At 56.0% G+C, this 141,104-nt stretch overlaps 2 protein-coding genes across 2 annotated transcripts; both read right to left on the reverse strand.

Annotated features, from left to right (window-relative positions):
• Positions 1–43,238: 43,238 nt before the first annotated feature.
• On the reverse strand, positions 43,239–44,610 carry FOXL3 (forkhead box L3). Its single transcript, XM_028091888.1, has 3 exons — positions 44,493–44,610; positions 43,932–44,100; positions 43,239–43,631 (listed from the first exon to the last, which is right to left on the reverse strand). Exons 1-3 carry the CDS (start codon positions 44,597–44,599, stop codon positions 43,239–43,241), a joined length of 669 nt encoding a protein of 222 aa, XP_027947689.1. The 5' UTR covers positions 44,600–44,610.
• Positions 44,611–53,902: 9,292 nt separating this feature from the next.
• FAM20C (FAM20C golgi associated secretory pathway kinase) lies at positions 53,903–98,957 on the reverse strand. The gene is made up of 10 exons (XM_028091868.2): positions 97,657–98,957; positions 95,619–95,797; positions 86,688–86,766; positions 64,397–64,489; positions 63,545–63,660; positions 57,402–57,582; positions 56,678–56,787; positions 56,423–56,504; positions 55,514–55,573; positions 53,903–54,907 (listed from the first exon to the last, which is right to left on the reverse strand). Exons 1-10 carry the CDS (start codon positions 98,262–98,264, stop codon positions 54,658–54,660), a joined length of 1,758 nt encoding a protein of 585 aa, XP_027947669.1. The 5' UTR covers positions 98,265–98,957; the 3' UTR covers positions 53,903–54,657.
• Positions 98,958–141,104: the final 42,147 nt, after the last annotated feature.

Genomic DNA, 141,104 nt, shown 5'->3' on the forward strand with positions numbered 1-141,104 from the left:
CCAGCGGCGGACCGGACGAAGGTCCAGTAGGCCCACGGAGAAACGGGACCGCTGCGGACACGTTCTCAAACTCGGTGCCCACGGAATGCCCTGCAGGACCCTAGGGGCAATTCCTAGCTGCCAGGGGTTCCAATTCAGCTTGCCCAGGGGTCCAGGGGTCCCCACTCTCATGCTGGCTTGGTGGGCTTTGAGCCAAGCCGGAGAGATCCCACTCTGAGCCCTGGGGCCACGGGACAGGTGGCCTCTCCCCATGGCATCAGCACTCACCTGTGACCTTCCCTCCATAGCAAACAGGGACTGGTGGCCCCTACTCCATGCCACAGGTGGGCCCTTTCCCCACTGGGCCTCAGTTTCCCTGCCTGGTCAATGAGATGATCTGCAAAGCATCTTTTCCCCCCGAGGCCCACCAAGTGCCTAATAACCATCCCGCTAGGTTGCCCGAACTATAAAACGGGTATATGGCTCCTGGAACGGTGATGGAGGAGGTGGGGTGAAGTCTTCCACATCGGGTTTTGGGGTGCAGGGCCGACACGTCATCAAAAAGCCCCTGAATGACTCGTACGTGTCAGCTGATGTTGTTGAATCAGAAGTTGTGCCCATGATCTCTCAGCTGAGAGACAGCTGTGGGTGATGGACTCACGTTCCGCACGCCAACACCCGAAGGACGAGAATCTCGACAGAGCAGCTTTGTGTCGACTGTGCTCAATGAGCGATTTTTCTTCTCTGTTGCTCACATTGAACAATATAATTGTATCATGTTTATTTGTGTCCTTTTTACTGGCATATGACACACACAATGAACATTGTAAAGCACACTAATTTTAGTGTACAGATTGTCCAATTGCACAGGGCACAGCAAGGTTCCGGATCCCCATCTCCCCGGCCAACACCTGTTTCTGAGTGACCAGGACTCTGGCTTCCAGGCTGGCCCTAGGGTGTGGAAAATGGACAAAGCAGCGCCTCCTGGCTGCACGATGGGCCTGGCCCCATGGCCTCCATCTCTCTCAGTGGGTTTTGCTTGTTCTGAAGCTGCACGTAAGTGAAATCACATGGCGTGTGCTCCTCAGGGCCTGGCTTCCTTCACTCAACACGATGCCTGTGACACTCATGTGTGAATTTGTACTTCGGTCTTCTTTACTGGTATGTACTAGTCCACCGAACGGATAAATCACAGCCCGGCGGCCTGCTCCCCTGCGCGTGGACATTTGGGTGGTGTCCAGCTCGGCTATTACAGATTACACAGATGCAAGAGTCACACACACGTCTCAGTAGATGCAGGTGCCCAGTTCCTGGGGCGCACAGCTGCGGGGCACCTGCCGGGCCTTTAGGAATGTGGGTGTTCAGCTTTAGTAGAAATTGTTGAATTGTTGTCCAAAGTGATTACATCAAGTTGCACTCTTACCAGCAATGTATTAGAGTCTTCATATATTACTTTTATACATTTGAAATTAAAAATATTCTTATTAAGAAAATTCCAGGTTCAAATGCCTTCAAGGGTGATTTTTACCCAATATGTTCAAGAAACAATGAGTCCACTCTTAATTCTTCCAGGGCACGGCAGAGAAAGAGTCCTCTCCGACTCACTCGAGGAAGCACATAGACCCTTGAGAACACAACTGTAGAACAAGAAGGGAAGTGACCCCTGAAACGTATGCCCGAAGCCCTCATTGCAGAAAAGGGAGAGCACGAGATGACCACACTGTGTTTATCCCAGAAATAAAATAGTGGCTCCGTATTTAAAAAGCAACCAATATACTCCTCCATCTCAACAAATTTGAGGGGAATATCTTAGGTCCTGTCAGTAGACGAGGAGAGATTTTTGATAAAATTTAATCTCCATTCTTGAAAAAGATGCCTCGCCTGGGAATAGAGGCCAGTCCTGAACCCGATCAGTGGTGTCCTAACCCTCGCGAGGACAAGGAGGGCCTTCACTCAGCATCGCTCTGGGGGTCCCAGCCAAAGCCAGGAGGTGCGAAAAATCAATAAAAGGTATAAGGATCTAAAGGAAGGAGTGAAGTTTTCAGTATCTTCAGAGGGTGTGTGTGTGGGAGGAGCTGAAGAGCGTTCAGAAAAGTCATCAAAATCAGCAAGAGGCCTGGGGAGTTTGCTGGACACAAAATTAATACATAAACCCAGCTGCCTCTCTGTGTGCCAGCAACAAAGTGAATTCAGAAATACATCATTTATAAGGGCATGGAAAGAAAGAAAAAGCAAAAGATGTGTAAGATTTTTGTCGAGGCGATTGACTAAACATTGTTGAGATGCTCGAGAAGTCTCAGCAGCTAGAGCAGTGAGAACCCAAGCACTATGTTAGAAACACTCGCCTTTTCATTATATTTATGAAAATACAGAGAAAAATAAATACAGGTGACGACTGAGTATTTGAATTAATGACAAAAGGGAGGAGATTTGGTAGAGAAAAATCAGACTGGCAAAGTAATTCACTTGTGTGATTTCTAATAAAACTTCTTTTTTCTTATTCTTAATTGACCTAGCCTGTTATCAGTTTGTTCAATTATGAAATTGGACAAATGTCTGTGTTCCCATGGAAGTGGGGTGAATGACAGGAACAAAGGAAGGAATCAGGGTTGTGTTGCTAGGAGGCCCACACACGGACCCATGGGGCGGAGCAGTGCTCTTTGACGGTTCACTTGGATTCGCTGTGAATGCATACTGCAAACCCTAGGGTAACAAAAAAGTAAAAAAAAGAAGTATAAGCAATATGCTAAGAGAAGATATAAAATGAAACCATGTAAAATGCCCAATTAAAACCACAAAGCTCAGAAAAGGAGGGGAAGACCATAACAGGAACACAGAACAAGGGTGACAAATAGAATTGATATGAACCCAACTGCAGGAGTCTCCACTTGGAACATCGGTGGTCCGCACGCTCCCGTGGAAGACAGATGGTCGGAGGGGATCAAAAACCTAGACCACCTGTCTACACGGAACCCACTTTAAACCTAGAGACACATATAGATGAAAAGTAAAGGAATGGACGAAAGCACACCATGCTAACACCAATCAGAAGAAAGCGGGAGTAGCTACGGGGTCAGCCAGGTCTCCGAGCAGACAGATTTCTTAACATGAAGGAGGAAGCCCAGTGGAGAAGGTGGGTTTTTCAGTAAATGGTTCTGGGACTCCTGGGTTCCCACACACAAGAAGTGGAGAGTGTGCTTCTGGTTCATGCGTCTGTGACACACACACACGCACACGCACACACACACACACACCCGGGTAGATTAAATGGTAAATGGAAAACAAAACTATAGTGGTTTTACAATAGAACATGGGGGCCTTCTTCTTAACTTTGGGTGGTGTATGGACTTCTTAAACAATTTACAAAGTAATGGTCATACGGGCAGAGATCGATACAGTCTAATTAAGATTAAGAAATTCCATTTCATAAAAAGGCACCATAAAAGGAGAGAAGAGACAAACCACAACGTAGGAGATCTGCCATACGTACAACCAAAAAAGGAAGGTCTAGAATATAAAAAACAAACTTTAAAAGGCATCAATGGGACAAAGCACCTAAGCGTAAAAATGGGCCAGTGACTTCACCAAAGAGGAAGCCCAGATAGGATCAAACCTCATTAGTAATCAGGAAAAGCAAGTTCGAGTCACAATGAGAGACTATTACTCACCCAGCAGGATGGCAAAAGTTTGAAAAGTCTGACCATACCAAGGGCTGGCGAGGCCATGGGACCCCTCCGCCACCTGGTTGGGACACTTGGCGGCAGCATTTGGGGAGGCTGAGCCTGCACCCCACTCAGCTGTCTGTCTTGGGGAAAGTCTTGTGCTGTGGACTCGGGGGCTTTGTGGGAACGTTCAAGGCAGTGTTATTTACAGAGCAAAAAAACCTGGACACAGCCCAGAGGTGCACTCCCAGCGGCGGGAAGGACGTGTGTGAATTTAGCCAGCACGGCCACCAACACCAGCAGGAAGGCTTCTCTCAGCGGAGGGAGGGGCTGGCCCCACGCTGCGGAAAGCGTGACCTCGTTTGTTAGGCTGATACCTGATAGAAGTACGGAGGAGAGCGAGGCAGTGACCCTCACGCGATCCAGGGCAGGAAGCGAGAGGAGAGGGAATTAAACCTCAAGAGAGAACAGAATGGCTTCTCCTGGGGGCTGGGATCAGGCTGCCACCTCCTCGTCCCCCACCGGGGCCCGCCTAGGCGGGCGCACCTGCTTCCTCCACCAGCGCTTGGCTCAGAGCGTGCAGCCCGCGGCCCTCTCTCTGCAGGTCGAACGCCCCGCACCCCTCCCTTCCTCCCTTGAGAGGGTTTTCCATTGACTTTGGCTGTGCGTACACAGGCCAGCCGTCCTCCGATCCCGTTTGCGAGGGGTCAGGGTCTGAGTAAATAGTAGCCAGAGGAGCTGGGGGTGCCCAGCGGGGCCCTGTGGAGTAAGCAAACCCTCCAGGGAGTGGCCTGGCCACCCCGCCGTGCCCACACCTTCCCGGAGCCTCCAAGGAGGGGGAGCACCCCCACTGGCCCCAAATGTGCCAGAGAAAACACCTGGGCTTTGGGCTGAGCCCCAGAGCCGACTGGCTGCTCCAGGGCCTGGGGTTCCACTGGCCACTCTGTGCCTGCTGGGCGCTCTCTGGTCAGGGACCCAGGCTAGGGACCCCATTCGTGGCTGGCTGGCGGGGACAACGGGGGCGGGGGCAGCCTGCGCCATGCTTTTTTGACGTTTCATCCATGAAGGCAAAGTCTTTAGCTTTAGGAGAAAAAATAGCTTCCAGGTGTCTTTGAGCCAACAGCCTTTTGGAGGCGCGCTGGTCTGGGGCAGGGCCACTGGGCAACTTCGGGCAGATCCCACAGTACTGTCCTCCAGGCCTCAGTTTCCCCATCTGTATACGGAGAAGGCCAGACTCTGTCCCTGAGCCCCTTGCAGGGCTGAGCCCCTCTGACAAGAGCGTCTGCTATTCACCCTGTCCCTCCCCACAGGACAAATGGCCTACGATGGAAGACGGGCAACTTGGGGCCCCATGGGTTCCTTGGGATGCGGTTGGAGTTCAGTGCCCGAGGTCCCCCTTCAGAAGGCTTTTCCAAACACAGGTTTACCATGAGAGGTGGCTCAGGAAGGCCCCTTGGGAACAGAAACCTTGAAGAACACAGGGCCCAGCGCTGGGCTGGACCTGACCTGCCTCTGGAGGGTAGAGGGCTCCCAAAGGGCAGGGTTCAGAAGGAAGGGGCCCCATCTCCTCTCAGGGCCTGCTGTGGACAGAATTATGTGCCCCCAGTTCATAGACTGCAGCACTATGGAGATGGGGCTTTTAGGAGGTAATTACAGTTAAATGGGGTCATATGGGTGAGTCCCTGATGCGATAGGACTGTGTCCTCATAAGAAGACGGGGAGAGCTCTCTCTCCACTCACACGCCCCTGGCAAGGGCCGTGTAGCCCACAGCGGGGAGGGGGCGGTCTTCGAGCCGGGAAGAGAGGCCTCACCAGAAACAGCCCATAGGACCTTATTTTGGGAGTTCTGGCTGCCAGCGACTTGAGGGTCTCTGGTGTTGGTTACACAGCCTGAGAGACAGGAAGGGCCTCTCGGGCCGGGGGTCCTGCTTGGTCCTTGAGGCCCCCCCGACTCCCCCTGCACCCGCCCCCGACAAGGGTCCACAATACAAGCTCCAGAAATGTTGGAAAGCATATCGATCATGTGTTGCCATGTAACAAGTCGTCCCAAAACTTGGTGGCTTATAAGGACGGTGACCACATCCCTGTCTTGTGGCCTCTGTGGATGAGGAATTTGAGAGCTGGGCCGTCTGGCTCCAGGGGGCTCTCGAGGCTTGGCCAGGGCTGGAGGGCCCACTTGCCACGTGGCTCCGTCATGCGGCTGGGATGTCGGTTCCTCTCAGAGGGGCTGCTTCCACAGACACCAACAGATCCGCCGTGGGTGTCACATGCTCTCACCTCCCCACGTTCACTGCGGGAGCGGCCTCATGCAGGGCTGAGTGCCAGGTGGCTGGGATCACTGGAGCCCCCCGGGGTCTGGCTATCATAAAAATTGGCAAAAATTTTTGCAGAAGGTTTTTATGAAGAGGGAGAAAGGGAGTTACCAGTGCATCATGCCAAAACCATCTTCGCGAAGTTTTCTTTTGTTCACTGCTCCAGACCCACAGGAAGGCCTTTGTTCATAAGGCATTTTCATTCCCAGAAGCAGGTAAACTGGCCTGGAGGGGAATCGAGCGACGTCCCCTCCTTGGAAAGCGCAGGAGGGGCTGTGTCTAGAGAACAGCTCTGGCTGGAGCAGGGCTGGGTTGTGGGCACTTTCTGAGGAGGGACATCCCGGGGGCGGGGTGGGTGGGCCGGAGATTGTGGGCATGAGATGGGCTGGCGGAGACCACCAGCGTCCAGCGCAGGGGCAGGGAGTGATGGTGGGGTCCAGGCAGGGGTGTCAATAGCATCTGACTTGAACTCACAGCCAAGCCAGGGGCATCAGGAGTTGGAAAGGGATGGAACCGGATTTGGGAGAATGTCCTCCACCTGCCAGTTAGACAGTTTGGTTTCCCCCAAATTTGCAGGTCCTTGCCAGGCCCACAGGGCTCTTCCCTCTCCCTCAGGAGGTGCAACAGAACAAAGGGGACCCCTGCCAGCCTCTTTAGGCACCTGTGCACCTGTCTTCCCTCAGCCCTCTGGGGTTGAAGACAAACACCGACCGCCTATCTGGAAGGGGCTCGGTGCTCCCAGCTGCTGGCCCACGCCAGCCACCGTCCCTGTGGGCAAGCCTCCAGGCCTTACCGAAGGCTACACCTGGCTGCCTAAGCCATCTGGCCAAGGTTCAGGACAGGCCAGAAGTGCCGGGGAGCTGGGGCTCTGGGAGCAGGCTGCATCAGTGACCCCCATCACGCCCAGCTTGCTTGCTCGCCTCGTGGCTGGTGACCAAGCATCTGCTGTCCGGAGTCCTCAGCCACAGAGCGGCAGCTGCCTGCCCCAGAACACACCCTCCCTAGTCACACGTCCCCCCTCCCCCCTCCCCCCTCCCCAGCAGAGCTGCCTGGGTCAGGCCTGGCTCAGGACCCCAAGAGGAAGGCCTCCCTAGAGGAGAGAGAAAGAAGCCATCACTGCCCCTCAGCTCCCTGAACCACGCGGAGCTCACACTGGTCTGCCACGTCTCCAGAGTGGTTGGTAGGGGTCAGGCACCCAGCAGTAAGCCAGAAAGCTTGCTCCCTTCTGTTACCCTTGGCTGTGAGGATGGCTGCCGTGCTCTGAGCAGGGGGCCAAGGGCATTGTGAGAGGAACAGGGAACCAGGGTATTAGGGGTCACTCCCTGCGCAAAAACAGATTTGCAAGCATTTTGGGATTAGGAAGACTTGAGCTCAGGTCCTGGTTCTACCACTGGGTGCCAGTGTGACCTTGGACACTAACTTTCTGAACCTCGGTTTCTTCATCATAAAATGGAATACTAAAACCATGCCCACCCACCAAAGCTACCGTGAGGTTTAAATGAGATTTAGGGTGTGAGGCTCCTTGGATAGTTCACATGTGGGTATAGCCGGGGATCTGAGGTCTGTCTAAGCCAATACTGACTGAGGATAGCAACTTCCCTGAGCCCCACCCAATTACATTTGCGGTTGACCGAAGTGAGCTTTTTTTTTTTTAAGATTTTATTTATTTATTTGACAGAGAGAGACATAGCGAGAGAGGGAACACAAGCAGGGGGAGTGGGAGAGGGAGAAGCAGGCTTCCCGCCGAGCAGGGAGCCCAATGCGGGGCTCGATCCCAGGACCCTGGGACCATGACCTGAGCCGAAGGCAGACGCCCAACAACTGAGCCACCCAGACGCCCCCAAAGTGAACTTTTAAGCTAAAAAAGGATGAGGAATTTATCAGTGTCTCAGGAAAAGGTAGAAAGAGAGAGAAGTAGTGATGATGGTGATGGTGGTGACAATGGTGAAGAAGGTGAAGGTGATGAAGACCCTGGTCCAGGCCTGACACCCAGCATGGAGAGGACCTGAATGACAGAAGAAGCTGCAGGAACCGTGAAGGCTCTGAGACCCACATGGCTCTGCCTTGGGCCCAGGGCAGAGCTTCACAGAAGGAATCAGAACGGCCGGTGCCCAAGGGGGCGGGACAAGCCTGAGGGGGTAGCAGGCAGTGGCTGTGCCAGGTGGAGCAGTGCCTCCCTTTCTAAAGCATCTTACCGACCTCAGAGCTTGCTCTTCTCCAGACACAAGTGGGGGGCTCAAGACTTGGCTCGGCCAGACTTGACTGCACACCCAGAGGCACAGGGGCAATATGTAGTCATGCTTTCTAAAGACAGGAGCCCTAATCAGGACCCCCATTTATTAAGCACCTACTGTGTGCAAGCCTTAGCACCAGTGATCTCACCCGGGTCATCTCCTGTGAGTCACTGACATGGGTACCATGTCCTCCACTGTCCAGGGACGGTGATGTGGAACTTGCCCAAGGCCACCCTGCTCAAGTGAAGGGGCAGAGACCCACCCGCAGGCCTCCATCCCCAGCGCCTAGGCTGCCCTGCATGCCCCCGGTCACCCCTCTCTGGGCCCGCAGGGGTCTAGTGAGCCTGGGGCACTGTGCCAGCCTCGGGCACATCAGAGAGGTATATCCTGTGGCGACTGAATGCGCATTACACTCCCTCCTGGCATCTGTTTCCTGGCAACTCGCATCAGCCTGGGAGGAATGTCCGGGAGCTTGTCAGTGTCTGGTGCTTGTCCTGAGGGCTTTCCCGGTGGGCGTTGTGCCTGCAGTCCTGAATCACGAGCATCTGGACCATCAGCCAGACGCCCCTGGCTCCTTCCTCCGTCCCTGTTTGCCTTTGTGCCATTCAGAATCTCCCAGATGCCTTGGAAACAGGGCTCATGACCAGCAGCAGCACAGAGAACAAGAGAGCAGGGGGCAAAGGTCAGGCAGCGCAGAGGGCAGAGGAATGACCCTCCCTGAGCTACTTCCTTCCCTACTTTCCTCCAGTCCTGGAGACCCTGGCCCTGACCCTCTTTCTACTTTTTGGAGTCTTCCTGTGTGGCCTCAAATGGGAGTGCTCCGGACCCAGGGACCCTTCTGCCCCGGGGCTGCGCTCCAAGCCCCTCCAACCCACTGTGCTTCCGGCTCCCTGCATCTCAGGGACATCACCAAGCCAAGGTCTGCAGAGCGGTGGCCAGACCAGCTCACGGCCAAGTCCGCAGCCCGGGGCTTTAGAAGGCACCCCCCTACCCCACATAGCGGGGACCCTGGTTCTTTGACCCTTTGCTGATTGGTTTGGTTTACAACCTGAGTTGCTGCACGGGGGAAAGGGCTTTCAAGCTGGTACAGCAGAGATAAGCAACGGGAGCCCACCCTCCGGGAGCGGGAGGGCTCCAGGCGTGGACCCAGCTCCCCGCCACTTGGCCTCCTTCCACGGACCACTGAGGTATCTGGCCATAGGCCACTGAGCCGTTTGCAAGCACATGAGGGGAGAGAGATTGAGAAGACACCAGCCTTCCCTCTTGTAATTAATTCGGGTTAAGTGAAAACACGAGCACAGAGAACCAACAGTGCTTCTCCCAAACCCACGCCCAGGCGCCACGGGTAGAGGGTCTCCATACATGGGGCTTGCCCAGGCCCTGACCGGAGCTCTCAGGGGTGGTGGACATGAGGTCAGCGCTGGCCCCCTATGTGGGGTCCCCAGGTCATCCTGAGGAGCCCAGGAGGAATCAGCAGCCCCCCTACCTGGCCAGGTTCAGGGAGGAGGTGGGACAAGACGTCTGGACTGACAGTCTCGGGGAGAAGCCCCTGAAGGCCTTCTGTTAAAGCTCTTTCCTTAGCTCAGTTCCACAGTGGGCTTGCCAGGTGCTGTGAGCACCGTGAGGGGCACAACAGTGAAAACTTGGGTTTGCCGTTTCCAGACACTTCTGCATCTGATGCCCCAGAAGGCTCATTGCCTCGATTCGGGGAGGAGCCTGGGCGCAGAGCAGGCAAGAGATGTGCTCCGGGCAACACAGGGCAAAGGTTGAGGGGGCCTGAACCCCTCAGGATCTGGGCAGGTGGTCTCACCAGCCACACCTCTATGAGTCTCTGTGGCGCTCTGGGCACAGGGTAGTGGGGATAAGCATCCATGTGACTCACCCTGGTGTCTGGGTTCTGCACCCCAAACCCTCTGTTTCCATGAGGTTTTCTCCAGACAGCATGGCAACCCACGGTGACACTGGCATTTGACACAGAAAACGTGCTGACCCATGGTTGGCTCAGGGCCCACTGTATCGGCTTCCCCTCGGGACCATCTGTGCCCCATCCCCTCTCCCCTACTCCCCCCTGTCCTCACTCACGCAACTCTGCTCACAACTTTCTCCTGGCTAAGCTGAAAAAACAAAAACGAGACCAGACAATGAGTAAAAAAAAGCCAGAAACAATCACTTTTTGTGTAATTTTTAAAAAATTAAAAATGGTAGAAATCATCGAACTAAACTGTCCATAGTAAATTTTGCTACGGACTCTAAGTTGAGAGAATTGTGCAAACTTCGACCAAGAAAAAGTGGACGCTGTGTCTGCAAAGGTGGGGAAGTGGGCGAGAAGGGGAGACATAGTGGCTTGTCCTCCATTGAGATTTACATGGGTCTCCTGCCCTCAAAGACCCGTATGAGAATCTATAATCACAAAACCAGATAGGAATAAATAGCAATGAAGAAATCATAATTTTGCTTGAAACTGAAATGATTGCTATGAATATAATTCCAGGGAAATGAAAATTGACTTTGAGCTTAGACAATTGAGCCGGGATTAAGTATATTGGGTTAATAGTTTGCTCTTGAAAATACTTTTTGTTTGGGCATTAATCAATGAAGGTGAGATTATGGCAACCTTGTTTATATTCAAATGTCACTGGGGCCTGCTCATCTTCACTCTGTGTGTGCACGCACACACATGTGCGTGCACCCACAGAGGCACGCACGACACACTCATACACGTGCGTGCGCACACATATGCTTGCACATTCATACATGTGCGCGTGCACACCTGCTCACACACTCATACACGTGCATGCGCACACACGCAACACGCCCACACACAAACACGCCTGTGTGCACACATGCCCATTCGTGCTTGCACACTCACACATGCGCGTGCACACCCGCTCGCACACTCACACACGTGCACACACGCTCACACACTCGTACACGTGCGTACGCACGCACGCAACACACTCACAAACACGCGTGTGCGCAACATGCTCGCACACTCATACACGTGCGCGCCACACACGCACACTCACACACGTGCGTGTGCGCACGTGCTCACACACACAAACACGTGCACGCACGCACACACGCCCTGTCCAGGGCCGGCTAAACTCGCCCGCTGTCACTGGAATGTGTCTCTCCTTTAGGGGAAAAGCCAGGCCTCTGGGGTCCGAGGGACCTGCTCTCTGCTTCAGTCCTTGTTTGGGATTGAGTGGGAGTCCAAATCCTTATCACTGTTCCCTAACCTTTCTCCCTGCCAGCGTGGTAAGCCATTTTCCCCTAGGAATTTATCCATTTCATCTAAAATGACCACTTTGTTGGCATAAAATAGAATCATCTTTTTATATTATAATAATGTAATGCAACTGACATAAAGTAGAGAAATGATGGGAGCCCAGCGGGGTCATTCTGGCCCAGGCCTCCTGTTGGCCGCCCCCAGGGCTTTCCATCCCTCCCCTCAGGGCCTCTGGGTTGCAGACTCCCAGCCTGTCGAGGAGGCCACCTGCCTTCAAGTTTCTGAGAAGTTCCTGCAGAGGTCACCTGTCGGTCTCTCCCCCCCTGCCCCTCCATCCCCTCACCTCTCCACTGGGCAACCTCAGGCTCTTCCCCCTGCTCTCCAGGGGAAGGACCCAAGCTTGCCCCTCTCTGACTGCCGGGCTTCTTTGGGCCCAGCCTGGAGATGGGGGGCACTGGACCCCAGGTCTGCCCATGGCGGCTGGCGGGCTTCATCCAGCTCTGCCTTGCACCTGCTGTGGGGCCTCGGGCTCAGGTGGGGGCTCTCTGCCGGGGGTCACCTCCTGGAATTCTGAAAGACCACCTTTGGCAGGCCCAGTTCCATCAGCTTCACCCCAGGGGCAGGGTGGGGGCAGCGTCTTCCTCCCCTCTCCACACCAACCCCAAGATAATGATGAGGCGGCACAGGGGTGTGGGAGGTGGGGTCCATTCTGACATTCAGTTTCCTGAAGATGGAAACTGTCTCCATTTCCTCCTCGCCCGTGAGAGACCCGGAGCTCTGCCACCAACCGGTGAGGGTCCAGCGCCCTCTGTCACTGTCCCCCAGCTCTGTGGTCTCCTGGTAAGTGTGTCCCTCTCCAGACTGGATTGTCAGGAGGGCAGGGATGGAGTCTGTCTGGGTCCCTGGGCCCACCAGGAATGGCTCCCTGCTTCTTGTGGGTGGGGGTGGGGGTGGCTGGGGGCATAGCCTCTCCCCTCCCCTGCTCACCTCACAGCCCCAGGCGGATGCCTGCCTTATCTCTCCCAGGCCTCTCGGGTTTCAGCCTCGTATTTGTTCTGACATTAGGTGGGGTTTATCTCCTGCTCTGGCGTGTCAATAAAACCCCAGACGCTGCTGGGAAGTCTCTCCGAGGTTGGGGGGCCTCTGGGGCAGGCTGAGGGGGTCACAGGACATAGGGAGGACTTGCTTCTCCCCAGAACCAAAGTTCCAGAGGAGATGAGGGTCTGTCGGGGCCGCTCTGCCGGTGTCCGCCCTGCTGGGTTCAGCAGCCCTGTTTTAAGGGCGCAGGGGCCTAAAGCAGAGCAGGTAAGCCTGCAAACATAGGGGTCAAAAGTGGTGGTGGGTGGGCAGGCAGGACGAAGGCCTGTCGTATCCCCATAGCACAGCCCCGGCCCTGGTGGGCCCAGGCCCCTCCCCAGCAGAGCTCCAGGCTGTGGGCCTGACTGGTACTGTACTCGCTCCCTGGAGGCTGGACTGCAAAGTGGCCTTTGTTCCAACCCCTCTTCCCACTGAGGTCTGGGGCCTGGAGTCAGCCCTATCCATTCCGGCTCCTGGGCCTCGTCCCCTAACCCAGCTCTGTCACCTCACCCGGTGGCCCAGAGGCCCTGCCTGTCAGCTGAACAGGCCCCGACGAGGACAAACTCTTAAACCACCCCCAGCCCCCAGCCCGGAGCCCAGTGGGCCAGAAACAAGGCAGGTGTCATCGGAAGTCCGATTAGATCCTCTGTGGAACTGGAAACGTAAATATTGATAGAAGTCGGGAGACCTAAGTGATCCCTGCTAGGAGCGATGATGTCACCTCCAGCACCTGTTTCTGGACGGAGCTGTGAGGACATGGGGCGGTCTTTACACACTGGCACTGCCAAGTCAAGCTGATAGGTGTGATTGCCCACAGGGCTCTGGGGGAGGGCCCCAAGGATAAGGGTAAAGCCGGAGGCTGGGCAGGGTGTGCGCTGAGCTGGGTCCTGGCCCGCAGGACCTGCCAAGCCCAGCTGGCCCGGCCCGGCCTTGGCCGGTGGACACAGGGCCAGACAGAGCCGCTCTGGGCCTCCCGGAACTTATCTTGAGTCAATAGGACGCTGGGCGGTTATGGAGGCTATTGACGAGGGCCCGGACACAAGGGCCGCATTCAGACCACAGCCTGGTTCCCAGTGAGCTCAGCTGCTCCACAGCTGGGGCCAGGGACAGGCTCGCACCCCTGCCAGGCCTGCTGTCCCCACTGGTCGAGGAGGGGCAGGCGGGGGCCAGGGTGCACAGGGACCCCGGGCGTGGAGGACGTGGTTTATGGCGCCTGCCCCTGCCGGACACAGCTTCGGTCGGGTGGCAAGAGGTTTCTGGAAACAAACGTGTGATGGTCAAAGAAGGCGGGATGTCCCAGAGTGAGTGAGTGCAGACACAACTGCTTCCAGAGCCTGGGGGCCGCACGAGGACCCTGGGCCCGAGGACATGCCCGGTGTGGCTCTGCGGGTGGGAGTCACTGGTGTTCTCACGGCTCCCGGGGCGGACCCTGCTTCCCCGCCATCATCGTGGAGCCCAGGGCGCGGAGGGGTCTCACAGGGCCGGTGAGGAGCTGAGAGGAGGAAGCCCCTGCCGGCCCTCTGGGCGGCCGACCGGCGATCTCTGAACACCTGTTTGCTGGGCCTGTGCTGGGACAAACGGGGACAAAGCACGGCAACCTTTGTCCTCAGGAGCTCAGGGTGTAAAAGGCAAAGGGTCAAGGAGTTTTGGTCTGGGAATGTCCTTGAGAAGGGGATTCTACCAGAGGCCTCAGTTTCTCCTAAAGACATATAGAACGGGGAGGCCAGCCATGGGCTCAGGAGGTCACCAAGATGACAGGACAGGCACCTGGGGGCTTAGAGCTTATGCGGGCAGCAGTGATAATGGTCATTACTGAGCACTTTGTACTCACCTTACAGGACACGGCTCCCAGTTACCCAGCTCTCCCTGCCTCTTCTGCAGTAGGGGGAAACTGAGGCGGGGGGTTTGCCCCGGGCCACACACAGGCGACAAGCAGCATAGAACCCAGGTGTGCCCAGCCCCAGCCAGGAGAGCCCAGAGGACCCCAGGGGAAGGCCACCCCACACCCTTGTCCTTAGGACGTCAGACAGCCTGTAGGCACTCCAGAGATGGCCCGTGTATCTCCCTCGCCACCCAGACAGCGGGGCTCCAGATGAGTCTGTTCTGAGCCCTGCCCTCCCAAGACTGGGATGGGAAGGTGTGCAGTGAGTGAGACAGACTCATATCCTCCACCCCCAGCAACGTGGCTTAGGGATACTCGGTACTCCTCCTGGGCCTCAGTTTGCTCATCTGTGAAAGGGGCTCGAGGTTCTCTTGGAGCGGGCACGGTGTGAGGGCTGGCGTCACTGACGCTGGTGCCCAGACAGGCACTTTTGGAGGGTGTGGGTCCCATGCCCGCCATATGGATTGGCACACTGGGCACCCCTGCAGGAGAGCGTGATGCTTGGGCCCCTGGCTCTGCCCAGAGGGGCTCCGGGAGGACGGGCTCCGGCTGGCTCCGGTCCACAGGCTGCTCAGAGGCTGCTCGGTCTCCCTGGCCTGTGCCCAGAGCACAGCTGCCCAGAGCGCCCCGGGCCGCCCGGCCAGCGCCCCGTGCATCAGCTCTGGCACCCAGGTACTTAATTTGCACTTATCCTCATGCCATTAATACACGTTACCTAAAATAACATTGCCTAGAAAACGAACTTATCTATGATACTATTTTTATCTTTTTTTTTTTTTTTGAGGAAAAATTCATTACATTTCAGCATTTCCAGCTGTTTCCCATTTCTTCTATTTGGTGTTTGGTGCTAAGCTTACAGACGGGAATTCTGGGAGAAAGTTCAAGACTATCAGCCCCGTTTTGTGCTAATGTGTCCCAGGTCCACTCCCACAAGCCCCCCTCACGGGGATGAGCATCCGCCCTGAGGCGTGCGGGTGCGGCCTGCTCTGGGACAAGCTCCCGACACGGGATGCCGCAGGGGCTCAAGTGCACGCCCAGCAGTGCACGCAGGCTCACGTGGGTGTCCTGGACATGCCTGGCCCCAGAGGCCCCTGCCCCCGTGTACTTGCATCCAGGCTCTGTCCGTGGACCCTGGAAGTGCTAGCATGGTAACGTACCAGGAGTGACCCTCAACTGACAAGCAAAGGGACTGGGTGATAAATAGATCAATACCCCAGCCTCGTGGTCTCTCAGAGGGTCCCGGGGCAGGAGGGCCGGGGCCAGGGAAGTGTCCTCTGGTGAAGGCTCCTGCGCTCAGGTACACCCTCCCACTCCTGCTGCTGAGATCTCCTCCCAAACCACCCACACCCGAATCCTTGTCCCAGGGTCTGCTTTTAGGGAACCTAGGTGAAGGGAGCATGTCTGTTTCCATGTGTGAGCTTATGAGCATGTCATGTGCCTGTTTGTGTACACACACAATTAGGCTTCCTTGTGTAGGTGGTAGGCTGGAAAATGTGCCTCCCCCCAAAAAACTATGATGTCCACATCCTAATTATTGGAAACTGCGGATGTCACAGGCGAGTATATGACAGTGGGGCTTTGATCTTTGATCTTAGATCTCTTACTTGGGCGGGCCCCAAGTGCATCACATGTAGGGGAAGGAGAGAGGGGGAGTATCGGGTGTATCAGGCAGGGGAGGTGGCCTGGTGAAGGCCAGATGGCAGGATGGACATTGGGGGGCGCACCTGGAGACACTGAGGACGGACAGAGAGCAATGCTAGGCTTGAGGGGGCGTGCAGGGCCTGAGGGGGCACTGCTGCTGGGCACCCTGGGGGGTAAGAGGCAGAGGTCACCTTGTCAGCCTTTGGAGGCAGATGCCCATTTCACGACCGATGGGGAGCACTGACCGCTGGCTCCCACCTCCAGGATTTAGAGTTCAGAGGAAGCCCAACTGAAACTACCTAAAGTAGTAAAGGGGTGTATGGGCTCTTGGGCCCAGAAGGTGGGAGCTGGTGTGGGCTTCAGGGACGGTGTGACTCAGTGCTCAGCGATGGTACCGTGCACTTGGCTCCCCGACCACAGTGAACCGCCGGGCCCTCGTGCGCTTCCTGCAGGCTGAGACAGGGCTCTTGCCATCTCATGGGCTGGGGCCGCGTCACATGCTCGCGGATGAGGCCAGGGGAGGGGGCAGGGGGCAGGGCTGTGGAGCGGGGCTAGGCCTGGCCCAGGTGCCCGGTCTGCTGGCCAGTCCAGGTGAGGGTGAGGGTCTGCGGAGAGAGGCGGTGGAGGCCTGCCATTCGGAGCCCCAGCCCGGCCACGCCAGAGAGACCCCTGGAGATAGGCAGCGAGCAGCGACGTGTGGTCTCAGTGAGGGTGGTCCAGTGCCCTCAGCACCTTCCTTCAGTGGCGTGCCACCTGGTGTGGTGGGGGCCACAGGGCGGTGGGGCCCGGGAGTGCCAGAAGTGGAGGGGCAGAAGGGTCCATGGCTCGCCTGGTCTGGGAGGCCTCGCGCTCTCACGCTGGGGCTGGACCCTGGGGCGCGTGCCCTGGGCCTTCCCTGGGGTGCAGGGACACGCTTTCCTACCGTGCCAGGCCCGGGCTCCTCAGGTGAGGTGCACAGTGGTGCCTCCCGATGCCTCTCGCTTGTGGTTGCTCTGTGGCGTGCGCACACGCGTGTCTCCGTGTGTGCCCACACGGGGTGCCGACGGCCTAGTAGACGTGTGTGCACGCGTGTGTCTGCACGTGTGTGTCGGTGAGGGAGGAGTGGGACCGTCGCCCTCCTGCAGACCTGCTCTTGAGACGCTGCCAAGTTGTCTCCATTGTCATGTCAACCAAATATTTTCAGCCTCCACGCCCAGGGGCCTCCGGAGCACACTGTCTCCTCGGCTCGCAAACCCCGGCCAGACTTCCAAACCGCTAGGCCGATTTCGATTCCCTTTTTTTAGCTGCTGAATGAAAAAAAATAAGCAAACACAAATCTGCTGATCCCAGGCCGCCTCCTCTTTTGGAGAATTTAATTTCTGAGCTTTGATCTGATACCAGGACCCAGAGGACTTGTTATTTCTAAATAATGAGCTGAATGTTTGTGCTCTGAGCCTGAACTTTTCTGGTTTGGGGAAAAATATGACTTTCCATAGAAGTTCTTTGATGCGGCCACTGGTGTTGTCCACACGGGGATGAAAAGGCCTTTCAGAGGGCTGGTGGCGGGCGGGAGGGGGCAGTCAGGGCTTAGACAGCAGTGCAGCCCTTAGGACCAGGCTCTCCAGGGGCCCCTCTGCATGGCTCCACCGTGGGGGGTGTGGGCAGCCACAGGGGAGGGCCACGCGGACCCACCCCTTCCTTCCTGGGGGTCCTTGCACGGAGCTCCACCAGCCAATGGTCAGGGACTTGGGATCAGAGACTCCCCTGAGGCAAGCACGGACAGGGTGTCTAGGGTGAAGCTTGGAGCCCATGGCTGTTGTGCTGGGGAGATCCCAGGCCATCCCTCAGGACTCCTTGGGAGGCAATTCTCCTACCAACTTAGTCCCTCAAACTGAGGCTGGGGGCTGGACCCCTGCTCTAAGGGTGTGGCTGGAGACAAGGACAGGCTGCTGAGGGGCTGTCACCGCCGCTGCCGCCCCTTTGGGAGGGTCAGGCAAAGGTGCCCCTGCTGGTGGATGTGGGCCTGCAGGTGCTTGGCTGCTGAGGCAGGGGTCAAGGTGCACCCTCCTGGCCGCCTGGGAGGGTGCGGGTCCAGAGCCCGCACTGTGTCGTCCATGGTGGTTCAAGGCGTGGTGAGGGCGCATGGGTGAGGGAGCACCCACTGCTTCGCTCCTGCCCAGGGCACCCTGGCACCTGCAGGGCGGCCGCACTTTCCCCGGGAAATGATCATTCCAGGTCAGGGCTCGGGGTGAGCCTGGGGCCCCCTCCTTGCCCAACCCCAGCAGTGACTTCATGCCCCGGGAATGGCTGATTTCACACTCGAGATAGCATTTCTCCTGGAAAGCAGCCCTACACGCCGTGGCAGGCCTCGGCCCCGGAGGTCAGGAGGCAGCACTGTCAGTCATCCGCCACCGTCCTGAGCTCCAGGCAGCCGGGAAGAAACCCCTGCTGCTTCTCTGCCTCATCCACTGGCAGAACTCGGGCCAGCCACGGTCTCTGCCCCTCGGGGTTTGGACCGGCTCGGGGCTCCGTGTGCTCGCCTCCCCCCACCCCCACACCGGAGGGCAGCCCCCGACTCTGAAGGGCACACCTGGCCAGCCTGACCTGGCCTTGGTGGTTTCTGCCCGGGTGTCTTGTGTCCAGTCCACTCATGGGCCAGACGGGGACTGAGACACGTTTGAAAAAGAAACTGAATCGTTTAATTAACAGGTAATATAGTCACATGGTTCGAAACGCCAGCAGGCTGGAAAGAGCAAGGAGCCCGGCGGGGGGACGCGGAAACGCAAATAGAGTGTGGGCTCCAACTAGTGACGCTTGTTTGCACGGGTCAGTAACTGTGGCACGGGCCACACACGGAAGACAGGAGAGAAGGGGACTCTGTACGGTCTTCACGACTTTTCTGTCAACTAAAAATGTTCTAAAACAGAATGTGTATAAAAAAGAAGCGGGGGGCTGACCACACAGGTATTCTCAGCAAGTTGGGTTTTTGACTTCCGCTTCAGCAGGTGCTGAGGGGCCCAGAGGGCAGTGGCCGGTGGGGAGCAGGTGTGAGTGGAGGGGGCTCGTCCTGAGGGTCCTGCCCGCAACGCCTGTGGGGCTTTCAGGTGCGTGTCGAGCCCCTCGGACGCATCAAGACAGAGCTGAGGGCGTGCATGCAAGCCGCAGGCCCGTGCCAGGGAGCCCCACTGCACGACCCACTGATCCAGCGCCCCAGGACGGCACCCGTTCCGCTCAGAGCGAGTCTTCTCGCCGGGTTCCTGCCGATCCGAGTGCCCGGCTGTGTGAGGAGCCCCAAACCTCCTCCCACGGCAGTGAAAGCCCTTGCTGACCTGCTGTGTGTCTTGATGGCCTCCCTTGGTTTCTCGGCATCTCCGCTCCCGCTGCAGCTGCTTTGTGTGAGAAGCGCTGAGCTCGGGGCTTCCCTTCTCTGCGATGCCCCGGGCCTCACACCCTGGCCGTGTGGCCACTTCGATGCGTGCCGGCATGGGACTTTCTCTCACTTGGCTGACTAAAGCCCAAGTCTGAGTCTTCATTCTGTTTAAAAACTTTTTATTTTATGGGCCCATTATGATTTATTTAACAATTTCCTATTAATGGGCTTTTAGGTCATTATAAGTAATGACGCAGTGAATGACTGTACAGAAACCATCCACCTGTGTGCAACTATACACATGGGGTAAGTTGCTGGGCCAGATGGGGTCAGGGTCTCTTAGTGACAGTGACACTTACCGACCATGTGGCTGTGCTAACTTTTCTGTCAGCTGGATGCGAGTTTGCCGATATGGAAGGTTCTCCAGCACTTTGCTCTTTCCCGATATGGATAATAAAGTGAAATCTCTCTTAGTTTTTTTCCAGCCTCTCTCTTGCTGTGAGTGTGACTGAGCATCTCTCCATATGTTAAGAAGCCAGTTGCTTATTTGTATTCTTTGTCCATGTTTTGACTAGGTTGCCAGCCTTTATCGTATTGTTTTGCAGGAGATCTTTACATATTTTGGAGATTAGCTCATGGTTTATTATATAATTGTTGATATTTTTTCCCCGGTTGGTTGACTATCTTTTGACTTTGCTTATAGCACCTTAATGTTTTCCTTATGTATATCCTGCAATATCATGTTATGTTTATTCCTAGGAATTTGCTGTTTTGTTGCTACTAAAAGATGCTGCTTAATCTCTCTGTTTGGTCACTGAGGCCAGCACTCTTGGCAATGTTAAATAAAGTCAACCCAACCAGCTGGGCAAATGTTTATTGAGCACCTACCTAGTGTTTAAAATATTTTCTGAGTGAAGAGGCTGCACTGGGTGCTGAGGAGACGCAGGGATAGAAGACTGAGTCCTTGTGAATCATTCAGAATTGATCAGCAAAAGCGCACATCATTCGGTGACTGGTGGGTGGAGCCAGGCGAATGGTCAGGACCGCGTTGTCACAGGTGGACTGCGTGTGGTACTGAGACACCTGAGAGGTCAGGCCGCCCAGGGAGCCGCAGGCTGGCTGGGGTGGGGTTGCTGCCCAGTGGGGACCTGGCCACCTCCACACGACAAAGGAATACACACTGTGCACACGAAGAGTGCTCCTCTCGCCCATGCCTACGAAGGGGCACTTTCCTTGCCCCCAGGTGGCAAAGGTGTCTTTGGGTGATAAAAGCCCGAGTGAGAGGAAATGCAGTGAGAACACCCATTCCACGGGAGAGACCGTGTGTTTGCACACCCGTCTTCAGCTGACCTCTCTAGAGGACAACTGGACCACACGCACCCGAGAGCCTCACAAGCGCGTCCAGCTCTGGGCGCTCTTCCCAGGAGAGCACCGTGAGCGGGCCTACCACCTGTCTCAGCACTGGGGACTGGCAAATTAGTTATGCCATCCACTTGATGGGATTCCGGGCAGCGTTCCAAGTGATATTTTGGAATATTTAATGACATTTATGACCTCAGATGAGGTCATAAAAACATGTATATGGAGACAGATGTATATATATATATATGCATATGTACACATGAGAGAAGTGTGTGTATATGATATAATAAGAAATAGAAGAGCAGAAACCGTTTTAGAGGGAGAATTGCCCTCTTATTCCCATAAAGGGCCATGTAACTATAAAGCAGCACCTTCGTCCCTGCCTGAGCCATGGACCCATGGCTTAGACCACCCCTGTGCTCCTGGCAGCCAGCACTGGTGAGTGGTGGCTCAGCGGTCCTGCCAGCCTCATGTTCGGGCCCAGCCCTCTGTGGGGGCCGCAAGAAGCCAGTGGGGCTGCCACCAGCTTGCGAACGAGGGGTGCTGGAAGACTTCACTGGTGGCTGGGTCATCCGCTTGCAAAGGAACTTGCAAACCTCTGAAACAGTCTGGCTGGGAGGACTCGCAGAGGCCAAGTGCGGTTCTTGTTACTTTCTACAGAAAGCAACCTGCTTTAAAAATGTGTTTCTTTGGGCCCCTGGCTGGCTAAGTCGGTTCAGCGTCTGACTCTTGATTTCGGCTCAGGTCATGATCTCAGGGTCCTGGGATCGAGCCCTCCATCAGACTTTGCGCTCAGCGTGGAGTCTGCTTGGTTTTCTCTCTCCCTTTCCCTCTGCCCCTCCCCCCACGCTTGCTTGCTCTCTCCCTCTCTCTCAAATAAATAAATAAATCTTTTAAAGACATCTGTTTCTTGGACACCTGGTGGCTCAGTCAGTTAAGCATCTAACTCTTGATTTCAGCTCCGGTTGTGATCTCAGGGTCGTGAGATCAAGCCCCACACTGAGATCCATGCTAGGTGTGGAGTCCGCTTGAGATTCTCTCTCCCTCTGCCCCTCCCCCTGCTTGTGCTCTCTCTGTCTCTCTCAAATAAGTAAATAAAATAAATAAAATCTTAAAAAAAAATGTGTTCCTTTAACAAGACAGTAGAGCAAGACTGAGGTGAGCTCAGCCAAATGATCCCTTGCTGGCTCTGACACGCGGCAGCCGTGGGACCTGACTGCTCTCCCAGTCTCTGTGATTGACCGCTTCATCTCCGAGGGGCCGTGCGGCCGCCCACCTCGGAGCTGTCCAAGGCCAGATGGACTGGTTCGTGCCACCTGCCAAGAATGGTGCCCGGGTCGACCGGTGTCCCTGCAGCTTTCCCCCCATGGGTGACCCTCCCGACCACACTGTCCTTTCCATGGCAGAGTCCACACCTGGGTGCTGGGGACTGGGCTGGACCAAGCTCTGGCCTCCCTTCCATTTTAGCACCAAGGCATTGCTGGTGTGGACAGAGTCCTCTTTGCTTGGCCCTCAGAGCAGGGACCCCTCCCCCCGCTGAGACCCCGGAGTCCTGCAGCTTATCAGTCCCTCCCTCCCTGAGGTCCTCCTGGGCCCACACTGCCCACATCCCTCTGGTGTGTGAACCAATGCTGAGCCCGCTCCTCGTCTGCCATGATCACCTGTGCGTCCACTCACTCAGGCAGTCGGCTTGTGGGTCACACGCTGGAGTCTGTGCCATTTAAATGCCAGGCATTGCACCAGGCATTTGGAGGTGGCTAAGCAGGTGTGTGAAGTCTGCCGTCTTGTTGTCGGGTAAGGAAACACTCCACAACTCCATGGCTCAAAGCAACAATGATCATTTCACACCCTCAGGGATGCTGAATGTCCGGAAGGGCTTGGCTGAGCAGTTCCAGCTCGGTCGGAGTAGGGCCTGCTGCTTTGGGGGAGCTGCCCAGCTGTGCTGGGCAGGCATTTCTCTCTCTCTCTCTCTGTCACGTTGGGGCTTCACCATGTGGCCTCTCCCGTGGGCGGTGTGGGCATCCTTACAACATGGCGCCATCAGGCACCCAGATGCCGACGCGGCAGCTCAGGGCTGCAGGTCGGCAGTGGCCCTGTCCAGAGTCCAGGGCAGGAGACCCCGATCCACCTTCCTAAAGTCCTGCAAGAGGAGCCGTGGAATGGACATGCTGTGACTGTCTTGGAGGGGCACAGCCTGCCACGCCACACGACTGTGGAGGTAGGGGCGGCATGAGGACCGAGGCGTGCAGGCCAGCAAGGACTCAGCATGCAGGCCTTGTGGGTTGGTCCAGGACAGTCACCACGAGATCCATGGAAAGCCAATATCACGTATCAGTGAATGATGAGATTTGGGTGACGTCACGAGGACTCGCTCTGGCCGCTTCACGGAGAGAGGTACCAGGGAAGGCAGACAGTTGTTGGGGTGAGGTCCTCCCCTTTACGGGAATGTGGTCTTGGCCTGAACAAGACTACCGTCTGCGTGGCATATACCCCATAAGATACACCCGCCGGGTCAATCGAGACATATGCAGCAAAACAACACCCACTATAGTTCAACCAAAGACAAACATCTCACGCAAGGCTCACGGCACATGGATAAAAGCGGGAGAGTTCCCGAGGCTTTACATGTTGGCCAATCAGATAGGGTTGCCCCGGAGTTACTGTGTGTTGGGAAATGACCTCATAACATTACAGCTTGTTACTGATTAATCTTGTTCGATAGGGGAGGCTGTGCAGACTTTTAGTTAGGGCTCCTTGTAACTGCAGACCGGCTGAAGCTTCCAGAATCATGAAGCGCATTTCGGGGTATTTGAAAAATACAGGACACAGGCCAGCATGCCCAGCACTCGTGGGCTGGTGAGCTCTTGTTGACTGATGACATGGACTCGGGAGTACTAGGCCCATTTCTCCATTCATCTCCAGCCTGGAGGGCTGGAGGTGTTAGTCTGTATTTTCTGGAGGACTGGTAAGGAGGCAATAATGACAGAGAAAACTCCACAGTCTCCAAAGCCAGAGGAGACCCCTGTGACCCTGACATCTGTGCCAATCGGCTCTGTCCGTCACAAAGCCGTATGACAACGGCCAGGCCCCGTCAGATCCCCACACAGGAACACGTGCATGCCTCACTCTGAAAAAGCCTTGTTTCTGTGAGGTCTTTGGGAGCTTGGCTCAAGTTGCTCGCTGATGAGCAGAGCACACGCAATGCCCAGAGCATCCCGGGAAACATGAAGGGCTGCAGGCAAGGGGAAGGATGTTCGTTAGGAATTATCAGGCTACAAGAACAGAAGGGCCCATCCAAGCGGCCTTAACCCAGAGAGGGCTGACTGGATGGCGGTTTTGATTATGGAGGCGATGGGCCCAGATGGGTGGGGAGCCTGGCTCCAGGGAGCCCGCGGCTGGGCTTCCAGACCTGTGGGGTCTGAGACAAGGGAGCAAGCAAGTGACTGGCTGTGTAGGAGCATTTTCAAGAGGCTCTGCAGGGGCCCCATCTAGCACACCCTGCTGGGCCCTCCCTGTCTCTCTAGGGCCTGATGCACGGCCCCAGAAATGAAGTCAGTTTTGTTTGGAGAATGTGATCGATCACTGCCCTGTGGGGAGACCTGCCTTCCATCATTTATAAATTCCCTTCAGCCTTCCTAATTTCCTGTTTAATGTGGTGTTTTGAATTCTCCTGCCAGCTAGTTCGAACACGCTACTGGCTTCCTCATTAATTAATGGGTTCAATAAAATCTTTGATACATTTTATCCTTGTATGATAGTCATGATTTTCCCTTTTAAAAACAATCTTTAACATCCTCCAGTCATCCGGGGTGTGGTCTGGGGCTCAGGGGTGGGCAGGCCCTGGGGAGCCTGGGGAGCCTGGGGAGGGCTCCAGGGAAGATGGAGATGCCAAGCTGGAGGATGGGCTTGCACACATGGCTTCCCTGCCCTGCATCTCCCTCCTGAGGGTACCCTTCCCACGAGGGCTCCCTAGCACCCAGGGCTGCTACGTCATGGCCCTACCCCTGCCCCCGCTCATACAGATGCTGTGCAAGATCTTACTCTTACTAGGGTGTTAGTGGCTGATGGTGGCTTTCCATGGATGTTCTTGAACATTTCTCTGGGCACACTTCTAAAACCAAAAGGCACTAAAAGTGTGCCCTTGACCTGGATCAGCCCTACCCACATTCAGAATTTCTTCAACATTTCTGTTTTTTAAATAGGATTTAATGGAAAATCTGATTTCTATGCCAGAGGACATCTGTGGTATTTTAGTACAAAACACTAGGGGAACAGGTCAGAATCAGCATGTGGGTTTCCAAATCCATGGCTCCCTCAGAGGGGTGCAGAAGGTACCAGTTTGAGAGACCTTCCTAGGGTCCCCCTCAAGGGCGACCGCTCGGGGGTTTTCCTGGCCACAGCTAAGAGGAAGGTGCTTTCTCAGCCTGGCTGGGAATAAATCCAAAGACGAGGTTTTTAGTTTGCTCAGAGACCCTAAAAGGGCATTTGGGAACAGACAGGGGAAAGGGGACATGAGGGCAGACAGGACCTGATACCTGGGTCCAATTCCTGTGTCTGCATCTCAGGATTGGTCTCATTGTGGACTCCCACTGGACAGCTGTCCTCCAAGTCCAACCCCCACCAGATCACAGCGAGGGGCAGTGGGAGGAAGTGGAGAAGAACTGTGCTGGGCCAGGAAGCCCACCTGGGCTGGGGGTTAGAGCCCACCTGGGCCCCAGGTCAGAGCCCATCTGGGCCCCAGGTCAGAGCCCACCTGGGCCCCAGGTCAGAGCTCACCTGGGCCCCAGGTCAGAGCCCATCTAGGCCCCAGGTCAGAGCTCACCTAGGCCCCAGGTCAGAGCTCACCTGGGCCCCAGGTCAGAGCCCATCTGGGCCCCAGGTCAGAGCTCACCTGGGCCCCAGGTCAGAGCCCATCTGGGCCCCAGGTCAGAGCCCACTTGGGCCCCAGGTCAGAGCTCACCTAGGCCCCAGGTCAGAGCTCACCTGGGCCCCAGGTCAGAGCCCATCTGGGCCCCAGGTCAGAGCCCACTTGGGCCCCAGGTCAGAGCTCACCTGGGCCCCAGGTCAGAGCTCACCTGGGCCCCAGGTCAGAGCCCATCTAGGCCCCAGGTCAGAGCTCACCTGGGCCCCAGGTCAGAGCCCATCTAGGCCCCAGGTCAGAGCCCACTTGGGCCCTAGGTCAGAGCCCACTTGGGCCCCAGGTCAGAGCTCACCTAGGCCCCAGGTCAGAGCTCACCTGGGCCCCAGGTCAGAGCCCATCTAGGCCCCAGGTCAGAGCTCACCTAGGCCCCAGGTCAGAGCTCACCTGGGCCCCAGGTCAGAGCTCACCTGGGCCCCAGGTCAGAGCCCACTTGGGCCCCAGGTCAGAGCTCACCTGGGCCCCAGGTCAGAGCCCATCTGGGCCCCAGGTCAGAGCTCACCTGGGCCCCAGGTCAGAGCCCATCTGGGCCCCAGGTCAGAGCTCACCTGGGCCCCAGGTCAGAGCCCACTTGGGCCCCAGGTCAGAGCCCATCTAGGCCCCAGGTCAGAGCTCACCTAGGCCCCAGGTCAGAGCCCATCTAGGCCCCAGGTCAGAGCTCACCTGGGCCCCAGGTCAGAGCCCATCTAGGCCCCAGGTCAGAGCTCACCTAGGCCCCAGGTCAGAGCCCATCTAGGCCCCAGGTCAGAGCTCACCTAGGCCCCAGGTCAGAGCCCATCTAGGCCCCAGGTCAGAGCTCACCTAGGCCCCAGGTCAGAGCCCATCTAGGCCCCAGGTCAGAGCTCACCTGGGCCCCAGGTCAGAGCCCACTTGGGCCCCAGGTCAGAGCTCACCTGGGCCCCAGGTCAGAGCCCATCTAGGCCCCAGGTCAGAGCTCACCTAGGCCCCAGGTCAGAGCCCATCTAGGCCCCAGGTCAGAGCTCACCTGGGCCCCAGGTCAGAGCCCATCTAGGCCCCAGGTCAGAGCTCACCTGGGCCCCAGGTCAGAGCCCATCTAGGCCCCAGGTCAGAGCTCACCTGGGCCCCAGGTCAGAGCCCATCTAGGCCCCAGGTCAGAGCCCACTTGGGCCCTAGGTCAGAGCCCATCTAGGCCCCAGGTCAGAGCTCACCTAGGCCCCAGGTCAGAGCCCATCTAGGCCCCAGGTCAGAGCTCACCTGGGCCCCAGGTCAGAGCCCACTTGGGCCCCAGGTCAGAGCTCACCTGGGCCCCAGGTCAGAGCCCATCTAGGCCCCAGGTCAGAGCTCACCTGGGCTGAGGGTCAGAGTCCACCTGGGCCCAGGTGGTTCTTGTGTCTCTGCTCAGGCTGGAGCTGACCGTTAAGCTGACCGGTGTGGGAGGGGACCAACAGTGTCTCCATGGGGGTGTTGGTGAGGGGCCAGCTCACACCAGGGCCCCAGCGTGGCAGGATGACTCAGCCCACCCTCCACTTTTTTCCTCTGGGCCGCACATGCTCCAGGGAGATGTCTGGGATTTCCGTCAGTGTCTCGTCTGTACACCAGGTCCTGGTAATGATTACAGGAGTGTCAGGGGCTTAGAAAGGCTCTCGCTGGCAGAGCCCTCCCCCACCCCCCAACTCCATCATCCATGGCACACATTCCTTTACAGGACGGTCGGGGAGGGAGAGGGGGCGGGGCCTGGGCCGCGGGGCGGGGCCAGACCGCCACTCTCTGCGCTTGCTCCAGCCATCACCAGGCCCCAGGACCCGCGGACTGGCCCATCCCTGGCGCTCTGCTGCCACCTGGTGTCTCGGCGCGGACGTGCACCCTCTGGCCCTCGCCTGTGGGACACGCGGGGACGGTGTGTACTCCTGGAAGGCCAACTCCGCAGAGGAGCTTCTAGGCTCCCTGGCGCAGTGATGGGGAGAGGGTGGGGACGAAAGGGAAGCTGCTCACTCCTCTGGACTCAACTCTTGCGCCTAAAGGGGTCCCTGACAAGTACATTGCTACCTGTGGTGTGGAACCCCCTGCCCCGCACCTGGGGAGCTAGGAAGGGCTGTGCATCCACGAGCTGCTCTCCTCACTTGACTGCTGGGGAAACTGAGGACCGAGACGTTGTGGTAGTGCTCGTCTCGTGAGGGCATTCAGGTCCTGCTGCATGCCAGTCACTGCTCTCGGGCATAGGGAGAGCCCCAAGCAAAGGTCTGGGCTGTAGATGGAGCCTGTATCCTAGTGCGGAAGGCAAATAAAGAAGGAAACAAATGCCAAAAATTGTAATAGCGTTAATATACCGCAATACCATGGGGAGTAGTAGATCATGTTCTGCAGCAGGAAGTGCAGTTTCAAAGCCAAGGGAGAGGTCAATGACTAGTGCGCTGCTGGCTTCGATGGGGCGGCATTTTCATGGAGATGTGAGTGAGTAAAAAGAGGGGAGATCATTCCAGGCCAGGAGACAGTGGTCCAAAGGCCCTGGGGCAGGAGCAGCTGGGAGGCCATTGTTGGAGCCCAGTGAGTGCGGGAGCCCAGGGAACATGGAGGAGAAAGTGGGGTGAAGAGGAACAGGTCCCCAGACCTCGTGGGGCCATGGTGCAGATGTGGACTTATTCTAGGTGCATGAGAAGCCTGGCGGGGACCCAGGATGTGGCAGGGAAAGGGGTGGGCATGGTGTGATTCCAGAAGTCCCATTCCCGCTGGAGCGGGCAGGAAGGAGGTCGGACACTTGCTGCCTTCAGGGCTCAGGGGACAAGGCTGAGGGTAAAGCCTGGAGGAATTGCTGTGGGTGAAGGCTGACTCCCAGGTGTCAGGTCCAAATCACCCACAGGTGTGGTGGGAACAGGGCCAGGTGACGTTTTGTAAATGGTGACATTGCACGCATTATCTCATTATTTAGCACAATGGCCCAGGGCGTTCCGCGCCTTATCTGAGTTGACTGGCACAACCACTTTGTGAGTCAGGGTTATTGCCCCCAGTTCAAGCATAAGGAAGCAAAAGTTCAGAAAGTGATGTGCTCCTAGTTTCTATGGCAGTGAGGGGCCGAGCGGGGCTTTCACCGAGGTTAGCGTGTGTGTGTGCAATTTAAAAAACTGAGATATAATCCATAGCATAAAATTCACTATTTTAGCTTGTACAATTCAGTGGTTTTTAGTATATTCACACTGCTGAGCAGCATATCTAAATCCGGAACGTTTTCATCACTTCAGAAAGAAACTCCTCTCCCATTAGCAGTCGCTCCCAAATCTCCCCTCCCCCCTTCCCTTGGCAACCCTGGATTTGCTTTCTGTCCATACCCATTCGCTGAGGTACTGCATAGAAGCGGAATCCTACAACATGTGGCCTATGGTGACTGGCTCCTTTCACTTAGCATTTTCCAGGCTCATCCATGTCGTGGCAGGTGCCAGCACCGCATCGCTTTTTATGACCGAATAATATTCCATTGTATGGATATGCCGCGGTTTATCCATTCATCCACCAGTGGGCATTTGGGTTATTTGCACTTTTTGGCTGTTGTGAGTAATGCTGCCGTGTGTGTGTTTACAGGTGTCTGCTAGTCCCAGTCTCTATACCTTGGGGCATATACCCTAGAAGTGGAATCGCTGAGTCACAAGGTAAGTCTATGCCTACCTTTCTGAGGAGCTGCCAGACTGCTTTCCAAAGTCATGAGAGGAAAACTACAGACCATAATATACTTCATAGACATAGATATAAAGTCTAAACAGAAGTCTATAAAATTGGTTCTGAAATGCATAAAAAGAAAAATAAATCATGACCGGGAATGCAGGGGTGATGTAATGTTTGCAAATCAATCAATGTAGTCGACCATATTAACAAAGTAGCAAAGAACAGCCACGTAATTATCTTAGTAAGCGCAGGAGAAGAATTTGACAAAATCTGATACCTACTCTCAATACAAACTCTTGGCAAATTAGAAATAGAGGTGAATTTCTTTGACATGATAAAGGGCATTTATTTACAAAACCCATGGCTACTATCACACTGCACAGTGAAAGATGGAATGTTCTCCCCTTGAAATAGGAATGAGGGAAGGAAGGGAGAAGACATCTTCAGACTGAGAAAGTACCACCAACAGAAAGAAGAACTTAAGGGTATAATTTAGGAAGGAGAAAATTAAGTTCAAAAGAAAGGTCCAAGCTGCAAGAATGGATGGTCAGTAGAGAAAATGGCCAACATCTGGAAACTCTCTATTCAGGCACTCTTTGAGTAAGACAAAAAGACAGTGGATAGTCAGGGTTTTAAGGACGAGATGGAGCTTGGCTCAGTCTCAGATGTATTTAATTGCAAACAATACATCTACTCTGGCTAAGTTAAAACAGAAAACACATTTATCAGTGAATATCAGGGAGCTCGGGCTCTGCGGATGCACCGGGTGTGGGGGCCGGAGGGGCTTCTCGGGTGAGAATGGGCGGCCCGATGGCTTTGGGACAGGGTCTCTCTGTGGAGCATACTGGCATTTTGAGAAGGAGGATTCTTTCTAGTTTACCGATGACTGTCTAACATCCCTGGTCCACCCCCAGCGCCGGTCAGCCCACGGCATTCTCTTTTTTTTTAAGGTTTTATTTATTTATCTGACAGAGAGACACAGCGAGAGAGGGAACACAAGCAGGGGGAGTGGGAGAGGGAGAAGCAGGCTTCCCGCCGAGCAGCGAGCCCGATGCGGGGCTCGATCCCAGGACCTTGGGATCATGACCTGAGCCGAAGGCAGACGCTTAACGACTGAGCCACCCAGGCGCCCAGCCCACGGCATTCTATCAACCCCAATACAAATACATTCCCACGGTTTTCCAGGGGAGGGCGGCACCATCCTGGGTCGAGAGCCACGGCTCAAGGTTACCCAGGAGAGGTTCTGCTGCACCTGCCCCGAAGAGCTGTACTCCTCGCCACTGGGCTTCCCGGAAGGCAGACTCCCCCGTTCCCGCTATCCGCTCACATGGACCACGCACAAATCCAACCCTGGTTATTGAGTGGGTGCCCCAGTGGAGTAGAAGCCTCAGTTACATGCCTGCCCCTAGCCATCTAGGTGGTGGGAGACACTATTTTTACCACCAAGTCAGGAATCATATAATGCAGGCGATCGGGCAAGTGCAAGGAGATTTTTCAAAGGTTTTTCAAAGTCTGCACAGGGAGCCTATCTCGTGCTTTCCAACATTAACAAAGGAGTCATCGGTTTACAAAACAAGAAAGATCAGCCTGCTGATGTTTTTATGGGGATGGCTTGGAAACTATAGATTACTTCTCAGAGAGTCAGCATGTTTTCAGTATCGGGTCTTCCCACCCCGAGTGGGGGACGTGCTCTCCCCTTACGCGGGTCCTCCCCAGCTTCCCCCGGGAACGTCTGTTCCCAGCGCAGAATTCTCCGTCTCCATTAGATGCTCCTATGTGTGCAACACGGTTGTAGGTGACATGGCTGCAAACACAGTGAATCAAACACGATGTAGGTTCCTTTTGATTTTCTACGTAAACCTCCATGTCGTCTGCGCCCGTGTCTGTCCCTTACATTCCTATTGGTGTGGCTGTTAGTTGCTCTCCTGTCTTTGTCACCCTGGACAGTGGCCGGCACCCTCGTCCCGCTCACGGTCCTGGCGGGGAGCCTCCTGGCTGCTCCGAGGGCAGGGCACCGGTGTGTCATGAACACCCTCTGTCTTTGTGACGCCTGCAGAACGCCTCCCTGTCCGTCCTGAGTGCATCCTTAGTTCAAATGTGTTGTTTCCTTTCAGGGTGGGCCGACGGTGCTGTTTGGGCGCTCTCCACGCTCTGGTTTCCGTCTGCGCACCCCTTAGCTGCCAAAAGTGACCGTGTCAAATCTCAGCCCCAGCTGTTGTGCATTTGTCCACTTTCCACTTCCGGGGTTTTGCCGTGTGCGTCTGGAGCTGCGGGCAGAGTGAGGGTCTGTCACTCTGAACCGCCCTTCTTTACCTTGCATGACACCCCCTCACAGGCCGCTCCGGCCCTGGGCCTGGTTCTGGCTGTTGGAGACCCGGGGGTGAGCCTCGTGGCCCTGGGCCCTCACGGATGATTCCAGGATGTGTGCTGTCTCGGGGCATTTGAAAAATTTTGCTGGCCGGGCCCATGTTTGTGACATGTCCTGGGCTCTGGTCAATACCACGGACAGAGGGCCCGTGCCGGCCACACTCACTCTGTCCTGGGAGGCTGCGGAGCCTTCCGTCCGAGGCAAGGGGCCATCAATCTCGAAGTGATTATGGACATGATTTCTTCCCGGTTCCCTGAGCGCGAGTGACCGGCGTGGCCCCGCCCCAAATTACATCTCAATCAGTGTAAAAAGGCATTTGACATTTCCCTTGATTTATGTACTAACCTTTACATCCAGGCGCGCGGCTGCCCTGATTGGTTTCCTCGGCCTCGAGGTGGCAGCTCCGCTGGGAGCGCTTCTCAGTGCCGAGCAGCTCCCTGAGACGGGCTCACTGTGGAGACCCTTGGCGAGACCCCGCCGCCACCTGCCTGGGGAGGAGACATTCCCACAAGCTCTGGGCCCTCACAGGTGCCCCTGCATGCCCGTGTCTCGGCACAGAAAGGATTGGAAAAGCAGCCAAGGTTGTGCCAATGTGATCAGGTCGTGAGGGTGGTGACAGACCCATGTGACCCCAGTGACTGTGCGGCTGGGAGTGATGGGTGTGATGTCCCAGAGACCCCCACGGGTGCCTGCCCCACCTCTCACAGCCACCTGTCACTCAGAGGGTGGCTTTACTGGAGGGTGTCACGCCCTCCCCGACACATCCATAGCACCTACATTCGGCACACTCGTGTGCACATGCACACAGGCACCAGCAAAACCTGCGGAGTTACCCATGCATGCACACTCACAATGCACACTTGCAGGGGCACACTCATCCAGAGCTCACAGGCACGAACTGGCAGACATGCACATCCAGCATTCACACTCCTGCCAAGAATGCCACATGGTGAACTGATGGGAGGAGAAGCCCCTTCTGCTCCCAGGGGTCCAGAGCACCAGGACAGACGGGGCTGGGCATCACACCTGCCAGGCTAGAGGTCTGCAGCTGGTCCTGCGTATGTGGTCTGAGCCAGACTCGGTGCAGCGAATGCCTCAGAGGTGACCCCAGGGGGCGGGGAGGGTGGGCAGTGAGTACGAGTTCAAGAGCACTGGGAGAGTCGGTACTGCCTCAGCTCAGAGATGGGGCTGGAGGTGCGGAGGCTGAGCTGAGTGTCTACACACCCAGCCCGGTTGGCTGGAGAGCTGCCCCTGTGTGGGGACACACGAGACACAGTGCCCAGTGCCCCCGCCCCCCCCACTGCTTCCCTGTCCAGCACGCCCTTGCTATGCTCGCTGTGAGCCTCTGGCACCCCCACCCCTGCCCTGCACCTCCCAGCTGGCTGCCAGGTCAGTATGGTCCTGACCTCAGCGGCAGGGCTCTGTCCTGCCCTCTCTGGGACAGAGGATGTGGCAGAGTTGTTTGTACCCCTCCCCAGAGCTGTGAGTCTGCAGACCAAGCCCCCAGCACAGGGCGGGCAGGCGGGCAGCACAGGGGTCTTGACTACCTGCAGGTATGCCCTCTTGCAACTGCCCCAGCAGCAGAGAGACCAGGACTATAGTTCCCAAACTCTGATGCATCAGAAAGTTTATGAGAATGCAGATTCCAGCGTCCTCCTCAGCTGTATCGATTCAGAACTTGTAGGAGAACCTGCATTTCTTTCCTAGGGGGCTCAGACTCGGTGACCTGTAGACCAGGTTTCCACATTGTGCTTGAGCATGAGGGCCTTTAAGCTGTTATGTCTGTTTCACTGGTCATGATTCCACCATTAGGGATATATTTCTTGGGCTAAAGCATTTATCCTCCATTGTGGAGCAAATACTGAGACACTTTTGTCTAAACCAGATCCCTTCCGTTGGGAGTGTTAGAGTCACAAGTCACACTGCCTTGAGCTCAATAGGGTATCATTGGCATAGATAATTGGAAAGTAACGGCTTCAGGCATGACTGGATCTAGGTGTTATCATGCTTTCAAGAATCCGTCTCTCCCCACCTTTTGGCTCTGCTTCTGGCTGTGCTATTTTTTCTCCAACAGGCTTTTCTTGGGCAGTGGCAAGATGGCCACATACAGTCCCAGATTCACATTCCACCAGCCAGAGAGCTCTTTTCCCACTGTTCCAGCAGAGGCCCTGGGGCCGGGGTTTATTCAGTCGTTTGGGGGTCATGTGACCCTCCCTGCACCAATGTCTGTGGCCAAGGGGAAGGGGTAATCTGACTGGGAAAGTTTGGATCCATTCAAGGATGAGGGGTGTGCCAGGTAGCCATAGATGGGAGGGTCTGTCCCCAAGGGAACAGGGTGGGGACAGCTGCAGTGACTGATTCCCAGTATGATCCACTGGGCAGAATAGACACTCTTCCGTTGCAGATGCGGACTCCTCTGAGCACAGGGCTGCCTGTCCCTGTGCTGGCTGCAGTGTGGGACCACCCTGCTCGGGGAAGGTCCTGTGCCCCTCGGTCTGCTCCTCCTGCTGAAGTCCAGGTGTCGGGGGCAAGCTCCAGAGGCAAGAAGAACAGGAGCCAGAGAGGCAGACCCAGAAAGAACCAACACAGGATGTGAAGGCTCCAACCCAGGATAGCACCGCCGAGACCCACAGACACATCCAGCCACCCCTTGTCCCATAGACTGTGACATGAGGCCCTCATGTCTGTTGGTGGGGGACACAGAGCCATGGAGCCTCATCTCTTCTCTTGGCCTCCATCTCTCATCTGTAGAATGGAGATCAGTTGCCTGCTCCATCATTTGTTTGCTTCAAGCGCTGTGGATAGTGCCTGGGAGGGTCCCTTGGCTCTAGGACTGGACTATGGGGTCCCTGAATGCTGGCCCTGATGGGGGCAGCTGCAGGTGGAGGGCAGGCATCCCTGGCAGCCCAGCCAGCTCGGGCTCACAAGCAGGGCGGACATGTCCACATTCCATGTTTGGAGCACTGGGCTCCTCAGGCTGGGCCTGGCTCAGCCCCTCGCCCCAGCCCCCCGCCCCAGCCCAGACCAATGCCTACAGGGGGGCGATGTCAGCCCTTTGTGACTGGCGAGCTGGAGGTTTGCCTGTCTGCCTCTCTGGGCTAATGTGAGACACAACAGCCAGTTTCCTGGACAACATCGGGTCAAGTCAGTTAATCTAAACAGAAAACAGTGGGGAAAAATTTTTCCCAACTTTTCAGATACTGCAGACACATGTGGCCTTCTTGCCTTCGTGTCTGGAATGTCCTGCTCTGGGGGCCCAAGACTTCTCAGGAGACAAGGACACGTCTGAGATGCACTTACCGAGGCGCCTGCCTAGTGCAGGATGAGCACAGGGAGGGGGCAGGGGGCAGTGTGGCCTGGAGAGCTCCTGCCCCTTCTGCTCCATCATGTCCCTGCCTCTCTGGGGTGGGAGATGCCAGGGACCTTGGGAGCCTACATGACCCACCCTGAGTGACGTGGCCCTGGCACATGTCTCTGAGGCTCTGCTTCCTCCTCTGTGCCCCCTTAGATGCTGGTTGCTCTATACCTACCATCTGAGCATGGGCCACATAGCTATGTCTGCCCGTGGGCGCTGAGAGCCTGGACAGAGGAGGGAATTTTGCAGCATGATTTGAAAGCCAAATAGGTTTTTATGAGGCCTTGAAGATGGAAAAGGCATTGTGGGAGAGAAAGCTACATGTGCCGGGGCGCGCCGGTGTGACAGCAGCAAGTAGATCCAGCCAGCAGCGCCCAGTGAGACTGCCATTTCCTCTCTGAGCCTGTAGATGAATGATACGACAGTGTGCATGTCCCATGCTGTGTGCCCTGTGCATGTGTGGAAGTGGCTGTGAGTGTGTGCATGTGTGCAAGCACCCATGAGTATGTGCATGTGCCTGTGAGTATGTGCAAGTGTGCAAGCACTCACGAGTGTGTGCAAGCACCTGTGAGTGTGCAAGTGTGCAAGCGCCTGCGAGTGTGTGCACATGCCCGCGATTGTGCGTGTGTGCAAATGCCCATGAATGTGTGCATGTGTGCAAGCACCCGTGTGTGCATGTGCCCATGAATGTGCGTGTGTGCAAACGCCTGTGAGCGTGCATGTATCCGTGAGAGTGCATTGTACAAGCGCCCGTGAGTGTGCATGTGTCCGTGAGCGTGTGCATGTGTGCAAGCACCTGCAAGTGTGTGCATGTGCCTGTGAGCGTGTGCATGTGCCCATGAGTGTGCACATGTGCAAGTGCCCGTGAGAGTGTGCGTGTGTGCAAGCGCCCACGAGTGTGTGCGTGCATAAGTGTGCACATGCATGATGGCCATCTCGGCCTCTTCCGTCTGTGAATGGCTGGGGTGGGAACCTGAGGGCCCAGATTTACGCGTAGCCGGGGCTGCTCCAAGCTGTGGTCTCTCTCTGAGCCTCAGGGTCCCCCTTTGTCACATCAGGGTGTCCTCTGCCCACATCTCCCAGGACGCTAAGATGGCGGCTGTCAGAGGCCACCCAAGAAAGACCCTCTTCCTTCCACAGAGTCTGGCAGAGGGCACATCTGCATTAGTAAATCTCTCTCAGATGTGGATGATACATAGGCAGTCAGGCCACACGTGGGTCACCACCCTCACCCAGCACCAGAATTTCCCTTGAACAGAACTCTCCAGTCTGGGTGGTTCTGGCTCTTGTCTTGTTGCACCTGCTTGGCTGACAGAGACAAAAGTGGCTTCTCCGGGACTTTCCCAGAATCCCTGCCACGCAGGTGCACTCAGCCCGGACCTGTGTCACTGAGGGAGGCAGCGGCTGCACCACCACCCTGGCCCCGCTGCCCACCAGGTTCCACGCTGGCACGGCCCCGCCACCCCACCTTCTCGCTGGGGACAGAGCTCCCTGCTCGTTTTCCTCCAGGGTTCCTGCCACTGGTGGCCAATTGCATCTGTGGCCGGTAAAAAGGGGGTCTAGACCAGGAGCCCCCGGGGCCCCGGCTCTAAGGTCATCCACGTTTGCTGAGCACTGCACAGGGCTCCAGCGCATGCGGCTGGTGGCTCACTACAGGTGTCCTCAGAGGGACAGAGTTGGTGACACAACTCATGTCAGGAATGGACGTGACACACTGTCTACAACTGGATCCTTCCCGTGAACCAGTGGGAGAGACGGCTGGTTTGACTCTCTTCCTCTTGCTCCAAACTCGGGGCAAGTACCGTGGTGTCTCTCAAAGCCAGAGAAACTCTGGAGGGTGAGGATAGGCAATTGAGGGGAGTCTGGGCTCGGGGGGACCTGGGCACCAGCGGGAGTGCGTGGTGAGTGTGGGAATGCACGATGGTTGGAGCCCCTGACAGGCCACAGGGCGACTGACCGGGAGGCACAGGGCGAGGGGTTAGGGCAGGGCCTCCCAGCGGTGCGCACACCAGCCCAGGCAGAGCGGTTACACCGGTTCAGAGGTTCCCACTCAATTTCCTTTTCTTTGGAAACTGCGTGGCCGTGTGACCGTGCCTCATTATAAATCTAATTCTGCTGTCTCGGTTGAGCAAGCTCACATCGATGTGGACGGGGTTCTGAAGTGGCCTAAAGCTGGGGAGATGTGGCCCCACAAGAGCACAGGGGCTGTTAATTTGCAGTCGACCACAGCGAGGCCTGACAGACAGCACCTTCCGTTCTAGGAGCAAGTTTCTCCAGAATATAGCAAGCGCTCGGGTGAGACCCACCTGCATAAGATGTACTTGGTATTTTTAATGGGATGAAAACATTCATTTTGCAAATGTTTATGGATTGCTAATTTGGCGGAATACAAAATCAAGTTACAGGCGATAGACAGCACATGCCCTTCTGCAGCTTCCTCCTGGAGTATTTGCTGACAGGGCTTATACGCCAGGCTCATCCCCATGGGGCAGGGGGCGGCAGTTCTCATGCCCCCTCCCCTAGAAGGCAGGGGGCCGGGAAGAGGAGGCCGCATGTGGGTCGACACCCGCCTCACAGTCCCGAATTGGAGTCCCTGGTACTTGCTCAGCGGTCAAATGGTGGCTGTAGTTTAGGGCTGCAGGGGTCCTGGAGTCTGATTCCATTTAACCTCCAGCCTAGAAGGTTGGCCTGGCTCAGCCTGGCATCCTGGGCACCTGGGTGGGGTAGGATGGACCGAGGACCTGCCTCTGCTCCCACGAGCTCTGGGAGGCCTCTCTGAGCCTCAGTCTCCTCCTCTGTGAAGTGGGGCTGTGCGTCTGTCCCACCCCTGCCCTCAGCCGTCGTGGTGTGCAGCAGGTGCTGAGGGGGGGTGGCATGTCCGCCCACTCCTTGACTGTCACTATGTTATCTTCCTCTCTAGGGCATGAGCTGGAGGCACCCCGAGAAGAGGCAGGTGAGGGCAGGCTCCCAGAGAGTGTGGGGACCCTGGGCCCCGGCCCTGCACTCTCCCACCTCCCAGAGTGACGCCCGGGTATCACACTGCTGCCTGGCCAATGACCCTGGGGTCCTCTAGACAAACTGCTGACAGGTGTGGTCAGACCCCTGCGTTCAAACCCCACCGCACACCTTTGTCTGCCTCCCCCGTGAAATGCAGAGTCAGATGACCCACTTAACGTGGCCTGAGGATCTTCAGAACAGGGCCTGGCATGTGGGGAACCCTCAGCAAATACCAGCACCCTGCCGCCGCTGTTGTCCAGGTCGCCGTCTGGGCTGGACCCCTGACTGCCGGGCTGGGGTCTGTGGGGTGAGCACAGCTGTCCTGTGCCCCGTCCCCTAGGGGAACTTCTGGGCGTGCAGCATCACCACATGCCCTACCTATGCAGCTTGCCTGCCCTCCCCACCAGGGTCCCGCCCCCAGGCTCCTTTCCCATCCTCACACACACCCAGGGTGGACGTCCTCTGTGAGTGGCCTGTTGTGGGGCCTCCGCCCGGTCACGAAACCCTTGAGGATTTTCCTCCCCAGCACCGCCTTCAGCCGCCCTTCCTCAGATGAGCACCCCTCTCTACCCCAGTGCTGTCCAGGGGAGCCTCCCCCTCGGACACCTGCGTGACTGAGTCCATGGCCACAAGGTAAAGCACTGGTCTCACTTCCAGCGGGAGGTCCCTGGGTGTCGGCCTCCCCTGCCTGGGCTGAGTGGCCTCTTCCACTACCAGGGTCTCCCCGGTCCAGTCCCTTGTCTCACTGTTGTTGGGGCTGCACCCACACGGCCCAGGGTCTGTCCTGGAGGGATTTCAGAGGGAGTCCAGACACTGCGGGGGCTCCTCCCTGGCCTTGTACCCAGCTCAGTGCCAAGGGCCTCACTTCACAATGGAGGGATGAGGCAGAGAGGGAAACGCTGCCCAACCCCCAGAGTGGGAGGCCACGGTAGATTCACTGAGGAAGCTGCACACGTGGGAGAAGGAGAGCCCCCCGGCACCACCCCTCCCACACTCTGGAGGCTCCGCGTGGCCCCATCCCGGCCTGCCTGTGGGGACACAGGAAGCTGGCAGTGCCCAGGGCAGATGTGAGGTCCCAGGGAAGGAGCAGGGGCCCTGGGGGCTCTTCAAGGAAGGGAGGTGCCCAGAGGACTTGCCCGGCTTGGGGGAGCCGGTTTCTATGAGGCTTCTCATAGCCCAGAGCCAGTCCCTTCCCCGCCTCCCTCACTGGGTGTGAGCTGAGCAGAGCATTGGGGGTGGATGGGAGACATGAGATGGGAGACATGGTCCATTTCAGCTAAGTCCCCAGGGGTTCTGTGTGTGGCCCATGCTACAGATGAAGAACCCAGGGCTCAGGTGGGCAGATGGCCTGTCTGCGGACATGCACCTGCAAGGCTCCCAGCCCGGTGCTGCTCCCTGCCCCCACCTGGGAGGCCAGGACCATGGGTCCACAGGCCTCCAAAGTCATTCTGGGCAGCTGACTGAGGCCTAGAAGATGCCAAGGAGGGCTGGTGCCAAGAGGAGCTCTAGAAGACCCCTCTCACCCTCTGTTCACTCTCCTGGCATCACCCACCCAGCCAGGACCCGTGTCTTGGTTTCATGAGCACAGGATGGGACAGGTCAGGAAGAGACACTTGAGGACAAGAGCAGGAGACATGCAGTGCGTGTCTGCCCCAGTAAGGGAGCCAGTAGGGAGGCCACATTAACCAAGGTGAAGTGCCCAGAACATAGGAGGTGATTGTCCTGTAGGAGTTCCATGTATCAGAAAGAACAGTGACAAACTGAGGCAAATGCAGGAGATGCACTTCAAACTTCAAAGGCTAAAGACATGGGTGTTTGTCTTGGACTTGGGGGCGGGGCTCGGACAGCATTTTCCCTTCCCTGTGCTTCCCTCCAGCCACACTGGCCTTCTGCAAGCCAACCCCCGCCACCGACTCCTTCCCCCGCCTCAGGGGTTCAGCTTACCAGCCCCCACCTGGAATGCCCTTCCTCTTGGCATGCGGGCCCCTGCCTGTCCTCAGGGCCCCAGCTTGAAGGTGGCCCTCGGAGGGCCCTGCCTATCCACCCAGTCTGAACTGGTTGTTGTCCCCCGAGCTGTCTGCTGTCTCAGCTGCCTGGGCACAGGCTTCCTTCCCAGCCTCCTGGATATGTGAGCGCTCTATGCATGCCGCTGGGATGCAGGCTGGTCCATAATTGCACCTAGCACGGGGCTTATGGATGTTTGTTGAATGAACCTCTCCATCAAGGAAGGAAGGGATTTGAAGAGAAAGGAGGCCTTTTCTCTGCTTCCCCGGGGTGGGGGGGGGGCAGACCAAGGGCCAAAGAGTGGCTTGGTATGGAGGGCACTGTTGGCTAAGGGAGGCCTCTCTGGGGAGACACAGCGATGCTGGACCCCAGGGCCGGACAGGGCGGGGGTGGGGAGGGCATCGTCCAGGGCCACTTTGTACTCCTAGACCTGCTCATGCTCCCATCCCAGGGTTCTCTCCCGTCCACCCAAATGTGGTCTCTTTTGGTCTCTGGCTGTGGTGGAGGGCCCAGGCCTGGCCAGCCGCTGTGAGGAAGGACATCCTCCCACGGAGTCTGGGTGAGGAAAAGCTCAGCCTGGATGCCGCCCAGCCAGGAACTTTGCTCTACACAATGGTGGTTTGCACACACCTCTGCTGAACTCACGCACAGCAGCGCCTCCCAACTTTGTTAATGGAAACCCGGTGATCCGTAACCGTGTGGCAGACATCTGCTCGGGGGTAATGTGGTGGTAATGTACATATCGGTGATCAATCAGCGGATTTGCAAGAGAGGCATAAAGTATTTAATTAGACGTGTGCTGGGCGAGTCTGTGTGGTGGCGGTATTTGAATAGGTCAGAGCCAACCCTCACCCCTGCAATGTTGTTTGGGATTAAATGCCACTCACTTGAAAGACTGGAAGACCTGCCTTAGTTGTGGGATATCACACGCTGGCAAATTGAAAATGTCCCTTCGCTTTTAAAAACATGATTGATATCCTTTGCAAAACAAATGTTATGCCTCATAGTACACGGACCTCGCCTGTCTGGCACCACCCCTTTGCTCGCCGGCAGCCGGTGAGCACCTGCCCCGGACCCTGTGCACGGCGGAGGGCGTGCTAACAGCCTGTCTGGTTGCCAGGCCTCCTCTCCCCCTCCAAGGCTGGGGCTTCCAAAATTGCCCTCTTTAGGACAGAGGAATTTTCTGTTCCGTCAGGCTTTGCTCACCAGAACAAAAAGTGGGAATACGGCTAGAACCCGAAAGATAAAATGCAGATTTTATTTGCTTGATTGGTAGCAGAAAAATCAGATACTCTGTATGCCATCTACTTATGTATAGTAAGTAGCACCTGCACTGCCCCACCTGCGTCGTATCTACTACCATTTAAAACAATGCTTTTAGCATGAATGGCAAAGGGATATGAATAACGGGAACACAGACAGACATCACACCTACGATGCACACGTGCACATACGTGCACACAGACACTCTGAGTCTGCATGAGCCACAGCTTGGAGGATGTGTTAGCAGCCCAGCCCCAAAGCCACATGCCTGGGCCCTGGGCCTGGGTCCACCTGCATGCGGGCCCCATCTGCAAAGTGCGGATGAGAAGTAGTGCAACCATCAACCAGGGCTGGTGTTCCTGCCATGGAGACAGCCCGTCTGGGCTCAGCATGGTGCCTAGCGGGCAGTGAGGGCCCACCAATGTTGGGTGCTTTCCCGGCAAAGAGCTCTGGCATCTGGCATTTGCGAAGGAGAGATGTCCTCTGCGTTGCAGGCCTCAGCCCTTTTTCCGGAGGACTGTTTGAGGCAGGGCTCCCCTCCTCCCATGAGGCCGACTGGCTGCCCCATGGGCAGGGCCTGGCCAGACCAAGAGAGTGATGGCAGGCAGGCGGTGGGCACATCACCACCAGCACTCATCTCTGGACTTGGGGATCAGGCATTTCACAACATTCATAAGTAACGACCTTCTCCCCTCTTCTCAAAACGATTACGTCAACCCAAGGAGTCTCTACAGGGTGGACAGATAATAATGCTGCAGTTTAATGAAATGTCAGCTTGTCTGAATCAGAAGCGAGCCAGTCTAAGTGAGTCTCTTGCATGGCTCTGTCTGTCTCCACCTCCTGCCTGCCTTCCTTTACCGGTCCGGGTTTTTCAGAGTCCAATAAAGCACAACGATGTAGTTCCCAGTCGAGACAGTCAGCCTCCTTGGGTGTGTTTTTGTTGTTTATAAAATTAGCCAATCATTGTCACCTAGTGGATCAGATTAGGTGTAATCCATACTAATGTTCAAATTAAGTCATGGAAGGCAATTAACTCCACAAAACTGGGCTGGTGAAAAATGATAAGGTTGGTCAAATAGTTTCACTGTGCATAATTGTGTTTTTTAAAATGCGCATCTCCACACAGTAATTAAATCATTTACATTTCGGATGGAGTGTACCCGCCCCTAATGCTTGTCATTGTGCTCTCCTAATTGTGCACCTCACAGTGTAGCAGGGATCCATCGGCCCCCTGCTACGGAATGTCTGCCTCCTCGGGAAACCAGCTGGGTGGAACGTGCCCCGGTAGAAGCATGCTGCCTGCTCAGAAGAACCAAGAAAAGTGTGCTCTGCCCCATGTTGTCCCAGAGTTGAACCCCTCCCTCCTCCCTCTTGCTCCTCCCTCCTTCCTGCCTTCTTTCCTGTATAAAAAAGTGCACAGGATTTCTCAAGCAATCATCGACTATTCTGCTCACACTTACTCTTTCGATCACATCATCCGTAGCAGGGCCACAGTCAAAAACCTCGGGGCGACAGTCATGGGATCAACTGATATCTGACTTCACTGTTTGCACTTTATTAGTATCACTTTTAGCTCTAGGGAAGATGCCCACCCACTTCGCCAACTGTAGACCGAGCGCACCGGCCGCCTTCCAGGGTGTGGCTGTCTATGCAGCCAATTCTCAGATTATGGAGGGATGAAATGCTACCTTGGGTCTAAGTGAACGTGGCCCTAAACCTGTGTTCCTGTTCCTCAGAGAAGGATCATTCAGTGAATCCAGAGCAAATGCTTCAGTCAAGCAGGACCCCGTGGGTCTTCTTGCAAGGGAACTTTCTCGGAAGGATGAAGCCCGAAGACTGACCTCCTGTCTCTCCAGCCCAGGGTGGTTTTCAGCACCGAGCAGGGACGCTTTTGTGGAAGTTAGTAGGATGTGGCAAAACCTTGCTTCTTGGTTCGAGGTGGGGTTGCAATCACCTGGAAGACCCCAGACTAACTGGGTGCCAGCCCTGACTCATACTGTCCAAAGGTGGAGGTTCATTTGCTGGGTTTCCAGCCGGGAGTTTCTGCCCTCCTGGGGGCCGTAGGGATACTTGAGCCCTGGAAAAGGGTCGGGCGAGGACAGGATGTAGTCAATGCTGAACTTGATGCCCCTGGGCTCCTCCTTCCCCGTGGCAGCGCGGCTAACAGGGCCCGGGGGCTGGCGGTGAGGGGCTGGCTCAGGCGGCCCCGGAGGCCCCTCTACGCCCCCCGCCCGCGCCTCCCCCGCCCCCTCCCGCTTGGGGCCACGGCGCCGGCGCCGCCGCCGGTAGTTGCCATTCTCGAAGAGGTCCAGCAGCGACTCGCAGCCGCCCGCGAACGTCCAGTAGTTGCCCTTGCCCTTCTCGTGGCCTTCCGTCCGAGGCACCTGTGGGAGAGGGAGGGGCTCCGCGAGGGGCTGGCCCCCGGTGCGCTCCTGCCCACCCCTCTCCGCGTCTGGGCTCACTTAGGACTCCCAGACAAGCACTGGATAGGTCCCTGTCCTTGCGGTGTGTGGCGTTGCTCATGGAGCACGCTGGAGGCACTAAATTTGCCAAAAAAGAACTTTCCAGCAACTGCTGCCGCAAAATCCTCCCCCGCGCCCAATCAAGGTGACTTGGCCCAGGAGCCCCCAAGCTTGGGACACTCGGGGGCCATTCCGGGGAGCGGGGCCGGGGCGGGGTCTCACCTTGACAAAGCAGCTGTTGAGGGACAGGTTGTGGCGGATGGAGTTCTGCCAGGCGCGCTGGTTGGCTCGGTAGTAGGGGAACTTGCGCATGATGAAGTCGTAGATGCCGGACAGGGTCACCCTGCCCGAGGGGCTCTGCTGAATGGCCATGGCGATCAGCGCGATGTAGCTGCAAATAGGGGCGCATGGGGCCACGCGGGGCGGAAGAGGGGACGCCGCGGTGTCTGGAATCCCCTGCAGCCAGGAGCCCCTCTAGAAGCGCACAACTCCTCCGCGCCCAGGGCTCCGTGGCGTGTGGGAGGTGCCGGCGGGAAGGGGTTTTTTGGGAGCGAGAACTCTGGAGTTCCCCGCTCCCCGCTTCGGCCCAGACCCAAGAAGCTCATCTTCACACTTGGGAGTTTCCTCAGGGAGGTTGAGAGAGCATGCAGAGGAACGTGTCCCTTCTCTGAATCCCACCCCCCACCCCGCCCTCCGGAGAAGAAAGCCCTCCCTCCGTCCCAGGAGGTCCTTGAGGAGGAGGGTCCCCGGCCCGCCGGCTCCCACCACGCACCCCGCGGTCACCTGTACGCCGGCCGCGTGAGCCGCTTCTCCTCATCCGAGCTGCCGGCTGGGTAGTCGTCGCCGTCGTAATTGAAGCAATTGTAGGGATACTGTGAGCTGTCAAACATCTTGGCGCACCCGGCGCCCGCGGGGACCACCGCTGTCTTTGCCACCTCCTCCGCGCCGCCCGCCAGCCCGCCAGGTCTTTGCTGAGGTCCTCCGGGGCGCGGGCCAGCAGCGTCTGCACTGCGGGCTGTTCTACGCCCGAGCTGGGAACCTGGGCTTCTGGGGTCCCCCACCCGCGCCCACCCCGTTCTCTCGCATCCAATCCCAGCGTGGGGGAGGCCCCAGCCAGCAGGAAAGCGGCTGAGGGGAGCTGAGCGGGGCTCTGGGTGACCCTCTGACCGCCCGCGGACCGAGGGAGGAGGGAGTGGCGCGCTGGGTGGTCTGACAGGCGGGGCGCCACCCCCCCTCCTCCCGCTGCCGCCCGGGTGTGCGTCGCCGCGCTCCCAGCGCGGGGCCCCACATTTCGAGGCAGGGTCGCTGGGTATCCCTCCCACCTGCCTCCCCGCCCCCGAGCCGGAGCTGGGGCTCCCCGTGGGCTCCCTGCACTGGCGGATGTTTCCTCAGAGCTCGGGGGTCTGTGCGCCCTGGGCGCGCACGGAGACACTAGGTTCTTCCCTGGCGCCGGATCCCAGAGTGGACTCTTGGGTGGCCAGAACAGAGCCATGAGCCAGGCCACAGACAGGGCTGCGACTGTTGCCTCCCCCACTACCAGGCTCGGCCCCACCTCCTGCCCCAGAGCAGCAGAGTCCAGGCAGGATAGTTTGGGCCCTGCTGGTGTGTCCCTGCCTGGAGCACTGGATCAGAGCCCCGTCAGAGACACAGGGTCCAGCATTTCCTCCAAGGCCCTGAGTCCCAGCGGCGCTGTCCCTAACTGCCCAGAAGGGTGCCTCCTCCAGGTCCCAGCCAGCCTGTAAGGGAGCCCCTGAGTGTCTGGGGCACAGGGCTTTCAGTCCTGGGAGCGCACTTCACCGCTTAGCCACTACTTTACTCGTCCCTTCTAGCTCCAAAGCTGTGGTTCCTTGTATGGGTAGATGCATGCGGAAGAGAAGACAAGGTATGGGAATTTTAGGAAAAAGAATGAGGTGGGATCTTGCCAGGCAGGGTGTGGCAGGGGGCGGGGGCGGGGGGGGGGTAGTGTCTGTTTCACAGTGGATGTGCCACCAAAGGCATTTCCATGAATAATCTGCAGAATTCTGAACTGACCCATGTCTGTGAATCTGCCTGAGGTCAGCAAGTCTGGATAGTCTTTTTCCAGAAAATTCTCCCTTCAAAGCACAACCTTGAGCTCAGAAATGACCTGTGTTCAGTCCAGCCAGTTGGCCCCATGAGGGCTTGATGCTACCCACCACCCTTGGTGAGGAAGGGTGGGCAGGCCTGACTTGGTGCAGCCAGGTTCCCCCAGCACCACCCGGGAGGCTGTGCAGTGGCCCTTCTGCTTGGGCACCACGGCTGCCTTCTGCTGAGGATCAGAAGCACACTGGGGCTCCAACACATTCAGTGGCTCCGTGTTGTCCTCTCTGTCAGATGTCAAAATTATATTTGCTGGACTGTGGGAACACAAAATGGTACAGGGCCTCTTGAAAACATTTTGGCAGTTTCTTTAAAAATTAAACATGTGACCACAGTGTTAACCAGCAATTACACTCTGGGGCATTTATCCCAGAGAAATGGAAAGTTAAAGTCACAGAACACCTGTGCACACACACTCATACAGTTTTTTTGGTCACATCCCCAAACTGGGACTTGCTCAGACGTCCTTCCACGGGGAAATGGCTAAACAAGCTTCCATCCCCTCTACACCAGGGGACACCTCAGCAATGCAAAGTAACCAACCACTGATACAGCAGCAGCCTGGATGGATCTCCAACTCAGCGCAAAAGCCAGCCTCAAGGGTTACATACTCCATGCTGCCATCTACAGACATTCTTGAAAAGACAATATGATAAAATGGGGAACACAGTGGTTTCCTGGAGCTGGGAGGAGGTGCGGGCAGGGGAGAAGTGGTTGCAGCGATAACAGGATGACATGAGGGGTCCTTGCGACCTTGCCACGCTCTGCGTGTGCTGTGTCAATGTCAAGGTCTTGGTCGTGGGATTGTGCGTTATACAAGATGTCACCATGGGGGGAAACTGGGTAAAGGGTACAGGGGACCTCTGTTTTATTTCTTACAACTGCATGGAATCTACAATTATCTCAAAATAAAAAAGTTTAATTCAATAATCTGCAGTGGTCTTGGAGACCCAAGATGTCAAGTGGTGAGAATGAGATTTGAGGCAGAGCAGTCTGTGCCAAAGAGAGAAACACATCACCTCTGCTCAGCAGGGGTCTTCTCTGCCAGTCCCTGTTCTTGTCCTCACCCTTTCCCCCACGGCTTTCCGTCAAGCTTCAGGTGCCTCCTCGGAGAGCCTGGGTTCTGAGGCTTGCCCTCCCAGGAGCCGCACGGCCCGGCAGAAGCAGTGGGAGCAGATGTGATGGACCTGGAGCTCTGTCCTGGCCAGCGAGGTCAGCCAGCATCAGGGGACCCTGTGTACTGGGCTGCAAGAAGGACCTTGAAGCCTGTCACACAGATGATGGACAAGCAGGAAACAACATGGCCACCTCACTCCAGCCTTCCACATCTTGGTGGAGGCTCCGGTGGCCACTCCAAACCTGAACCTCACGAAGAGGGGAACCCTGAGCTGGAGTAGCCCAGAGACTCTCAGGGGAGCCATCATCTCAAGGCCCGGGTCGTGCCTGGCACATTTAGCACCTTACACCTCCGTGTGAGCTGGCCCTTCCCCTGAAAATGGTCCCTTCCCTTGGAAAGGCCACATACCAGCCCGTGGAGAAATAGATGACAATAATCCCAGGCCCTGCGTCGCACAGCTGGTGATGATCAGAGCCCAAGTTTGAAGCCACTTCTAATTAAGAGCTCTCATTACCAAAAACCATGCTGTCTCCCACGTGTCACTTCCAAGGGCTGATGGAAAACACTTAATGTCATAAGAGCATGACGTGGAGGCAGCCTCCCCTCCGAGCTACCAGCTGGGCTCCTTTGCTTGGGGTGGGCATTTGGTCCCACACCCCGTGACGCACTTTGTGACACCCCTGGTGGAATCCTGCTTCTTGTGTAAAATCAGTAGACACATTCAACGAGATGGCTTGTTCTGCTGGAGTCTGTGGTGCTCCCTCTGCCAACGTGTCTGTCTCGCAGGCTTTCGGAGAGTTGGGTTTGGGTGTGGCTGAGCCGACAACTTCCAGCTCAGGCTCTCTCTCTCTCTGCGGCCGGGGGTGGGTCTTCTGAAAGCTTGGCGGGTTGGAAGCCCCCCTCCAAGCAGCCTTCCGCCTGCCTCGTGTGCTGGTACCAGCTGCTGGCCCCGGGGGCCTCCGGTCCTCACCACATGGGCCCCTCCATCCAGCCACTCACACCAAGGCAGGTAACTTCCCCTGCACAGGAGATCTGAGAGAAGGAGAGGCAGGGGCCCAGGGTCTTCCGGGACCTAGTTTTGGCAGGGACCTGTATGTCTACTGGTCTCAGAGACCAACCTGGTGCAACACTGAGGGGCTTGCAGGGGTGTGATTACCAGGAGGCGTGGACCACAGGGGGCCCATGGGAAGTGGGAACCCTTGACTCCAGTGGCGGGGACAGCATGGGGTAGAGAATCAGCAAGTGCCAGAGCACCATGGAGATGAGGACCCAGGTGTAGAGCCGGCCAGCTGGGCGCCAGGGCTCAGGGCGGGGAAAGGAGGTGCCTCGGAGGAATGTTACAAGTTCAGTGCATGAGACAAGTGGTGAGGTCGGCGGGGACTGAGCCATGCCAGGTTGTTCATCCGCAGTGTTCAGTGAGGACTTACCACAAGCCAGGAACTGGGCAGAGCGGAAAGCACTCCTGTTCCTCGCGTTGCTCCCAGCCTAGTGGGGAAGCAGAGGATCCCAGAAAGAGGAAAGGACAGTCTGTACCCATGATAGGACACACTGAGATGGCCAGGAGAAGCACCAGGAAACTCCCCTCCACTGCTGGAATGCTTGAGCAGCGCTCAGAATAGGAATTAACAAAATATGGTTGGTGTGGGGCAGAGAGCTCCAGGCTGGGAGGCTGTGCAAAGGCCCTGTGGCACCACAGAGGGGGTGCCTCTCCAGCCTCCACTGCCTTCCGCATGAGCCCCAAATGTCTTCTGTGTCTGGATGTGTATCTTGGTGCACAGAGCTTCCACTCACTTGCCATTGAAGAACGACGCATTCGTTCTAGGGTAGTGTTTGAGTGGCAGGCACTGTGCTGATCCTGGTGGGACAATGAAGAGCGAGCCTGATGGGCCCTTTGCCTGGGGCCACTCCAGGCCTGGACACGGTAGGACCAGCTGGCCTGGTTGGGGCTTGCTGATGGCCTGCCTGGCTGAGGGACCCGCGTGCCAGGCAGCTGAGGGTCCCCATGTCCCCTCTGCTTTGGAGGTCCTGGATTCTGGTCCTGAGGACCACGGGGCTCCTGAAGGGGCTCATTGGGCCCTGCGGAGTGGCTTTTGCTTTTCTCGGGCTCTCCTCTAGATGGTGCAAGTGGACCAGTCTTGGGCAGTGTTCCTGGTGCCCCCTCCCCACCCCCCCAGGGGGGGACCTTTCCAGGATGACGGTGGCCGCAGGACATATCTGGCTACAGCAGTCAGCGTGGTGAGGAGAAGTTGCCTCCTAGAGCCCTGGGACCCACAGGGATGGCCACACCAGGGGCCTCAGGTGGACACAGCAACCTAGCCTGTTCTGGGCTGAGGCACCAGTGTGTACCCCACCGAACCCCACCTGTTAGCTTACCTCTTTAACAGCTTCACCCCATTGCCCCGTTAAAACTGCCAGGCCAGGAGCTGTCTTCACCCCTCTGAGACAGAGTGGACACTGTTCCCAGCTCCCAGGTGGGCAAGTCCCAGCCGGCTCTGAACCTTTCCTTCCAAATGCCAGCTCCAAGAAGAGTAAGAAAGACCCCTCCGTGCATATGGGGACCTCCTCCCCACATGGGGGGCTTTGGGATTCTGCTCGCCTATCTTCCTTCACCACTCACCACACCTCACACCCAGGCAGAGGCTGCTTGAGACCTTCTTTGCTTGACTCTTCTGTTAAGGTCCCTCCGGGTGGGGTGCAGTGACGAGCAGAGGAGCTTTCCTTAGAAACTGGCCAGGATTTGGGAGGGATATGTGAGGGTGAGTCTGTGATCTGAGTGGCAGGTGGAAGCCACTTGGGTGCGGCATTGAGGCTGGACCACCTGGGAGCCTGCCAAAGGCATCCTCTGCCTGGGGGCTTGGCCTTTGAGGCTCTGGCCCCAGCGGTCTGTTCATTCAGTTGGCTCCCAGGTGGTCTGGGGAGCCACGGGGGTGCACCTGGGAGGGACTGCAGTCCATGAGGTGCCTTTGTCATCCTTCTCTTGGGCCATGGGGGGGTATCCCTTGTCCTTTGTGCATCTCAGACCTCTGGGTAGGGGGCTGGGAAATGAGGGGGTGCCCACCCACCTGCATTGCCAAAGCCCCACTGCACACATTTTGCCCCCTGTGGCCCGCAGGGGCTGAGGTTTATATGTTGGTTTGTTTGTTTACTTACTTATTTTACTTTGGGTAGTGGTCTGAGCCCAGAGCTTGCGGCCTCAGGCAGGGTGCTGCCTCCCCTCCTACCTGCCCTTTGAGTCTCCAGAACCAGTTCCCAGGCCTCCTGAGGGGTGGTTTTGTTTGAGTTCTTGCCCGCACTTTCCCCCAGGCACCTCTGCCAAAATGTTGTCTGGTTCGTGGACCCGGCAGGCTTTGTAAGCGTCCCTGGACAGCTGACTTGCACCAAGAGGAGTTTAATGGAAAGCCCTTTCTTCTTCTCTTTGTTCGGGACTGGCTCCCTCGGGTCCGGCCTCTCTCCATCCCACAAGGTTGCCCTGGAGCCCCAGGGGCATGCTGGTCTGGGTGTTGGGTGTGTTCTCTGTCCACAGCTATGGGTGCTTCAGGGAATGGTCTGGTTTGATTTGAAGACAGAAAGAGGGGTCTCTTGCGTCTAGAGGTCAGGCAGATCTGGGCCCCGAACACCACAGTGCTGGACTCAGGAAAATAATTTCTTGGGTCTGGGCCTCAGTGTGACGGCTTTGAATGGGTGCAGTTGGGCGGGGATTTCTCTCGGGGGTGGGTGGGTGGTGATCCTTTGGCCTGCAGCCCAGGCTCTGACCCCACCTCCTCCCCTGCATCTTCACCCACATGCCGAACTCTGCCAACGTAACTGGGGAACGCGCCTTGTGAAGCCTTAATAGCACCAGGATCGGGGTGTGGAGAGCGGCAGACCCCCCTTTCCTCCTGCTCCCGTCACCGCGTCCCTGAGAAATCACATTCCATGTTCCCCTGGCTGTCTTCTCGTCTGCTTCTGCGTTACCTCTGTGCTTCTGACGGACAGGCAGATGTTGAACATTTTTTAAGTTTAATGCCAATCAACTTTCTGCCCTGCAAGAGAGGATTAGCTCTCAGACAGCATCCCCGACTCCATTCCGACTCAGTTATACCACCCTTTCTTTCTTTGGAGAAATCATGTTGATTATGTCTCTGAATGCCATACCGAGCTGAGTCCTGGGTTCTGGTAACTATACTTCCTCTCCTGAGTTAGCTGACCCTCTGGACAGAACGGCATTTCCTGTCTGCTTGGTTCCCGGCAGGTGCTCTTGACCCACTACAGCTTGTGCCATGCCCCCTTCTGCAGAAAGAGCTGGTTCCTCTTTGTTCTGTGTCCTCCTGGCCGTGGCCCACCCACGCCACGCTCCGCCCAGTGAGCCAGGGTGGCACGAATGCTCCTCCGTCACCTGGCTGGGGTCCTCCCGCTTTCCCTCTTTCTCTATTTTCTCCCTGGTAGCACGGGGCCCAATGACCGCAGCACCCTCCTGGGCACGGGCTGTTCAGGACCTGTGTCCTCGCCCAGGGGCAGTGGGCTCCTTGGTGGCCATGGAGGGAATCACTCCACCCCCCTGTGGCTTCCAGCATCGCTGCCCATTATATCCCAGTTGTCAAGCCCTGGGTACTGGGTGTGAGGAGTCTCCTTTCTACCTGACCTGCCTTCTTCCCCCGACCAGCCCTCAGCCTTTGGGACCTCCGTGTCAGCTTTGCTTTGGCCAATTTTAGCAAGAATCCTTTTAAGTCAGTTTAGTGAGAGCCCCGCCCGCCCTTGATGTCTGATCCGGTCCCCATCCTGCACCTCCTGGTGGTGTCTGGTCACCCTGGCCTGCATCGGCAAGAATCCCAGGCCCACGCTTCCTTAGTAATTTCTGACCCACTGACCTCCTGCTTCTCGTCTGTGAATCACCACGTTCCAGGCTGTGTCTGCACGGAGCCCGGGTCCACACGGAGGTCTCTGGTACCCACGGCCACAGCCCCACGCTGGCCTTCCTTCAACACAATGTGCCATGGTGCCTGGTTCTTGAAGGGTGGCAGCTATGTCACCCCAAATATGCCTCTTTGGCCTAAGGATTATTTTGAGCTGGTTATTTTGAGAAACGGCAGACACGGGAGATGCTCTGAAGCAGAGTGGAAGTCCCCCTTCTGTGCGGGACGTTCGCATCGATAAAGGTCACCTCCGTGTGTAAGGGTGTGTCCGCTGTGGACGAGGAGGGGGACCCATGACTCCAGGTTCCAGAGACAGGTTCCGATTTGAATCTGGGTGACAACCCCGCGCTTGCTTACGGTGCTCTTCCTGGTCACCCCCGTGACTGGCCTGCCCCCACTTTTCTCCTTCTGTCTTTGCTCAGGCAGCTCCCAAAGACCCGGGAGTTCTTGTGTCGGAACCCCAGGGAAGAGACCGAATGTGGATCTCCTGCTGTACCCCAGGCGCTGTATCAGAAGCCCACATGCCGGGCAGCCAACACGCGGACGTTTCTTCTCTCGCCGTCCATCCAAAGGCTGGACTCCAAAGAGCGGGTGCAGGGCTGGTTCCTGGGGAGGTCTCCTGCCTGTCCCCGCATGGCCCGTCCCTGCGTGGCCCGTCCCCGCGTGGCCTGGCGCCTGCATGTGCAGGGGGAGATATGCAGTGTTGCTTTCTCCTCCTACAAGGACACCGGTCCTAGGGGATTGGGCCCCACCTCTTGACCTCCTTCAACCTGAATCTCCTCCTTAAAGGCCCATCTCCAAATGCAGTCACACTGGGGGTCGGGCCTCAACCCAGGAACTTGGGAGACACGTCTTTGCATGTGGCCCTGCCCGGTGTCTCCATTTCCTTTGTCCCTGCACCGTCCCTGTTTTTGGAGCCGTACGTATGAGTTGGCCATGTGTCACCCTCTCTGCCCTGCAAAGCTCCACTGGACCAGTGGCAAATGGACCAGGGGCCTGGAGGGGTGGGGGCAGCAGCACCGGCCCTCGGAGTCACTCTGTTCTCTCTGCGCGGCCTGGGAGGAGGGAGGGGCACAGCAGGAGACCGGGAAGGTGGTGGGTGAGGCCCGAGGTACGCAGGTGCCAGCCCCTGGCAAGAAGGGGCAGGGACGACCCAGCCAGTGGGGTCACCGGGTGAGTGCTGGGCGGGAAGCCAGTGTCTGGTGGGAGACTGAGCGGGGCCGGCTTTGGGGGCCACCCCCCACTTACTTCCTTTGTAGTCTGAGGCTCCTTGATAGTTCCGTTGTGGGCCGCACCCTGAGCACAGCCCCAGGTGGGGTTCGGGGACGGAGGGGAGGCCTCCCGCCCTGTAGCCAATGGCTTGGCCATTCTGGAGACCTGAACTGACTTTGGGGACGAGTGTCAGCCCCTCACTGAACCTTAGTGTCCCCGCCTGCGAAATGAGGAAAAGAAAATCAACCTTGGCAGTCTTGCTTTAGAGACCACTAATAATTTATGTTGGCGGCTCTGCAAGGTGCACGGCAAGCAGTGGTCCTGGGGCAGCAGAGGGCTGGGAGCCCCGGAGGCACCGGGGGCTCTGACTTCCAGCCCTCTCTGATCCCAGGGATTCTCCGGGATTTATGTCAGCCCTCAGCAGCTTCCTCCTCTTGGAAGCCCAGGGGCTGGCCTATCGCGGTCCCCCGTGCCCACGCTACACCCCATGTGGGCAACGGTCTTGGGGAGCCTCCAGGCAGGGCTCCCAGAGGAGGACTCAGGCCCTGCGGCCAGCAGGGCTGGACCTGTCCCAGCTCCACTGGGCAAAGCCGGTGTGCCCACAGGTGGCAGGTCTGTGTAGACGCGACATTACCCTCTGGGACCGGCCCGTGTCTTCGGGGACCCCCACCCAGCTCTGTCAGCACCTCCCACACCAAGAGTGGGACAGGTGGCTTCCCCACCTCCTCCTTCCCAGCCACGGCCCCAGGCTACCTGTGGCACCTCGAAAGCTGAGCTTTGGTTATGGCCTTACTTCTGTGGAGGGCGGGTGGGTGGCAGCTGAGCTCAGGGCGTAAGGGGCCCGGACCCCAACGTACATTTGCTCTAGTTTTATTGCACGTTTACCACATTGCAAACTATTCCACAAAAATGCCGCAAATTTAAGCCTGTTGCTGAGGCCCTTGGAGGAGCCTCTGTGATGTATTTACACCAGCTATCAAAGCACAGTCAGAAGGCGAGCAGCACCCTCGGCCGCCAAGGGAAGTCACAGGTGCTGCTGGGCGGCTCTGAGAAACGGAAGACGTGGTCGTTGACGTCACTCTGAAGCCGGGAGTCTGTCAACCAGCCTGTGACGCCATGGGGAGCCTCCTGTGCCCAAGCCGGGGCTGCCAGCCATCTGGCTGCAGGGCCGCCGGAAGGGAGGAGAGATGTGAGTTTGTCTCAAGTTAGGTCCAGAGTGTGGGTGCACTTGGCGGGGCAGTCCAGCCCCAGGGGCACAGCCCCCATGTATGCATTTGGTAGATGGTGTGGGGTCTGCATCGGTGTCACTATTTATATACATAGACACCATGTATAAATACAAAATAGTAAATAAAGGCTTCCTTTCCATACAAAAAGGGTGGGTTGCCCCTGCCGCCAGGCTGCCTCGTCCATGAGCACAGAGCGCCCCTCCCCAACCTTCTGCGGTCTCGAAAGCGAATACAGTGAGTCCCGTCGGGCCCACTGCCAAAGGAGCTCACATTCCCGCGGTTCCTGACTCCAGGAGTGGCCCGTCCATTCCTGAAGTCACTGAATTCACAGCGTGGACGCGCCCGTCCCTCCTCCACGGCAGGCCGGCGGCTCTCGGTCACTACCTGCCGGGGGGCACTCTGTGCTCCGGGTCCAGGTCATCCTCCACCACGCTGTGGGGCCCACCCTTCTCCACGCAGTCCCTGATGGCCTGCAGCACGATGCGCAGCCGCCGGTCCAGGGCCTCTAGGTGTGGCCGGTACAGGATGGGGGCCACCCGGTCCTTGCGCAGGGACTCGGCCATCATCAGGCTCAGCCGGTACTCCTCCTTGGCCAGGAGCTGCAGCCGAAGGTAGGTGGACTTCCTGACCCTACAGGGAGAAAGACGTCAGGCCCCAGCCTCCGGGAACTGGGGACAGGGGAAGGCCAGCTCTAAGTGGGGGGTGGCTGCAGGTTGGTCCCTGGCCTGCTCCGGCCCCTGCCTCTCAGAGGCACCACGGTGAGGGTCCTGCCTGGCAGAGCAGGCGGCCATGGGAGGCTTGGCGGTGCCCGCAGGGACCCGAGACTCCAGGCAGACGCAGGGCGGGGAGGGGTGGCCCACGCGTCTGGGAGACCGAGCCCGGCTCAGCCCCACACACCTGCCCCGGCAGGGTGCAGCTGGTTCTGCCCCATGGCCCGTTGCCCCAACCCTAAAGGGAAAAAGTTGGGTGGGGAGCCCCACAGAGGGTCGCAGCGAGTGGCACGGAGTGCTGGCGGGTCAGGACGGCTGTCTGAGCCTCAGCAAGTTCATCTGTGAGACGGGCCGTTACAACCGGCATGAGCTATGTGCCGGGAAGGGCTGCGGATGCTGGAGCTCGAGCTGCTCAGGCTCGGGGTGCTGTGCCGTGGGAGTGGGGCTTGGGGGCCTCTGCCCGATCTGTGGCTGGGCTGGGGGCTCCCGGGCGGGGCGGGGGGGGGCGCAGAGGGAGAGGCCATACCTGCAGCACTGCTGTAAAGGCACCAGAATGGACAGCTCATCATGGGAATATTTCCCAAACCTGCCAAAGAAACGCAGAATTATTGGGGGTGCAACATGTAGCAGGACACCTGTGTGCAGAGCCTGCAACATGCACCCCACGGGGGACCCGAGAACGAGCAGCACCTCGTGTGTGCCCTGCTGGAGTGCCACAGCTATGGACGACTGGGCAGTGTGTCCCCAAGACCCTGTACAGCGTGGCCTGGTCCCTGCTGTCTCCAGACGCAGGGCCTGGGACAAGGGAGGTCCCTGAAAGCAGCCTGGTGTTCTGGCCGCTGCACTGGACAGAAGCTCACAGATGCGGGGTCTGAGGCAGGCTGAGTGGAGAAGGCACCAGGGTGAGTCAGCCCAGGGTCCAGCCCCGCTGCTGTCTTCGACAGCACGGCCCGCACACACCGACTGTCGGGTGCCCGATGCTGACTTGTCTGAGGCGTTAACCTCTTAGGAATGGCAGGTCCCTGCATGCACACCCCTCAGGCAGACGTCTCTCCTAGGTGGCCCAGGACTGCCCAGGGGCCAGCCAGCGGGGGCCATAGGCCCTCTTTGTGGGGCAGGGAGGGCCATTTGTCCTAGCTAGGCCGTCCCACATGACCACGTGAGGGGTAAAGTGCACCTCACGGCTCTGCCCTTCTGCGCAAGCAGACTCTGCGCCTCAGTTTCCCCAGGGCAATACGAGGACATAGCAGGACCCAGCACACAGGGTGACCCTGAGGACCAGGAAGAGTAACACTACAGGCGCTTCCTGCCGACAGGAGCTGGAGGCTAGGGGCCAGCGCCCCGCATCACACACACAGCGTCCTTGGGGGACGGCCACCATCCCCCACTCGGAGCCCTGCCCTCCCGGGTCTGGAAGAGCAAGAACATGGCTCACCCTCTTCCATTGTCTAAGTGGATGATAAATGTCTCGTTCCCAAACTTCTCAAAAGTCTCATAGTGGTGGCGGTCCATGTTCCCTGTGGAGAGAAGCAAGCTGAAAATTCAGGGCTGTCCCCCGCTCCCCACGTCTGACCCTGGAGCCAAAGCGACAGAGCAGAGCAGGTGCTTGGCCACAGCTGGGTCAAACGCAGGGTGGGAGCTCCCGGTGCAGGCTGGGAGCTCCCGGTGCAGGCTGGGGCTGCCGACATACCCATGAGGAAGTCAAAAATGGTCATGTCCATGATGTCCAGGACACGATGGCTGCTGTCATAGGGGGGTGTCTGCTTCACCTCCTCACAGTAGTCGGGGTCCACTTCCCACCTGCAGGGGAGCCAGTGTGAGAAGGCCAGTTTCCCCCTCTGTGTGGACAGGGAGGCCCAAACCAGCTCAGCACAGCAGGATTACTGCAGCGAAGACTGGGGGTGGAGAGAGGTGTCACCACAGAACAGTGCTGCCAGCTAAGGCTGCATTAACAGGAGTAAGGGGCTGGCAGGTGATCGAGCCATGTCTGGAGGCTGCCGTTAGCCCCAGGTGCCAGGTTTCTGGAGGGTCCCTGTTAGGGCCTGGACACCACACTCCCAGGCTCAGAGGGGCCATCTCTTTTGCATGAGGGACAAGAAGGCGTGAAAGCGGAGTTCCAACCCCGAGAGGCTGTTTCCAGACTGCAGTGGGCCGGTCAGCACCCCTGGGGGGACGCATCTGGTTCACAGAGTCCGGCAGCCCTTCCCGCCATCTACTCAGGAAGGGGTGGTCTCGCCCACACTGGGGGCAGGCGAAGCTGGGTGTGCCTCCCTTCCTTCATACTCCTTATACCCTGTGGCCGTCCACAGGCCCGAGGCCCCTCTGAGCAAAGTGGGCAGGAGCCTCTCAGACCCCGTGATGTCAGAATAAGGAGGATGTGGGCCACGCGTGGGGGGTGCCCGCCCGACACTCACTCTGCCTTCTTGCGCTTGTGGTACGAGCGCCGCCAGGGGTTCCGCCACGTCTTCCTCTTGGCGAGGGACAGGTCTGGCAGGAAGGCCGCCAGTGAGCCCTCTATCTGGTCCGGCTTCCCACACAGGGCATGTTCCGTGGAGCAGTAGTAGGAACACTCGCCATAGAAGCAGATGTTGTTGGCTGGTGGCAGACGGGCACACTGGTGAGCGGGGAACAACACCCTCCACGCCAGCCCTCCCCACACATCTGTCCTGGGCCCGGCCCCCGTCCACACCATCCGTCCGATGGGCCCCCGTCCACCCCGTCTGTCCGACGGGCTGGGCTCACCCACTTTTTCACACCAGATCTCACAAATTGCTGCAACCTGTGGTACAGAATGCCGAGGCCCAGAGAGGGGGGCTGACCTGCCCGAGGCCACACAGTGGGAGCTGGGGTTGGGATCTCCCACTAGCATCTACTGAAGTTCTAGAGCCAATGCTCAGTGGCTTAAAAAAGGCATTCTCACCATGAAGAAAGTGTAGCACTCCACAGCGGGAGAGGATGCTTGCAAATCATATCTCTGACAAGGATCTAGCATGTAGCCCATATGAAGAACTCGTACAACCCAATAATAAAAAGATAAATAGCCCAACTCATAAATGAGCCAAGGAGCTCAACAGATATTTCCCCAAAGAAAATACAGAAATGGCCAAAAAGGACATGAGAAAGATGCTCCACACCTTGGGCATTAGGGGAGTGCAAGCCGAAACCACAGGGAGACACTGTTTCTTGCCCACCAGGCTGGTTTCGGTCAAGAGAACAGACACTAAGGGGTATTGCTGAGGGTGTGGAGACATGGGAGCCAATTCAGCACTGGTGGGACGTAAGCCGGTGCTGCCGCTGTGGAAGCCAGTTTGGTGGCTCCTCCAAAAGTTTGGCGCAGAAGGACCACACGATGCAGCAATTCTACACTCAAGAGAAGCGAGCACCCGTCCACTCGGCACTGGACACAGAGGGTCCCAGCAGCTCTGTTCACACTGGCCGAAGAGTGCACACAAACCTTGTGTCCCCCCAGGGGTGTCCCTCCCTAAAATGGCGCCCTGTTCACCCACAGGAGGAATGCCTACACCGTGGACGAACCATAAAAACATGATGCTCAGTGAGAGAAGCCACATGCTGTTGCACTGTGTGTGTGTGCAATGGCTCAGGGGTGCTGGGGCGGCTGCTGATGGGTGAGGAGAACATTCTGGAATTGGTGGTGATGCGGCATGTCATGAATGTACTAGAAACCACAGAAGTCCACACTTCAAAATGATGAGTTCCATAAAAAATAAAGCAGGGTAAATTGAACTCAATTTAACCACGATGTACAGGCACATTACTTAAAGAAAAAGAATAAAATGCCTTGGTCGTTCTGTTACCAAAAAAAGACGGTGAGTTTTATGGTATGTGACTCAAATCTACACGAGTCATTTAATAAAGCATGCGTCTCCTGCGGCTCAGTTTGCTGATTTGCTCCTGGAGGCCCCAGCCAGTTTTCCCTTGCTGGTCCGGGATGCGATGGCACTTGTGTATTTACCGACGGAATTCATGTTCTCATGTTCAGTTACTTTGTGTGTCTGCATACGTAGGGTTATGGCAGTCAGAACGGCAGGCACCAGGCACAGGCCCCTTGCCAACTGTGCAAATGGCCAGTTTCCCAGACGAGGGGTCTCCTGACCACTCAGAGTCTCCATGTCTGGTGAGCACCATCTGGAGGACACGGGAAGGCGGCCCAGGGGCTCCCACCGTGCTGCCCGAGCACAGCGAGTCCCCGCCTGGACCACCTGCCTCTCTCCCTCCCTGGACCTCGTGATCCCAGAGCCAGCCCTGGAGGACAATCCGGGAAAAGATCGTCTGTGATCTCGCCTGTGTGTTGACCCAGTCTATCAGCATCCCACTGATGCACAACATAGCCTCAACCGAGGTGGCCGCTCGAAAATCTTTATCTGCTCCTGTTGGCTGGAGCCCTGGGCTTTGCAGTCTCAGAGCCGAAGCTGGCTTGCGATGGATTCATGCACAGAGAGAAGGGTATGTTGTGAGCGCACAGCGTTTTCCTCATGGGAGATCCAAATCTGGTTTCTAAAAGAATAGCCAGGGTGGGGCCCAGAAAGCTTCCCAGGGTGCAGCCTTGGTACGGGGCTTCACCTCCTCGTGCCTCAGTGTCCCCACTTGAATGAGGGCTCATGGGCTGGGTGTTAAACAAGGTGACCAGGTCGAGTCAGATGCCTGGCAGCGAGTCAGGGGCCAGTGCAGGGGAGTGGCCATTAGCCCAACCCTGCGCTTGGGCAGGAGTGGGCGAGGGGGAAGAAGGAGCGCCAGCCCTTTTCCATCTCGGTGAGGACAATCGAGGTGGTCGGCGGGGGAAAACCTGCCTTCCCTGTCACCCTGGGGCCACCTCCTCCAACACCTGAGACCTTGGGGGGAGACGGGCTGAGGAAGGACCCAGTCTCTGTGGAGTCGGCAAGCATGTGACTCTGCACAAGGACCCTCCACCTGTGAGGAGCCTTTCAGGTACCTGCCTGGGGCTCAGCACAGCTGGGTTCTGGCCCAGCCTGCCTCCGCGCGGCTGAGCGGCGGGGGGCACTTAGCCGCTCTCCTGAGAGCGAGCGCCACATCCTGACGCCATTCTCCGTATTGCCTGGGGCCTGCCTCTACCACACAGAAAGACCGCAGCTTGCCTGAGCTCGGCCCGCCTCCCAGCTCACCAGGCCTCCCACCAGCTGCTGGCCCCGGGCTGGGCTGGGCAGGAGGGCCGTCTCCACCTCGTACACAGCCCTCCGGCTCCTGGCTGGCGCCAAGCTCCTCCCCGGCTGCTGGGACTTTCCCCTCTTACGACTGACCCCAGACAGAACCACTCAGGCCTCTGGAGGTGGGAGGGATGTCCACCGTGCGCCTGGCTCTCGAGCAGAGTTCGGCCTCTGCAGCAACGTTGCAAGTGGATGGTGCTAGAAGTGCAGGCAGAGCAAAAAGCCTGCAAATGAGTCTGAACAGACTTTGTTTTCTAGAATGGGGTCAAGGGGGCTCCTGCCACCCGGTCGCTTTAGAAAAAACCACACATCTCTGCGGGCTTTCGGGAAGAGATCCGGCTGACAGAGTGGGGCTGCATGTCGGAGTTGCAGGCACAGCTGGGAATGCCGTCCGGAGCCGGGAACGGGGGTCCAGCCGTCTGAGCGGTGAGACACAAGATCCCGGCAATCGTGGCACCAAACGCAGGCATCACCGAGATCTCCACAGGGCGCCCGGGAACACGCCATAGTGGCTGACAACTCCAGTGCACGGAAGGCACGCTATACCACCAAAGTGGGACAGACACGTGTCTTAACCTGCTTAGACTAGTAACCGACTCTGTCTTTTGTTTATAAAAAGGAATCCACAAGCCTTCACCCACCACCTGTGGGACATCAGTCATGGGGTTCTGGACGCTGGTGGCTGCATGGCCCCTTCTCTGAGAGCCCCCAGCAAGGCTGCCATGTGCCCTGGTGAGCACCTGCAGACCCAGGAGCGGGCTCCGAGGGGAGGCCCCTCTGCACCAAGAAAGCAAAACAGAGAAACTTTTTGATCCGTTTGTTTTTCTTGACACTTCAAACCCCAGCTCCTTCCCCTCATTTTGGGCAAGTTACCAAGTCCCCTCTGTCTGGGGCCCATCAACAGACGACTGGATGAGCAAACTGCAGTGCGTCCACCCGGAGCAACGGGACTCTGATATAAACAGCAACACGACCGCACGGGTGAATCTCAGGATGGTGCTGTCGAGCGCCAGAAGACAGACAAAAGCACACACCGTGTGCCACCCCCTACTTGTACAAAACTATAGAAAAAGCAAAGTAACCCTCAGAGACAGAGAACAGATTGCGTCATCGTGGGGGAGACGGGGCAGGATGGGACCGGGGAGGACGGACCAGTCCACGGTTTCTCCGCTTATCAACACTCGGGGGACGTTGCGCTTGGATACTACTTAAGGCATGTCAATCACAGCTCAGTAGAATCACTGAAAAATGGGGATGAGGAAACCATCTGCCCCCACAGTCCTGCCTCAGAATCAAACGAGGACCCCCATCACAGGTACACAGCAGTTCCTGGCATACAGCCGGTGCTCAGTAACGCTCGTGTCCCTTTGCTGTGGTAGCATTGCCCAGAACCTTCCCGCCGTGCGACGGGCGCCCCCTGTGGGAGACCTCCCTGCAGGCCCCACTGGCAGGAGCAGGCCCGCCGAGGGTCTGGGGGCTGCCCACACGGGAACGGGCTCGTTTCTGCCTGAGGGGACGTTATCCAGCCTGAGTGGCCACACGCACGATGCGCTCTCAGCAGCAACAGTCGTCTGGCCCCTCTCTGCCGACCCTACGCCAGTGTCTCCGTGGGTTCTGTGAGCCTCAGAACTAGTCCAGGACAGAAATGGAGAGCGTCCACCTGCCGTGGAAGGACACTGGCAACTGATAAACCGGGTGGTGGGTGTGGGGGCACGGGCACATTTTATCTTCATTTTTGAACACTGAACAACCTCACCAGAAATGCTGCAATAAAAACTGCAGAACCAACTGACGAGGAGCGGCCACACAGCCCGCGTGTCCTGTGGGCGTGGCCCAGCCTGACCTCCGAGGGGTGGCAGGGGAGGCTGGAGGCACCCAGGCAGAGGACAAGAGATCCCGGAGGCCCTGACGGGCAGAGGTGGAGGAGGAGCTCGATGTCTCAGGGGGATTCCAGCAGAGAGCTCAAGAACCCAGAGTCGAGGAGGCAGGTTTCCAGCCTTGGAGAAGAAGGACCTTTCCAGAAGTTCAGGCTGTGTCAACAGGAGCCAAAGAGCTCCCTATCCCTGGGGGTGTGCAACCTGCAGCTGCGGACAGGCTTAGACGAGGCTGACCGAGAGGCCCTCAAGGACCCCTCCCCTTTGGTTTCTGGTCATGGGCTGGACACGCTGCGGGCACATGGAGTCGGGGCACCTCCCTCCTGCCTCTTGGGGGATTTCTGTCGTACTTTCCTTCGATTAACGGGCTCTGAGAGGAGGAGGCTATCGGATGTGTTGAGCCTCGGATGACAGAAATGAAGCCTCACTAAGTCGTGGGGCTTGACTCTGACAAATCTGTGAATGCTTTTAAGAAAACATGCACCCTGAACAACCACCAGAAGCCAGGTCCAGGGCCTCTCCAGATGCAGCCAATCAAGGGCCTTGTGTGGGTCCCATGTTCATGAACTAACAGAGATGGGCACACGGTGTGGCCACGGCATTCCTGCGGACAGGCCCTCACCACCGGGAGGGTCTCTATCCCAGGGTGGGTCCATGCTCATCCCTGCACGCCACTGCTCAGGCATCGCTGGGACACCCCCAAGAACCGCATATAAGGGCAAAATTCCTGTGAGGGAGAAGGTGTTCCCCACACTCAGGCAGAGCAAGCCTGGTGGCAGCTCAGCATAGGGCCTGGCTCAAGGGAGGTACTCACAGGGACAGAGAGACGGACAGACAGGCTATCATGGAGCCTTGAACACCAGAGTTCAAAGCACCTGGGGCAGGTGGTTCGGTCAGTATGACTTACAGTTTGTGTCTGCACTTGAGATTAAGGATATGAAGTCCTAAAGGTTTTCATAAACATCAGCACCTCTCTCTCGACAGCACAGGGCACATGCAAGGCCCCCACGCTGACCACTGAGGACCAGGCAGGGCCGCCGCTCCACTCCCGCTCCAGCTGCAGAGCTGAGGAAGGGGAGGCGGCCCGGTCCCTGTCACTACGTGAGGGTCTTGCTGGGGTGTTTCTTAATCCGGGAAAGTTCAGAGAACAGAGATTTCTCCAGCCGGACCTCCTGGAGGAGACTCTCCAGAGAGGCTGGGAGTTTCCAAAAATGAACTCATTTTGCCTTTTGAAACAAATAAATGGTAGATTAAAAAAAAACCTGTATGCCCAGACCAGGGGATTGAGTCAATGATGATAACATGGCCATTTCTGGCACCCTTTTAAAATTATGATGCAGATGCACCCGACGTGGAATGGGCACCCCTCCTGTGGTCAAGAAGTGGGCTGGATTATACAAGAATTCTTTCCAGTTTCTTTCTTCTATTTTGGAAAGGTAAGCAGGCTCATGGTGACTGTGTGTGGGAAGCCTGGAGAGGGGCCTCCCAGGTGCAGGTTACCTGGGGAGATGAAGAAGGTTCTCCACAGCTTCTTGTCCCTTGTCACATCCCGGATCTCCTTTGTCATGTTGACCATCCTGCCGGCCACGGGGGGGACCCGGCGGAAGTCCAGGATCCTGGCGGGAAAGTGACAGGGAAAGGGTCTAACCTCCATACCCTGGCCCGCTCCAGGCTGAAATGGAATGAATACCTCTCTCTCTGCATTCTGAGTCGGGGTCCCCCACCCCCTGGATTCTGGGAACTGATCCCAGAGCCAGGCCCATGACTAGCCCTGGAGGGCACAAAGCTCTGGGTGAGCAGGGGAGCTGCTGAGAGGCTCACCCACACGGTCACCCATCACCACCTGCCCAGCTCCCCAGCAGCAAGGGACCGTGTGGAGACCACAAAGGAATTCACATTCTGCCTGGCAGAGCTGTCCCAGAAGATGGGTGATGGGGGAGCAGGTGTGGAGACGTGTGTCCCTCGGTCTTACCATGGCCCCAGAGTTTACATCCTGAAACACTCTGCATTAAAATTCCCAGCCCTCCTACTCCTTCCCTATCTTCTTTTCCGTTATTCCCAATGGGTCACGTCCACCCTGGTCACTAGCTGCTCCGGAGGATCTCCTGTCTGGCACCATCCTAGGTGTGGGCCCACAGCAGGGAATGTCTGTCTGGGTTATAACATCACCAGGGCAAACACCACCTCTGTGCTGCAGAGGAATGGTCACCAGCATGGGCTGTGGGCTCACCATGCCTCAGTTTCCCCTCCTCTGTACAATGGGGCTAATGACAGGACCCCCTCGGCTGGGTGTGGGGGGAGGGCCCACCCACATATGGCGCTCAGACCTAGGGTGCAGACAGGAGGACTCACCTGTCCAGGTGGAAGGCAGCGATCTCTGCGTTGTGCCTCTCATAGTCAGAGAAATAAAAGAAGTCAGGGGGTGTCTCCTGCTCCCTCGTTTGCCTACAGAACAGGGGATGAAACAAAGGGTTTATCACTGTCAAAACCCTCCGGTGAAAGGGTGCTGGTGGGTTGTACTGGCCGGCAAAAACAGGCTGTCAAACTCCTAAGACTATTGTGAGCCGGTTGTTAAAGTCATCCTTGAAAATCAGCTTATACAAACATACAACTACGTAAGTTACATTTAAAAAGCAATAAACATTTAAACCTCATCACTTCCCGCTTATTTTATGACATCCTACTGTTTGCTCCTGAGGCTGCTGACACCTCTTGCCTCTGCAGGTGCAAACCATATCATGAGGTGATGCGTGTCCCCAACGCCACCTTTAGTGACCTCATGCTGAGAGCTTGAAGTCAGCCGGTGAGGAAGTATTTGCACCACAGGATGGGCAAACTCTTCCAGTCAGGCTCTTCCCTCACAAAGGAGCTGGCTACTAAACACTGATCAGCCCACCACCAACCAGGTCCATAACACCAGCCAAACAGGTTTTCCAGAAGGGTGGATGGCAAAAGGCAGCCCCTTGCCTGAGCCCAGGGCGTGTGGATGACGGAGGGGCCGGGGGCAGCAATCAGCCCACACAGAACGAGATGACTTCCCTGGGGCATGAGCTGGGGACTAAGTTCAGGCTATACAACTGTCCCTCAGCCTGCTCTCAGCCATCTACCAGTCCACCTGCCCAGACAGAGTCCCCCTGAAAGATGCGAGAGAATCTGGGAAGCTTTCTTGGGGTCACCGGTGGGACACACTTCTGAAGCCTACAGGAGGTGATCCATTTTCCAGTGTCCATCAGGGCACCCGCCAGTTAGGACTGCCCACACCCAACCCAGGACTACTGCCACCAGAGACTCCTGCCCCTCTTCTGCTCTGCCCTCCTCTCTCTCTCACCCCTGCCACCTCCACCAAACCTCTCCTAGACCCAGCACCCAGCACACTTCCACCTCTGCACCTTTGCCTGTGCTGCGCTCTCCACCTGTGCTTGCTTCCTCCATCCTTCCCAAGATTGGCCTCAACCCCCATGGGCTTCCCCTGGCAACCTGGCAAGCCTTCCTTGGCATTGGCCTTCTGCTGAGGAACTTGGTACTGCTACATTAGACCACTGTTTGCAGGGCCTGGGGGCAGGAGTGTAGAGCCAAGTGCCTGCTTTAGAACAGGTGGTCAATAAACAAATGAACTGATGGAGGAAGGACAGGGTATGGGTGCAAATCGGTCTGCAGCCTTGAGCTCTTCCCACCCTCATTTCTTCAATTTCTACCACCATCACCATCATCTCCATCACCTCCATCACATTCATCAGCACCACCTCCACCATCATCATCGTCACCACCATCATCACCATCACCACCATCATCACCACCATCATCATCACCACCACCATCACCACCATCACCACCATCATCACCGTCATCATCAACATCATCACCACCATCATCACATCACCATCATCATCACTATCATCACCATCACCAGCACCATCACCATCATCACCATCACCACCATCACCATCATCACCATCACTACTATCATCACCATCACCATCACCACCACCATTACCATCAGTCACCACCATCACCACCACCACCATCATCACCATCATCATCACCACCATCATCACCACCATCATCATAACCATCATCACCATCACCACCATCATCATTATCACCACCACCATCATCACCATCATCATCACCACCATCACCATCACCGTCATCACCACCATCACCATCACCGTCATCACCACCATCACCATCACCATCACCACCACCACCATCATCACCATCACCATCATCACCACCATCATCACCACCACCACCATCACCATCACCATCACCACCATCACCACCACCACCACCACCATCATCACCATCATCACCATCACCATCATCACCTCCACCATCATCACCATCATCACCATCATCACCACCACCATCATCATCACCATCACCATCATCACCATCACCATCATCACCTCCACCAGCATCACCATCATCACCATCACCATCACCACCATCATCACATCACCATCATCATCACCATCACCATCATCACCATCACCACCACCACCACCAGCATCACCATCATCACCATCACCTTCACCACCATCACCATCACCACCATCCTCACCATCATTACCGCCATCATCACCACCAGCACCATCATCATCACCATCATCACCATCACTACTATCATCACCATCACCATCACCACCACCATCACCATCACCACCACCATCACCATCAGTCACCACCACCACCATCATCACCATCATCATCACCACCATCATCATCACCATAATCACCATCACCACCATCATCATTATCACCACCACCATCATCATCACCACCATCACCACCATCACCACCATCATCACCACCACCACCACCACCATCACCACCATCACCACCACCACCACCACCACTATCACCATCATCACCATCATCATCACCATCATCACCACCACCACCATCATCATCATCACCATCATCACCACCATTATCACCATGTGCATTTGCTTTATCTGTGATGTTACCTACTGAGACTTTCTATTTGCCAACTCTTTGGCCTTTGTTCCCTTCTCCCTCACTCTAGCCCACTCCTCTGATCAGGTCACCCACCTGGAAAGCAGGTGGCTCTGAGCCCTGCTACTCCGGGAAGAGTAAAAACGCTTCCCAGAAGCTCTGTGACCCGGTTCCAGAACAGTTCCTGGTTCCCTCACATCTCCCACCTCGGGGCTTTCCAGTGACCTCTGTCTTCTAGCTGTTCACACAATAGGGCAGCTCTTTCCTCCACCCCGAGGCCATATACAGGCCTTCTGCTTGGCTGTCTCAGCTTCCAAATGCCCCTCCCCAGAGTGACCCCGGAAGTGCAGGGAAGTGGTGATGAGGTGCTTTTTGTCTGTGTGCTCAGTGACTGCCTTCACTCCTGAGAGGCTCCGAGGTGCTCCTGGGATCTCTGTGTTCTTTGGGCAGTCCTCAAGATGTGTGACATGGCTGTGAGTGGTTTCAAGGCTCCTATAGGCTGTGAACAACTTGGGGAAGGGGCCCCACTTAACCTGTCCTGATAAGGGTGGAGCTGGGAACTCAGGAAACACCCAAAGGGGAGGGGGTCATGTGGGTGGGAAGGTGGGCTCCAGTGTGGGCCTCCCCACTCATTTGTTTTAGACAGAGTGCCTGTGGGCTGGAGTGAAGGTGCCTAGGTCAGCACTGGGCAGACCTGGCTCCCCAAGGCCAGTGGGCAGGGCTGAGTGAGTGTGTTAGACCTCTGGACCCTCAGCTTCCCCAGCTGTAGAACGGGGATAGTTCTGGGCTCTGGGTGTGGCCGGCTGACCCCAGCTCCTGTCATCAGAGTGGTCAGGACTCACACACACAAGTGGGGAGCTCGAAGTAGGCCCAGGACTAACCGGTAAGGGTGCTCAGGAAGGACGAGGCTGGCTCCCTGCTGAAGGTCTGTGCCCAAATCAACAAGGGAACAAGGGTAGTGGAAATCTTCCAGCTGTGCACCACCAGTGACAGAGGGAGAAGTGCAGGGTCCACCTGGCCGGTCACCCACCTGCATGGTCTGGTGACACGACACGAACCATTAGCTTAACTCCTGCAGGATGTCCTGACCAGCCAATCGACACCTGAGAGGAGCATTCAGGGGGTCTGAGAGCTGGGCTTACTCACTGCAGGGGGTATGTGGGCTCTTCTCAGGGCTGGGCCGCAGAGCAGGGGACAACATGGGGGTGTCTGTGTGGGGAGCAGGGCAGCGCAGGGGGGACTGGGAGGAGATGGGACATGGTTGGTCCCCTCTGTGCGGAGGTCGGCTTGCTTCCTGCCACATCCTGGGTGGCGCTGGAGAGCAGAAGGTGCTGCTGCTGACCCAGCCGTTTGAGGAAAACACTCTGGAAAAGTACTGAGCTCACTGCACCCAGCGGGAGACTGAACTCAGTTGAACCCAGTCACCTGGCAGCCTCCCCTTCCTCCAGGTGTCGTGGAGGAAGCTGGGCCCATCTGCGGAGGGCAGGTGAAGGGCGTGGCCTGCCCGGAGCTCTGGGCTTCTTCCTGGGGTGTGGGGTATGGAAATGTGGAAAGAAGAAGCTATCAGACACCCTGGGGTTGGCTCAGCACCCAGAGCCTGTGCCTGCCCTGATGAGGGGTGGGGAGACCGGGTGGCTGGGGACGAGTGTTTCCTGGAACACTGTGTACCTAGGAGCACAGGGCCAGCAAGTTGAGGTCCTCTCCTGGGGACTGAGAGGGCCGGGGGCCGGGTGGCAGCCCCTCCCAGGGGCACACGGACAGGAGGGGCCTCCTAGTCTGGCCACACGCCCCAGGGGGGTCACTGCCCCCACACAGGGAGCATTCAGAGCCTGGGGGCCCCACCCCAATGGCCTCTGAGGTCTGAGCGAGCCCCACCTGCCCGTGGGAAGGCCTGAGCAGCAGGGAAATGGAAAAGTGTACGCTCACGTTCCTCAGAAAACAGCAGCTGAGGAATCAGGCACAAACCACAGGCAAGGACACGGTTTCAGGGAAAGGCTTTGGCAGCAGCGACTGAGGGTCAGAGCAGGAAGACAGGCAGAGCCTGGAGAATTCAGGAGGCCTGGATCCCGGGGAAGGTTTTGGTCCTGCTCTCTAGGAAGGCCCCCAAACCTCACAGAAAACCGCACTGGGCCCCACAGGCCAAGAGAAAGCAGGCAGTGGAGGGCAGCCCCAGGGGTACACTGAGCACCCCAACACCCTTAAGCCCAGGCCCGCTAAACCCTGGCAAGGGGCTGCTCAGGACCGGTTCCTGGGGCCTCCCTCTCTCCCTCCTCCCCAGGGCTGACCACACCCAAACCCTCTTCCTTTAGAGTGACTTCGCTTTGCTGGGAAATAAGCACAATAAGGGCTGATGATGCATTTTTATACTGAAGTGAGAATGACTACCGTGTTGAACTCTCGTAGGAAATCTACGGTCTGAATTTCCTGAAAGGGCCAAAGGAACTTTGCAGATGTGATTAAGTCAGGGATCTAGAGATGGGGACATTATCCTGTATCGTCTGGGGTGGGCGGTAATGTCATCCCAATGGTCCTTATAAAAAGGAAGCAGAGGGAGATCTAACGACTGAAGAGCCACAGTCGTGGCTTCGAAGAGAGAGGTTCTGGGAGAGAATCTGTTTCCTCACCTCCTCCAGCTTCTAGAGGCTGGCTGCCTTCCTCTGCAAGGAAGTACATGGTCTCCCAGAGCCTCCAGAAGGGACACAGCCTGCAGGTCCCTTTTAGATTCCCGACCTCCAAAACTGCAGAATATGTTCATGTTGCTTTACGCCACTAACTTTGTGGTGGTCTGCCGCGGCAGCACAGGGAACTCGTCTAGAACCTTTGGCAACCCCAAAGCAGCAGGGAGGACACGGTGATTTAGCAACCTTGGAACGGTTATGCAATCCGGTCTATTTCCGCAGATCTGGTCATGCCATCACTGCTACATTTATGACACTTCGAAGAACTGATGCAGAACATTTTGAGAGAAGGTTTTCGCAGAAGCCAAAGAGAGGCAGAACCCAGTAAGTACCACAGGCGTCCCTCCAGGCTCCGATCCGTGTCCCCATTTTAGTGACAAGGGAGTCTGAGGTCGGCAAAGGGGAAAAGGCATGTGCAGAATCACACAGCTAGAAATGGGTTCTTTCTTCAGGGTCCCCCAAGGTCTAGGTCCCAGGACTGCCCGAGGGACCCAGAGCCGGGTCAGGTGCCAGGTTCCTTGGGGACTCGGGGAGGCTGAGTGCAGGCTTAGAGGTCTGGCGGCAGGCACAGTCCCTGAGTCCTCAGAGCGGTCCTGGCTCCCAACAGCTGTGATTTCCGCACCCGAACTGGCCCTCAACACAGTGGGACCCCTCCCTTCCTCCTTTACAAGCACGCCCCCCCCCACCCCCGCCCAGTTCCCACTGTCACTATTAACATCTCTACGTTCTTTAAGTTGTGGGAAAACAGAAAACTTGTGCTTGGTTAAAAATAGAGGAAATTGGCAGCTTTTTACCGAAGCCTGTGGGGGAAGAAAAGCCAACAGTATGCAGCTCTTACTATGAGCTAAGCAGTGTATGTGGATTCACTCCCTGCACCTCCATGACAGCCTGTGAAGGGTCCCCATCCACAGCCAGATCGGAGCCAGTCAGAGGGGTCTCAGCTTGCGCGTGGAAGGCCTGACTCAGGGCTGTGCACGTGGATCCACGGCCCTGCTTCCGCCTCACGGTGCCCCAGAAAGGCTCTGACGTGGGAGGCGGGGTGGGGGGTGGGCTGGGCCCCCGTGACCATCTTTTCTAAAGAACAGACTCAGCCCCACTCAAAGGCTGAGGCAGGAGTTAGCCAACTACAGGCTGTGGGACAGATCAGCCCATCACCTGACCGCGTAAGTAGCTTCATCCGGGCGGTCCCATCACCCATCACTGTCTCTGGTGTCTCTGCTCCCCTCCCACAAGGACACAGGAGGGTGCATTCAGGCCCCAGCTGGCTAATCCAGGTTCCCAGGACCAGGGTTTGATATCCCGGGTTCCCTGGTTCCCATGTCCAGGGATAACCTCAGGGAGGCCAAACACCAGATAAGGTGAATGCTTTCCCTTTCCTCCTGAACACACAGCAGATCCCTGACTCACCAAATGAAGGTGCAGAAGCAAAAATTAGCCTTTCTATCCTGGATAATTTTCCCATCACTCACATAGCAGAAAACAACCACCTTGTCATTAAAGAGTATATTAAGCTGTTTGATATCAGGGTTTCGGCAGATGTTCTGGAAGGGGAGAGAAGGGCCTCTCCCTGGCAGCTACTTCAGCATGACCTTTCAGCCCTTAAGGCCCACTGAGTATTTCCTGCTAATTCCGGCCCCATGTGGGTATGGGGGATCTGCTTGTTTGGTAAAACATGCTCGTGATATTCAAAACCTCTGGCACCTGTTCATCCATCCAGGCTCTCTGGATCTGACCCATGTTGTCAGCTGCAGAAGCCTCTGCGGGGCTCTGTGGCTGCAGAGGAGCCATGGTCATCACCCCAATCAGTGCCCGCCGGGCCCATCCGTGCTCACCACACCTGCGGCGCCTGCACGCCAGAGAAACTTCAAGAGTGAGGGCAACAGAAAGGCCGGGAAGAGTGGGGAGGCCCCAGGAGACTCGTCATGGGGCTGGGAGACCCTGCATAATGTGCGCCGAGCAGAAGACGCACTCACATGAACTTGGCCCCCAGAAAGCACGCCTGTTCCACAAGAATTTGGAGGTGTGACGGTTACAAGAACTTCTAGTCCAGTTGTGAAGACAGGCGGGTGCACTGGCCTCTGAGGGACCTGGCAGGGAGGACACCCTCGGAGGTGCAGTGGGAGCAGGGCTCGGTCACCCGGCTCTGGTCTTGTCTGTACACCAGACACCTGGCCAAGCGCCCAGTTCGAGGAGGTGGCCGAGGGAGGGACCTGCACGTTCACAGGACTTTAACCTGTTGAGATGGCCACCCAGACCGTGACCATGCCCTTAGCCGACACTGCCTGACTTGGGGTGCTGTCTGGCAGGGTCCAAGCCGGTCTTGGTGGAGGATGTGGTGTGTGCCCAGCAGGTGGGCAGCTCTGGCGAAGGCCTTGGCTCTGGCAAGTGGTGGCCAGTGCCTGGTGCTTCTGGTGCGATGTGTTCATTTCCATGGCTCACACCAGCTTTGGAAGCCGCTGCCCGCCACTGAGAGCCGGCAGGGTGCAGCCACCATGAACACTCTCCCTGCCACTCTCTCAGGGCCCTCCACGGTGCTGGCGCCTTGGCCGTGCAGGACAGGGGTGGTGGCCTCCAGCCCAGGGACGCAGATCTGGCCTGTTGTTGCCATGCTGAGCCAGGACGCTGGCCCCACGTGGCCGCTTCTGGAGTGCCACAGACTCTTGGGGCTCCCTGACCTGTGGAGGGGGCCTGAGCCCTCGCAGAGCCGGCCCCTGGCAGAGACCCTTGGCATCATGCAGGCTGGGGAGTTTTCTGAGCTTGGCTGCTGAGCCCTCCTGTCCAGAAGCCATGGGGCAGGAGACACGAAGCCAAGACAGGGCCCAGGGCGGGGCTGCCTACCAACCTGTTTTCTGGTTTTGGCAAAATTTCTCTGATGGCCACGGGCCTCATAACAACCACGGCTGGTGGACGGGTTTTCCTCCTGGCAACGTGTTACTGAGGCACACACCTGCACATGTTCCTGAAGGTGACACCGTGAGCCTCGGCCACCAGGGCTTCAGCATAGGTGCCTTGCCGCCATGCAGGTGACCACGGGGAGCCTCCAGACCCGCGGCTCCTGCTCTCCCACAGGTCTCTTCAAGGTGAGCCACACAAGAGAAAAGTCACACATCGGTTTGTTTGGGTGGAAAAACGGCCAATTTAGTGAAAACCAATCTAAAAGTGATTCAAAGTGGGGCGCCTGGGTGGCTCAAACTCTTGATTTCGGCTCCGGTTGTGATCTCAGGGTCATGGGATCGAGGCCTTTGTTGGGCTCCATGCTCAGCAGGGAGTCTGCTTGGGATTCCCTCCGCCCCTCTCCCTCTGTGCTCGCATGTGCACGCGTGCCCACTCTCTCAAATAAATAAATCTTTACCATAAAAAGTGATTCAAAGATGTGTAACTGTAAAGAAAGCCTGAAGTTATTTCCATTTAAGAATACTTGCAATGACTTAGACTTGATTTCAAAAGTACCGGGGGAAAACAATTCGTTGGAAAGTTTAAGATCCACTGTGTTTCAAATGCCCTTCTGCCAGTTCATCCAGCATTCATGGGCATGAGTAAGGAACGACATTAGATGGGGACGAATGAATCTTCTCCAGCAGCTCTGAAAACACAGCTGTGCACGTCTTTGTGTTTTTAAGGCCCTGTGGTTCACCGTTTTTTAACAGGTGATAGCAAGAGGAGATGGCACCATGTTCCCGATCCACTAAACCGTGGACTGACCATTCAGCACCAAAGTGACTGCTCTGATGTAGTTTTTCCTCCAGTCAGAAAAACAAACTCATCCAGAGGGTGGGGGCATTCCAGCTCATTCTCCAGGCTTGTTTAAGGAGATCTTCAGTCTGCAAAACTCCCTTTTGTCGTGTAAGAAAGAGCCAGACTTGAGAGAAGTCCCTGACTTCCATTTGCTTCCCCAGCACAAGGAAAATGAAAATGGTATTTTCCTTCCCTCCTTTTAATCTTCCCTCTCTTTCAAGACAATTAGAATGACGGCCCACTTACTGGCAGACACCCCGGAGACCATGATAACCAGAGAAAAACACAGGACACCCTTGATATCTGCTGTTTGGGAGAACATTTTTGGAAAAAATGACTTGCCTTTAAACAAAGGGGATCATCTTTGCCAGAAGCCGCCAGGGAAGCGGATGCCACAGAGAGCCGGGCAGCTGGCCAGAAAGGGGGGGAGATGGGTCCAGCCTGGCTGCTCCGCGCGCGGACTTCAGCTTCCCCATCTGTACCACGGGGGTAAAGCAGGTGCAGGTGCAGAACCACACTCTCGGAAGGGTTTATGACATTTTTACCATATATTCGTTTTCTTGCCAGGTTCTCTGCAACTGCTTTGGAATTGTTAATCATTTCCTTTCCTTTTTATTTTGTTAAGCAAAGGAATTCCCAGCTGCCAAGTGGGAGCAGGAGAGGGTGGTTCACTTCCGTGGGCAGGCTTGGCTGACGGTAAATCGACGGGGTGCTCGGGGAGGCTGGAGTGACCTCAGCTGCTTTGGGACCGTGGAGAGTGCGAGCCGGCATGAGCGCCCATGCCGGGCCACAAGGGTCACACACAGAGCCACGGAGCAACACTCCCTTGGGGCCACGGTGCCAGTGTCATGCAGCTCTGCAGTTTTGTGCCTGTGGGCAGCGATCCCTACGCTGAGACTCTGGGGCCCCCTCCGTGGACGCAGTGCGGAGACAGTCGTCCTCACGTGCTCGTCTGAGCCAGCTCCCGGGGCTTATGGCCCTCTTGTAAGGATGTGCTGCCTTCTCCAAGTGGGCAGCGCCAAAGCCATCTTTCCCGTGGGCTCTGCTGGCCAGGGGCAGAGCAGGTCCCTGTGTCCTCAAAGTTGTGTGTGGAGACACCAGGATCCCAGGGGAAAAGCTTGCAGTGGACCCCAGGGCAGCAAAGCTGGGGTTGCTGTGGGAGGAGACCCTTCTCCAAGGCCCCATATGGTGCTCCTGGCCACAGCCTCCTGCAGATCGAGAGAGCCCCACTCTGTCCCCAAGTCTGCTTCTCCTGTTGTCTCTTCTCAAGCTGATTAAATCCAATGCGTTCTTGGTGCGGTGGAACTCAGGGTGGACAGCTGTCTTTCAATGGTGCCGCCGGGCAGATGCGGGCTGCTCTGGGCCGCTGGAGCCCCAGCTGCTTGGCCTCCTCTGGGCTGTGTGTCTCTGAGTTTCTCGAAAGTCTGCTTCTGGTTGTTACTTAATTTGTTTTTTCATTGATAAGGTCCATGTTTTTTCTGACTCTAACCCATGAAGCTGGAGACAACCCAAGTGCCCTGCAGCTGAGGGCCTACAGGGTAAAAGGCCGTATGCAGTGTAGCATCTGCTCATCACCCCCAGAAACGGAAAGCACGCAAGCTGAGTGCTCCACAGCCACACACCAGAGGCCCCCCGGGGGATGCAGCACAGCACTGGAAGAGCCCCTACGTGCTCAGACCCTGCCTACAGGTCGCTCAAGGGACCTGTCCACACCCCACATCAGGGATCTCCGCCTGCCCCGGATCTGGAGCACCAGAGCTCTGCACCTCGGGATGCTGTGTGTGCACTGGCCCACAGTGGCCAGGACAGCCTGCTAGGGTTCTGTTCCTTGGAGTGGAGACCATGTGTGGCCCATCTGGTGACCCAGACACCAGGAGCCGCTCTGAGCCCTCAGGAGCTCCACACACCCCTCACCGGTGGGCTGTGCACATTAAACACCATCATCAGATTCTTCATCCATCCATTCATTCATTCACTCACGTGCCTACTACGTGACTAGTGTTGCAGCTACAGGGCTGGGGAAAACTAACACCTGAGGCGTGCCCCGTGGAGCTCATCTCATGGTCTAGAGGAGAGCAGACAACAGGTAAAGCTCCGATCCCTGTCACCGTAACTGTGTGTGTGTGTGTGCCTGTGTGCATGTGGGGGGCGTACTTGGATCGAACACTCAGTGGGCACCTCCTGACAACGAAGTGCTTGCTAGTTTTTACCCCCTGAATGCTGGACCCCTCAGTGTCAAACTGGTGCCCGTCTGGATGGGAGCCTGGTTGCTGCTCCAACAGAAGCCATGGCCCACAGGGACCTAAGCCGACAACCAGCTTCAAGCCAGAGAGAAGCTGGTCCCATACCCTCTGAACCTTGACTGGGGGGACGAGTGCTAGTCTTGGCCTCCCATGTGCCCGTGCACACACGCTCTTGCACTGGGCTTGCTCTCCATCCCTTGGATGGCCACCCTGGCGCCCTCTCCACTCACCCCTCTGCAGCCAGCTGGAGAGACCCCTGCTTGGAGCCAGGCCCCAGGGTCTCAGAGCCTCCCGGAGGGTGGAGCGTCTGTAGAAACTGACTGGTCTCCGCCTGGCACTCAGACCCCTGGGGGTTCGAGCCATTCCCCAGTGGCCGTCTGCTCCCTGCACCTGCTCCCCGCACCGGGGCAATCAGGCCATTTCTCGAGGGTTTCCGCGACTCAGGGCCCTGGTGGGAGGCTGACAGTGTCAGCAGGCTGCTCTGGAGATGTCCAGCAGTGCTAGGTTGCTCGGAACCCTGGCCTCTGTCCCCCCGCACTACCAGCATCCTGGACCTGGCTGTTCTTGTCCTCACAGGGACAGCCTCTACACCCGCGTCTCCTGCCCATTGCCCACACCGGCCTGCGAGCTTGCTTAGAAGCACATCGATGGCCGCACGGCCCGCCTCACTGCACAGCTCCCCTGAAGTCCTGCCACTGCCCCTGAGGGCCTGCACAGCCGTCCCGTAGGCTCCCCCACACACTCTGGGGTCCAGCCACCCTGAACTGTCCTTCCCCAGTGCCTCTCTTGGCCAACTCCTTCTCATCTGTTGAAGCCCAGGTCACGAGATCCGCCCCCTCCTCAGCCTGGCTGAGGAGGCTGTTCCTTGCTGTCTCCCTTGCTTTGTCAGGGCTGGCCGCGATGGCTGCATCTGCTCACCATCCGCGGGCTCCTCGCCTGTCCTGGTCCCCCAGCTGTGGCACTCAGGGAGCCCCACAGGAAATGAGCTGACTGCCCTGAAATCTTGCTTTCTTGTCCAGGTGTTCTTGAGGTTGACCTGCGGGAGCACCATACCTCTCCACTGGGTAAAATCCACCCTTGGCTCCTGTTAGAGGGACGGCAGCGGAGCTGGCCCGTTCGGGGTCCTCAGCTCAACCACAGGTAGACCATCGCTGGGATGCTCTGCCCTAGACCTTCCCATGTCTGGTTCTCACCTTGCTGTTCAGACCTCAGTGTACATGCCAACCTCTGACACGTGGCCGGGAGCACTGCCTGCGTGTAGTAGGTGCTTTCCCAGTACCTGGGGGAGGAATCCACAAGCACCAGTGGAGAGGCCTGTCGCTAAAGCATCTCTGCTGTGTTGCTCAGCTGGAACCCTCTCCATGGGAGGTACCCTCTGAAATGTTATGCGTCTACTGACTCCTCCCTAGAAGTTAAGCTCCCTGCCAGGCTGGGCCTTATTCCTCTTGTGCAGTGGCCTGAAGTCGGCACCAAGGAGTTAGTCTGGAGACTGTGCCAGGCCAGTGGGGATGCAGGAGAATGATGAACTCATCACTGGGCCTTAGAAAACTCAGCTCAGCAGCAGCAGCAGGGACATGGGGTTCCGGCAGCTTCTTGTTGAGTGGGTCAAGTCTGACCAAGGATGCTGGCCTGGTTCCCTACGGGGGAGGATGCTGGAGCTCCTGGAAGCCAGTCAGAACGAGGGTGGGAAGCGGGCTTGGAGATGGGCCCGAGCTGAGCATGGACACAAAGGGGTCCTTGTTCACCTCTGGTCAGGCCCAGGCCTCTGCTGGCTCCACACCCGGTGACTGTCTATTGGGCAATCAGTTTGCCTTTGGGGCCTGGGTCAGGGTACCAGTGGAGACAAAACATGAATTATTTACCAGCAGAATGACAAATCCTTGAAACTCCTGACAGCTCACTCACTGGTTCTCAAAATCTTTTTTATTTCCCTAAGCCTTAGTATGTACGGCATGTGCCTAGAACTCTTCCTGCACCCAGGAAGAACTCCTATTCACCCTGCCAGACCCAGCTCAAAGGTCTTCTTCAAGGTGGTTTGGCAGGCAAGGCCCCTTCGTTCCTGCCCTCCCACCTTGTATGGCCTCGACACGTGGTCCTGCCTGGGTCTGTGTCCAGGTCCGTCACCCCTGGGAGCTGTTTCAGCTCTGTGCCAGGCGCCCAGCACAATGAGCATAAGACAGGGCAAGACCACAGGTTCTCGTACGATCAGCGAATCCTTCTTAGGATCATCTCTTTTCAGAGCCTCACTTGGTGCCCACACAGCCTGGTGCCCACCCTCAGGCCTCTGGGATCCGAATATGTTCAATGCCAGCAGGGTCTCAGCAGCCTACCAGAGCCCTCCTGGTTCACTTCTGGGCCTCAGGACAGCAGTGTTCATGGAGGAAGATGGCCCCCCGAGCAGGGTGTCTGTCTGGGAGTCAAGCCCCCGGTGGGACATGGGTCATGCAGAAGGCCTGAAGGTCAATGGTTGGTTAGTGGTCTCCAGTGCATGGCCCCCTGCGGGGCCCCAGCACCCCCGGGAAAGTCGATGTTAAGTTCCAGAGTCTCCCAGCTGAACCTGCTTGCCCCACAAGGGACGCACCAGCTCCATGTCCCCTTGGGCCCTCAGCTCATTGGGGAGGCACCTGGCTTGCAGCCCAGAGCAGTGCCTGGGTCACGGGGAGGGGGCCCTGCTCTCCCCATGGTACACACTCTGCCTGGTGGACCACACTTGGTCAGTGCATGAGGGAGGCTGGGGTTTCTGCATTTAGAAATACCGTCTCAGCCTGCACATTTTTCTACAGCTGCCTCTGTGCATGCACCTCAGCTGCTAGGAATTCCTGGGCCCCAAACAGCTGTTTGCAGATGGTTTCTCTCTCTCTCTCTCTCTCTCACACACACACACACGCACGTTTCTGTTCTTTGCAAGAGGAAACAAACGCAGACGGCCAGTTTGCACGTTCTGCAGCATGCACAGAACATGAGGCTGAGCTGCAGCCCGGCCACTGGGCCAATGCTTGGGCCGGTGGAAAACAGGGAAATCAAGGCGCACGGGACATGCTGGGCTGGAGGCCCTGGCCCATGCACCATCAACACACCTAAACAGCAGACAGGAGACAAATCCGAGTACGAAGACCTCTTCACCATGTGTGGTGCCTCTGGAAATTCACAGGCTGGGAGGCACCCCCATCGGCAGGTGCCTCCCTGCAGACACCCGGGTCCCAGCAAGGTGGACTCCAGGACTCCCAAGATGGCCCTTCCTCAGCCTGATGCTGCCTGAAGGACCAGGACCTGGGGTCCAAGGCACTGGACTGGAGCCCTGGCTGGCTGCCCACTCTCTGTTGATATTTAAACCCTCTGGATCCTCAGTTTCTTCCTCCTTGAAGGAGAGTTGACAATAAAAATAAAGTCTACTCCTGTGGTTGGAAAGGTCAGTTGACTTGGTGCAAACCACGTAACCATCAGCTCCCCCCGTCACCTGCTCCGGAGCTGGCCAGAGCAGAGAGTGAAAACCCAAAACACAAAGACGAGGAAATGGCCTTCTTGAGGCAAATAAAAACTCAGCATGGCAGCCTCGGACACACATTCTTTCTGCAGCCATGTGAAGACAAGGAGAAGGGGGAAGAGAAGCATGTGGTGGGAGACGTGGGGGCCCACTCCCCGACGGAGACAATCGCCACTGGCGCGTGTCAGCACCGCGTGGAGATGTGCGGACACCGGTGGCCTCAACGCCATCCAGCGGTCCTCCCAGACCCAGCAGCCTAGAGCGGGGCAGCAGGAAACCTCCTGCCCACCTAGGCAAGGGGACCTTGGGATCGGCACATTTGCCACCTGTGGCCTCTCCAGGCTGTGTGGACAGCCTCTCCCCTGCCTGTGAGGACCCTGTGCAGCCAGCCCCACGGCAAGCACGGACTTCAGCATCAAGCCCAGGCACCAGGCTCCGTCCTGGGAACCTCACCCCAGGCTGCTGGAGTACAGACCACCGAATGGCCTTTGGACAGCTCTTGCAGGACCTACTGCTGCCAATGACCACCCCACCCTGTGACCAAACACTTCGCTCTGGGTATATCCCACTTCCGAAAGTACAAGAATGGTCACAGCAGCTTTATCAATAATATCCCCAAACTGGAAACAACCTGCATGCCCATCAACAGGAGAGGAGGCAGATGGCCTGGGATGCATTCACACAACGGAACACGACTTGAACCGCAGCTAGCGGCATCTTGCAGACGCGGCACTGAGCACAAGGCGCCTGGCATGGAAAAGAGCAGAGGGTTCCACGCACAAAAGAACAAGGTCGGGCCATCTGTGTGCAGGAACTGGATTTTAGCAATACCTAGGATATTTGCTCTTGACCTCATGTCATCTCTCAACACACAGAGAAGGAGGTTGGGGGGTTGGAGGGTGAACTGATGAAGAGCCTTCAGTACCTTTGTCAACCCCAGGGCTGAGAAGAGGTGTCGGTGAACATGGAGACCTTGTTACCTGGGGGCTCTAACAGGTTGAACCGTGCTCCCAAAGGTACGTCCAAGTCCTAGCCTTGGTCCCTGTGAACGTGAGCTTACTCGGAAGCAGGGACTCTGCGGGTGTGATGGGTAAGGGGAGGTCAGCCTGGAGCAGGGTGGTGTCCTCACAGAAGAGGGGAGCGTGGACATGCACGCAGGGAGGAGGCCACGCGGCCACAGAGGCAGAGGTTGGGGTGACGCAGTCACCAGCCCAGCATCACCGCCAGGAGCTGGACGAAGCAGGAGGGACCCTCCCCTGGAGCCCTCAGAGCGAGCGCGGCCCTGACCCCTGAACTCACGCTTCTGGCCCCAGAACTGAGAATAAATTTCTGTTGTTTCAGACTGCCCAGTTTGTGATGCCTTGTTATGGCCCCAGGACACTCATACAGGTGTGTGTATATGCAGGTGTAGAATGCAATTGTTATTATCAACTGTGGAATTAAGAAAGTAACTACATTTGAACAGTATCGGGACGCTTGTGGTCCCGCGCCGGTGCACGCCCGCCTTGAGATCTGAGTGGTACAGATGGCACCCGGGCCGCACCGAGGTCAGTTATCTGCATGGCCCACCTCCTGACGGCCAGTGACCTTGGGTGACCTTGGTGCCCTCGGGCATGTCCCCTACCACCCTGAGCTTTGGTCTGCTCCTCCCTGATGAGGTCCGTGGGGTAACAGTGGCCCCCTTAGGGTGTCTGAGATACCCTTGTGCTGGGCTTGGTGCAGGGCTCCAATTCCACACCCATGGCCTCAACTCTGTCCACCTTTAGGCCAGCCATAGGGAGCTTCCTTTGGAGAACCTTCTGTCTTCCCCCTAGATTTCCCTAAGCCTTGGATGACAGTCATTAAGCCAGATTCAAAATGACCTACCTCAGACTTTGTTGAGCCTGACCTGTGGGGTTTTTCTCGTTTTCCTCTTTTTTTTCCCCAAGCAAGGCTAGACCTGCAGAGCACCGGCAATCATAACCATCAGTATCGTCATTCTTGCTGCTGAAGTCGGTTTTCCCTGAAAAGCTACCATGTGGTCAGGATATTTCCCCTTCCTCACGGCCTCTGAAGACACTTTCGATCCCAAACCCCACATGGCACAGGAGGAGTTTCAGCCCCTGGTGTCTGCTTCACTGTTGGGCTCCAACGCTGCGGGGCAGCTCGGCAGTGCTGGTTATGACAGGACCCTCACACCGGCCTCACCGGGCGCTGGGTGACCCCAGCAGAAGTGCGTCTGTACTCCATTTCTGACCTGCCTGCAGCCGCACCAAATACTCATCTTCCCCGTGACATTTGCAAGTCAAAACCCCAAACCCCGGAGTGCCCAGAAATAATTGTAGATAGAGCCCAAATTAACCCTGGGGAGGAAACTGCAGGTCACTCCCTGGGTCTCCCACCAAACAAACCTACCACTCAGCTCATGCCGGGCATCAACTCCCTTTCCTCCCGAGAGAGAGAGGGACGCTCGGTGTCACGGAATCCAGCCTCTGACCGCTTAAGGAAGCTGAGGCCCAGAGAGGACAAGGGGGTCTGTAGCATCACAGGGCAAGAAAGTGGCAGGTGGCCCTCAATGCAGGCCCATCCTCTCCTCAAGGCTCCAGGCTGCCACTTACTCCTCTCTGCCAGGTCCCCCCAACCCAGGTAGAACCCTTAAGTCACCCTAAGCCTGAGTCCATATTGTCACCTCTCATCTGACACCCGATAAAGCCCTCTCCTCTCTCCCCACCTGCACCCCTCTGCCAGCAGCAGGGGTGGCCTTTCGAGCTGGCTGATGCTCCCTGAAGGGAGTCCAACATTCACCCCTTCTAACCCTCGGTCCCCTGGCCTGGAGTGATGGGACCTCATCCTCAGGCCTCAGCTGGAGGTCCCTTCTGAGAAGCTCTCCAGCCCACCCACCAGGCACTAGCCGGCCCTGGTCATACTCAGAGGTGAGGGTAGCTGCTCACATGCCCATGTCTACCGCCGTCTGCGCACCCGCTCGTTTGCTCTGTGCACACACAGAGAGCGCCACCGTTGAGGTCGGCCCCCCGGCCAGGGCCGCAGTGCTGGGGCGACACACACGGCTCTTGGTCCCACCTGAGCAGCAGGAGAGCGGGGTCTGCAGAGGCACAAGACCAGGCCCAGGGGCTCCGTGAGCCTTTGTGGAATGGCTGTGAATGTTTCTGCCGGGAGGTGGTCACAGCTGCCATCCTGGGCCTGCCTGGAAGGCCGCTTTTCAAGAAGCAAGCTGAAATTTGTTGCAAAGAGCCCATATTCTCTGGTGTGTCCAACCAACCCCACCCCACGTTGCTAGACCACCAGCTCCTCACGGCTGCCTTCGAGAAACTTGGGGCATAAAGAGTGCATACAGAACTCTTACAACTACTAACAAAAGGACAACCCAACTAAAAAATGGCAGATCTGAAGAGGCATTTCTCCAAACAAGATACACAAATGGCCAACAAGGACCTGAAAAGACACTCAACATCATTAGTCATTAGAAAAATGCAGGTCAAAACCACAAGGAGACACCACTTCACACCCACAGCGGGGCCAGAATCAAACAGGGGGAGCAGACAGGTAGTAACAGGTGCGGGCCAGGGATGTAAGTGGTGCAGCCCCTGTGGAGAACAGTCTGGCAGCCCCTCAAACGGTTAAGTTCAGTCGTTATCAGATTCCAGCAGTTCCAGTCCTAGGTATAGACCCAAAAGAAACGAAAACACATGTCGACGCAAAAGCCTGTACGTGAATGTTCATGGCAGCGCTAACTGTCACAGCCCCGGAGTGGAGATAACCCCAGCGCCCATTACCTGGTGGCAGTATAAATAACATACGGCCTATCCACACCATGCAATATCCCCTGGCAGTAAAAAGGAGTGGAGCGCTGAACACCTTGCCACAACGTGGATGAACCCAGAGTACGTGATCCTCAGTGAAAGAGGCGAGTTACAAAGAACACGTACCATAACGTATTTATATGAAATTCCACAGTAGGTGAATCCATAGAGACAGAAGATGGCTTGGTGGTGGTCCAGGGGGACCTGGGGAGTGTTGGCAACATTGGACAGGGCCCTTTCTGGAGACCCCAGAAAGCTCTCACATGGGTGGTGGTGATGGACGCGCATTTCTGTGAATATAGTAAAAGCTACTGAGTCGTAGGCTTTAAGTGGGCGAACTGTATGATACGTGAATTACATCTTGATGAAGCTGTTAGAGATTTTTCTTACTTTAACCCTAAATCAAGAATGTCCAGAAACTTGCGGACTAATGTGCTAAGCATATGTTTTCCAGTGACTTTTAAAAATATCTAACCATTAAACTTCAAGGAGTCACCACCACTGCACACAAATCACACTCAGCAGGTCCCCCAGGCTCCACCCTCCCGTCTCACTGGCCATTCCTCTTCTAGAACCTCTGAACTTCTATCCTTCAAGATCTCGGAGGAAAAGTACTACCATCTAACTAATTCAGAATCTTCTAATGACAACTTACAAAGCTATTAGGAGCTCACAGAAAAAAGTTTTCCTTAAAAAGAACTATTAATCATGGATTTTAATTTTTTATTGCTATGGTCACAAACCACAGCTGCTTTCATATTCAGACCACAGGCACCGGGGGGTGGGAATGGCGCGTGCAGCCTCCTCAGGTCCTGGGCCCGGGCCCCGGGGTCCTCAGCGGAGTGGAAGCTGCTGGCCACAGGACCCCAATCAATACCAGACTCAGGACATGGTCAGCAGAGGGTGCCAAGGAACACCTGGATCCAGCCCAGCAGAAGCAGCAAGAAGGACAACGGAGACAGCCTGTAAGCCCCCAGGCTGTGCCCACCCTGCCCGGTAGGGGTCGGCTGCCCAGGAACACGCTGCACGCTGGAGCCTGGTGACCTCAGGACACCGACCACGGCCCTGGCTCTGGCAGTCTAGCCGTCAGGCCTGAGCATGTGCTTGCCCTTTCTGGTCTCAGGCTCTCCAACTGCCCAGAGGCTCTCAGCCCTGGACAAGCAGGACCAGGCATTCGTCCTGCTATAAAGGGGCTGGGGGCCGAGAGGTCAGGAGAGAAGTGAGCCTTCCAGGGACCCAGGAGCCTGGCTGTCCCACCGTGCCAGATCTGTACATTCAGCTGCTCCCATGACCACAGGTGGTGCCTCCACCGTGGCTGCTGAGGCCGGCCCGGCCAGGGCGGTGGCTGATGGGGGGAGACTGGGTAGAGGGGAAGGGGGAGAGGCCGGGGCAGTGAGGGGGGGGGAGGGGGAGGCAGGGCACCCTGGACTTTGGGCTCAAACTTGGGCAATCTTCGCTACTTCTCTGAACCCTGGCTTCCTCATCTTTATGCGGCAGAACAACAGCAAGAGTAATAATACTTCCTGTAACCCCCGGAGGCGTTTTGAAGATGAAACAGCAGCTGTGTGAACCCTGGGCACAGAGCCCGCTCCTGAAAGGCTGGGGCGGCAGCGCCTGCACACGGCAGCCTCTCAGGCAACGTTACCAGTACTGCTGCACTTACAACCCACACCGGGCATCCCCTCCACAGGTGTTCACACAGGTAATCCCACGGAAGGACGGGAAGAGCACCCTTGTGGCATCGAGGGACTGGAAGTAGCCCTTCTGCCTCAGCTCCCCTGTGAGAGGCCACAACCTCTCAACTGTCTCCCCTCAACAGAGGGGCCAAAACCACAAAGAAGCCCAAGGAGGCTGGGAAGTTCCACGAGGAGCCCAGGCCCATCCCAGGCCTCATTTCCTTCCAGAATGTTGCACGGGGAGCCCTCACCCGCCCCCAGGCTGCATACCCTCCAGCTGTGTGGACCCCTCCCCAATCATCCCTCCTGAGTCGGGGGCTGCATGAACCACACTGGTTGTCCACACTCCTGCATCCAGCCATCTTCCTGAGACAGGCAAGCCCACCACAGCCCTGTTTCCTATACCGATTCTCCTGAAGGAGATGGGAACTTCCCTTTCTGCACAGACACAGGGAAGGGGGTGCCTGTGCTCACGGACCCCCGACAGCAACAGGGGTGGCTTCGCCGCGCCTCGGCGTGGGGCATTTGCACCAGATCCCGGCAGCCCGAGGCTTTCACTCTGTCCTGGTGTCCTTCATCTTGCCCACCTGCTCCGGGCAGCCCCAGATCACACACAGGCCAAGGGGACCCTCCGGGAAACCCCTGGCGGGACATCTGTCCCAAGGAAAGGGAGCAAGAGGCCCCAAAACACCCTGGACACAAAATCATACCTTCGGTCACAAGTTACAAACTAGCAGCTGTATTTTGTTTGGCCTCCAAGGTATTTGGAATGCTTCCCAATTAGTTACCATCATTTTTGAAATTTGAAAATTAAGCAGGAAAAGATAGTTGTATTTCTAGCTTATCCTGAAAACTGGGTATCAGGACCGATGGCCAAGATCTGGTGAACACAAGGCAGCTGCCCCTTCCGGTGGAGCCCAGGCCTGGCAGCTCGCAATCCGCCCGCCCCCAACCACCAGCATCAGGCTCACACAACTTGCATGGTCCTCGTGGGCACTTGGAGGTGCAACCCCCACTTTAAATGCAATGAACTCTGTCTTGCCAGTGCACAAACGGCCTTGTTGGGGTTAACAAGAGATGGAGGAGCCACCTTGGACCAAATGGGTGACCCAAGCCCCCGCACCATCAGAGTGGATATCAAAAACATGGATGCTCCCCGTGAACTTTCTCGGGTCGGCCTGGCTTTCATATACCCCTTCTCCACCATCCCACAAATGTTCATATGCCAATGAATGCCTTAATTGTTATTCTGGGAGCATGGTTTCCATTTTATGCAACAGGAAACTACAGTGGGTGGGGGTGGTCAATCCAGTCCACTGCGAGTTTTATAAATAAAGCTTTACTGACAGACACCCATGCCTGTTCACTTACATTTTGTTTGGCTGCTTTTGAGCTAGGACAGCAGACCTGAGTAGCTGAGACACAGACCATATGGCCTACAAAACTTAAAATACCTATCAGCTGGCCCTTTATAGAAAAAGTCTGCAGATCCCTGAGCTGTGCAGGAGAGGCAAAAGTCACCTCCTTTAGGAGCATTCTTTGGTGTCCATATCTGGGTTCCTTGTTTAAAACACTTATGCTCGCTGGGCACCTGGGTCAGTCGTTAAGCGTCTGCCTTCGGCTCAGGTCATGGTCCCGGGGTCCTGGGATCGAGCCCCGCATCGGGCTCCCTGCTCCGCAGGGGGCCTGCTTCTCCCTCTCCCACTCCCCCTGCTTGTGTTCCCTCTCCCGCTGTGTCTCTCTCTGTCAAATAAATAAATAAAATCTTTAAAAAAAAACAAACAAAAAAACCCACTTATGCTCGCTGGGGTAGGAATGATCTGCCACTGGATGAAGGTGGGGAGGGAGAGGACCGGGGAGGCCAGGGAGAGGAGGTGAGGGTGCAGGACCTCTGTGTTGCTCGCTTGCCTTGATGGGGAGAAAGCCCAGAGTGGTCACCCGCAGCTCACCCCAAAACACGTCTGGGAGGAAACACTGCGTTTTCCACCAGAAATTTGGTGCCTGTGCACTCTAGCACAGACCCATCTCTGCCCTTGGCACCCAGTCCCAACCAGCCCCCGGCACTTACTTCATGGGTTTGAACAGTGCTTGCCCATAATTCTGGAACGTCATGATGAGCTTGAGCTGCGTGCCCCCCGACTTCATGGCTGCAAGGGAGAGGGAAAGAGACACGGGGTCACTTGCTGCCCTCAGACTCCTCCCTCTGTGGGCTAGTGAGGCCAGCTCCCACTCTGGTCCCACGGCCCCACGTGGGCCTCTCGATGTGGCTGAGGGTGCCCATTCTGCCTGGGAAGTCTGGGGTTCCCAGCAATGATGCTGAGAAATACTCCCACCAGATATTTAGGTGCTGGGGCTGGGGGCAGAATCTCTCAGACAGTCTGACCCTCCCATAGGGAGTGGTCAGCCCTGGGCAGCAGAATAGCCAGGAGCCAGGTAGATGCTGTCCCCCAGTGCCTAGGGGGCTGGCTACAAGGATGGAAGGTGCTAAGGCAGTCATAGCAGATGACGGTGGCTTGGATGGCAGAGATGGGGAAAATGGAAGAATTAACAAATATTAGGCGGTCCAAGGAACCATTTAGTGGAGTAGGTGTGGGGCGTGGAGGGAAGAGAGGAACCTAGGTTGACTCTTGGATTCCAGTTGGGAGCAGTGGATGAATGGGGAGGAACGTGCATGGAAGTGAAGGTCAAGGCCAGGTGAGTAGGGATGACTGAGGGGTGCCATACGGGGGTGCGCCACACCGGGCGTGCGCCATACCGGGGGTGTTCCATACCAGGGGTGTGCCAAACTGGAGGTGCACCATACTGGAGGTGCACCACATTAGAGGGGCACCATGCTCGGGGGCTTTTGTATGAAGGAGCCCTGAGGCTGGAGTCTCTGCTCAGCTTCCTATGGCCGGGTGCCCTAGAAGGAGCCTCCACTCTCCCTCATCTTGGTTTCCCCCGTGTTAGTTGGGGCACGGAGGCCTGCCCAGCCTCCTTCATGGGGCTGTGGTGAAGGTCAGGACAAATAAGGACAATGCAGTGCTACAGGTCAACCACATCACATTACAAAGCAGGGCTGCTGTCACCATCAAGTGGGTAATGCTCGTGGAGCATCTAGAGTGGCGCAGGGCCCATGGCACATTCAAGACGGCAGACCGCCACAGGAGTGTGAAGAAGAACCAGGAGTTCTGAGCTCCCTGAATGTCTTCGGTGGCTTTCATGGCCTCTGTAAGGGCCCAGGTCCGGCCCCACTCCTGGGTTCCCAGCCCAGCCACTTGCTAGTTCCTTCCTCTGCAACGTCTGTGGCCAGGAGAGCCTGGCTGCCTTGGGAGCGCCCTGGTCTTGGGGTCCAGGAGGCGGAGCTGAAGGCACAGTTCCCCCAGACCCCGGTGTGTGACTTGGGTCTGTCTGACGCTCTCCCATCGTGAGCCCTCCGCAGGAAAACAAACCCCCCTCCTAATTCCACTTCCCTCCCAAACACTGGAAATAACCTAAAAATGCCCAATCCTGCGGGCAGAAGCACAATGCACGGGAATCCCACGTGAGGGAACACTAGGTAGCCCTCTTAACGGTACCAAAGACTCTCTAATGATGCAGCAAACCGCTCATTATTTTATTGTTAAACAAAGCAGCTTAGGAAGCATTTACACTCTGTGAGCTGCCTTCTTTGGAAGGTGTGTATGTAAGTGCATGGGAAAACCTGGATGCACAGTAAGAAGCTACAGCCCAGTGCTTACCCCCCAAGAGTAGAACCACAGATGATTTCAGTTTCCTTTTTTCCCTTATCTGTGCTTTCTAAATTTCAACAATGAACATTTATTACATTTTTAATAAGATGAAAACAGAAGTGATCATTAAGAAAATTAGTGGCCTGATTAAGCCCTATTCGGTATCCCCATTTCCATGTAATAACTGGGGTTACTGGATTTAATTATTCCTTCCCAGGCCAATCGGGGACAGCACATCAGCTCTTTCCAGGGCCTGTAATCCTGGTTTTCTTGAATAATAAATTATTATGCAAATCTGGTCAGTTTAGTCATTCTTGTTCTGGAAGTGAATCTCAATGCACTGCTGACCTGTGTTTTCCACTGCATTACCAGCTCCTCTCCACGGACCAAGCAAGTAACTAGAAATTAATGGGCCTTAGACTCCAAGGTGACTAAGAACTCTGGAAAGGCCAGGCTTTTGCTACCTGCCCTGGACACCACCTTTCTCTTGTCTGGGGACATGTGCCTTCCCACCAGGGTCCACCATTCACTCTGCCAAGCTGGGATAGACCGCTGGAAGACACTTGGAGTTCTGCTTGAAAATCAGGTATGGTCGGCAAAAACCCACATGCAAACTGCCTGAAGTCATGGCAAAGGCCAGGTGTTCGTCTGGGATGGGGGAGAGGCGGACGCCCCCACAAGTCTGTGCTTGGAGTGGGTGGCCCTGCTCTGCTGCTGCAGATGAGCCTGGGGAGATGGTCAGGGCTGAGGGCCCCGGTGGCAGAGCCGGGACACTAACCAGGCCTCGAGGAGGAGGGTGTGAGTTTGGGGTTTCTTCCTGAAGCCAGACTTGAGGAATCTTGCCCCCGCGTGTGGGAGAGAGGGGTGGGAGCAGAAGCAAACTTCCGAGAGAAGCCCAGGTGTGCAGCAAGGGCCCCATGTGAGAGGCGGTGGACGTGCCCTCGCCCGGTTGGGTCTCCATGTTTCTCAGGGGACAGAGGCCTGTCAAAACCTGGCCAACCTCAGCCCTGAGGGGCACCTGACTGAGCAGCAAGCCCACCGTGGGCTCGAGAACAGGCTAAGGCCAGGGTTGTCCTGGCACACATCCAGTGGCACGTCCCCAGAAGACACCCTGAACAAGCCCCATGGGCCACCACCTTCTCTCCATCCTCACGGCCCCACCCAAATCTGGGCCTTATTGCCATCAAATCACTAACACACGAGGGGCACCGAACTGGCAGCTTGGCTCAAGCCCCAGTGACGGCGCCTCTTGTACACACTCTCCTCTCCCCAGCTCGCCTCCCACGGGCATGTCCCACCACTCAGACCACGGATGTCAGCTCTGTCTTTCCTGCTATCCTCGAGAGCCATATCCCCCAGCTATGCATTAATATATGGTATGAATTAGCATTGACTAGTGATCATTAATGACATGCATCAGTAATTATACATGCTAATATACACTGACAGAACACCCTATACTTTATTCTAATGGTCGTGGATGCTATAAATTCCATGACCACTAAGACACTTGGACACTGTGGGGTTTTTCTGTCTTTCCCCAGAACACAGCCCCCCTCAGAAGAACCAGAACGGGAACTGCATCTCTTAGGACCCTCCTAGGAAGCATCCTCCCTGGGAGGAGAGAGATAGCCCTGAAAGGAAAAGGGGTGCCATCCTGGCCGGGGACCCCAACACTGCCACACCGAGGAGGCGTGAGTGGTGGGACACACAAGGCGCTGGGCTCTGCCTTTAGCTCATCCTGTGTCACACACCTCAGTGCCAGCAGGGACAAATGACCTGGGTCACTCAGCAAGTTGTTTCCCATGGAAACCAGGGTCAGCACCACCAGGTTCCCCATTTCTAACAAGAAACCTCAACCCATATTTTGGTGAGCCACCTCCTGACTTTTAAAGGAACTAATTCTACTGAAGAGATCGGTGGCCCACACAAACACACCCATGTGTAAGGCACTGCCAGGCCACCCGTGGGGGCCTCTGGGACTTGGGATCCATGTTTGTCCTTCGGGATCATGGTCAGGCAAGTGGCCTGAATACTTTCCCAGCCACTGCCTTGCTTTAAGGCCCAGGGTGGCTCAGATCTGAGGGATATGATGCCAGGAGCACTTAGGTCAGCTCTTCTTCCCTGCCCACCCCGCACGCCTCATCCCCTGGCAGGAGTGGGATCTAACCAGTGGCCTAGACCCCTGGGCGCCATGCAGAGCCCCTTTTCCTGCCCTTGGGCATCGAGGGAGAGCAGCATGCTGCGTGTCCACCTGTCCGTCATCGGTGGGCGCCCCGGGGCGGGCATTGAGGGGGCTGCTCTGAGTGAGGGGCTGAAGGAGGCTCTAAGGGCCAGGGTCCTCCTGCCCACTTGCTGTGAGACCCTGGCAGGCCTCCACCAAACTTCAGTCCCTCACATGCACGCCCAGGACACGTTGGAGCTATAACTGCCCCCAGTCTCCGCTGCTGCCCGCTGCGTAGCCAAGCTCTTTAAGATAGCTCACTTTTATTATGATAATTAAATTGACTTAAAAGAGAAAGTACAGCCCTGCCCCAGCTGGAAACCAGCACTCCCTGGAACTAGAAGGAATACCAGCGGAATACAGGCCTGTTGGATCCTGGAAGCCCCAGCTACTGTCTGCTCAAGATGGAGAAAGCAGGTGCCGGGGCATTTGCCTGGGCTTTTGTCCTTGATCTTGGACCAGATGGCTGGAAGGAAACCTGAGGAGGGGCTCAGCTATTTGCCACCTTCTGTGGTGCCTTGCCGGCAACCTTCCTTCGAGGTGGTCTGCATCCTTCCTCCCACATGACCTGAGGTGCTCCGGTGTATTGAGCATTTTCAGTTGTCAGTCTCCAGGTCAGAGAGCCAGGACCTGGAGACTGGGACCCACGGCAACCGCGCAGGGCAGGAGGGGGACTGTGACCTCTCTGGGGCTGGAACTGTCTTCCCAAGGAGCCCACCTCTGACCATTTAGACAGGGTGGCCCCCCAGGCCCTCAGGCAGCTGCCCACCCTGGGCTGCCCCAGCCGCAGCCTTTGTTCCTGGAAGCCAATTCGTCCTGGATCCTAGCTAGATCAATTAGCGCCCAGGACTTGGGTCCTGCGGAGCGGTCCTCCTTTGTTCAGGCACCCACCGCAGCTGTGTCCCAACCTGGATGGAGTAATGGTGGCGTCTTTCAGCCAGAGGCTGTCTGAACCCTCTCCATGGTAGTGTGACTTCTTTTCCTTTTTAAGCAATTCCAAGTACAGAGCAGTTAATTGTGTCATTTATTCTTTGCATCCGTAATTGTGCACGATAGCAATTTAATTATCACTGGCCCGAGCCGAAGGCGCTGCATGCCTGATTTCAAGCTGAATAGAGGTAGATAACGTCCCGAGCGTCTTTAAAGGCAGTGAACGGCCGTTACCAAGCAGCCAGGAGCCTGGCTATAAATAAATCTCTGTCGGCCACAGCAGCTGTACCGAAGGCCACACGTGCTTCATGAAGTGGATCAAGTGGTTCTGAACGGGGAGTGTTAATGGAACCCTTCCGACGGGAAGCTCTGGGAACCTTGCAGGAACCGTTCCCCATTCCAACAACGTTTCTGGGCTCGCATTTAATAGTGGATGCACACCTTGAAGATTAAAGGGACCACCACAGCTGGACAGCTAGGGAACAGAGATCTGAGCTGGGGGCAGGGACTCGTAAGGCACCCTCCCTCGCATCTTGGAGGTCTCAGTTTCCCTGTTTACAGAAGGGGTGTTGGAAGTGGGTTGGACCTCCAGCTCTTGAAACTTAGACACTTCCTTACCCCACCACAGTGGGTCAGTGTGACTTCTATGTCTCTCTCCCATTTCACACTCAGGAGGATGGCACGGCTGAACCTTGATGCTGAGTTAGGCCTGGGCTCCTATCAAGGGGCTGCCATCCAGGCTTCTCCACGAGAACCGATCAGTGCGGGAAGGTTGCCTGATGCATCCGGTGTGTCCTTCAAAGGCTGTGTCCAGCTCTGGGTCACAGCACTGCTAGGTGCAGGGGCTGCCTGCAGACACTTCCTAGCTAGGGCCTCCATTGCCAAACCTGCCCAGCTGGCTCTGCTAAGCCAAGGGCCCACCAGGGGCTGCTACCTCAAGCAGGGGGTTGGGGTCTCAGTCAAAACATCCAACTGGATGTCGGGGCAGACGTGGCCCAGAAAGCACGCATCTCCAAGGGATGCCTGCAGCCTGGCCCAGGGCCAGCCCCTCTCCTGCGGCTCCCTGTGGACCAGGGCCTTTTCACAAGCGTGAACTCACCTGGGAGCTCACCAAAGCAGCAGGGACAGTGGGGCCAAGTGCCGGCTGAGGCCTTCCACTGGCCTGTCCCGCACAGGTTGCTGTGGTCAAGGAGGCTCTGGCCTGCCCCTGAAACCCTTCCCCCACACAGACACCTATGGGCAGGGACACTGCTTAGGCTCTGTTTTTACCTCTCTCTTATTTACTCACTGAAGCCTCTCAATAGCCCAAGACATAGCTGTGTCCCAAACAGGTCCATGACCTTCATTAAAATCTCTGAAGACAGAAGTACTCATGGATTTCAAAAATTTCAGATGACAAAAGGCACAGGTAATGTGTATATCCCACATATTATGTAACAGCCCAAATGGGTCTGGGCAGAACCCCGTAATTTCCTCAGAGGAACATGTGAATATTCGCTCCAAGCGAGAAAAATAAGGATTTATAAATAGCTTTGTCAATTTAGGTTTTGTTCCCATATAAGTTCAGGTTGAGTCAGATTTTCCTGAACAAGTTACATTTGGATTTCAGATTGGCAAGCCAGAGATTACAGGCCCTAGGTTGGAACCCTCTTTCTAGAACCCACGTGAGAACCCGGAGCACTAGAGATTAATCCACTTGCCCAGAGTCACGCCAGGGCCAGACTCACACCACACACCGGATGCATCAGGCAACCTTCCCGCACTGATCGGGTACCGCACAGGGACTGGGAAGGACCAGCTCGGCCAGAGCAGTCTGGGAGTGGGTGACAGCAGCACAGACAGCCCACCGGAGACAGACGTGCGAAGACTCATTCCCACTCACACCACCAGGCACGACCATGGCAGAACCCTGGGGTAGGATCCCCAGGCACAGGCTCGGTCCACCGTGCTCAGGCAGCCTAGGCACCCCTGCCCCGGGCAGTCAGACCAAAGTGGGTGGGAGGCGCCTCCAGGCCAGGCCCCTGGGGGAAGAGGGAGGGGGGACGCCTAGGGTGGGCAATGTGCCTGCGAGCCCCAGCCGCCTGCCTTCTCTCTGTAGGTGCTCCCCGAGCTGCTGGGCCCTGTCCTCTGCACAGAGTGGCTGTCCAGGGAGAGCTGGAGGCTGTTTGTTCCCTGGGGGATATGGCGAGCTTGGCCAGCCTTCGAAATCCCAGCAGCCCTTCCTACACCCCAGACCCTGCACTTGAGTGGGGACGCTGCAAGCACACGGTGCAAAAAAGTGGTTAATATTTACAAGCTTGGTCATATGCACCATCTTATCAGAACACATGCAATGTACCTGAGCAGCCACAATCCCATTTGACAGATGGGGAAACCGAGGCAGAGGGGGGTGCCGCGGACAGCAGCAGAGCAGGATCTCTTAACATTGTACTTCCCTAAAACCATTTCTAATTTTTAAAACATTGTTCTCATTTTCCTAGAAAGCCCAGCACTCCATGCCCCCTTTTATGACAAATGCCTACACTTCATTTAAGCCCCTGGTCAGACGTCTTTTCTCATAGAAGGTGCTCCATACCCCTCCTTCTAGATGGAGGTCACCTCCTTTCTAAACCCTCCTAGATTCTATGTGAATAGTGTTCAAAGCATTTATTCTTCCTCATTGTGTGTCCGTTTCCTGCCCCCCCCCCCCGGCCCCGGGCCTCTCAGGTCAGCTGTAGCAGAATTCACCCGCAACCCACTACCCAGAAAGGGGCCTGAAGTGCAGGAGATGTCCGAGGAAATCTACTGAATGGGTGAACGAGTCGGTCAAGGCCCTGGATACCTCTTCAATGGCCTCGTCTACCCTCAGGAGTGAAAGGGGCACCCTGGACGTGGCTGTCCACAGGACAATCTCTGTCGTGCACACAGACTGCTTCCCAGCACCACCTGAAGCCTCTGACACCTGCAAGGGGCAGGAGAGAGGCTGAGCTTCTCACGGGGAGGGCCGAGGTCGGGCTGGGGTCTGGGGAGGTGCTCAGACTCCTCCTGTGCAGCCAGCTAAGAGAAGAAACACCAGCTTTTTCCTGCGCGATCCCTTTCACAAAGGTGAGCAATCACATGCTAGAGAAAAGCTACACAGCAAGGCAGATGCCCAGCAAACAGCTCAGTACTGGGCAGAAAGAGCCAAAAACAGCCCTTAAAGACCTCTGGAAAACCCACTTGTCACCCTCACTCCCTTGTGTCATCAGCTGGACGGACCCCCAGGATACCGGGCCCCTTTCAGCCTCGGTGTTGCTTAGGGGCACACCAAGAAGACAGTGTCTGGAACTGCCTACTCCACAGCACTGGGTGGGGACCGACACCCACGTTGCTCCCAACTGGCCCTCCCTCCACCCCTTCCCAGCTGTGTGTCCCCAGGCTAGCTTCCTGCAAAGCCCCCAGGACTGTTTTTTCCACCCCAGGGCCTCAGCCCATCCCTCACCGCCCCTCGGAGCCACTAGTGACTAATGCGGACCTTCACAAACAATGGCCTCCAGGCCTGGGGACGGTGGCAGCAAACCGCCATGCTGCTCCTGACACATTTCCCTGAAATCAGTAATTGGATGCCTTTTTTTGTCCTGAAATTCAGCAGATCCCAGAGTATTCAGCCATGTTGCCTCTGAATTACTAAGCGTATGGGCCTCCACCCGAGACAGAGCTGAGCCCTGGTCACTCCCTGGGCACAGGAAATGGCAGGAGCACCTGGCAGAGCTCTGGTGCAAAGCTGGTCTCTGAGCTCAGCCCTGGGTCTCCCTGCTGCGTTGAGGGAGGGGGCCCAGCCATCAGGGGCGCATGCCCCTTCTTTACCCTGTAGCCTAGAAAGTGCCCCTCCTCAGGTGGGTAAGCAGAATGCCACAGGAACGGCTGTGCGGCACCCCTCCCTCCCTCGCTAGCCTTGCGAAAGCAGGCGGTAGCCCCGGAACCACTGACGGCATCGAGGGTGTCCCTCCTCTCCCTTCGAGGCCCTGCAAGCTTGTCCCTCGAGAAGGCTGCCCGTATCAATCACTCCAGGAAGTAAGGTTCCAGCAAGGAGCAACGGCTTCCCAGCTCTCCTGCAAAGGAAAGCCAAGCCCCCAGCACACCTGACCCCGTCGGAAGGCTCAGGGAGGGCACCTACCGACACTGGTTATCTTCTGAGCACTGAGGTCACGCAGGAGGGCTTCGATTGCTGGGTTATGTCTGGAGTAGAGCTCATACCGGTTAATGCCGATGTGGAACTTAAGCCAGTTGGGGTAGGAGTCCACTGCCACCTCCCCCGTGGGCAAGAATTCGTCATTTTCAGCACCTTCACGTGGCCTACAGAAAATGAAGGGGACCCGGAGTCAGCAGGGAAAGAAGGGAGTGGAAAAACTGCGTGAATACCAACTTGGCGTTGGTGCCAATGCCAAGGTTTTAACTTTGGATCCAAACAAATGCAGATTTGTTCAAAGATGCCTCTGCCCAAACAGGACTTTGCGGACTTCTCCTGTGGCTGTTGTTGTACTAACTAATAACATATCTAAACTGTAATTCTTACTTACCCTCAGGAGACGCCCAGACAGCTCTAACTAAATCAAGACCAAGCCCAGAACTTCAGTGCCAGGCCCTACCGAGCCTGTCCTGGGGTCACGAAAACAGCCCGGCAAGTGTGACGTCAGCTTGGGGTATGAGAGGCTGTCAGCTCTTCCTGGGGACAGACAAGCGAGCCTTCTTTGACCACAAATTGTGTGCACATCAGAGACACATCCTGCCTGTCAGAAACCTTCCCTGGGCACTCTGCTTTGGTTCCAGCAACCAAGGGTAGAAATGATGCAAGAAGCTAAATTTGATTTTAATGAGAGCAGTCCTGGGTGGGGAGAGAGGAAAGAGGCAGGCACTCACTCCTGCGGAGGCCCGACGTGAGGACCTGCTGCCCATGTGGCCTGTCCTTACATCTCTGGAGTCAAGGGGCCAGTCTGCGGGAGGACAGAGCCTATCTGCTGCTGGGCTGGAGGGAAAGTGGAATTTGTCTTAGCTCTAACACACCTGCAAATGAGGCCCTTCTGGCCCCAAGCCCTGTCCCACCAGGGCCACAGCAATGACCCCACAGTCCTGGGCTCTGTCCTTCCTGTGAAGAGCCCCAAGCCTGGGCCACTGCTCTGATTCTCAAGTTTCTGAGCATTTCCTTGAACCTGGCCAGCAGAAAAAGCTCAGATGCCACCAAACACCGTGGTGTATTTAGACAGAAAAGCCTGGGCCTAGTCAAATTTCAGGGTAGAAAGGGTTTGTATAAGATGTTGTGGGAAGCCGCCTCCCACCCCCCCCCACCCCCGAGTTGCTTGGGTAGCTATTTATTCTGGCCTTGCTGCTAGTTAATATTTCACTACTCCAGGCTGCAGAATCTGCTTATTCTGAACTGTGTGGCCGTGGAGGGCCTGGGGGGAAGGGTTTAAACCGGCACAGCTTAAGGAGATGCTCCTGAGGATGCTTCTCACCTTTTATGAAGCTGTCACCCAACGGGGCTGGCAGCATTCCAAGGGCAGCTGCTGTTTGCACCCCAGCTGGGAGAACCCTTTTGTTATGCCTCATTGGGGCCAGCACGCCCCTCTGCTAATTTTGTTCTCAGCAACTGGCTTACAAGGCTCATTAGGCTTCTGCAGACTTTCCTGATGTGTCCACTGGAGAAATGTTGCCGGGTATCTGAAAGCTCGGTGGCCAGCAGCTCCCCAGGGAAAGGTTAGGGGCAGTCTCTCTCATTCACTCCTTTGCTGGCTGGTGCATGCATTGCCTGACTTAGTTTCCAGAGCCAGCGACCTGGACCTCGCAGGCCAGCACTGCTCTCTTATAGAGTCAGCACTGACCCTCCCTCGACTCCACAGGGAGTAGCTCCCAAACCACCCAGCAGCCCTTCTCAAGGAGGCAGTCATTCTGGAGACAAAGGCACTGCCCTGAGCAAGAGGCAGCATCCTCTCCTGCCTCACAAAGCTCCCCTGGGGGGGGGGGAGGGGGCGTGGGGGTTGGGAACTCTGCCATGGGGGGGGTCCATGCCCCCTGGGGGTTCCCGAGCCCCTGGGCCTCTTTAAACAATGCCTGGGATGTGCAAGGGCATTTCCTGTGAAGGGGAGCACAGGTTGATGGCTGCTTGAGGGTTTGGGGCCTGGCAGCACCCACCCTGAGCTGCCTCTCGCCTCACTCACCAGTCAGGATTCTCAGCTGCCGCCTTGGGGTTGAACCTGATGTCGCTGTTCACATTGAAGAGGACGTCGTCCTCCGACAGCGGTGGAACCGACACCTGGTAGAGTGGGTGTTCAAAGAGCCTAGCCAGGAGAGAGCTGTCCCCGCTCGGGCCAGGGGGCGGCGCCGACCGACGGGGTCCGGGATCTCCGAGCAGTGGCCGGTGCGCGGGATCGCGGGCCCGGGGACTGCCGGGTTCCTGCCCCTGCAAGGCGCCTTCGGCCGGTTCGGCTGCGGCCGGCAGTTTCTCCAGCGAGTGGGATGTGAGGTTGGAGGAAGGGTCGGAGCTAAAGTCCTGCAGGATACGCAGCGTGTGTTTGTTGGGCCAGCCTGCGTCGCCGGCCGCGGACGAGGCGGCCGGGGGCTCCCCCGGGCGGCCCCGCGCCTTGGCCCAGCCAGGCGCCGCCGCCTCGACCGCGGGTTGCGCGCACGAGCAACCGGGTTCCCCCGAGGGCCGCACGGCGCGCCGCTCCAGTTTGGGCAGCAAGTCCAGCACGATGTGCAGCGCGCAAGCCACCAGGAACACCATCAGGATGAGCACGCGGAACCTGCGCACCAGGATCATCTTCATGGCCGCGCCGGCGAGCGCGGCCTGGGCTCCGGGCGACCTCCTAGAGCGCGCTCCGCCCGTGCCCCAGCTAGTCTTGGCTTGGCACGAACGCAGTGCCGAGGCACAGGTCAAGGTCCATCTGGCGTCGGACAGCTACCAGCTCCAGGGCTGTCCCCCGGCCCGCACCACGTGTAGGGCGCCCACCGCCAAAGAGCCCGCTCGCCGGGCCATCTCGGGGCCGTTCCCTCTCGCCTCTCCGGAGTGGCCGCGCCCTCAGCGGCCGGGCCTAGCGGCCCTCGTCCGCGGAGCCGGGTGCGCAGCCGGGTGAGGCCCCGCGCACTCAGCGGCCGGCTGGTGGTCTCTGCGCTCATCCGGCGCGCAGGGGCCCGACGCTGCGGCCCATCTAGGCCAGGGCGCGGCTGCCTGGGGGTGGCGGTGGAGATGGCGCGGCGCGGCGCAGTCCTCTCCGCGGCTCCGTGGGCCGCGCCAGGCGCCGGGCTGGCCAGGCGGAGAAGGGGCGGCTCCTTCGAGCAAGGCTCGTCTCTCTCACGCTGCGGTCCGGAGGCGGGGACCTGGAGGGGGAGCAGGGCGCTGGGCCGCGGGGACAAGGAGGGGGCGGGTACGGGGTTGGGGGGCGCACGGCGCGGCCGGGGAGGTCTCCGGGCAGGTGCAGCGGCCGTCCCCCGAGCGCAGCGGCCGAGCCTCTCGGCGCCCCGCGCCCGGGCCGGCAGATATCTGAGAGCCGCGGAGCCGCCCCCCGCGTCAGCGCCCGCAGATTGGCGGAGACGCAGCCCCGCGAGTCACGGCCAGGCCCGAGCCGACTCCGCTCCTTCTCCTTTCTCCTCCCCTCGGCCGCGCCCCGCGTTGCTTCTGCAGCTCTGGGCCCGCTAAGGAGAGGGCGCCTTCTTTCCTCGGTGGCCGAGCGAAGACGGAGAGACCCGAGAGACGAAGGCCGGGGGGCTCGGGCGCGGCGAGCCGGCTCCTGCAGCACCGGGAGCGCGCGCGGGCGATGTCTAGGGGGGCTCTCCGGCCAGGCCGCCGTACGTAGGACCTCCGCCCGCCCGGGGCCGGCCGCCGCCAGCTGCAGCCTCCAGGCTCCTCCCCAGATGAGCCGAGGGCCAGAGCCCAGGCCAAATCCCTCCCCGGAGCCGCTGGGCGTCTGCGCCGCCGGATGAGCTCCCCGCCGGGTGGCGATCTTGTGCCCCCCGCCCCCCGCCTCGGGAGGCCCCCCGCGCGCCCCGGGACGACGGGGCGCCGCCGCCGGAAAGACGAGAGGAGCTCAGTATTTCGCCCGAATAGCAAATCCGGAGGGGATGCCAGAGCAGCTCCTGCACCCGGCTGGGGGGCCCCACCCCACCCCAAGGGGACACGCCTGCGCCTTAACTCTGATGGCGCGAGCGCCCCCGTGCTAGGATACGCTTGGCACAGAGAGGTACCTGGTGTTTGCGGAGGCCGCACCTCCCAGGCTTTTGAGTGTGTGTGCGTGTGCGTGTGCGTGTGCGTGTGTGTGTGTGTGTGTCTCATTTGCTTCTCTAGATATGGAAAATCAGCCACCCAGACCCAGGGGCGTGGCCCTTCTACGTGGCCTCTTCCGTCTTTTGGGCCCACACAACTTCTGGGCCCCCAGCCCCCAATAGGGAATATTAATGTGGACGTCAGTCTAAAGTCCTGGTGAGAAGGGTTAAGTGAACCTGGCCGGGGAAGGCAGTCCAAACATACCCATCGCCAAGCAAACAGGCTGTCTGCCCCATGCCCTCCAGGCGCTGCAAATTGTTTTCAGCCTCTGGCAGGACTGAGAGGGAAAGCAGTCTCTGGTGGGGGGCCTAGGAGGGAGCCCCTGCTTTCATGTCCACTTTCTGTGCTGCCTGGGCATCTCACTGCACTCTCTGGACTTCAGTTCCCTCCTCATCCCTGAGACTCAGTATTGAATCTCCAGGTCTGGCCCAGGCCCTAACATGCAGTAGGCATCCACTAGATGCTTGGTGAAGGAGAGGAGTCCCAGCCCAGCTGGTCAGTGAAGTAAGGGTCTCTGAAGCCATTGGAAGTAAATGAAATGGTCACCGGGCCCTTCTGGAGTTGGAGCTGGAGGTTGGAGGGGGCAGGGTGTGAAGGTGGGTCTGACCTGGAGATGGAGCTCCCCTCCCTCCCACACTGCACCATTTGTGTGCAGAAGAGGTAACTGGGCAAAGTTACCCAGAGAGGCCAAGGAGATGATGTCCAAGCAGAGATGGAGGTTGGTGAGTAAGCCCCTCCCCCTTCCACTGGGGGAGCAGAACCATGAGCCCCACAATATCTCCCTTGGCCTTGGGGTTCTGCAGTCTCTGGCCCCCTCAGCCCTTCCCTGGCCTGTGTCCTCAGGGTGGCCGTGGGGTGACCTGACCCCATGAATCATAGACATCATGTAGGGGGCCTCACTGGGGCTCACAGGGCACTTATTCCTGCCCCTCCCCCGATGGATTCCTCGGGGATCTGAGGTGTTAGTTGGACTCCTGTTCACCATTGGATGGCTCTCTTGCCTAGGTCTTGGTTCACCTCAACCACCACCTTGAAGAGGCATTGTCTCGCTGACCAGATGGTTTTGAAGTATCCTCACCCCCTTTCCTCAATCTCTGACTACTCTATTTTCCTAGCAACACCCGCCACTATCTGGAGTTAACATCTTCTGTTCTTGTTTATGGCTTGTCTCCCCTAAAATGCATATGCCCCACTATGTAGGAGCCTCCCACCGTGCCTTGTTCACAGCTCTGCCCTGGTGCAGAGCAGGGGCTCAGAGCAGACCACAAGCCACCATCCAACTCAAGGTCAGGCCTTAGCAGGCTTAGGTACACACAGGAAATGGCCTTTGAAAAGAGCACGTGCTACAGGGACGGAGCATGAAAACCCTTGGCCAGATTTTTCTGCCGGGTCCCTTTATACTGTGCTCTGAGGAGTAATTTGATTTGGTTCAATCCATTCATCCATGGAAATCACAAAAATACTGGGCTGCAGTGGTGGGGACGGCGTTCCCTGGTGGATTGTGGAGGGAGGGGTTTTCCAGGCAGAGAGGGAGCAAGCAGCCTGGGTACAGGATGTAGATGTAAGGTCTTTTTGGGTTCTTTGTGGCTGGGTCCCTGGGGACAGGCAGCATGGGGAGGCGCCGCTTGCTCTAAAGTGCTTAGGGCAGCAGAGAAGTCTGCTGGTCACTCCTCAGTCCTGGTTAAAGCACAGCGGAGGCGAGCCTCTCACCCTAAACCTCCCCTGGGTGTGCGAAGCCACCAGCTGGCCTGGCTGAGAAGCCGCCATTAATACAGGGCTCCTTTAGGTGACCGGAGGTGAGGCCCAGGAAGAGCGGCAGTGTAGGAGACGCATAATGGTGACTGTTGAGTGAGGGATGGAGGAGCCAGGACAGCATCATCTGTGACATGGAGCCCCCACCTCAAGGACGAGGGTGGGGAAGACCCTTGGGGTTTGCACAACCGGGTGAGGAGGCAGAGCTGCTGGAGAAAGACTGTCCTGGGAGCTGCAGGCCTATCAGCGGAAGATGACTGGTTTTCCTGGCCAAATGGCTGGAGAACATTCCAGAAGGGCCCAGGAGGGAGGCCCAGAGGGACCCACCCACTAAGTCCTGGCACCTACATGTCTCAGACCCTTCGATGTTTTCCTAAGGATTACTCATCCAGGACCCAGCAGGGAGGCTTCTGGGGCGGTTGACCACAGGCCAGCCTTGACCACAGGCTATTCTGGGAGCTGGGGGTGGACAGGCAGCAGGGAGGAGGAGCAGGTCGTGGTCTTCACGGCGCACCTGTGTCCAGGCATCGTGGGGTGTGCACTTTTAACCCTTGTCTGCTAGCACCAGAGAAAGTGGAACTGGACTTGGCGGGCAGGGGTGATGGGGTAACAGGCCTGGCTAGCAGAACTTCCCAGGAGAGATTGGCCCCCCGGGAGAAGATGAGTTGAGACCACTGTCCTCTGTGCTGGCTTTGAGGGACTCCTGGGGTGACTTGGAACAGGGGGAGTGGGGAAGCATTCAGTGGACAAGGTGGGGCCTCTGGCTCATTCATTCCTCAGCCACAAGGCCATAGCCTGAGGGGTCTTTGAAAAATAGAGCTTCTTTGTTCTAATTTAAAGCAACAGGTCAAAAAGCCAAAAATGAACAAATAACACAATAAAAAACTTGACTTTATTTTGGACATTTTGGATTGCTCAAATGCATGATTTATATTCTATCATTCACAAAGAGCCACAAAACTGACCATCTTTTGACCATAAGGGAAATGTTAAGAAATTGCAAAAGCGGTTAATCTACAGTCTGGTCACTGTGTGTGCATATACACATTCCTGCAGAAACACGCATACATGCTCTTCAGTCTGTTCATTGAACACAACACAGTTTAATAAAAACAAGAGCTAAGCTTTAAAACTATTTCTACCTGGAAATTAATACCACAAATAAAAACTCATATATATAATTTGGGGGTCATGAAGGAAAGCAGAAGGGAAATGACACACTATTTAAAAATGAAAGCAAATGAGAACAGCACCCAATAAAACGTTCAGGAGGCCACCAGAGGGGCGCTCAGAGGGAAGTTGGGGTGATGACCCCACTCACTAGAACACAATAATGACCACACGTATGTGAACTGAGGTTTTGGTCCAAGAAACTAAAAGAAGAGCAATTTTAAAAGTCCCAAGTAAAGAAGGGACGAATTAACGCAGAACAAACCAAAAGCAAATGCATTAGAAAGTGAGCAGTGCTGGAGGTGGCTAGGAAGGCCAGCAGGAGAGCCAGTGAACAGAGGCCAGAGCGAGGGACAGAAGGGGATGCAGATGAGGGCTCTGGAGGGAGGCGCAGGGCTGTGAGGGGGACAGGCTTGGAAGTCCCTGACGGGGGAGATGGTGCCACAAGATCAGCTTGATGCAAACCGAAGAGGCGTTTTTGAAGAAGAGTTCAAACAAAGGTCTAGAAAATGGGGCTAGACCCATCATCGATGGAGAAGTTGAAAAATGATAAAATATTTATCCCTCAACATAGAGGTCAGGCCCGTGTTGCCTGACCTTTATCAGACATTTGAGGAACAGACACCTGGCATGTTACAGAAATCGCTCCAAAGTAGAGGAAAAGGGTGGAAAGTCACTGGCCATTTCAGACAATCCTGACACTGATGTCCACCAGATAAGGCCATTCCACCTCTAAGCCACGGGCACCCGACTCCGTTCACTTCACAGATGAAGGAGAAAATCCTCTGATCGTTCGACAGTTGCTGAAAATCCACTTTGTAAAATTCAGCACTTAGTGCTGACATGCCCGGCAAACCTCAAACAGTAAGAAATTGCGTCTCTCTGGCTGGGGTGCCTGTGGAACCTGCTGCTTCATCCCACTCACCAGAGGTTTGTTATAAACACTGCGTTCAATGAGGAAGTGCTTCTGAAACACACATGTGGCCATGTCGTCATGGGCTTGGGACTTCCAGGCTCCTTTTTCCCCCATCTCCCCTGCTCCAGCCACTGCTACCCTCCAAGAGAGGGTCCCCTCCTACCGCCACTGCTCCTTCTCTGCCGCCCTCGTTGGGCAGTCCAATTGCCTGCCTCCTGCACCTGGAGACACGAGCTCAGTCCCAGGACCCCTGTCTCCATGCCTGCCTGGTGTCTCCTCCAGTCCCACTAAATGTCATCGGTGTCTGCAGAACGAATGCCGAACTGGCTTTCTCCGCTTGGATTACCGATGAAAATCTCAAACCCAGCATGCCCAAGACCAAAATCTGCCCTCTGCCCCCAGCCGTCCCCCAGCACCCCAACACTCCTCCTGGTCAAATACTTGCCTGGGCCCAGAAATCTTGGAATCAACCCGGACATAAATCCTGTTAATGCAGTTTTCAAAACATGTCCTTACCACCTCCACGGCTGATTGAAGCCGGTGTCAATTGCCTGGACTGTTGGGACATTCTCTTCCCTGGTTTTACTGGCTTCCCTCCTTGCCCTGCCCTCCCCAGCCCCACTGCATGCTGCACAGGACATCAGAGCGATCTTATTAAGACAAATAGAACAGGTCAGTTTTCGCCCCAAGTCCTTCAGTTACTCTCCATCCAAAGCACTGCCCATGGCCTGCAAGACTATCCAGGACCTGCCTCTACCCCACTCTCTGACTTGTCTTATACTTCTCTCTCCTCTACTTCCTAGGCAAGCAGGTGCCTACCCCAGGGCCTTTGCATGTGCTGTTGAAGGACTCTTTGCCCAGATGTCTGTGGGCTTGATCCCTCATTTCTTTTAGATCTTCATGCCCTTACTTGCCACCCCTCACCCTGCTTCCTTGTTCTGCCTGTTGCCACCTGACATCATTTATGTGAGGTCTGAATTTCCATTTCCATGCCATAGGTTTAGTCACATCACTTTATGTTCATCCACCTAGGAAGGAACATGATGAAAAGATTCGCTGTGTGTCCGTACCACTGCTCTGAACCAGGCAGGGCCAGACCTGAGCTTCCCACCACCGTCTACAGAAGGAAGCATCTCAACCCAGCAAGGCATTCTTGAGAGGCCATGACAATACCTTGTGTCTACTGAATTGTGGAGGAAAGTGAGCTTGCAGTCATGATCTTGTATGATAAAACGATGCCCTAGAATTTATAAAATAATCACACTTTCCTTGATGGAAAACAGAGCGAATGTAGAGATTCATGGGGCAGGAGGCAGGGAGCACACACCCGTCTTAGCTGCAGGGGCAGAGTGGCTCATAGTTTAGATACTCAATATGTAGTTCTTAAAAACCAGTTATTGGCGTATTACCGGTTACAAGTATAAAAATGTTCTCGCTGACGTTAACCAAACGGCCCTCAGCGGACTCACTTGGTGTCACTGAAGCAAAAAGCAGCTGTAATTCCTAATCACAGGGCAAAACCAGCGTCAAGGGACCAGTCTGAGACTGCACCTCCCAGCAAGGACCCCAGTTCACATGCAGGCGGCGGCCCAGGGCTTTTCCCCCAGCTCCTTGGAAGAGCACACGTTCTAGTCCCAGAAGATTCTCATGGTGTGCCACCCTTTGGTCATGGGAAACACGCTTAGCGACCAGTAGGATGCTAGCAGGTAATGCGTGGTCCTGTGGAGAATCCCAGAGTCCACATTGTCAGCCCCTGAAGAAGAGAAGGAAGACGTGTTTGAAGATCTGGGAGGAGTCTGTTGGAAAAACCCTGGTAGGTCAACGGGGCCGGGACCAGGCTGATGTCTGCTCTGGCCAAAGTGACCCCTGCTCCTAGAGGTCACCACATCCGGCCTTAGGGGTGGGAGGGTGTCCTTACCCTGCAGACACTGGCCTTTGAAAATAAGGGGGCAGACCCCCATGGGGGCCACGTCACCAGTCCAGATGGGAGCCCTGGAAGGATAGAGGAGCTGGTGGTGGGGCCAGCCGATGGCCACCAAGAGTGGCCACATGGCGAATCACCCTGACAAAGTCGAGGTACTGCTACCACTCTTTATGAGGAAGCAGAGGCCTGCAGAGTCCTACACTGCCCTCCCACAGCTGCATATGTGTTGGGGCTGGGGACTGAGCCCCAGGACAGGGTGGTCGGAGGGAGACTGTGGGCACAGCTGGTGCCAGGGGGTAGAGCAGGAAGCCCTACAGACCTGGGTCCAGCTTGGTCCATCCCTCGCTGGCAAAGTGATGGTGAGCGTGTGGATGCATTTCTGGGCCCTCAGTTTCCCTGCTGCGAAAGGGAGGTTTATGGCAAGGATTCAATTGGCAGCTGTCTTGGAAGCACCTGGCGCCATGCACACAACATCGCTGGTGCTCACAGAGTGCTCCATTCCCATGTGGGTCAGTCCATACACTTGGAGCCACTCTTCTTTGCCCTGGTGGGTCAGCAGAGGCGGGGCTCCGGGTCAGATTAGCCAGATCTGTATCCAGCTGCGGTCGCATCCCACTCAATGAGGCACGCAACATTGCTTGGATTTCTGAGCCTGGCTTCTGCCCTGAATGACAGTGGACAGGAGCACCCTTCCTCCTCCCAGGGCTGTGGGAAGGGTGCTGGAGGGTAGAATCCACGTGTCCAAGTGGGGAGCCAGCACTCTAAGTGGCCAGGGTTCATAGCGCAGAAAATTCTCAAGAAACACAAGTGGCTGCCTCTGGCTCTCTGTTCTAAATGAAGGCTTTCAGCTGAGCGCACCCATGTGGGAGCCACAAGGAAGCCCATGCAGTGTTCTCGGTTCCACGGAGGCTCGGGCCTCACGGAAAGCAGACAGGGGAGACACAGAGTCGTAAGAATCTGGGGGTGTGAGATCCTCACTGCCCCGAGAGCTTAGGAGGCTCCCGCGAGGGGCCATGTGAGCAGGCAGATGGAGAAGTTGACTGGCACCTGGGCAGAGCGTGCAGACAGGTAGGGGCTCCCCCAGAAGCTCTTGTACAGCTTTTGTGGGTCCCAGGCTGGCTGGATACTGTTGCTGGATTGGCCCAGTTCTGGTTCTCGGCGGGCAGCACAGACATTACAAGGCAGATGCCTCCAGATCCGGACTGCAAGGCACTTGGGGCGCTGCTTTGGGACCACCGATTCTTCTGGGGCCCCTGCTAAGGGGAGGGTCTGGGGAAGGACGGGGACAGAGCAACTGAACATGTTATCAGTTAGACTGTCTCCTTCCTCTCAACAATTGAGGACCTCACTCCGATGTCCATCAGTGTTCCCTAACCTGAATGTAGAAAGGCAAAATTGATAGCACTTGCAAAACATTCTTATCTCCAAGTTGCCAGTGACATCATTCTGTCTTTTCCTGGGTCAAGGGGAATAATTTTAGAAAGAGGCATTTTGTGAAATTAAAATGCATTCATCGAACATTATTTTGTGCATAATGTAATCTACAGGTTTGCCGATTAGAGATGAAATTGCAGATTTAGAAAACTAAGTTCTGATATTTGGAGGCAAATGCAAGATTCAAGTGAGAAACTGAATTACAGCAAAACTTATACAGAGCCCTCGATTTTCTAGGTCTGAGGCACAAGTTTCAAGCTGATACCCTGTCAAGTTCTCCCTGGGGGAGCAGTTGTGCGAAGAGGAGTTTTGACCCCCATGGCCAGTGCTGACAACCTCCTCAGCCAAATCATGAGAGTTCCAAGTCTCCTCTGTTTGTTGGGTGCGAGCCCCAGGTGGGGCCCCGAGCAGGTTCGGGCGGGCCCCTCCTCCTGAGGCTCCCTGTCCTCTGCACACTTCGGGCTCTGCCCCGGGGCATGTGGTCAGAAGGGTCCCCTACGGCCCTTGCCAGGGAGGATGCCTGCCCTCGTCCAACCCAGACAAAACCTGCTGTTCTTGCGTTACCATAGAAACACTGTCAGGACAAGGCTGAGCTCCTCCTCCCTGGTAACTTGGCGATCCCAAAGACAGCCAGCATTCCCCCAGGCCCCTGCGTGCAGAGGCCTCCGATGGCAGAGGGCACGGCACATGAGCACACACTGCCACTTGTCACCCAGGGACGGGATCCTGTGCTCCCAGGACTGTGGAACACGTTCTAGATGCCTTTACTGCTGTTGGGGGGGTTGCTGCTGAAGAGCGGCATCAGACACTGAGCCCGGTAATCGTTTTGGGTATAAAATTACTGCACACAGATAAATCCTAGAAACAGCTGCCTAGAATATTCTTTATATTGGAAAGTATGCTCTGAGGTCATTACTCAGGATTTTATAGGCCATTTCTTGGCTGAGCCCCAGGATGGCTTACGGCTTTGCAAAAAGGCGACGTCGCATTTTATGAATGACAGATGGCTTTTATCACACCTCTGCATTATCGCTTATGGTAATAGGGCTGTGGCGAGGCCCTGTGGCCGTGGGCACCTGAGTGGGTGCCGCGGGCACCGCCTGCAGGTCTGGCCTTTGAGTGGGGGTCCCTGGACCACACTGACTGAGGTTCATTTCCCACTCTGTTTTCCTGCCGGTCACGTCACTGCAGCAAAAGCAACTGTTGGCGCCCCTGTATCTGGGCACAGCCCTGGCACAGGCCAGTGTCCACAGGGATGGGTTGCCCCCCACCCCTGAGGTCCCCGTACCGAAGCCTTTGTCCTTTGTCCTCCCTCCTCTGCCCCGTGGCCGCCTGCGTGGACCTCCCTGGCCAACCTGTTCTCTTTTCCAGAAGACAAAAATCAGAGTTTGTTGAGCTCCTCCAATTCAGATCTGTGTCTAGCCGTCAAGGCCAAAAACCCCATTCTCCTCCGTCTCTCCCCTGGGCCCCTGCTGGATGGGTGCCTGTCTCCCAGGGATCCCTTAACTGTGGCTCAGATCTGCTCCCGAGCCTCCTGGCACTGCAACAGGATTTAAAAAGATTTCTCAGTCCAGGGAGATCACTGCATTTGGTCCAAAGAGGAATGACTTGAATACCCCAAAATTCAGCTTTGGCTCCTCAGTCACCAGCTTGAAGGAGAGCTCGGCCCCCTGAGAGGAGCCAGCTTCCAGGGCCCACACTGTACTGCTGGGTTGAGGAACAGAGGAAAAGACTCAGGAGCCTCAGCCAGGGCAAGCAAGGCATGACAAGCTGCAGGATGAAGACGATCTAGAAGCAGGGAGGCAGACGGACTGCAGTAGAAATAGGGATTGGGACAGATGTGTGTGGGGTGTCCAGAAGCTTCTCGAAGGGGTCTCACTTGGGGGCCAAGCCCATGTCCCTGTCACCCAGGCTGGAGGACAGCCAAGCGTTGAGGTAGCTCACTTTCCTTTGGAGCACTTTTGTTACACGGATCTCAGGGTCAGCACCCCAGGGACCCCTGCTGGCATGCCGCCCTGAACCTCCCAGACTGCCCTCCCCACCCGGTGGCCAGGTGACCTCTCGTCCGTCCCTCTGAGCAGAGCCTGCTCCAGGTTGCTGTCCCCCAGATGGGATCTGACCACGGTCCATGCTAGTGCCCTCAGGGCAGTCTTTATTTTCTCCTGGGAGCCAAGGAGGAGTCTTGGACAAGCTGGGGGGACACGGGGTACCCTTTAGAAAGCCCCTATCCCCAGCCCTTGGGGGACCCCAGGGGGTGCCCAGACTGCCTTTGACCCCTCCCTGGAAAATGCAAGCCTTCTTCCATGGTCTGCCTCCCCCACCCACGACTCACTCTTCAGTGTGGCTGGCCCCTCCTTTGAGAATACAGGTGCAAAGATTTTAATGTTCTGAGAGACCTTGGCAATTTGGACAATGCAAATGGTAAAATGCGAAGTGGAGATGCAGGAGCCAAAGGGTGGAAGCATCCTGGGTGCCCACAGTGGCTCCACAGCAGAGCTGACCCCGGCGGGGCCAGGTGCTCTGCTCCAGTGTTGGGTTCTCCTGCCCTGCCAACATACCTCACTCTGCAGATGGGCTTAGGGGAGCCCCAGGATTGGTGGGGTGTGGCCTGCCCAGGGCAGGCTGCCTAGGAGTCTGGAATTGCTCTGGCCTGATTTTGGGCTTGGCGAAGGCAACAGGCCAGCACTGCAGGGGCGGCAGAGGCTCAGGTGTGACCTGTGGACATGCATTCCTGACTTCCTGAGAGATGACCACTGGACTCTGGCCTTTGGGATCCAATATTGCTCCCCCCCCGACCAGGGAGACACCAGAGGGGGAGGAACAGTCCCCCCGCCCCCCGCCCAGGCACGGGGCCAAGCCTGCACCATGGACCCAATCCTGCTTGCTGAACCAGGGACAAAGTGAGTATTTGGGATATGGCTGGTGTTATTTTAAGCACTCATGGACTAAAATCATTGAAGGTGAAAGAAGCAGACTGCCCATCCTCCTTCCATCCTCTGGCCCCGAGCTCCGCCTTCCCTCATGGTTTTGTCAGTAAACCAGGTGGCGAGACCCGGCCCTGCAGGTGTGGTTGCCACCACTGTCTGTAGCTCCTTGTGGCTCCCGGTCTGCCCACAGACCCGGCACGGTGCTCATGGGCTGGCCCGGCTGCAGGCAGGATGCCTAAGAAGGTGTCCGAGTCCACTCGGGTGGCTGGTGGCTGGACATCCAAGATCAAGGCACCAACCCCCATATTTGATGTCTGGTGAGGACTTGCTTCCTGGACACTAGATGGCCATCTGTGTCTTCGAATGGACAAAAGAGCTCTCTGGGGTCTCTTCTTATAAGGGCTCTAATCCCATCCTTCGGGGCTCCACCCCAAAGTTCCCACCCCCTAACACCATCCCACCGGGTGTCAGGTTTCAATATATGAATGGGTGGGGGGGAGTGGACACAAGCGTCCAGTCCATAGCAGGAGTGGTGTAGGAAATGCGCTAGGGTTTCAGCTCCTCCACAGTCCAAATCCATCAGTAAAATAGAAGTGGGTTGACCCCTGCCTGGGCCTGCCACCGTCCTGCCCGCTTGGTGAGCAGTATTTGAGGCCTCACATCCGGTGGGCTCGCAGACGGCAGACCACCCTGGCTGGGGTCAGTCTGTCCTGCCCTAACGCCCCTCTTTCTTCTGGCACAGTCCACCCAAAGGACTCTCCGGCTGGGTGGGATCAGCCTTTGAGTTGGGTGGGGAGACACAGCCTTGCAGCCTCCTAGGGACCCCTGAGGCCGAGGGAGTGGCCACCAGCCGAGAAAGAGGCCAGCGCCATGTATGTGAGAAGCTTTGCTTTTCCAGGTTAGACTTGGCCCCTCTGGAGCGCAGATAAATGGCTGTGTGTAACTTAGAGCACGGGGCCTGGATGGTGGGGGAGGTGTCAGGACCGGAGTGTGGCCCTCCTGGCTCAGGGCACTGCTGGGGCCTCGGGAGAGCGGGGAAGGCTCAGTGTGGGCAAGCGGGTAGCATGTGCTTGCACCTGTACAACCGAGGTAGCAGTAGGACTGCGAGGCTGGTCAGGCACAAAGCACAAAGCAGAGCTGTCTCCGCTGAGGCCAGGTTGCAGACGCCTGGCCCCTTCTGGACCTGGGGCCTCTTCCTTCATTTAACCACCTGCTTCTGGCCTAGGGTGACTCAACTGATTTTCTATTCTGGGCATCAGTGGATGTCTTTCTTCCTTTTCTTTCCTGTGGAGCCTGGATGTGCTAACAGAATGGCCCTGCATGCACTGATTCTGGAAGCGTCAGAACTGGGGTGATAACTGGAGCCTACTGTATGTCAGCCCTGCCTACCGGAAGGCACCTGGCACCCGCCTCCCTGTCCATCTTGGGTAGCTGATGCCAGTTTTTAAAGCAAGACTCCTGGGTCCCTCTCACTGGGCTACACCACTGGAACACTGTTAAAGCCTGGCGGGGCCTTTCCTTATTGTCATCTTCCTGGCTGACCAGAGGAAACCCTGAGAATCCCAGATTGGAGGTTCAATTCCTGTTGAGTAAGGACTAAGAGAGCCGCTCTACCCCAGCAGCAGGGAGTGCCAGCCAAGGACTGGGCCTCAGCAAGACTTACCAGCCAACCGTCAGCTCTGGGCGAGCCCAGTGGGGAGGGCAGAGAGTGCAGCTGAGTATCTGGGCAGGCCCACACGCACACATGGACATGCGCCTGGGCATGTGCACACAAATGCATATACATGTGACATATGTAGGTGCATACAGCCATGTTCACACATGCACACACAGGCAAACGTGTGGTGCACGTGTGTGCACACTCAGACACACACGCATATGTGCTCTGTACCTGTGCACGTGTACATTATGTGTACGTATGAGTGTACACACGTGTGTATAAACTTGTGCACACACACACACCCTCCCCACTTCAGCAGCAAACACACTGTGACTCTTGAAATACACAAAGCCAGGGAGACAGGACGGTGGGGAACATCCATGCCAAAGTGTCCCCTTGGTCACAGCAGACAGGCGCAATCAGCCATCATCCCATAGCTCCTGGGATTGATCCAGAACCTGCTTTGGAGTAATTTGTAAAAGGCAAAAAGTGAAACATGCCCACCCCATCTCCAAAATACACCCAATGCACTCACTCTGGCCAGGGTTCCCCACCTGCCCTCCTATGTGGACCCACACCCCCAGCCACGCCCACGTGCCCTTCTCCACACCACAAGTTGCAAGAAAGTCCTTTGGTTTGTTTCTCACTGACTCTCTCCCTGTCTCAGCACCTTAAGGCAGAGGTACAACCGTGAGCTTTGAGCAGCGTCCTGGATTTTAAAAAAGGAGCTCTAAATCTGTGCAGACTTAGGTCCTGGATGGGGACAGCGTCTCAGCTCAGATCCAGGTGCTGTGGGTGGTGGATGCCAGCTTCTCTGAAGACCCCCTGCCTCTCTCTATGGCTCCTGGGGGTGTGGGGGGGCTCCTCTTGTCTGGGAGAGGTGACAGAAGGGGGCAAGGGGCAGCCATGTGTGCAAGGTGAGAGTGGAAAGAAGCTGGTGTTCTGAATCCTCCTGGGTAGGAGATGCCAAGGGCCCTTCCAGAGGCAAACTCTCCCTTATCTTCAAGAGATGCCAGGCCTGCGGTAGCAAGATCCTGGGGTCCCGCCACCTCCTGGGCCCTGCCCTACACAGCCTTTGTGTGGGACATCTGGGAGGCTGGCTCTTGTTTCAATGACACACAGCCTCACAAGGGTGCTGGAGGATCCCTAGCCTCCACAGTCCCTTGGCAGGGGGGCGGGTTGCCTCAAGGGAACAAGAATATGGGGGGGGGGTCATTCCTGGCACACAGCCAGATGTCTGGGGGCCTCGCTGGCTTCTGGCCAGCACAGGTGGCATGATGACTCAGAGCACCTGGGACAAGCTCCTCCCAGCACTACCAGGCACTTAAAACAGAGCAGGCAAAGCTACTGGGCCTAAAGCACTTTTCCAGTCCCCCCACCCCCACCCCCAAGAAAAAGCAGGCAGAAAACTTTCTCTCTCTCTAGGCCAAGGATAAATTAGCTAAGGACACATGCAGCGCGACCATCATCTATCATCACGAGCCGGGAAGGATACCGGGAACCTGTCCTGGCCTCGTGACTCAAGGTCAGAAGCTTCTGCCTTCCCTCATTATTTCTATTTTTAACAATTGCGTTCAGGCCTCTTGCAAAAATAGCAAGAGGTGAGAACATTTCAAGTGCTAGCCTGCCCCTCTTTGTCAGAAAACCACAGGGATGCAGGAAAAACTGGCCAGGATTTGGGTAGCGTGGGGGTGAGTCCTGCACCGCCAGAGCTGAAACGACCCCAGTGATGCTCTGGTCCATCTGCTCACAGCACAAGCGGGTAAACTGAGGCCAGCCAGCCGGCAGGTGCCCAAAGTCAGTCGGGGAGTGAGCCCAGGTTCTGGGGTTCTGATGGGCAGGGGAGCGGTGAGAATAGGCAGTCCCCTGCAGGTCCCCAACTGCACAGAGGGGCGTCTCCCAGGCAGCCCTGAGACCTCGGAGGCTGCACACCTGTCACCGTCCTGTCGCAGGAAATTAGGACGAACCCTTTTAGGAGATGCCGAGGGATGAAGAATGCAGTCTTCTGTGCACATGTGCACACACACGTATGTGCATGCAGGCATGTAGGCATGTATATTCGAGGGCACGTGTGTGTTGGTGTGTGTGTGTGTGTGTCTGTGCATAGGCCTGGGGATGGGGCTTCTCTGCAAGGATCGAGAGGCCCCAGCCCCACCCAGAAGGGTGGGCATTGGCGCCTTTCCTGGAGCAGCTACGTTGAGGTGAGTAAGCCCCAGGGGCAGCAACCCGGCCTCGCCTGTTGGAGCATTAGGGCGGCGGGTCCGAGGCGGCTAAGCCCAGTGAGCCTGCCCTGGCACACCCCAGCGTCCACACCCCGCTTCTCTTCCCCTCTCCATCTCCAGTGCATCATCTGGCTCCAGGCCCTTGGAAGGAGAACAGAGGAGACGCTGTGAGCGGACAGCAGGCAAAACCTCTGGTGGTCCCCATACCCACCGGCTCCACGCACCTTTGGCTACACTGTGGCCTCCCAGCCCTGACCCTTGGAAACAGTCCTCTGGGGCGGACGGTGGCCTTGCCCTTACATGGAGGTCTTTGATGGACCCTCTGGTCCACACACCCCTTTGTTAACTGAACAGGCATGTCCGAGTGCCCACAGGTGCCAGGAGAGTGGACAGGTGTCCACAGTCTGATGTGGAAGAGGGGCATGCAAAGTCGTCAGGCCCCAGGGGATAAATGCATGGGCTGGGGAGGCTGGTGGCTGACATGTATTGAGCTCCTACTGTGTGCTGGCTCTCTGAGGCTCACTTGTCCCCTCACACCAGCCTGACAGGGGAGGTGGGGAGTGCTCAGGCTCTGCTTACAGAATGAAGCCAGGGCTGAGTAGCCCAGAGGAAGTGTCTCCAATGCTGCCTCCGTCTGGGATCAAGGTACCATCCGATTGTGGCTCCTGACGGGGGTCTTGGAGTTGGGGGGGGGCGGTGCTCCGTCAGGATTCCCCCTGCAGACCTCCGGTCCAGGAAGACAGACCGGCCCCAACCCCGGCCTGGCCACAGCTTGGCCTCTGGAGGAGGTTATGCCTCATGCTGAAAGTTCAGTGCCCCCGTGGGAGCCCCAGGGCCCTGGAGATGCTGCCCTCAGTTCCCTGCCACGTGGGTCTCTATCAGCCGCTCACAACAGGATGGGGGCTTCGCCAGGGGGAGCAAGCCGAGGGCGAAGGAGGGGGAGAGAGAAAGGCACAGGAGGTACAGCCTTTACTACCCAATCTTGAGGAAGAGCCAGCCATCATTGGAAGCAAGTCCCTGGGTCCTGGCCATGCAAAGGGGAGGGGCTGTACTGCTGCCCGGGAGGAGTTCATAAAACACAGGCGTGAGAACAAAGGGGAGGGGACCCGGCTGAGCCCAGAGCCTGTTCCAGGGCCTGTCACTTGGCTCCGTCCTGAGGGATCCCACCCTGTAGGTCGGCACCACCTTTTTGAAAAGCTAGACCCATAAAGCTCTTCATCACCACTGACCCCACAAAGAAATGACTCAACTGAAGAAACAAGCAAACAAACACATAACAACAGCAACAAAAAGGCAAACCTCCCTTCTTAAAGATATATGTGGCGTTACCTGTTGAAGGATATATACCAGGGGACAAATATTTCAGCGTTCAAGGGGTGGAAGGTGAATTTGACGTATGGGGTTATTGGAATATGATGCAATTGCTTACAATAACAGTTTTCAAAATGACTTAGATCTTGAGAAAATAGTGTCGATTATATGTTAAAACAGTATTATATGGGCACTAAGAAACCACTTAAAATGTCTGCACATACTAAACATGCTATCTGATGTGAGCAAATGTAAAAAAAAAAAAAGATGGTAGAGTTAAAGGACTTCAGGGTGTGTGTTTTTCTCACATTCCTTCTTAACAAGAAGATACAGGTTTTGTGAACACCAGAGACAAGGGCCTGGTGTGTGGGACCCTGACCGGCAGGAGGGCAGCACAGCCAGGTCTGAGCAGGGGAGCTGACAGGGGGAGTTAGGGCCTCGGGGAAGGAGGTGGGAGCCAGTCCTGGGGAGGAAGGCCCAGCCTCTGGGGGATCCTCCCGTGAGGATTTATCGTAATTCAAGAAACAAAGATCAACGATGTTAACATCCTCTCAGAATGATGATGGAGAAACTAATTACTGAGAAAAGATTTTTAGGATAATGGAAAATAAGATGTGTGCATATAAATATTTTTACCTTTTAATCAATTGTGATTAGAAAAGCCAGTGCCTTGAGCTGTTGTCTGGTGACAAGATGCATAGCCTCATTCCACCGGCCTGGCCATTACTTAACCAGGGGCTTGATGGCAAGAAACACATCACCCACTGGTTCATTTTATGGCTCATTAAGCAAGCATAGCAGACACCCATTACTGCTTTTTGGCATTAAGGAGATTTTGAAACGTATGCACTGCTAATGATACTGGAATTAGCAAAGGTCAGAGAGAACGTTAATGGAATTCTTAGAACATTAATGGAATGCTTATCCGCACAGAGTAAGTGGGCCCATTTCCTCCTCCTGGTAATGGTGTGGGTGCTATTAAAAGCCGGGCTGGAACCCACACAGTGAGGAAATTGCAGCCCTCGGCAGGAGGCATCTGACGACTGCCTAATGCACAGGATCCCCCCACACAGCCTGGGTGCTCTGGGGGAAGGGGCGGCCGGAGCAGCGAGGGGACAGGCACACCTATTCTCTGGGGCATCAGGAGAGGGCTGGACTGACTTAAGGGTTCTTGCTTTCAACAAGGCTCCATTTAAAGACTTCACAGGCAGGGTCTCCCCCTAAGGCAGGGGGCAACTCAAGTCTATTTTCCCTTTGAAATAATCCTCTGGATTGTTAAAGTGTTTCAGATTCAGTGATTTTATATTCTGTTTTTAGGGGATTTTTTAAAATAAAAGCAGATGAAACATCACAACGGAGTTACTAGGGGGTTGCCAAGGGTGGGGGCTCCGAATCCCCCCCAGGCCTCTCCTCACCCCCTTCTGGTGGTGCCAGGGATGCCCCTACACCTCTGCAGGATCTAAGGGACCCATTAGAGACCCCGACCTCGCCGGATGCCAGCCATCCCTTCACATTGGGCACACCTGTCTGACGACACGGGCAGTCCCTCCAAGTGGACCCTGCTTTGGGAGGACCGGCTGGTCGGGCCTTGAGCACTTTCTCTGGCAAGACAGGCCCGATAACGGACAATGTGTGGCCTGGCCAGGCCACGACACAGGATCAGGAGCTCCCACCCACAATGTTGGCAGCAACCAGACTCTGGAGACTTGCCTCGGACTCTGGGAGGGAGCAGAGCCTAGTCTCTCCAAGGCAGGGCGGCAAGGCCCAGCACATATGGGCACCGAATGTAGATGCCCCCAGAAGAGCTGTCTTGGGAGCTGCCTCACCTTGACCTCGGTACCTGGGTGGGGGCAGGCTCTCTCAGTCTATGGTTGTTTAACTTCCTGTTTGGTCAGGAGGCATAATCCCAGAGAGATTCTTGAGGACTCTTGGAGATGTGGAGGGCTCTAAATGTTGCAGCGTTGCTTCTGTGGGCTGGGCTTGCCAAGCTGGATCCAGAGAGGGACTGTCTCATGTCATGCTCCCAATCACCCAGCCAGGAAGGACTATTCTGCCCATTCTAAGAATGAGCAGACAGAGGCTTGGGGAAACTAAGATGGTTTTTCCAGGGTCACAGGGCGGATATGCGTCGGAGCCTGGACTGTGCTGTTACCCAGGATAGAATCAAGCATACAGTAAGCGCTCACAAATGCCAATTCTGTTTTCCCTCCTCAGCATCAGTGGGTGTAGATATTGTTTCTCTACCTGACCTGGTCCCTGAGAGGGGGAACTCAGGGCTAGCAGAGTCCGGTGAGTAGCTGGGATGGGACCCAAACCCCTGAGTGTGGTCCCCTTCACCTGGGCTCTGGTTCCTGCCCAGGAGCAGAACAGCCTCTGACCCCTGGGCAGGTGCCCAGTAGGAAGATCCCTTGACCACTGGAATCCACTTTCCCCGTCCTCCTTCCTACACAGAGCCAGGCAAGTGTGAAGCCTCAGGGCAGGAGTCCCCAGACCACCTACTCCATGCCTTTCTGTTAGAACTCCCCCTCCCCTCCCAGGGACTGGAACTCAGCACCCTCCCACGGGACCTTCCTCCCAGCGTTTCTGCCAGGAGGGCTAGAGCTCAGGATGATGCCCTCCCCAAACACACTTTGCTGATTTAACCCAGCCTGAAGGGTTAGTAGAACATTTCCAGGTGGAGATGGAAGGAGACGTGGTATCTGTCAGCACAAATGCACAGAAGTGCCGAGCTGGGGCTGCACTTCTGTTGGGGTTGGTAGAATGCGTTGTGCAGGACCCTGGGGCTAGTGGGGGCTGTGCTCAAGGGGCTCGGCATTGCTTCAGGGAGTCTGAACTCAACCTTGGAGGCAGAGATCTGGGAACGCAGGGTCTCGTGCAGGGTGTGTTCACCAACACCCTAGCTGCTCCGTGCACACGATTGCAGCCGGCACGGAGGTGAGGCTCACAGCTGCCCAGACTAGGGCACCATTCCTGCCCTTGGCCTCCACAGCAGGACCCCATCTTTCAGTGGGAATTTGGTGGGTGTGATGTCAGCCAGCCCTGCAATGTGCTTGAGGGGTCGGGTTTCTCTTCTTGAGCTCCTGCTGCCACCACGGACCCAGAAGAATGAGAGACATAGAGCAGACCCAGACCCAAGCACATGCCCGCACCCCCAAACTCGTGCTAACCCGCAGACCTGTGAGGAAGCGTTCCATGCTCTTTCACAGAAGCTGCTTAATGTGGGTCATTTCCTCAGTGGCATTACTGCATCCGCAGCCTGTAGAGAGGAAATTCTCCAGTGTATGCCAAATTAGAGGCCAGCACACCCCAATCCCCACCTCCTCAACCACTTGCCCTGTGAGCCTCAGGCCAGGCCCCCAACACAGGCCAGGTCTCTGCGATGTCTGCTTGTCTTGCAACCACTCAGGGCTCGTGCAGGGCCTGTGGGCTTCACACGTGGCCACACTGAGGGATGCTCCTGCACAACTGTGGACAGCAGGACCGGGGGGGGGGGTGGGTGACACCCAAGGCCATGGGGAGGCACCCTACAACTTGTTCCTTCTGCCCACCCTGGCTCTGTGCTCCAGGCCAGGACGTGTCCACCTGCCCCACAGGGCTGGTGCAAGGGCGGCCAGTCACAGAGACCCCATGGATCTGGTCCACATGGTCCGACTGCCGGGACCAGGGAAGTGCCAAACCCCACTGGAGTTTGCAGTGCAGTTGGGAGTGAAGCGCTGCCCCCGTGGGGTTGCTGCTGATGGACAGCAAACTCCCCATGTCTCCTGCCTGCAGCCCATGTCCCTGAACTCTGGATGGTGGGAGCCCCTACTTGGGGTGCTGCTGATGGGCAGGCCAGCACCGAGTGAGCAAACTCCCCATGTCTCCTGCCTGCAGCCCATGTCCTGTAAGAGGGTGGGTCGGAGGTGGAGGGCAGATGGGGGTGGGGGGTCCTAAGAGGCACGTGGCAAATGGCCAGAAGCAATATCTCTAGTCCCTTAGAGGGGGAGCTCTGTCTGGGGCACAGGAAGGTTGTCCAGCCATAGAATGAACCTCCAGACAACTGCTGTCTATGTGTGCTCAGGCTCCAGAGCCTAGAGCCCCCCACAAATTAACCTCACAGCTGGGAGAACATCATCATCTCTAATGGTGGGGAGGCAGAGGGAGCACAGCTTCCTCTAAGGAAACCTGCTGTCGGAATCCAGTTAGGTTCAGTTAGGCTGAGAACTGATTGCTCAGTTCGCTGATGAGGAGCTGGTGGTCCACCCAGCTTTGCCTTGGAGCCCTGGCTCCCAGGATCCCATGAGTTGAAGGCATTGTAAATGAGGGGCGCATGTCGTCCAAGAAACCCCAGTCCCCATTGGCGACAGTGTCTGTTCAGAGCACACAGCACAGAGTCCTTGCAAATGGCTCAGGCCTCACGAAAAGGTGCCCATGTGGGTGGCAGTGCAGGGAGCACGTTGGGCCGGTGACAGATTCACTCCCTGAGCCCCGGGAATCTGCCTCCCAGAGGATCGAGGTGCCTGCTGATGAAACCCAGTGCTGGGGGGCCCTAGCTGGCCCACGAAGATGGCCCCCAACCGGCATTGCTGCCAACGGAGGCCATGCCTCCTCACTCCTGTAGGGGTGGTGCTGGGCAGCGAAGCTCTCCTACTCCCGCATCCTTGTGGACCGTCCCTCCGGACCCTCCTCCAAGGTGGGTGTTAGCTCCTTGTGTGGCTGGCCAACAGAATCAGCAGCTGGGAGAAATGCCTTTGAAAATGCTTCCGTCAGGAAACATTCAGACACTTTAAGTATACACCTCGTATCGAATTAAATGCCTACTTTGCTGTCTTTGATAACTATGATTTCTTTGCCTTCCTGTAAACAGGGACCTGGGCTTTTTATTTTTACTTTGCAGAATAAAAGATTGCTCAACGAATCCTTCTCCAGCGGCTGCCAGTGCAACCTCTCCGGCAGGCTTCAGGAGAAAGAGCAACGCATCCCCTTGTGGGAGGTCTCTGCCTCCACACCCCGATGCCCACCCCCAAATCCAGCAGGGACCGGACACCCACTGAGGAGCCAATAGAACAGAATGGGGCGTGAGAGTCTTTGCTCCAGCACCTCCCGTTCAGACCCATGAGTCCTGGGAGTGCCAGTGCCCTGCAGACCTGTGAACGTGGCCAGGCCCGTCAGCGGGGCCTGAGGGCTCCGAGGGAGCGGCAAATCCCTCCAATTCTCCCGTGCGGAGAACGTGCAGTGCTGAGAACAGCTGCATCCTTCGCAGCCCTGGGTGAGCTCCGCCGGGACACTGTCTCTTTTGTCCCTGCCACTTGGTGGGGTCTGGGGCCACCTCGTGGGGGCAGCTCCTGCCTGAGCCTGGCCCATCAGAGCCCCTGGTCCCTCTGGGCACACGCCTGGTCCAGGGTGAGACCATCTCCCGGGCTGATGTGAACACACGTCTGGGGACAGAGGTCACCAGCTCCAAGGGTGACACAAGCCCGGGGCTGCCTTGCTGCCCTCTGCGAGGCGCTTCCTGAGTGAGGCGGATGCACAGGGAGGGCCCAGGGTCGTGGTTTGGAGCTCTAGGAAGTTTTCAATGACCCAAGCTAATAAAATGATTATGTTTTAACTTGTATTTTGTCTGGTTTAGTTTGGCTTTGATCTTTGTTACTTGGAACGAGGAGAATCTTTAGTTCTATACCATGTAAGAGAGATGTTACCCTGGTTCACATCAGATAAATTTGAGGCTTAGGTGGTGCATTGGACTGAATGCTCATGTGCCCCCAAAATTCACATGGTGACTCTTAACACCCATGTGCTGGTGTTTGGAGGGGATTAGTGCCTTTAGGAAGGGACCCAGAGAGCTCCCCCACTTCCATCCCAGTTGGGATGAGAATGGGTGTCAGAAGCAGGCCACCCCTTGATCTTGGGCCTCCAGAACTTCGAGAAATAGATGTTGGTGTTTACAAGCCACCCAGGCTGTGGTATTTTTTATTAGAGAAGCGAAAACGGACTAAAACAGATGAGGACAGACGGGCAAAGGGACTTGCCTGAGTCACCCATGGCTAGAACAGGTGCAGCCCCCGACCTCCAGCGACCTCTGTCACTCCTCAGACGCTGTGGTGCAGCCTCCCGATCTCCAGCGACCTCTGTCACTCCTCAGACGCTGTGGTGCAGCCTCCCGACCTCCAGCGACCTCTGTCACTCCTCAGACGCTGTGGTGCAGCCTCCCGACCTCCAGCGACCTCTGTCACTCCTCAGACGCTGTGGTGCAGCCTCCCGACCTCCAGCGACCTCTGCCACTCCTCAGATGCTGTGGCTCTCAAGCTTGAACGCGCCTGGGGTTCCCTGAAGGGGCTTGTTCGATGGGGGGGCAGGCAGGTCCGAGGAGGATAGATCTTCCACAAACGGCCCATCTCAGCAAGAATAAGATCTGCTATGTGACGTGGGCCGCTCTGGTCCCCCACGTGTATAACCTCTAGGAAGGCATTCTCATCAGATCTGCACTGACGAAGGAGCTCGCTGCCCCATCAGCCTCCCCACCAGCTCTGAGGCAGCTCCGTGTGGGCCGTGTTTGCACCCCTCCAGCCCCTCGGGGCTGCACTCAGGTGCTCCTGTGTGGGAAGCCCAGGTGACAGTTCTGAGGCCGAGCACCACCCCGGCACTGTCCTCGGGCCGTGACAGAGCTCAGCCCCCACAGGCAGGTGGGAGTCCTGCTCGGCAACTGAGTAGGGACCCAGGAGAAAAACATTATTCTGCAGATATTTCTTTCCACTTCCCTTTGATCCCCTCAAGTCTGCGCTTCATCACGCACATGGTGTGCGTTTCTTTGAGGGACCTCCGATGGGCCCAGCTGAGATGAGAATGGGTGTCAGAAGCAGGCCATCCCGTCATGAAGGAGGTCTGTTGAGACCTGAAAATTTGCTGTAAGTGAACAGCTTTGATGATCAAAACTTTGCCATTAGAATTCACATTTCATAGGCTCTTCCTGAATAAAAGGGCAACAAATAATTTAGGTTTAATTGTTTCCCAACAGCTGAGTAACACAGCCCAACTGCACGTTAGCACAGGGAGCAAGATGGTGGGAAGCGCCTTATGTCGGACTCCCATGCCAAAAGCACAATTTGATAAAGGATTTCAGAGTCCTCGGTTTAAATACATTTTTAATTTTTTTAATTTTTATTTTTTTGAGAGAGAGTGAGAGAGAGAAAGGAGGGGCAGTGGGAGAGGGAGAGCATCTTAAAAGCAGACTCCATGCCCCGTGCAGAGCCCCACGTGGGGTTTGATCTCACGACCCTGAGCTGAAGCCAAGAGTCAGACGCTTAACTGACTGAGCCACCCAGGTGGCCCTAAACAAATTTTTTAAAAGTCATAGATCAGGTTGGTGGCTGGGCTCAGAAGGGGTAACCCTAACCCCTCTCCCTGCAGGTGGATGTGTTCACCAACCTGGAAGTGCTCCAAACCCTATACTATTGGGTTTTTTATGGAGGCTCAGCATGCAGGCATGGTGGATTAGTCACTCCATTTCCCTCTCTGGAGAATAGGGCATGGGGCTGAAAATCCCAAGCTTCTGATTAAGGTTTGGTCTTTCTGATGACTATCCAGGACCCACCAAAAGCCACCTCACTGGAACAACAAAAAAATGTTCCGGGAACATTCAAAGGAAATTCAAAGGAGCTTTGTGCTGGGAACTGGGGTCAGAGTCCAAATATCAGACCAAAAGATGCTCCGGGCACCATCACTTAGGAAAGTACGAAGTTTTTAGGAGCTCTGGCTAGGAGCTGGACATGAAGACCAAAACATATGTTTTTTATTATGTTACAACATCACAACCAATATCGATTCTTCCTTTCTTCTTCGTGACAGTTCTCCCACCTGAATTACTGATGCATTTCCCAGACTCCCTTGCAGTCAGTGCAGGTGGGTAACTAGGTTGGAGATGACAGTGTATAAGCAGGAATGGTGTCTGAGAGCTTCTGGAGACCTCCTTGAAGACAGGGCGTGACCAGATTTGAAGGCTGGAGCTCCGGCAGCCACTGTGGAAGGGAAAACAGAAGGAGGAATTCCTGCTCGCTAGTAGACCCACGGCAAATTTCATGCAAGCACGGAATGCCAACCTCCAGGCTCCCTTCCCCAGAAAGAGAATGCATTTCGGGCTTATTTTAGCCCGTGTTATTTTGGCTTTCTGTTTATGCAGCTGAACCAAATCATAGGGAATAATAAACACCAGTGGCCACCTCTGCGATTATTACAGGGCTGTCTCCCCTACAGTATAACATTGCTCAGAGCCTGTATCAGCACTCTCTGCCATGTCCCAGTTTTTGTAGTGGCTCTTAGTCCCCAGGCTGCTGTCCAAGGAGAACTGCTGATCACTCTGACCGCACTGCTTTGATATTCAGGACGCACCTTTCCCATGTTTCAAGAAATCCACAGTACCTGTTTTTGGTTCTGACTCCATGTACCCTGACTTTCCCCATCCTTCACTCACAAGCACCCCTCCCCCACCTAGCAAATGTAAAGTCCTACCTTTCCGATCTTGTCCGTTTAGAAAAATCAGTGGAGCAACATGGTTCCACACCTGGCTGCTCACCTGTTGGAATCAGGTAAGCCCTGGGCTGTGCTCACCAGGTAAGACCTGGACCAGGGTTTTCTGCCCTGCAGACCCTGCCCTCCCATCACAGGCCTTCTTTTTGTGCTGCTTGTCATGCTGAGGTTTGAACAGAAACAGAACCAGGGGGCAGCGGTAGCCAGAGGAGCCTGGAAGAGGGACATGCGTAGCTGCCACCTGCCCACGGGCTGGGATTAGGCACACTCCTCACACGAGGCATCTCATTATGTTGTACCTCTTGATGGCCCCCTGAAGTGGGTGTCATCACCCCTGCCTAAGTTCGTGCAGCAGGTGCATGGCATATCTGTCCTGTCCCAAGCCCATTCTCTTAATCACTGCTCTCTGCGACCAGCCTTTGGATCCTGGTAGAGTCTGTGCCCAGGGGGTGCTGTACCCTCACAGGCACCTGTGACTTCTGTGCCCTCTGATGGACTGTGTCACCTGCCCACAGGGCCCTGAGCTCCATGTGAGCTGAGCCCTGGCCAGCCCGGTCACCTGCACTTGGCTCCCAAATGCACAGCCATGCTGCTGCCCAAGAAAAGCATGTCCTGCATAGAAGGCAGTTCCGGAACTCTCCAGAGCACTGGCTGTAGGTCACGAAGGAAAAAGAACCAGAAGGCTACTGAGGAAATCCATGTACTCGGCTAAACTCTTTTGGAAAAATGCCAGGCAATCTTTCTCGACCTTCTGTGTCACAACAATTAAGCAGCTGGTTTATGAACCATTAAGCTGACTGTGCTCATTGATGATATTTTAGGTTCTGTTGAAATTCGTAAGCTGGTTCATCTTTCAGAATCATCCAACAATGGGTCATCCATCACGTTTACAGCTTCAGAAGAGAGCAGCAAGTGTCCCATCCTGCAATGTCTCCAGTAATGTTTATTTTTTCCTTAATTATAGCCTGAAAGCAAGGCTGCCCATGTGGATGGTGGAGAGTTGGTGGGGAAAGTTCCTGCAGCTGCTGATAGGACTCGAACGGGGCCGTATAGGCTGCCTCTTTACTCCAAGGAAAAGCCACAAGTGATCAGGAGGCCCCACCGTGCACAGCTGTGCAGTCTCCTGGGCTAGTCCCAAGAGGAGGCTGGCTGGGGCCAGTGGCCTGTAGGGACTGTCACTAGCTGCACAGACTTCCCCTGACCATACCCCCCTTTACATCTTTGGGATTACCCTGGGGCATTGTGAGTTGCACGCATGTCACAAACACAATCCCTGTGTATTCCGGGGGGGTGGGAGGCTCTATTCAGAAGCAGCCTGGGCAAATACTCCTGCCCCACAAAACCCTCAAAGTCCTCCATCTCTACTCTGGGGGTGTGAACAGCCCAGCCTGGTCTCGGCATTTGCAGAAGTAACCCTCGCCACCCACACTGGGTCATGGGCAGGGATTGGTGGCATGCCCCCAGGACCAGCCTTCTCCCCCCTCAGGAGTGCCCATGAGCCCGTGTTTCCCCAGATGTCTCCAGAAAGACCAGACCACTGGGGTGCAAGTGGTAAGCCCGGTTGGCACTTCTCAGCTCCTGCCGCAGCAACCTCTCAGCTCCCTTGTGAATGCAGATGTGGAGCAGAGCAGGTCCCAGACCAGGGCAGCAGGGCTGTGGGAAGGAAGGGACGGCTCAGGGATGGCAGTAGCCACAGGCCAGGGTCCCGGAGATTCTGGATGGTGAGGGAAGGGATGGGGTCCCCGGAAAGAACCAGCCTCCTAGAGACGGCTGAGAAGGAGACTGTGATATGTCGACCTTATTTAATCTCTTGTACGAAAAGAACAGCAATTATAATTTTGAGAGATAAAGTTATTAGTGTAAAGAAATTTAAATGTGGCATGATTTTAAAGAAAAAAATGGCTTATACGGAAAAAGTATTTGGCCTTAGCGCTGGCGATGTTTCCTTCCCATTGGCTCAGGCTCATGCTTCTGGGCCTGCAGAGGGGTGGGGGGGGTACTGCTATACTGGCCCCTAAACACACTACCACACAGATACCCAAGACCTAGAGAGACTTAGTTATGGTTATGGAACAAAAGAGACATCTTATCCGCTTTGCGATATAAAAACAGCTATTTGAGAGGAGCTGAAGAGGCAGAGGGCCGGGCAGGGCACCAAGATCTTCATGTTGTCGAGGACGGACGGGACAGACTGACGGCTCCTAGATGCGTGGGGATCAGCTAGCACAGCCCAGTTCTTCTCCGGGGAGGCCCTGGTGCTGTCCCGCTGCAGATATGTGTTCATGCCTGTCTTGTTTTCAGATGCTGTCTTTGGCCCTGGGGGCCATCCCTCTTGTTTGTTAGCATCTTCTCTGTGCCCTTATTTGCCAAGGCCTGCTTCTAATGTGCACTGGAGAACAGCTTTTCTCCATTACAATCCATTTATCCCAAAGCTCTTAGGTAGCGTTATGAATATTGGTTTACAATATTAGCCAGAGGTACCCCCCCAAAAAAAGCCAGAGAATTACTGATAAAATAGAAACTATTTCCCAAAGAAATTTCATCTAAACGTATAGCAGTTTCCACTCTCACCTCATTGTAGGAGAGTGCAGTGGAGGAAAAACGGACCTGCATCCAGGAGACAGTCATTTCTAATGCCTCTTCTATGTTATTCCCAGGAATTACTCAAAAATAGATAGGAAAGGGGCGCCTGGGTGGCTCAGTCGTTAAGCGTCTGCCTTCGGCTCAGGTCATGATCCCAGGGTCCTGGGTTCGAGCCCCATATCGGGCTCCTTGCTCGGCAGGAGGCCTGCTTCTCCCTCTCCGAGCTTGTGTTCCCTCTCTCGCTGTGTCTCTCTCTGTCAAATGGATAAAATCTTAAAAAAAAAAAAAAAATAGATAGGAAAAAAATCTGTGACAATAGAGGGGTTGTCTAAAAAGAAATGTGCATATAAACAGGCCTTCCCAGCTAGGCAAAACCAGTTTTCTGCACAAATAATTCAGAGGAACCAGGATAAAAGGTATATTGATGATGAGGGAACTCAGGACCAAGCCATCTGGGCTTGACATTGTTGCTGATGGATCTTAAAAAGATCATGCTAGCAGATTCTGCGAGCTGTCTCATCTATGTCTGTCATTATTCCCTTGATCTCTAAAGTGCTTTCAACTCCCCAGAATTGAGTGTGGAGCTTCTGGAAGGGCTGCGGAGGCAGTTCAGGGACTGGGCCTTCGCGCCCAGGGCTACTTTATGTGACCCCATTAGAGTGGCCGATGAGGAACAGATCCCGTCTGCGCCACATGCGCTTCATCTCATTCTCCATGGGCAACAGGGAAAATTGCATAAGGGCATTATTAAGTATCCCAGAATTACGATTAATTCTAATTAGCCAATAAAATCTTAGTGCACTAAAATCTTGATGAGCCAGGACAGAGATCGCCAGAATTGCCATGTTGTATTCCATTTTTAAGAGAAAGAGACAGATCAAGCAGAAATATATAATCTAAAACCAAATTATAATAGAAATTCCAGGCGACATTCTGGGATGGATAACATATCTATGTTGGTCTAATATTGCTCTCATCTGTAATGCAGGACACATTCAAATCTGCCTATGTGGACTTTGCTTTGGCTGCCTGGCCCCCTTCAATCTGCCAGGTCCAAGTCGCCCTCACCCCTCCCCACCCTGGAGGTGTCAGGTCCCCTGCCTTCCTCCTGGAGGTCCTCCCTCCCTGCCTACATTTCAGCCTGGGCCTAAACTGCTCCTTCTCATTCCAAGCACTGGGGTGCAGCCTGGCTGTGATCCTCTGGCCTTTGTTTTCATTGTCTTGTACTAACTAATACATCACTCCTGCATATACGGTGATTAGGACAAGACGTACCTCCCACCCCCTCCCCATCCCAACACCCAAGCATCCCATCGTCACAGCCCCCAAGTCTCAAGAAATACAAGCGGTGAGATGCGTGGGCACCTCAGGGGGCGTGGGGTGTGAGGTAGCTCTGGGGCACCTTCAAGGTGGGCAAACTCTGAACAGGAGGAGTTGCTGCAGCCCCACCCAGGCCATCTCCCACCCAAAGGGAAAAGGAGGTGTCACTCTGACCCCTCAGCCCCAGACTGCACAGAGTCTGGCCATGGCCCGTACCTTCTCTCCCCATTATTGTGCAGGTTAACTTAGCATCCCCCCCTCCCCGATTGACACTGGCCCTTCTGAACCCCGCACAGCGCCATGCTCTCTGGCTTTTCTGACCCAGCCTCTCCCACCCACTTCCTGGACTGCGAATCACCATGCATCCACCAGGGCCATCAAAGAAAGGCTGCCCTTTGGAGGGCAAGTTCTCAGGGCTGGGGTTGGAGCAAAGGTGGTGAGGACTTAACTCTGGCCAAGCAGGCATCTCTGGGACACCCCTAGTTCACACCCCAGGACCAGTTTCCCCACCTAAAAGTGGAACTTTCCCACAGTGCCTTCTGGTGCTGAGCAGTCAGTGAACTTGCCCTGAGGGGTCTCCGCCCACTCCCCAGGTTCCTGACCCCACAAAGTCCAGGAGGGGCTCCTGGCCGCCGAGACCCCCTGGGAGAAACGACCTCCCCAGCTAACAATACAAAGACCCCACAAGGCAGCAAAGACCTTCCTTGGCCTCGGGTTTTTAGAACCTAAATGAGCCAAGATGATCAGTGGTACGGAGGCCACCAGGAGGACATTAAAGTGACCCGTCAAAGGTATGTTCAAAAAAGAGCATTAGTGTGGGGCACCTGGGTGGTGCAGTAGGTTAAGCATCTGACTTAGTTTCAGCTTAGGTCATGATCTCATGGGCTGTGAGATGGAACTGGGCTCCGGGCTCAGGCGAGCGTTTGCTTGGAGCCTCTACCTCTGCTCCTCCACCAACTCATGCTCTCTCTCAAATAAATAAATCTTTTTCTAAAAAAAAAAAAATTAATGTTTATTTAGGGAAAACATAATACTCGTGACGTCTCTGTTGGAGAAACCTTACGCTAAAAATAAAAAACTGCAAGCACCGTGTGTGTGAGCGCTCTCACTTAGACGCGCACACCCAGACGCCAAGACGGCTATCAGACCGCGCACGCGCAGAGAGAGCGCAGTGCCGCAGCGGCCCAACATACTGCCACGTAAACCGCCGGGATCAGGTGCGGCTCGGCGCACGCGCAGAGCCGCGCACAGCGCCGCTCGGCGTCCGGGACAGGCTGGGAGGAAGAAGCTCTGCGCACGCGCAGAGCGTGGTCCCGGAGCCGCGCACGACTAGCGGAAGCTGAAGGGGCGAGGGGCCCGGCGCACGCGCAGAGCCGCACAGCATGGCCGCTACAAGACGTTAGGGACGGGGAGTGAGGGGCGGTGCTCCTGCGTGCCCAGACGGAGACAGTGGGGTCCGCGGGGCAACATGGTCGCCGGCCGAGCTGAGGGGTGGGCCCTCTGCAGGCGGAGAACGCAGGTACAGCGTGGGCCTCCGACCTGGGCGGGCCAAAAGTCCTGACTTGAGTTGCCCGGGGCACGCGGCCGCTCAGCGAGAGACCCCAACGCGCCTGGGGAGCGAAGGCGAGGAAGACGGCCCTGCGCGGGCGCGGCCTGGCGGCCCGCGACTGAGGCAGCCAAGCGGGCGGAGGAGCGAGGCTGGCCCCCTGGCCCCCAGCGTGTGTCGCCCACCTCGCCCGCGGGTTCCTCCCCCGCAGGTATTTCGTGGTGCGGGCCGTGCGCGGCCGCGCCTGGGCCTTTGGGCCTCGGGTCCGCGCAGGCCTGCGACGCCATCGAGAGGCGACGGAACCCCCGCGTCCCCGGCCTGTCACCTCGCGAGGAGGTGACGCCCGCCGCAGCGCCCAGCGCCCAGCCCCCCGCGGACGCGGCAGCTCTCCTCCCCAGCCACGACTCCCTCCCCGCCGGCCTGAGCAGCGCCCGGCTCTCCGGCGGCCGTCCCCGGAGCCTGCCCCTCCCGCTGCCGGCGCAGGAGGCCGGCTGACGAGCCTTCCCCGGGCGGGAGCGGACGGGGGCGCGGGCGCGGGCGCGCGGGCTGAGCCCCTGGCGTGCGGAGGCGGCGGGCGTGAGCGCCGTGCCCGCTGTGGACGGCCGTCTGCGTGTGCGGAGGAGGCCGAGCGACGTTCTCGCCCACGCTCCTCTGGGCGCCTTCCCCGGGCGGGTGTCGTGCGTGCCGTGCTGGAATTCGGTCTTAATGACGCCTCCTTAGAAGCGGCTGGGTGGAGAAAAGTACGTCCTCGAGGGGCATGAACCCGGTGTAGTTTCTGGTATTGCTCCTCGCGAGTTCGGATTAGCGTTCTAAGTAATCCTTTTTCGTCTTTTTATAGTTGTCCCCTGCAGGATTAAACCTTTACAAATCGTGTGTGACCCCGCCCCCCCGGCCCAGAGTTGGGTGTTACAGGTAAATCGGGAACTTGTTACCGCTTTGCTTCTCCATTATTGTCTGGAGGAGCAGCTGCGGTCGGCAGGTCGCGGCAGGTGGACACGCTCCAGTATGTGACCGGTTTTAAAGTCGGGAACCTGTACGTTTATATCCCCACGTCAGAGAAATGAGGTGTCAGAGGCCACAGCTGCGGACAGCGTCCGGATGTGCGAGGGGGGTGTGTGCTGCCCCGGGCCGGCACCTTGAGCCCCAGCTCGCCCTCAGGGACGGGTCTCCCCATAGTCCAGGTCTGCTCGTCGTGCCGTCTCCATACTCCTCCTCTCTCTGATGCCCTTTCATGGGCGCCCTCGTTCCTCCGCCGGCACTGTGGGACCCACCTCACGTGGCATCTCTTTGGACCTGACCCTGGAGAGGACACGGATCCCCCCTTTGTGGGCATACTGTGCCCCAGGACTTGGACTTGCACAGCTACTTACTGATGCCATTCTGTGCTGATTTCCCTTGTGTCTCCCTGCCTCTTGTAAGATACAGGGTGCACATTGTGTCTTATTTACACTTCAGTCTCTCTCAGCACAGTGCCTGGAACTAACAGACACAAGAAACACTTGTTGCCTGACCGGCTGAGTGAAATGCGTGAGCGCATGTGGTTTCCTGAAGTTTCTGCCATGTTCAGTACAGGAAGAGTGGCAAAGCAGGCAACCACGGAGAAGGAAGAGGGTGTCTCTGTTGTCGAGGCAGTCTCCGAGATGGTAGACGCGAGGCAAAGGTGTGACTTGGTTGGTGGTGCTGCTGTAGAAGAGGGGCATCACTTAAGGAAGATATGTGGAGCCAGAAACAGTATTTGCATCTTCTTAAAGATCAGCTCTATTGAGGTATGACTTACGTAAAATAAAACGCGACCACTTTGGGTGTACGTTTTCACGACCTTCGGCACGTGTGAGCGCCCATGTGACCATGACCACAGTAGAGATCTGGAACCTCTCCCTCACCGGAGATGTGGCCGTGTGCTCCTTCCCAACCGGCCCCTCACACCCCAGGCCCAGGCACCTCTGATCCTCCTCCCTTCCCCGTGGGGATTTGTCCTGTTGTTCATGCACCTGATGCACAGTAAGCCAATGACTGAGACAGTGGCTTTGAAGCACAGCAGGCTTTGTTATCGGAAGGGAGGCAGGGGGTCATTCCCAAAGCTGCCTTGTTTTGTTGAATCTAGGGGCAGTTTACATATGAGTGGTTGGGAGTGTTGAGTATGTGAAGGGAAGTTTGTGGGCTTCTTGAAACTTGAGGGGGCAGTCTTGAAACCACTGAAGGTACACATTCTTCCTGACAGTGAAGCACCATCTGGGACCTGGTATACATCAGAGAGTTTTAAGAAAAATGTTATCATCTGTTTTTCATCAGATTCTTATAATCAGTGTGCTAACAGGGTAGAGTGACAAGAGCAAAGTTAATGATGAGTCATGCACAGGACTTAAGGAAACAAAAGAAGAGAAGGTGGGGCTAGGTTAATAACACAACTGCAGTACAGCTTATGATTTCAGAACAGGTCCCAGAACCAAGCATCTGGCCTCACTTTCTGTAATTTCATATATGTGGAATCATATAGCATGTACTGGTTAGTGGTTTATTCACTCAGCACGTCTTTGCTATCAGCCGGCCCCTTTGTATTGCTGAGTGCTGTCATCCAAGTTTTCTAGCCATCCTGCTGATGAGCATATGGGTGTTTCAGGTTTGGGCTGTTGTGAACACTCCTGTTCAGGCTTTTGTGTGGACATATGTGTTCTTTTCTCTTGGGTAAATTATTTGCAGGGGAAGCCGCCGCATCTTTTGGTGAGTCTACGTGTAGCGTCTTAAGCTTCCAGCTTGTTTGTCTTACTGATAAATTGGACTTCGCTGCAATGTAAATTAGGCTCACTATAATAAGATGCCACTAGACACCCAGCACAGATAGGGATGTGGTGTGTAAAATGGTAGAGCCACTCTGGGAAAGGTTCTGGCAATTTCTTACAGAATTAAGTACATACCTACCCTGTGAGCCAGTAATTCTCCTCTTAGGTATTAGGTATATACTCTTAGGTATTTATCCATGAGAAATGACATTTCGGATCCATGTCTGAAAAAGACTTGTACAGAAATGTTTACAACAACTTTGTTCATAGTAACCAAACTTGAAAACAGCCCCCCTGCCCATGTAGAGAATGGCCAAACTGTGTTCTATCCATACAACAGGCTGTTATTCAGCAGGAGAAGGAAATGAGCTACTGATACGTACAATGCAGTCTTAAAGGAGGACATCCCATGTGATTCCCAGGGAGCCCTAGGTCCCTCCATGAGCTTAAGGAGGATTTTTTCTTTTTTTTTTTTTTAAAGAGAGGGAGGGTGGGGGAAGGAGGGGCAGAGAGAGAGAGGGAGGGGAAGAGGATTTTAAGCAGGCTCCATGCCCAGTGCAGAGCCCAAAGCGGGGCTCTATCTCACAATCCTGAGATCGTGACCTGAGCTGAAATCAAGAGTCAAATGCTTAACCAGCTGAGCCACACAGGCGCCCCAAGGAGAAAATTTCCTAAGCAGAGCTCACCACAAATCACAGAAATGGGGTGTGGTGGGAATACCTGGACATTAAAATACATGGAGAAATGCTGTAATGTTCACTTAGGATGTTTTGGAAAGAAATCAGGTGACCTCTTGTAGCCTAGGTCAGGGCATCTTGGTCAAGAAAGAATCATCATGGGGCCTTTTGACGCTCAGGGTTGTGTAAATCGTATGTAACACTGCACATTGGTTCATGCCACTTGGTGTAGGTAGACAGCAGAACCCCTTTCCCTGCTGTTTCCACTGCCCTCTGATTTGGGGGTTTCTCTTGCAGAGGATGGGGACCCTGCAGTGTCTGGGAAAGGAAACTGGACCGTGCACAGGACGTGGGCCAGTGGGCCTGCCCAGTGGGGATGCTCCCCTGCATACAGGGTTGCCCTCAGTGGGACACGAGGCCACCAAGCTGAAAATGAGTTTCTGCAGTTTCTTTCAGTCTAAAAGGCCTCCACTGTGTGAGGATTGAGGAACTGTGCACAGGGTTTGGCCATCTGGCCTCCTCAGAGGTGGTGATGGCTGAGAAGGTCCACAGAGGCACAGGTGCATTGCTGTACAGTCACAGTCCCTGCTGCCCGCCCACATTCCTGCACACACTGTTCACATTGCATGCCCTTGGCTTTCCTTCCAGACCCTGAGAATCATCCCAAGGTCTTATCCCATGTCTAGACTCAGGAATGCTAAGACAAAACCACAGCCCTACACACATTCCTCCTCCCTCTGGAGAGGCTGACTTCTTTGATACCAGGCTAAGTGCTGCCCACAGCAGTCAGGCTTGTCTGGACATGGCCAGAGTCAGGCCACAAGCCCCTGCACCTCAGCCGTGCAGACTCACAGGGCGCGTATTCAAAGTCCTACCTGAATCTTGCATATGTATTCCAAGTCTTCTCTTCAAATTGGAAGATTACCCTTAATACGAAGTGACCACCAGTAATTTGAAAACTAGATAGAAGCCCCTCTGACAAGGCTGTAATCCTGGCGATGCCAACACTGAAAAGGGACCTGGTCCGATGTAGTAGCTACCGTCCCTCCGTGTCCACTGTGCATGACCTACTCCCTTGGAAGGAGTGTGTTCCTGCAAATGCTGTAATGAGAGAGTGGCCTCTGCCGAGTGGTGTGTCCAGACAAGAGGCCCCAGCTGCCTGGGAGGGAGGGAGAGCACCCTGTAGCTGCTCTTTCCCAGGCTGGCCTGCGGGCACGGGGTCCCTGTGTGGCAGTCTGTAGGGGCTTGTGCCGAGTCACCTCCCATAAGGTGTTAGCTTGAAGAAAGTTTGTAGGTAGTCTGGGTGCCTGTGTTTTACCCCCACCCCACGCACATAAGTGGCAGGAGCTTGCTGGTGCCCTCCCGACCTGAATCTCCAAAGGGGGTCCCTCTTAGGGCACCACTGGTCTGCTGTCTCCAGACATCTCGACACACGGACCTCCTTGCTTTCCCTGGTCCCTGACCCTGGGATCCTGGAAGCGTATGGATTAACGCCGTGTGAGCGCAGCCCAGAGCAGCTGCAGAGGGACAGGACTGCAGGCCTCAGAGCCGGGCCTGGTATCAGCAGATGGCCAAGAGCAGGCACAGCTATGCTGGGTCTATGCTGAGTCTATGCTGAGCGCTGACATTGGTGGGGAGGGTCTTACACCAGCACGAGTGACCCCCACCCCAAAGGACGGGGGCCTGCACCCAGCACCTCTCAGCAGTTTGTTCCTTTATCCCATCAATTAGTGAAGTGTCGTTCTTCACTGGGATTTGGTGAAAACGTCACTGCATTCCCTTCAGGCACCTCCTGGGTCCTGGGGTGAGGCCAGAATCAGCCCTGCAGGCAGGACTGGGCTCTCAGGCCAAGGTCAGGAACTCAGTCTGTCTCCCCCGGGGAGCCCACTTGAGGGGTCTTCCTGTCTCCACTCCTGAAAAGAGTGAGCCAGTCCCCTCAGATCTCGCAGGACCCCCAGTAGAGTCTAAACTCCAGGGTGGGCAGAGTCTCACAGTGGCTAGAAGCCTCCTCTCTGGGAGATGGAGGATGGGAAGTGACCCCTGGGAGAGCATTGCCTTCAGCTGCCCAGAACACTAGCCTGGGCTCCATCCTCTGCTCCCTGTAAGTGTGGGTCAGCCTGGGCCTCTGAGGGCCCAAGGGCAGAGCAGTGTCCCTGCCACAGATGCGCCAGGGTCCCAGACCCAGGAGGGCCACCCCAGCCTCCAGGGCTGCAGCCATCTGCCCCTGGGCTCATTGCCTCACTTGCAAGTGGCCTTCACCCCCTGTATCACGCCTGGGCTTTCAGAGAAAGCACTGACTGTCTCGTGCACAGGACTCCCTCCAGAAGTCAGTACCATGCATGTGAACTGCAAGTGTTTCTGGCCGTGTTAAGCCTGCCCTGGGTCCTTCCCTGCAGTCCTCCTTAAGAGAAAGCTGCAATCATTGTCAGCCTGGTGTTGCGTCTCTGCCGCTCCTTTCTGAGGGAAAGATGAGAAGGAAAGTCTGAGGCAGATGCAGAGGGGAGGGAGGGGGCTTCACGGCACCCATTTGCTTCTGTGATCATCACTGCAGACCATCTGCTGTCAGAGGCCACACGTCTGATTGGAGCAGGTACAAGGGTGAAAACGTCTCTTCAGATAAACAGTGTTTAATAACATCATCTTATTTGTATTCACATCATCACCACTGCTAACAGTGGTGACCCCCTGCCCAGCAAGGAGGCCTACCTGGGTGGCCTTCCAGGAGTTATGTCATGGCCCTGGGTGTCCTGTTAGAGAGCTGGGGCCAGGCAGGCTCCCCTCCTGGATCCTGGGCACCGGTCACCCTTCATGAAGGGAGGGTTTTCTCTACCATGTTAGAATTCTAAAAGACGGGACATTTTCTGTATTTTAGGCAGCTCTCCAGGACCTTTATGTGCCCTCAACTTCAGTCAGATTTCTAAGTGGAAAAGTTCTTACTCTAAGGTGGCTGGTTAGGATCCTGCCTCTACCCCTGATACTGATGAAAATTATTAAATTTTATTTTATTTTATTTAAAATACATTTATTCCTGGGGCGCCTGGGTGGCTCAGTTGGTTCAGTGTCCATCTCTTGATTTCGGTTCAGGTCATGATCTCAGGGTCGTGGGGTCAGACCCCTCATTGGGCTCCATGCTTAGCACGGAGTCGGCTTGAGATTTTCTCTCTCCCTCTCCCTCTGCCCCTCCCCCCTACGCTTGTGCACACTTTCTCTCTCTATGTGTCTCTAAAATAAATAAATAAATCTTTAAAATACATTTATTTCTTCATTGTGAAAGTAACAGAAGGAATACTTTCTGAAGCCAGCAGGATCTGTCAGTTATTTATAAAAGCTGGTGAAAATAGGTAATAAAAAAAGCAAACATACTTTACATATATTTTTAACTTAAAATTTGTAGCTGTGCATTAATTTTTAACCATAAACAATAAAGAACAATAGACATAAGTTTATTGAGATATACATTTCATACAGTGAAACCTTCAGGTTTTAACACCTCATGTTGGTAAGTTTTGACAAATGTAGAACATCGGTCAAGGTGCGTAACAGTTTCATTGCTCCAGAAAGTCCCCTCATCCCTTGCTGGTCAGTACCCTGCCCAGAGGCCACCGCACCGCTGGCCACCGTCCCCAGATGGCCGGTTCTAGCTCCAGTCGCCACTCTGGATGTTTCTACACGGGCCCGAAGACTCTGAGTAAGCACCGGTCTGAGGACTGGGTTTTTAGTCTTCGTTTTTAATATAAACCATATCCTTAATTTGCCCTCCTAAGATGAGCAGTTTCAGTAATTTTCTGAAGTGAACTGAGAAATCAAGTGTATTTGTAAAGAAATCTAGGACCAGAATTCTTCCAAATATTCAAAAATTATTTTCTGTTTTAAGAGTTATCTTGCCTGTACCTAATTCAAAATCAATTTTAAAGCGACTTCAACTTGCCTTTATCTTGGTTCTCCAAATCATTTATCTTGGTCTTCATAGAAACAACTTTCTTTCATTTTTACATTGACAGGTAGTTGGTTTACGTAATCTCAAACAAGCTGTGCAATAGGGAGAATGTGAACAAGCAGCATAAACAGATTTAGGAGCAAACCGAGGTGTGCCGGCTGAGCTCACAGTGGAAAGTGGTCTACTGCTTTCCACCGAGCCCGCAGCCACGTGAGTGGTAGAGCAGAGGTAGGACTGTTGCAGGTGCTTACATACAGACACACGCAAATAGACGCGGACACGCATGTACGTGGGGTGCACCCAGAGGTATTTACTGTCAGCGTGCTTCTGGATGGTTTTCCAGTCTCACAAACGCAGTCAAGTATGTGGAGTTACCATTATTGCAGGGTTGGAGGGAGCAGTCCGTGTGCACAACTGCAAGTGCAGGGTCCCCAGTAGGCCACTCAGAGCTCACTGAGAGCCGATGTACTCATGGCTCTGGTTTACTACAGCAAAGGGATACAGGTTAAAATAACCCAAGGAGAAGGCACACAGGGCAGAGTCCAGACTCGGAGCTCCCAGCTGTCTGCAGACGGCTCTCCTTCCTGGCATCCCCGTGTCCTCACTGGAGCTCAGCATCCACAGTCTTTCCTGGGGCTCCATCATCTGCTGCTCTTGTGCCTGATCTGTCTCTAGCCCCTCTGGAGGGTGCCTCGAGACCCCCACCCAAGTCACAGACTTTCTCGTGGGGCCCAGGGGCCCCAGGCTAACAAAGGCATTGTAGGGCTTAGCAATCCCCCCTCAGGAACTGAGGGCAAGGCCAAGCCTCTCTTTGGGCAAGGTTAAGTTCTTTACCACACAGTCCTATACAAATGCTTTCTCCCCCCTGGAAAATGGAATCACACCATACACTTTGGTTTGCAACCTCCTTTTTCTGTTTTTGTAACTGGATCCCTTTCCTTGGTCCACAGGATGTTTTTGAGCATCGTCGTCTTACGGATTCAGGGAGTGGCCGCTTTGTTCACCTAAGCTGTCTCGAATTTTCCATCACCACTGTCTGCTCACTCTGATAGCTTTTGGTGAAGAGAATTCGGATACTGGCAAGTGAATGTGGGTGGGTGTCTCAGTCTGGGGTTTCAGTTGCAGACTCTGATACGAGGAATTTTTGAAAGGGATATAAAGGGTGTGTTCACTGGGAGACATGGGGTGGGAGGGGAGGCAGATGGGGGGTGGTGGTGGGAGCGGGGAGTGACTTGGGCTCCCATCTCATGGAGGGACTCTGGAGACTGCAGGTCACAGCTCACAGGTGTCCCTGTCTAGCGGCGTTCAGGTTCCTACCCCTTCCTGTCAATGACTAGTTAAGGGTTGTGATCCCCAGACAGTTCTATCCCTCCAGGAGCTTAGGGGAAGGGGGTTCTGGTGGCCAGAGGGCAACCCTCTGTCACGTATTCAGAAGCTGGGTGTTGGGAGTGAAAGACCTGGAGCTGAGGTGCATACAAATGGTAGATGGTCAGCTGGAAATGTAGGTAGGACACAGCATCTACTGCATTTAGATCCAAAGACAGCATGGCATTCAGAGGCCACAAGTGCTTGTCTCCTAGAGTAAGTGAGGCTCTCAGTGGGGTCCCCTGACCTCAGGTCCTAGTGGGGTGAGCACCTAGCCCAGAAGCAGAAGCTCAGCAACCACCCACCATCACCCCCCTGCCCTGAGCCATGTTTGCTTTGGTGTTGGCCTTCGGCACCCTGGGCAGAGATGGTGGGGGAGTGTCTTTTCTTTAGATGCCACACAACCTCAGACTTTCCCAGGCACTGTTAATAGACAGGTAGGACATGGTGACAGAGATGAAACGACTGCTGCCTGCAGGAGTGCCCCCCCTCCACCTGCCCCCCACCCCATCTCCTCCACCTGCCCACTTTGGCATAAGGATATTTGAGCAAAAGAGACTCGGAAAACAGCAGGTACAAGAAGAACATCCTTATCTCCCCTTTTCTTCCTGAGAGCAAGAGACAGACCCGGGGAAAGGTACCATCCCTGCCCCAGGAGAAAGGAAGTGGCCTTGCCAAGGGGTTGGGAGTCCAGGCCAAGAGAGTTCTGAGACCTTGTTAGGATAACTCCCATCCAGGCATTTTGGATACTTTCCCACAATTTCCTCTTTGTTCACACTGGCATGAAACATCTTGGTTATGCCATTTCTCTGGGTCCCCATTCCCCTTATGAGGGCTCCCATGTTGTGGAAAACTTATATTAAATAAACTTTTGCATTTTTCTCCCGCTGATTCTATAATTTCTTTTTTTTTAAGATTTTATTTATTTATTTAATTGACACAGAGAGAGACAGCGAGAGAGGGAACACAAGCAGGGGGAGGGTCAGAGGGAGAAGCAGGCTTCCCGCCGAGCAGGGAGCCCGATGCGGGGCTCGATCCCAGGACCCTGGGACCATGACCTGAGCTGAAGGCAGTCGCTTAACCAACTGAGCCACCCAGGTGCCCCTTTCTCCCGCTGATTCTCAGGCCAAGCCGGAGACCTCAAGAGGGTTGAATGCTTTTCCTCCCTGCACCAAACTGAATCCCTCCAGAGCAAGTGCTGTCTGTCTTGCTTCCCTCCCGCTGAATCCTCAGTCCCAGAACAGCTTTGGCAGGAAGTGGGAACTGGAAGAGTGAGTGATCAGTGCCCACAGCATTCTCATTCCTGCCTCAGCCCTGCTCCGGTGAGCCTGCGAGTCTTCCCTCCTACCATGTCTGCTTTTGCTCATTTGTGTCCTTCAGTCCATAGGCTGGGCTCTCAAAACACCTGTGTTCGTGTGTCCCTGAATGTGGCCTTCTACCTCAGAACAGGACCCCAGGGAGAAAATAGGAAGGATTCATATATCTAGTTAAAATACTGCACAAGCAGTAGGCAAAGAACAGAGCAATGACATGATGTGACCATATATTCAATATTTACACAAAAAATTTAGGGCCCTTGGGGCGCCTGGGTGGCTCAATCAGTTAAGTGTCTGCCTTCGGCTCAGGTCGTGATCTCAGGGTCCTGGGATCGAGCACCACATTGGGCTCCCTGCCCAGTGGGGAGCCTGCTCCTCCCTGACTCGTGCTCACTCTTTCTCCTCTCACTGTCTCAAACAAAATCTTTAAAAAAAATTTAGGATCCTTAATGAGTAAAGAGCTTTGAGAGAGAAAACTCTGACAATGACATAGAAAGACTTGGACAGTGTTTCACACACGAGGGAACGTAAATGACCACTTGACCTGAGAGAGAAGGTTCCCCTGCGTAAGCCATCAAATAAATGCAAATTGAAACAAGATTCCTTTTCTCTTACCAGAGGAGTAGAGATTAAAACATTATAATATCCACTGTTGACAGGGGGACTGGAAGGGATGCAAATGGGCATCCTGTCTGCACCAGAAGACCTCAAAAAGCTCTCACCTGCATGGATCTGGGACCCCTTGTCTTGCAGAGAAACATCAACCCTCATCTAAAAATAAGAGAAAAGCATCTCTAGTCCTTGTTACGGTGTTTCCAGAAAATACCTAAGGGGGTTTATATTCGTGGAGTTTCTTAAATTGCTTCTCTCCTTTGTCCCCCTCTCTGCATGTGTGGATCCCGTGGAGGCTGTCTCTCATGTCCCTTTCTCCCAGCTCCTCTGGGGAAACTGGGTGGGTGTGGGCACCGGGCTCAGTCTTTACTGTGCAGGTTTAGCCTGTCCGTTCTCAGTCCACCATGACCTCACTTGTCATGAGAAAGGGGCCATCGCCCTGAGCCCTTCCTGGGGACCCGGGGTCAGCGGTGGGTCAGATGCTGAAATGTGTGGTTGCAGCTGCTGCCCTTGACATGTTTCCGTTCAGCCTCATTGCAAGGCTTCAGTTCTTGAAACCCTTTGTTTCAAGGATTTGGTGTATTGTACATCAGAATCATCCTGAAGTTAGCAGTAAACCAGACTCTTACCAAGAAAAAACTAGGTGGAGGAAGGGGTGCAGGGAGAGTGCTTTTGAGAAGTTCCAGTCTAAAAATATGTGCAGAGCAACTGCTGCTTAACACCACCCACCTGGGGCATTGGTCCATATCTTGGGGGAGATGCTGCCAGGCTGTGCCGATGCCCCGTTTCTCCTCAGATGTTTGCCTAGTGGCTGGAAACAATTATTATGGTGGTGTTTGCCTAGTGGTGACATTTTACTTCCTTCATCCCTTCTACGTTTATTAATAAGAGCTTTTCTGTAGGAAAACACTGTTCCTTCTTCCACATTTATGTATGTATTTGGATATTTATTTGTATCAGTATGGACTCCTAGATGTTTTGGCCTATGGGTGATTATCTAACACTGTCATTATTAATTAATTCAGGTCATATTCAAAACCATTAATTTTTCCTCGGATCATTCCAGCTTTGGTCATCAGGAGCTCTTTCAAAGTCCTTGATACTTGCTTCGTGAAATCCTCAAAGCCACCCTTCTTCCTGGACCTCCTGTGGGCAAGGGGAAGGAGATGTGTGGTCAGTTCCCCCAAGGAAGAGTGAGTCTCCAGACCACTGGTTCCTGCAGAGGTGATTTATCACATAGACACCAAAATCTAAAGGTAAACACTGATGGTAACAATCATAGTAAAAATTGCCATTTATTGAGTGTGCCAGACACTTTGGGCACATTTTCTTATTAAATACTCATTATAAACCTAAGGTCTTAGTTTCGCTATCCTGATTTTACACATGGGG

Source organism: Eumetopias jubatus, unplaced genomic scaffold (assembly GCF_037043125.1).
Source record: "Eumetopias jubatus isolate StellerSeaLion01/CBP00866 unplaced genomic scaffold, mEumJub1_p1.0 scaffold_12, whole genome shotgun sequence".
In the NCBI taxonomy this organism is placed as follows: Eukaryota; Metazoa; Chordata; class Mammalia; order Carnivora; family Otariidae; genus Eumetopias; species Eumetopias jubatus.

What these genes read in the sequence shown, in the direction of transcription:
- FOXL3 (XM_028091888.1), bottom strand. Translation starts at nt 44,599, where the DNA reads ATGTTTGACAGCTCACAGTATCCCTACAATTGCTTCAATTACGACGGC. An exon ending in CTCACGCGGCCGGCGTACAG is followed by an intron (nt 44,101 to 44,492) that starts GTGACCGCGGGG and finishes CCCTATTTGCAG; the next exon opens with CTACATCGCGCTGATCGCCA. An exon ending in TCAACAGCTGCTTTGTCAAG is followed by an intron (nt 43,632 to 43,931) that starts GTGAGACCCCGC and finishes CCTCTCCCACAG; the next exon opens with GTGCCTCGGACGGAAGGCCA.
- FAM20C (XM_028091868.2), bottom strand. Translation starts at nt 98,264, where the DNA reads ATGAAGATGATCCTGGTGCGCAGGTTCCGCGTGCTCATCCTGATGGTG. An exon ending in CATTTTTGACTTCCTCATGG is followed by an intron (nt 56,505 to 56,677) that starts GTATGTCGGCAG and finishes TTCTCTCCACAG; the next exon opens with GGAACATGGACCGCCACCAC. An exon ending in CACTTAGACAATGGAAGAGG is followed by an intron (nt 55,574 to 56,422) that starts GTGAGCCATGTT and finishes TTTCTTTGGCAG; the next exon opens with GTTTGGGAAATATTCCCATG.